This window comes from Amblyraja radiata, chromosome 8 (genome assembly GCF_010909765.2).
Source record: "Amblyraja radiata isolate CabotCenter1 chromosome 8, sAmbRad1.1.pri, whole genome shotgun sequence".
Taxonomy (NCBI): Eukaryota; Metazoa; Chordata; class Chondrichthyes; order Rajiformes; family Rajidae; genus Amblyraja; species Amblyraja radiata.
The window spans coordinates 28,393,549-28,537,727 of record NC_045963.1 but is presented as its reverse complement, the minus strand read 5'-3'; the positions used below and the strand labels follow the sequence as shown (position 1 = coordinate 28,537,727).

General features: G+C 44.0%; 3 protein-coding genes across 6 annotated transcripts; 2 read left to right on the top strand and 1 right to left on the bottom strand.

The window, feature by feature from the left end:
* Nucleotides 1-37,503: 37,503 nt before the first annotated feature.
* Nucleotides 37,504-57,223, top strand: opn3 (opsin 3). Its single transcript, XM_033025468.1, has 4 exons — nt 37,504-38,021; nt 53,551-53,870; nt 54,917-55,168; nt 56,860-57,223. The coding sequence occupies exons 1-4, from the start codon at nt 37,712-37,714 to the stop codon at nt 57,160-57,162; spliced, it is 1,185 nt and encodes a 394-aa protein (XP_032881359.1). The 5' UTR covers nt 37,504-37,711; the 3' UTR covers nt 57,163-57,223.
* Nucleotides 57,224-63,125: 5,902 nt separating this feature from the next.
* On the bottom strand, nt 63,126-91,854 carry kmo (kynurenine 3-monooxygenase). 2 transcript variants are annotated; one of them, XM_033025466.1, is made up of 16 exons: nt 91,685-91,854; nt 91,487-91,650; nt 88,505-88,574; nt 87,184-87,281; nt 80,209-80,298; nt 79,330-79,378; nt 79,152-79,239; nt 76,581-76,743; nt 76,412-76,483; nt 74,001-74,122; nt 72,939-73,086; nt 68,707-68,764; nt 65,849-65,931; nt 64,151-64,252; nt 63,997-64,056; nt 63,126-63,454 (listed from the first exon to the last, which is right to left on the bottom strand). In XM_033025466.1, exons 2-16 carry the CDS (start codon nt 91,559-91,561, stop codon nt 63,326-63,328), a joined length of 1,407 nt encoding a protein of 468 aa, XP_032881357.1. In that variant the 5' UTR covers nt 91,562-91,650; nt 91,685-91,854; the 3' UTR covers nt 63,126-63,325. The 2 variants fall into 2 exon arrangements, with proteins under 2 accessions (XP_032881357.1, XP_032881358.1); XM_033025467.1 differs by lacking the exons at nt 88,505-88,574; nt 91,685-91,854.
* Nucleotides 91,855-98,077: 6,223 nt separating this feature from the next.
* Nucleotides 98,078-131,776, top strand: fh (fumarate hydratase). 3 transcript variants are annotated; one of them, XM_033025462.1, is made up of 10 exons: nt 98,078-98,251; nt 106,412-106,546; nt 108,992-109,102; nt 113,415-113,591; nt 115,252-115,434; nt 117,085-117,250; nt 119,937-120,140; nt 121,799-121,926; nt 122,950-123,103; nt 131,300-131,776. In XM_033025462.1, the coding sequence occupies exons 1-10, from the start codon at nt 98,132-98,134 to the stop codon at nt 131,440-131,442; spliced, it is 1,521 nt and encodes a 506-aa protein (XP_032881353.1). In that variant the 5' UTR covers nt 98,078-98,131; the 3' UTR covers nt 131,443-131,776. The 3 variants fall into 3 exon arrangements, with proteins under 3 accessions (XP_032881353.1, XP_032881354.1, XP_032881355.1); XM_033025463.1 differs by lacking the exon at nt 98,078-98,251 and adding an exon at nt 98,547-98,900; XM_033025464.1 differs by lacking the exon at nt 98,078-98,251 and adding an exon at nt 104,623-104,641.
* The last annotated feature ends 12,403 nt before the right edge of the window (nt 131,777-144,179 follow it).

Here is a 144,179-nt window from a genome sequence, read left to right as displayed (position 1 = left end):
TTCTTTCTTCTGTTAAGACAAAATTCAATGGTTCCAGTAAAGACATTATTCACAAATATCCACAATTTTCCCATTTTACCTGCAATTGGCATATGTACCATTGCACCATTTATTTGTCACCAATTCTATAACAAAGTCTAATTGACAATTTCAAAACCAACTATAATAAAACTCTAATTTAATGAAGTCTACAGTGAGGGGGGGGGGGGGGGGGGGGGGTGATTTAATAGGAACCTGAGGGGTAACTTTTTTTACACAAAGGGTGGTGGGTGTATAGAATGAGCTGCTGGAGGGGGTAGTTGAGGCAGGTCCTATCACAACGTTTATACAAACTTTTAGACAGGTTCATGGATGGGATAGGTTCGGAGGGATATGAGGCAAATGCAGGCAGGTGGGACTAATGGTGATGGGACATGTTGGCTGGCATGGGCAAGTTGGGCCAAGGGGCCTGTTTCTGTGCTGTATGTCTCTATGACTCTACATGGAATGCAAGATATTGTAATGCATCCTAGATTATTAACTGTCGCTGCAATGCTGTTGAAATTACCAAGCCCAGGAAAACGGTAAGAGGTCTGGATGCAAGTGTTTTTAATATGCAGCGATAAACTATGGCCAGCAAATCTCAGTTTGCTTCCATCAAAAATGTAAGCTCCTGGCCTCTTTGGTATCATGGGAGTCCAGGAATGAATTCTCAATCCAATTTCAGCCTTGCTCAGCCATTAAAGGAGTAGGTTATAGAGGATTTTTTTTTTTGCATGAAAGTACTCTGGCATTTTGTCTTTCCACTATTAATTCTTAGGGGATGTTGCAGGAAAACAGAGTGCTGAGCGAGCAGCTCACTGTTCAGCCTCTACAAACCACAAACTATTACATTTATGAGATTATATAAACCATGCAACCCATTGAGCTTGGTTCATTTAATATTGTGAATGATTATAGTTTGGTTCAGTTTAGTTTAATTTAGTGATAGAGTGTGGAAATAGGCCCTTTGGCCCACTGAGTCCGTGCCGACCAGCGATCATCCCATAAACCAGTTCTGTCCTACACACTAGGGACAATTTACTGAAGCCAATTAAACCTAAAACCTGCACGTCTTTGGGATGTGAGAGGAAATTGGAGCACCTGGAGGAAACCCACATGGTCACAGGGAGAACATGCAAACTCCCTACAGATAGCACCCGTAGTCAGGGTCGAAACTCTGTCTCTGGTGATGTAAGGCAGCAACTCTACCGCAACGCAGATTATAATCTTTCATCCAAATTCAAACCCAAAATTCCTTGTGCATCCAATTGTTTACTGATGCCAGCTTTAAATATGCAAAAGGACTCTACATCCACAGTCATCGGGAGTTTTGAATTTCCAAACATTTATAACTTTATGAGTAAAGGAATTTCTCCAGTTTACTCCTAACATGGATCCCAAGAAGGGAAGAAGCATTCACGGATGTATGTCTGAAATTGAAAATGTTCTATTCACTGCCATTGCCATTGCTCAGCTCAGTGAAAATAAATCAGTATTGATCTCATATGAGACCATCTATCACTCTTTGCATTAAACCCCTATCAGATTGGGATTGTGGGCAGCTTCAATTGATTGCTACCAAGTCAATGGCCAACTATAGATCCTCAACACTGGTGCTCCGCAAGTTCACCAAGATTAAAGGATTCTTTGCCTCCTGTGAACGCAAAGTATTTTCCTGCAGCAAAGCCAAAAAGATGCAAATTATTGATGATCCCTCCAAATTGCACAGCTGCCCCTGTTTTAACATCTGCTTTACGTGGGGACAATTGCCTAACCACAGATCAATTTTGCAGCGTAGCTTTCAAATAGGCAATGCACAAGGACTGTTGTCACCGGTACGTGTGTCACATGCTTCAGGGATGTGTGTGAACCACAGGCTTGAAAACCTTGGAAAATGCTTGCAGTGAAGATTTACGAGGATGTTGCCAGGACTCGAGGGCCAGAGCGATAGGTAGTGGTAGAGCAGGCTTGGGCTCTCTTCATTGGAGAGCATGAGGATGAGGGGTGATTTTTTTTTTATTTAAAAAAAAATTACAATCAGTGTAGAAAAGTATAAACCACAGCATATGACATAATACATTTATTGTACAGTTTCAATTTTAATTTTTAGCTAAGATGAAATAGAAAAAGAGAGAAAAAGCAAGAAAGAGAGAAAATGAAAGAGAAAGTGAATGTGTAAGAATAGAACCCCTAGACTACCAAATATGTGTAGTCGAAGAGTGAGTAAGTTAAAAAAAAAGAGAACAAACGTAAAGAAATAAAAAGACAAAAACAGAAAGAAAAACAAAGAGTGATGATATACCTGCTCCATTTCTCTCCCCACCCATCACCCAACCCGTAAATCAGTTTAATTCCGAAGTTGTGTTGCACCATACTATCCTTGTAATGAATCAATGAATGGAATCCATGTCTTCGAAAATTGCTCTGGTTTTCCTGCTAAGACAAGTCTCATATTTTCAAGATGTAGCGTCTCAGACATGTTTGTAATCCACATTTTAAGAGTAGGGACAGATGTATTTTTCCAAAATTTAAGTATTAGTTTTTTCGCCATTATCAGGCCATAGTTAAGGAAACGTCTTTGAAATATTGATAGCTCAGGGCAGGCTTCTAATGTTCCAAAAATAATCAGTTCCGTATGGGGGTCCAGTTTTGTTTTTAATGTTTCTGAGAAAATTTCAAAAATTCCTTTCCAAAAGTTATGTAGTTTTATGCAAGAGGCAAAGCAATGTGTTATAGTTGCTTCTTGAAGGAGACATTTGTCACAAATAGGAGATACATTTGAAAAAAATCTTATTCATTTCAGTCTTTAAGTAGTAGAGTCTGTGCAGTGTTTTAAATTAGATTAAAATGTGTCTAACATTAATCGAACAGTTATGTATATATAAAAGATTTTTTTCCCATCTGTCTGGAAATGTTTAGGCCTAGTTTCTCTTCCCAGTCTCTTCTAATTGCGTCTGACGATGGAATTTCTATATTTAGAAGGGTATTATACAAGTATGATGTTAAATTGCTTAAGAAGGAACTGCAGATGCTGGAAAATCGAAGGTACACAAATTGTTTGTTCAATTGTTTGACTCTATTCATACCTTTGTCTAATATATCTGGCAGGAAAGTTTGATAGTCATGGGTATATGTTTTCAAATAATCTCAAATTTGAAGATATCAAAAATATTGATTACCTTTCAGATTGTATTTCGACTGTAATTTCTGAAATGACAGGAGATTTCCCATCTCGTAGAGATCTCCAAGTTTTTTAAATTCCTATTCTTTCCCAATAAGTAAATGTTTTATCTATAATAGATGGCTTAAACGAAGGATTATTAACTATTGGTGAAAGAAGAGATTAATTTCTTAGTTTAAAAGTTGATTTTACTTGTCTCCAGATTCGTAAAGTGCTGTGAATAATCGGATTTTTTAATCATATAGTGTGTTCTTCAACTTTGTTAGAGAGAGAAGAATCGGACCTATATTAAAAGGCAAGCAGTCCTCTCTCTCCATTATTAACCAGGGGTGATCTTATAGAGGTGCAAGATCACGAGAGGAATAGACCTGGTAAATGCACAGGGTATTTTTCACAGAGTAGAGGAATCAAGAACCAGAGGACATAGGTTTAAGGTGAGGGGGGATAAGATAGGAACCTGAGGGGTAACTTTTTTTACCCCAAGGGTTGTTGGAGGAGGTAGTTGAGGCAGCTATTACCACAGCGTTTTAAAAATATTTAAGACAGGTACATGGATAAGATAGATTTACGCAGGAAGGTGGGATTAGTGTAGATGGGACATGTTAGTCGGAGCGGGCAAGTTGGGCTGAAGGGCCTGCTTCCACTCTGTATTACTCCAATTTGATTCTTTGACATTATATTAAACATTATAACACTACTCCTATTTCACATGGTATTAGGGTTAGGGTACAGATATGGATAGAAAATTGGTTGGCAGACAGGAAACAAAGACTGGGGATTAATGGGTCCCTTTCAGATTGGCAGGCCGTGACTAGTGGGGTACCGCAGGGCTCTGTGCTGGGACGGCAGCTATTTACAATATACTGTACATTAATGATTTAGATGAAGGGATTAATAGACAATAGACAATAGACTATAGGTTTCAGGAGTAGGCCATTCGGTCCTTTCAATGGAGCCAGCACCGCCATTCAATGTGATCATGGCTGATCATCCCCAATCAGTACCCCGTTCCTACCTTCTTCCCATATCCCCTCACCCCGCTATCTTTAAGAGCCCTATCTAGCTCTCTCTTGAAAGTATCCAGAGAACCGGCCTCAACCGCCCTCTGAGGCAGAGAATTCCACACTCACAACTGTGAGAAAAGTGTTTCCTCGTCTCTATTCTAAATGGCTTACCCCTTATCCTTAAACTGTGGCCACTGGTTCTGGACTCCCCCAACATCGGGAACATGTTTTCTGCCTCCAGTATGTTCAAACCCTTAACAATCTTATATGTTTCAATAAGAAACCCTCTCATCCTTCTAATCGCCAGAGTATACAAGCTGGAATTTAGGATGAGAGGGGATCTATTGAAACATATAAGATTATTAACGGATTGGACACGCTAGAGGCAGGAAACATGTTCCCGATATTGGGGGAGTCCAGAACCAGGGGCCACAGTTTAAGAATAAGTGGTTAGCAATTTAGAACGGAGACGAGGAAAAACTTTTTCACCCAGAGAGTTGTGAATCTGCGGAATTCTCTGCCTCAGGCCAATTCCCTGGATGCTTTCAAGAGAGATTTGGATAGAGCTCTTAAAGATAGCAGAGTCAAGGGATATGGAGAGAAGACAGGAAAGGGGTAATGATTGTGGATGATCAGCCATGATCGCAGTGAATGGCAGTGCTGGCTCGAAGGGTCGAATTGCACCTATTGGCTCTTGTCTATATCTCATCATTAGAACAGCAAGGTACTTGGATACCTAGTTGTTTGTTGACAGCAAAGTCCAAGTGATTCTGTACTCTAAATAATTAATTGCTAAATTACTAATAATTTTACAAAACTATTTGTATTACCTTCTCTCTGTTCAATACACTGTCGCCTGGAGAGCATAAATATTGGTGCTTCTCTCATGATATCCTGCCCAAGTGATGGAAAATAGCCAAAAAGCTGCAAAAAACTATTGTAATTAAACCTTCCGTTACAAATATCATTATTGTTAAGATATGTTAAATAACCATAAAATGTCCTTCTTGTCAACAAAAATTGAATTGAATTGAAAGTTACAGCATGGAAACAGACCCTTCAGCCCAGGGAGTCCATGTTGACCCATTCACACTAATCATATGTTAGCCAACTTTCTCAAGTCTATCAACTGCGCCACTGTGCCACCCTAAATGGCAAAACTTCTCAATTCTAATTCCATTCAATCATAAGAAAACTCAAAAAGCTTTCTCTGCATTGTTAGATTCCGTCTTCTGTTACTGTTCTGCACCAGGCAACCGAACCACCCTATCAACAACTAGACAACAGTTCTGAGCAACCATCTACCTCATTGGAGACCATTTGACTATCTTTAATTGGACTACTGTACTTTATCTTGCATTATGCAATGTTCCCTTTATCCTGTGGATAAACTGTGGACAGCTCGATTGTAATCATATATAGTCTTTCCGCAGACTGGATAGCACGCAGCAAAATTGCTTTTCACTGTAACTTGGTACACATACAGTAGAGTCATAGAATCATACAGTGCGGAAACAGGCCCTTCGGCCCAACATGCCCACACCAACCAACATGACCAATCTAAACTAGTCCCACCTGCCTACTTTTGGCCCCTATCCCTCTGAACCTATCCTATGCATGTACCTGTCTAAATACTTTTAAACGTTGTGATAGCACCTGCCTCAACTACCTCCTCCGTCCGGCAGCTCATTCCATACACCTACCACCCTTTGTGTAAAAAAGTTGCCCCTCAGGTTCCCATTAAATCTTTCCTCCCTCCTCATCTCAAACCTGACAATAAACTAAACTAAACTGAACATCTTTGCACTGGCTGCAAACTGTAATCATAGAATCACGGTGGAGAGATGGGTGCTAAATTGCAGAGCATTGGAAAATGGGTGGAAATATAATGAGATGTTTTACCCAGATTCATTTACCAGATGCAGAGCACACAGAATGTGTTCATGACCAGGACTTCATGGGTAATCAGGCTGCCATTGTGCCTGGGGTTGCTTTGAGCATTGTAGCAATAGATTGTGCATAAAACCTTCCCATTTTTTAATCTTTATTCAGAAGATATTTGCCACAGGGGCCACAGACTTAAATTCAGTCCTCTTTAAATGCAAGGGAAAAAAATACATCATAAAAAATGGTGGTGGAGGGATGGGTGCTAAATTGCAGAGCAGTGGTGGAACAGGCACTGCTCATAAGACCTAGAGTGTGGAGTTTAAAAGTTGGCACCAAAACATGGCGTCTCTTGCATGCGCCCTCGGTAGTCTATTTCTGGACATTTACTAATCGGGGATCAGGGGCATGGTAATACTCTACTGGACTGTTTGTAAGGAAAAGTATTTCACTGCGTTAGCATTTAGAATATGTGACAATGAAAGCACCATTGAATCCACTCTGTGATTCAAGTGAATCTAAGAGCATTTTTCAAAGAGACACCCACTTAATAATATCTAAGATACCTGAGAATGTAAATACATTCCAGAAATAATAATGAATTCAGAGAAAAGTAAAAATAGAATTCAGATTGTGGGCAAATTAAAAAAAATAATCATGATATTCACTGAATAATAACAAGAAGTTGGGCGGCACAGTGGCGCAGCTGGTAGAGCTGCTCCCTCACAGCACCAGAGAGCCAGGTTCAATCCTGACCTTGGGTGCTGTCTGTGTGCACTAGTTCTATCCTACACACTAGGGACACGTTACAGAAGGCAATTAAACTGCAAACCCGCACGTCTTTGAAATGTGGGAGGAAACCAGGGCACCCAGAGAAAACCCATGCGGTGCAAACTCCACACAGACAGCACCTGTAGTCAGGATTCTATGCAGCCCGGGTCTCTCGCGCTGTGAGGCAGCAACTACCACCGTGCTGTCCCTCTACGCTTTGATTTGTACATCTGTCGCTCAGATCATTCCTGAGCACTTTAAATCAGATGTTTAGGTTGTAAATCCTTCTCTCGGAAGAGTCTGCATAGAGTCATATGGCGCCATCTTTAACATGCCTATATGATGAATGTCACAATAAACCCCTTCAAATCTGTATTGTGCCGGGCTTTCGTGAATTTGAATATCAGTGCCTGCACTTTTAGCCAGAGGGTGGGTGAACCTGTGGAATTCATTGCCATAGATGGCTGGGGAAGCCATAGGATATTTTTAAAGCGGAGTGTGATAGATTCTTGATTAGTAAGGGCTTCAAAGGTTACAGGAAGAAGCCAGAAGAATGGGGTTGAGAGAGAAAAATAGATCAGCCATCTATCGAATGGTGGAGTAGACCCAATGGGCCAAATGGCCTAATTCTGCTCCTATGTCTTAAGGTCTTATGGTCTTACATTTAATCAACCTCATCGGAGCAGCTGAAGTTGACGTTTTGAGGTCAAAGGTAACGATCCAAATGAATTGAACAAATAATAGCATGAAAATAATGTATACAAATTCTTCCTTATAAAATAAATTGTCATAAAACCTTACTTCAGTCCAGTCAACATGTGAATCCAGATTGTTATTGATCTTCTTAAAAACAGTCTTTATGCTTTCAGTTTTCAGTTCACCTATGAAGAGATCCTGAACTGTATCATAGAACACATCATATGGCATAGGGTCTGGATAAAAAAAGTAAGAAATGCATTGCAAGATATATGTAAAAATAAATACATTTAAAATGCAAATATCAAAGCAAAATATTTTGGATACTAAATCCAAAATAAATACAGAAAATATCAGAAATATTCAGCTAGTCAAGTAAGGAATTGTGGAATAAAATAGGATTTCAAATTTACTAACTTTAGAGTATTAGAGTTATACAGCATGGAAAACAGACCCTTTTGACCAACTTGCCCACACCGACCAACATGTCCCCCATTACACTAGTGCCATTTGGCCCATATCCCTCTAATCCTGTCCTATTCATGTACCTGTCTAAATGTTTCTTAAACGTTGCGATAGTACCTGCCTCAACTATCTCCCCTAGCAGCTATTTCAATACACCCATCACCCTTTGTGTGAAAGAGTTACCCCCTCAGGTTCCTATTAAAATCTTTTCCCCCTCACCTTAACCCCATGTCCTCTGGTTCTCGAATCCCTACTCTGGGCAAGAGGCTCCGTTCGTCTACCCGATCGATTCCTCTTATAATTTTATACACCTCTATGTGATCACCCTCCATCCTCCTACACTTCAAGGAACAAAGTCCTCCTAGCCTGCTCAACCTCTCCCTATAGCTCAGGCCCTTGAGTCCTGGCAACATCCTTGTAAATCTTCTCTGCATCCTTTCCAGTCTCTTTCCTATAACATGGTGCGCAGAACTGAACACAACACTGCAAAATAGACTCGGCTTGTACTCGCTAGAATTTAGAAGATTGAGGGGGGATCTTATAGAAACGTACAAAATTCTTAAGGGGTTGTACAGGCTAGATGCAGGAAGATTGTTCCCGATGTTGGGGAAGTTCAGAACAAGGGGTCACAGTTTAAGGATAAGGGGGAAATCTTTTAGGACCGAGATGAGAAAAACATTTTTCACACAGAGAGTGGTGAATCTCTGGAATTCTCTACCACAGTTGAGGCCAGTTCATTGGCTATATTTAAGAGGGAGTTAGATGTGGCCCTTGTGGCTAAAGGGATCAGGGGGTATGGAGAGAAGGCAGGTACGGGATACTGGGTTGGATGATCAGCCATGATCATATTGAATGGCGGTGCAGGCTCGAAGGGCCGAATGGCCTACTCCTGCACCTATTTTCTATGTTTCTATGTTTCTATGTTTCTATGTTTCTAAATGCGGCCTCACCAATTTATATAACTGCAACCTGACCTCCCAACTTCTATGCTTAACTTTAATTAGAAAGGGTCAGTTAATAGCGTAACAAAGGTAGCATAGTGGCGCAGGTAGAGTTGCTATCTCACAGCAAAAGACACCCAGGTTTGATCCTGACCTCGGGTACTGTCTGTGTGGAGTTTGCACGTTCTCCCTATTCCGGTGATCCAGTTTCCTCCCACACCCTAAAGACGTGCGGGTTTGTACGTTAATTACAGGTCTGTAAATTGCCCCAAGTCTGCAGGGAATGGGCGAGAAAGTGGGATAACATAGAACTAAGGTGAACGGGTGATCGATGGTCGGCGTGGACTAGGTAGGTCAAAGGGTTTTTTTTCTATGCTGTGTCTCAACACTAAAACAAATTTCTAAGATGGGGTAAAATGAAGGCTGGCAGGAAAGAATGAAGAATGGTGATACAGAAAACAGCCCTGGAGGAACAGCAGGTGCAGCAGCATCTGTGCAGGCAATATGGATAATCAACATTTCAGCTCCAGACGATCCAGACAGAGGCGATGGCTGGAGGCCCTGTAGCAGCCTGGACCTCGTCTGGATCGGGCACCACTCCAGGAGACTGAGCACACAGACAGAGGACTTTGAAAAAGGCACCAAGACCCAGGCCTCTGTATATGGTCACAGTGGGCTATTTCTACATTTGTACTAAATTTGGGGTTGTGTTTTTGTATAGCAATCATTTACTGAATTGGAAACCAAAAAATAAGAATTTCACTGTGCCTCAGTACATGATTAAAGAGAATCGTTGAACTATTGAACCATACTAGGACTGAGAGAGGGCTGGTAGAAGAGAGCAAGAGAGATGGTGAGGAAGGGGTAGGCAGGTGACAGGGAGAAGCAGGTAAGGCGAGGGGTGGTTGTCAGATGGAGCAGGTGGGATGAGGGGAGGGTTGAATTAGAGACAGAGACTGAAGGGAGATGAGTGAAAACACGAGAGGCTGCTGATGCTGGAACCTGAGGTGGAGAAGGTGATAAGTGATACACGCTAGGGACAATTTACAATTAAAAGCATGGAAACAGGCTCATTGGCCCACTGTGTCTGTGCCGACCAGTGATCACTAGCATTAGCACTGTCCTCCACACTAGGGACAATTTACAATCTTACCAAAGCCAATAAACCTATAATCCTCCACCTCTTTGGAAACATAGACATAGAAACATAGAAAATAGGTGCAGGAGTAGGCCATTCGGACCTTCGAGCCTGCAGTGCCATTCAATATGATCATGGCTGATCATCCAACTCAGTATCCTGTACCTGCCTTCTCTCCATACCCCCTGATCCCTTTAACCACAAGGGCCACATCTAACTCCCTCTTAAATATAGCCAATGAACTAGCCTCAACTACCTTCTGTGGCAGAGAATTCCACAGATTCACCACTCTCTGTGTGAAAAATGTTTTTCTCATCTCGGTCCTAAAAGATTTCCCCCTTATCCTATGGAGTGTGGGAGGAAACTGGAGCACCCGGAGAAAACCTGGTTACCTCACAGGTAACTCTGTATCGACAGCATCTGTAGTCAAGATGGAACCCTGTGTTGTCAGGCAGCAACTCTACTGCTGCGCCACCGTGCCGTTCGATTGTGTTTGAAATGATGATAGGCAAACTGTCAGAATATGCCTTCCTATCAATCTGATTGAATGGTCATCATAGCATCACAAGAATGCTCACCAGCATCCGCCATCTTCTTATAGTTTTCAGAGTCATTCATGTTCTGCAGCATTTTTCCCACCATTGTGCGGTATTTGTTGACCCGCTCCCTGAACGTGGGCAAGACGTACGGGAGGTCAAGTGCAGAATTTGAAACAAGAGTTTCCGTTGACATTGTGCCCTGATTCCTGCCCCTCGTCTTAATTTAAAAAAAGAAAACTCGATGAATCTGTAATATTTCAGGAAGATCCTCTGCTCAGCGTTGGACTGGATGCAATGTAGGGAAATGTGACCTAGTACTCCTGAGATCGGGGGGCGCCCATGATCAGGTGTGGGGTTACCTGGACACACCTGGGCATGTATGGTGCTCCAACCTCTGCCATTTCCCCAGCAACCCCGACATGTACTGCCCAATCACAAGGCGACTCGGCTGGGCGATTGTCACATCAGCACTAGGCATGACATCGGTGCCATTGTGACGTCTAGTCAATACATGAGGAATTGAAGGCCAAGGCTTCTCGTGAACAGTGGGTGCTCATCATCCTATTACCGTCAGAAAGACTTGCGGCCTTGGATAGAGTGGATGTGGAGAAGATGTTTCCACTAGTGGGAGAGTCTAGGACCAGAGGGCACAGCCTCAGAATAAAAAGATGTTCCTTTAGGAAGAAAATGAGGAGGAATTTCTTTAGTCAGAGGGTGGTGAATCTGTGGAATTGGTTGTCACAGAAGGCTGTGGGGGCCAAGTCATCGGATATTTTAAAGTAAGAGATAGATAGTAGGTATGTTGCAAAACGTACCTGAAGCGTCGCTGAAAATCTGTCCCAGCCCGTGTGCGCGATTTTGGCGCCGTTTAGAGGGGGGCGGGTTTAATACGCGATTTTCCCTAGGCTGTTCAAATCGAGGTTTTTCAGCCTAGTTAATTATTAACGAAAAATCGCTGGAAGATTCCCTCGCTTGAGCTATTATTAGTTTTAAGGGCTTTATTAAATTGTTATAGTAGGTTAAAAATTAACCTCTAAACCCCCGACCCGCCGGCAACCAGCTGGATCTCATACAGGGGACAACAGACGGTAGGCTGTTTATTTTTACGTTTAAAAGGGCTGCTTAAGATCCATTTATACAAAGTTTAATGTTGCGAGGAGCTAATTTTGGGCCCATTATATCCCGCAGTATTTTTCTGGGCATTTGAGGGCACAAATCTACCGCAATGTGAACGTTCTAAACCAGCGCGTTCACAGGATCCCATTAGAAAGCTGATTTAAATGGACTTTAATTTACAGCAATTAAACACTAAATTACTTCCATTTGGCCTATAAATTAATGTAAATGAGATTTAAAAATCATGTTTTACTGTGAATTATTTGTGAACATTATTTGGACACTTAGGCTTTTTAAAAATGTTAATCATTTATTAAGAAATGGATAGCTGTTTAGATCTAGTAATTGAAGTTTGAAATTAGCTACAATTAGGTAACTAACTAATTATATGCTTTAATTTCAGGTCATCCAAGTAAGATTATTTTATATTTGTTTCAGAATGCTTCAATCTATGATAACTGAAAATTTCATTCAGTTCTCTTAATTTTTAAGAAAGTTATGGGCTTTTGACTGTCCACGATCACAGCTTTTTTGTTATGTCCATAGAAAATCAATAGGGAACAAGATGCTAATTTCCGAGTATGAAAATGGCCATAACTTTTTAAATACTTGAGATATGAAAGTGAATTAGGTGTAAAATTAAACTTATTTTTATGCTTTATCTGATGGGATAAATTGCAGACTTGATTTTTAAAATCACAAAATTTTGTAACATTGCTATAGATAGATTATTGATTAGTATGGGTGTCAGGGGTTATGGGTGGCAGACTCCGGGAGAGGGAGGCTAGCCACAGTGAGCACCCAATAAGCCCCACAGCGGTACCCCTTGTGGGGCTGCATAGTGTCTCCTCCTCGTCAGAGGAGAACACGGAGGATCTGTTCTGGGTAGACTCTGAACGGTTCACAGAACCACATACCCCCAGTAGCCCTGGGGTGAAATAAGGCATGCTGGATATGGTGAACCAATTCTTCCAGCCAGACCTAACCGGGGAAGACCTGGAGCCCAAAATTGCAGCCAGTGTGGACTATTTGTCTAGTAACAAACTACAGACACAGGCTATGTCTGACGCCATTGCACGGCATTTACCCCCAGGTAACTGCAAGGCATTGCAAGTGCCTAGTGTTAACCAGTGTATCTGGAGACATATGGGGACAGGTATCCGCAATACTGATCTCAAAATCCAAAACGTGCTCAAGGTATTAACGGCGGGAAGTCAATAACGGCAGCAGACGGGGTGGAACGACGTTCACCCGTAGCGACAATTTTAACCTGGACCTGCAGGTAAGAGCTGCGGTCTTTTTATGTTTTTACCATGCTGATTGCAGGTGGAGAAACCAACGGGCTGCGACAAAGCTGGTGGGCTAGATGGGATCAGCTGTGCCCGATGTCGCCTCCACACTGGCCATATCCACTCCACGGAAGGGCAGTAAGGACAAAGCTGGAGAAGTAGGACCGCGGAGCAGCGGGCAGCCAGCAGCAGCCAGCGGCACTCGGATCACCGATAGTGGGATCAGCTGTGCCCGATGTCGCCTCCGCACCGGCCAGATCCACGCGGCCGGGCGGTAAGGCTAGACACAAAACAAACAAGGTCGTGGACTCAGAGGAGTCCGACTTTGAACAACCGCGGGCGGCCAGCGCCCGAGAGCGCTAGAGCCGGATGGAGCGGTGTATGGAGCTTTGCTCCAACGTGACAGACTCGGGGAGATGGAGTCGGGTCACTGTGGGCCCTATGATAAACCCACAGCAGTACCTCTTGAAGGGCTGCACAGTGCTTCTACCTCATCAGAGGGGAGCACTGCGGGTCAGTTCTGGGCTGACCTGGAAGAGGGGTCCGCAGAAGGAAAGACAAGTGTGCAGGGGGTGCAGGAACAAGAGAACCTGCGGGGACCTCCAACGCCAACCAAACCGAAAACCCAGACCCAGCGCGACAACAGCAGCGAAGAACCTACAAAAAGTAAACCTGCCACTGGTAACTATGGAGGTAGGTGGGTCTGGTTCCCTACAATATACAGGGAGCACGGAGATTGGGTGGAGATTACACTCTTTTCTGAATGCATGGAGCATGATAACAACCGATACTTACATCTAAAGCAGTATCCAGGGATATACAATAGAGTTTATACACAAGTACAGCCCTCCAGTTCAACATATACTGAACTGAATGTTCGTGCCTTCTGATAAAGGAAAATCAAAAGCGCAAGCTGAACTGAAGCGGCTTTACATAAAAGGTGTAATTGAGAAAACTCAACACGAACCATTAGAATTCGTGTCCAATATATTTATCAAAAACAAAAAAGATGATGGTTATCGCATCATCATAGATCTGACAAAATAGATACCTTTGTTACTGCTTAACAATTAATTCCCAAAGGTTACTTCAATGGCCAGCATCGATTTAAAAGATGCTTACTATTCAGTGCCTATACGAGGTGACCACAGATGTTACTTAAAATTCAGCTGGATGGGACAACTCTGACAGTATAAAGCACTGCCAAATGGGTTCTCATCAGCCCCAGGCTGTTTCACAAAAAATTTTGAAACCAGCCCTAGCGTTTCTACGGAAACGTACACACATGGTCATGGCATATTTAGATGACATACTCATTGTGGGCAAAACTTTGGAATTGGCCAAACAAACTGTCACAGCCACAAAAAAGCTATTTGGAAAACTGGGATTCATTTTCATCCAGTTAAATCTAAACTAACGCCTTCCACTACTATGGACTATCTGGGGTTTCACCATTGACTCAGTTCACATGTCGGTGACTCTGCCTAAGGGAAAGGCTAGAGATTTAATAGAGGCTTGCAATAACCTCACTGACATCAGCAAACCATCCATCAGATTGGTAGCAAAAGTAATTGGTATAATGATGGCTGCCTTTCCAGCCACACAATTTGGACCTCTACATTACCAAAACTTACAGAGAGCAAAATACAAGCACTCTAAATTATGCAGGTCACTTTGACCGATCTGTGAAACTACCAATCAAGCTAAAATGGAACTAAAATGGTGGATAGATAACATCTGGCTTTGTTCCAATCCAATCATTGTCAGTAACCCTTCCATGGTACTGCAAACTGATGCCAGTGCACTTGGGTGGGGAGCCACCAATACCAATACCACCGTGGTAGCATACATTGACCACAGGGTGGAAACAAATCGACATCATGTGACAATCTGGCTATACAATTTGGCAATGGTGTATCCAGAGAGATATTTGGATATCAGCCACTTACCTACCAGTGGCAGACACCAGGTCAGGCAAATTTAATGGAAACACCAAATGGATGTTGAATAAAATAGTATTTGCTGATATCACAGCAAATATGGAACACCAGATATCGATTTATTTGCATCCAGACTTAACCACCAGTTATCAAATTATGTTTCATGGGAACCAGACCCTGGGGCAGCGGCGACAGATGCATTTTCGCTGCATTGGGGGGGGGGGGGGGGGGGGGGGGGGGGGGAGGAATTGTTTATTTACGCATTCCCTCCTTTTCCTGCCTCATCAGTCGGGTATTAAGGAAATACAACAAGACTCTGCATCTGGTATTGGTAGTACCCGATTGGCCTACACAACCATGGTTCCCAGTGGTATCAAACATGGTATCAGAGACATGAACATCCCGTCTGTTCTGGAATATCTGGCAGGCCTCCACTATGATGAGGGGCTCAGTTACAGTGCCATCAACTGTGCCAGAAGTGCCCTATCGACTTACCTATGGCAGGGGACAGAGCATTACACAGTTGGGACTCACCCACTGGTACAAAACATATGAGGGGAATTTTTAATACTATCCCCAAGAACCAGATACTCCCAAATATGGGATGTAAGAATAATCCTGAAGATGCTCAGGAATTGGTATCCAGCAACAGTTCTGTCCCTACACAGACTGACATTAAAACAGTCATGCTAATGGTATTGGTCACGGCACAGAGGATACAGTCATTGCAAAAACTAGACTGGACAACATGACTTCCTCAACAGAAAATATTACGTTTCATATTTATGAGTTAGTAAGCAGAACAGAAAGAGATCAGCAGGCCTCAATATACAATTAGGTCATACCCAACAGATGACCGTCTGTGTATAGTAAGACATCTGTCGTTATACATGGAGAAAACGAATATCCTAAGAGGCAATGAAAAGGCACATTTTGGTCAGCCACTAGCAACCACACCAAGATGGCCGAAACAGGTGCTAACACAGGCTGGGGTGGATACTAATATTTTAAAATCTCTTTCCACCAGGGCTGCAGCTACATCGGCAGCAATACAGTTGGATGTACCAATGGACCAAATCCTCAAGGCAGCAGGATGGTCTGGAGGGGAAAACATTCCAATTATTTTATAATAAACCAGTAATGAAACCTGGAACGTTTGCAGAAACAATTTTAAGTTCTGTAAATTAATTTAAACCCATGAAAAGGGGTTATAAATTTGTGTTAATAAATTTTATGATTTCAATGTTGAATTCATGTCCAAATTATGTTAACACAATTCCTCCCACAGTCAAGGCAGACGTGATGCATGGACTCGTTTCCACGGCATGAAATCACAGAGCTTTAAAATCTTCACGTAGTCACTCACGTGACTCCGAAATAAAATAGTAAGCTTAAACGAGAACTTACCAGTTTGAAGTTTGATCTGTATTTTATGAGGAGTTACGATGAGGGATTACGTGCCCTCCGCTCCCACCCTGATCATATATTTAACTGGTATCTCTTCTCTAATCTTACTATGTTTAGTCGTTACAGTTATCTGTGATTTCACACCGCTGCTTTGAAGAATGACACGCATGCGTCCTGGCGGGGTTCTTCCCGTAATCCCTCATAAAATACAGATCAAACTTCAAACTGGTAAGTTCTCGTTTAATCTTACTATTGAATGGCAGAGTAGATTTGATGGGCCAATTGGTCTAATTCTGCTCCTATCACATGAACATATGAACATTATTCCCAGTTGCCAAATAAACTCCCCTTCCCATTCCCACACTGACTATTCTGTCCTTGGCCTCCTCCATTGTCAGTGAGGCCAAACGTAAATTGGAGGAACAGCACCTCATATTTTGCTTTTTTGCAATATTGATTTCTCTAACTTTGCATCCCCTCTCTCTCCGTCCCTCCCCCACCCTAGTCATACTAGTTTCGCTGTCGTCCTGTTGCATTTCACTGTCTGCATAACTCATTATCACGTGGCCCACAGCCAACAATGGACCATTGTGTGCTCCACCTTTCAAGATTCAAGAGACATTTATTGTCACATGCACCAACTGGTACAGTGAAATTTGGATCACCATACAGCCATACGAATAAATAAGAACACAACACACAAAAGACTTTAACATAAACATCCCCACACAGCAGAATCAAAGTTTCCCACAGTGAGGGAAGGCACCAAAGTTCAGTCATCCTCCTCTTTCCTTGATCATGTTACATTTTGCATACTATTCATTTGTTCTATATCTCTCTATATCACCGTCTATATTTTTCGTTTCCCGGTTCCCTGACTCTTAGTCTGAAGACCCAAAATGTCACCTGTTCCTAAGAGTCAACAGAGCGCAGCGGATCATCGGGACAGAGCTACCAGCCTTGGAGGGCATCTACCACACGCGGTGCCTCAGGTAGGCCCTCAGCATCCATAAGGACTCATCACACCCCTGCCACGGTCTGTTTCAACTACTTCCCTCCGGCAGACGTTACAAGGCCTTCTACGCCCGAACCTCCAGACTCAGGAACAGTTTTATCCCAAGAGCTATAGCGGCTCTGAACCGGCCCTAATGAGTGCTCCCCCATCCCACCCCCTTTGGACAGTCTCCCTCAGATGGTCACGTCAATCAATTCAGCTTGTTTATTTATGTATTGTATTTATTTACCTTTCTTGTACATCAGTGGAGCTGCACACTAAATCTCGTTGCACTGACGTGCAATGACAATAAAAGATATATTATTATTATTATTATTATTATTATCCAGAGATGCTGTCTGACCCGCTGAGATTCTGTGCCCTCCGTACTGTAGAACTGCAGCAATACATTAGAATGGATCCCAGCTAATGGTGGTCAAGGTAAAAGTAAAAGTCTGATGTTAAAAGAAATCACACTCTGCGGTTAACAAAAAATGGTGTTACAACTTGTACGTTTTTCTCTGCCCAATGAAACATTTTAACAACAGACGCAGTAAAGAACAGCTAGATTTGAAGAGTTACATCTTATTGATTGTTTTATTTTGCTTGCCCCCGTGGCCTGTGTTTCAACGCAGTGCTTTATCGATGTGGTCGCAATTGACGGATATCCATGCCTCACCCCCTAGTTCAGCTGCATTTCATGTGGTTAAACATTGTTTTTAACTCCAGACAAATTGCTTGAGCATAAAATCGTGGCTGATATTTTTTACTGCAGCAACCACGGCCTGAATTACTGAAGATATTTTTGTTTGTAGATGGGTGGGATAACATAGAACTAAGGTGAACGGGTGATCGATGGTCGGCGTGGACTAGGTGGGTCAAAGGGCTTTTTTTCTATGCTGTGTCTCAACACTAAAACAAATTTCTAAGATGAGGTAAAATGAAGGCTGGCAGGAAAGAATGAAGAATGGTGATACAGAAAACAACCCTGGAGGAACAGCAGGTGCAGCAGCATCTGTGTAGGCAATATGGATAATCGACATTTCAGCTCCAGTCGATCCAGACAGAGGCAATGGCTGGAGGCCCTGTAGCAGACTGGACCTCGTCTGGATCGGGCACCACTCCAGGAGAGAGACTGAGAGAGGGCTGGTAGAAGAGAGCAAGAGAGATGGTGAGGAAGGGGTAGGCAGGTGATAGGGAAAAGCAGGTGGTGGTCAGATGGAGCAGGTGGGATGAGGGGAGGGTTGAATTAGAGAGAGAATCTGCAGGGAGATGAGTGAAAACACGAGAGGCTGCTGATGCTGGAACCTGAGGTGGAGAAGGTGATAAGTGATACACGCTAGGGACAATTTACAATTAAAAGCATGGAAACAGGCTCATTGGCCCACTGTGTCTGTGCCGACCAGTGATCACTAGCACTAGCACTGTCCTCCACACTAGGGACAATTTACAATCTTACCAAAGCCTATAAACCTACAAACCTCCACCTCTGTGGAAACATAGACATAGAAACATAGAAAATAGGTGCAGGAGTAGGCCATTCAGACCTTCGAGCCTGCAGTGCCATTCAATATGATCATGGCTGATCATCCAACTCAGTATCCTGTACCTGCCTTCTCTCCATACCCCCTGATCCCTTTAGCCACAAGGGCCACATCTAACTCCCTCTTAAATATAGCCAATGAACTGGCCTCAACTACTTTCTGTGGCAGAGAATTCCACAGATTCACCACTCTCTGTGTGAAAAATGTTTTTCTCATCTCGGTCCTAAAAGATTTCCCCCTTATCCTATGGAGTGTGGGAGGAAACTGGAGCACCCGGAGAAAACCCCCGCGCTCACAGGTTACTCTGTACAGACAGCATCTGTAGTCAGGATGGAACCCTGTGTTGTCAAGCAGCAACTCTACTGCTGCGCCACCGTGCCGTTCGATTGTGTTTGAAATGATGATAGGCAAACTTTCAGAATATGCCTTCCTATCAATCTGATTGAATGGTCATCATAGCATCACAAGAATGCTCACCAGCATCCGCCATCTTCTTATAGTTTTCAGAGTCGTTCATGTTCTGCAACATTTTTCCCACCATTGTGCGGTATTTGTTGACCCGCTCCCTGAACGTGGGCAAGACGTACGGGAGGTCAAGTGCAGAATTTGAAACAAGAGTTTCCGTCGACATTGTGCCCTGATTCCTGCCCCTCGTCTTAATTTAAAAAAAGAAAACTCGATGAATCTGTAATATTTCAGGAAGATCCTCTGCTCAGCGTTGGACTGGATGCAATGTAGGGAAATGTGACCTAGTACTCCTGAGATCGGGGGGCGCCCATGGTCAGGTGTGGGGTTACCTGGACACACCTGGGCATGTATGGTGCTCCAACCTCTGCCATTTCCCCAGCAACCCCGACATGTACTGCCCAATCACAAGGCGACTCGGCTGGGCGATTGTCACATCAGCACTAGGCATGACATCGGTGCCATTGTGACGTCTAGTCAATACATGAGGAATTGAAGGCCAAGGCTTCTCGTGAACAGTGGGTGCTCATCATCCTATTACCGTCAGAAAGACTTGCGGCCTTGGATAGAGTGGATGTGGAGAAGATGTTTCCACTAGTGGGAGAGTCTAGGACCAGAGGGCACAGCCTCGGAATAAAAAGATGTTCCTTTAGGAAGAAGATGAGGAGGAATTTCTTTAGTCAGAGGGTGGTGAATCTGTGGAGTTGGTTGCCACAGAAGGCTGTGGGGGCCAAGTCATTGGATATTTTAAAGTAAGAGATAGATAGATTATTGATTAGTATGGGTGTCAGCGGCTATGGATAGAAGGCAGGAGAATGGGGTTAAGAGAGGAACATAGATCAGCCATGATTGAATGGCAGAGTGGATTTGATGGGCCAATTGGTCTAATTCTGCTCCTATCACATGAACATATGAACATTATTCCCGGTTGCCAAATAAACTCCCCTTCCCATTCCCACACTGACTATTCTGTCCTTGGCCTCCTCCATTGTCAGTGAGGCCAAACGTAAATTGGAGGAACAGCACCTCATATTTTGCTTTTTTGCAATATTGATTTCTCTAACTTTGCATCCCCTCTCTCTCCGTCCCTCCCCCACCCTAGTCATACTAGTTTCGCTGTCGTCCTGTTGCGTTTCACTGTCTGCATAACTCATTATCACGTGGCCCACAGCCAACAATGGACCATTGTGTGCTCCACCTTTCAAGATTCAAGAGGCATTTATTGTCACATGCACCAACTGGTACAGTGAAATTTGGATCACCATACAGCCATACGAATAAATAAGAACACAACACACAAAATACTTTAACATAAACATCCCCACACAGCAGAATCAAAGTTTCCCACAGTGAGGGAAGGCACCAAAGTTCAGTCATCCTCCTCTTTCCTTGATCATGTTACATTTTGCATACTATTCATTTGTTCTATATCTCTCTATATCACCGTCTATATTTGTCGTTTCCATCGGTTCCCTGACTCTTAGTCTGAAGACCCAAAATGTCACCTGTTCCTTTTATCCAGAGATGCTGTCTGACCCGCTGAGATTCTGTGCCCTCCGTACTGTAGAACTACAGCAATACATTAGAATGGATCCCAGCTAATGGTGGTCAAGGTAAAAGAAAAAGTCTGATGTTAAAAGAAATCACTCTCTGCGGTTTACAAAAAATGGTGTTACAACTTGTACGTTTTTCTCTGCCCAATGAAACATTTTAACAACAGACGCAGTAAAGAACAGCTAGATTTGGAGAGTTACATCTTATTGATTGTTTTATTTTGCTTGCCCCCGTGGCCTGTGTTTCAACGCAGTGCTTTATCGATGTGGTCGCAATTGACGGATATCCATGCCTCACCCCCTAGTTCAGCTGCATTTCATGTGGTTAAACATTGGTTTTAACTCCAGACAAATTGCTTGAGCATAAAATCGTGGCTGATATTTTTTACTGCAGCAGCCACGGCCTGAATTACTGTAGAATTTTTTGTTTGTAGATGGGTTATTTAACCATCTGATGTATAACAGCGCCAGTGAGCCTGCAGAATTTATCGCCAGTGCCCCAAAGGTCTGCAACTTCTAGTGTATAATGTTGTGTGTGTGCATCATTATTCTGCTTTGCTCTAGCTACAGATCCACCATCGATTTTACAGCAAATATGGTCCAGTGCTTCCTTTAACCTAAACAAAATTCCGACAAAATTCCAAGAGGGCACTTGAAATCCTGCCCGGGTGAAGCAGCCAATCCTGACCTCATCAGGACTTCATAGGTTCATAAGTTCTCGGAGCAGAATTAGGCCATTTGGCCCATCAACTCTATCATTCAATCATTGAAACATAGAAAGTAGGTGCAGGAGTAGGCCATTTCGGCCCTTTGAGCCAGAACCACCATTCAATATGATCATGGCTGATCATCCAAAATCAGTACCCTGTTCCAGCTTTTTCCCCACATCCCTTGATTCCCTTAGCCCTTAGAGCTAAATCTAACTCTCTCTTGAAAACATGGCTGATCTATCCTTCCCTCTCAACCCCATTCTCCTGCCTTCTCCCCACAGCCCCTGACACCATTACAAATCAATATCTATCTTTCTCCACCTTCAAAAATATTAATTGGCATGGCCTCCACAGCTGTCTGTGGCAATGAATTCCACAGATTCACCACCCTCAGACTAAATAAATTCCTCCTCATCTCCTTTCCAAAGGTACATCCTTTTATTCTGAGGCTATAGCCTCTGGTCCTGGATTCTCCCACATCCACTTAATCCAGGACTTCTGCGGCCGATCCCTGGGTCGAATTTGCTGCCTGCGGCCACGGCTCTAGATATGTGGCTCGATCGGAGCCAGCAGATCTATCGCCGATGTCCAAGCTGACTTTTCGGCCTAATATATCGTCCCGCCAGCGGCCTAGGCAGATCGCTCCAGTACCGTTCGAGTCCTCTCTGAGGCCTGCGTTGGATGCCGGGGGCAGTGGGCTTGGAAGGGGTAAAATTAGTGGGTCAGAGGTGTATTGTATCATTATTATGTGACCTCCGTTGGTCCGGCAAAACGGATAATCCGGCAAGGATCTGGAACGAAGGGTACCGGAAAATCGGTGGTGGACCTACTCACTTTGTGTTCTTTTGTTGGGATATGTAAATATAGGCTGCTCCTGAAAGTATATACTTTATCAAAATGACCATGATAATGACATTTTACCTAGTAATTCAACTTTTTAATAGATCACTCGATTCTGACTATAATTAAACATTTCCATTGAATGAATAGTAACCTGAAACATTAATTAATACCCATTGCTACATTTTACTGCCTAATCTGATGTGTATTTCCAGCATTTTCTGTTTTTATTGCATTTAATTAGAACTGTGTCAACCCCACTATAAATATGGGCATAATTATTTTAGACTAAGAAGTACAAAGTCAAACTAAACTTCGGTATTTAGTATTTACTTTTGCCTAAAGGTGTCGGTCTTTTGGGTCCAAACTTGGAGTTCAAACTACCATTCTAAACATTTAAAATAAACCAAAACAGTCCATCAAAAATGACTGTTGTTGTCAAATTAGCCTCCTTCACAAGGCCTTGATAAAATGAAGCCACAAGGAACTGTAGACAACATGGAACTGCAGGTGCTGGTTTATATCAAAGATAGACACAAAATCTTGGAGTAACTCAACATGTCAAGCAGCAACTCTGGAAAACATAGAGAGGTGACGTTTTGGGTCGGGAATCTTCTTAAACGAAGAAGGATTCAGACCTGAACGTCACGTATTCCTTGCCTGGCCCGTTGAGTTACCGAACCGAAATACATTATAAAGAGGTCTGTCATAACAAGTGTTTACTATATATTTAAAAAATATATATATAGATTAGTTTACTTAAAATGAATAAAGGTATAAGATGTGATAGGAAAGACAGGCATGAGGATGTGATAGTCTGAGCCTTTTTCATATGAGTTTGTACTGCAGATAACCATTTGGAAAATTGGCTCCTGTCCAATTTACTTCAAATATTGGTCTGCACTGTCAACTTTATCAATGTTGGGGCGGCACGGTGACACAGCGGTAGAGTTGCTGACTTACAGTGCAGGAGACCCAAGTTTGATCCTGACTATGGGTGCTGTCTGTACGGAGTTAGTACGTTCTTGCTGTGACTGCGTATGTTTTTCTTCAGTTTCCTTCCACATTCGAAAGACGTGCAGGTTTGTAGTTTAATTCTTGGTTCTTGGTTCTTGGTTTCTTGGTCCTCCAAAATATTCCAAATGGAATTTAAACTGGAGGTGGTGGAGGGAGGACTAAAGCCAGAAAGGGTTATTGGGAAGAAAGAGCTACTTTAAATTTAGTTGCATCTGGTTGGGTAACTATAGTAGGGTGGAGATTATTCCATACTTGAATTGTGCGGGGGAAGAACGAATTGCTGTACACATCTGTATTTGTAGCTGGGATCCCAAATTGGATTGAATGCCCTCGTCTGCTCCTAATTGGTTTGGGTTTGGTGTAGGTCTTGTAATCTATGTCGAGCTGACCATTTAACTTTTTGTAAAAATTGGTTTCTGTAAAGTGTAAATTGGCCTTAGTGTGTAGAATAATGTCAGTGTACAGGGTGGTCACTGGTCGGTGCAGACTTGATGGGCTGAAGGGCCTGTTTCCACGGTGTATCTCTAAAGTAAAGTCAATAATGTTATTTTTGTTATCCAATGTGTATCTTTTATCTTGGTACAGGGGTCAAGGGAAGCGCGTTCACGTCGAGGCCCAGTTTCCACCACTACGCAAAAGAAGCACATGAAGCGCAAGACGCCATTGGATGCAGATGCCGAGAAGTGTGTTCAACTCTGGCTGAACAATTTCTGATCTTTTGATGTGGACTCGATAAGAAGATCTTGGTACAATTTTTTGGAAAGACCGTTAACAGTTTTGTCATCACTATCAATATGTTTTGTGTGTCTTCCCTTCTCGAAGAAACCATTACTTGGGCCTTACATCATCGCCCGGCGTGGCTTTAATGGCCGCGGGACACTTATCATCGCCCGCCGGGGGCTTTGACTCTGACATCGGGAGGAGAATGGGGAGTGCAGGGGAGAGATAAGTCTTTGCCTTCCATCACAGCGAGGAGGAGATGCGCTGTGATGGATGTTTGTGTAAATTGTGTTGTGTCTTGGTTCTTTTCCTTATGTGTATGACTGCAGAAACCAAATTTCGTTTGAACCTCAATGAAGTTCAAATGACAACAAATAAATTGTATTGTATTGGATTGTATTGTATTAGAGTCGGCCCAAGTCCTTTTCTGCACACTGCCTATTGATGTATAGATTATTTTTGCTGGATTTATGGTCACAAATTTTGATCATTTCACTCAGCAAATCAGTAGCTAAGCAGTGCCCATCTATTTTCTCTTCCCAGACAAAAAAAAAAACGTTATTTGATCACCGCTAATATTTTTAAATACATTGTAAAAGACACCAAGAGAATCAAAATGACAGGGCAGTATTGGTTTTCAAGAGTTAATTGCCGGCATGTAAAATCACTCGACCCCTTGAGAAAGCAAGGGCACTCCATCAAGTGTCGGAACAATACGAAGATGAAACAGTACCACAACTTGAGTACAGTTAATGAGAAAATAAGAAACCAGACTTCAGACTCTTTATTATACAGGGATGTAATGCTGAGCCTCTATAAGGTGCTGGTCAGGTGACATTTGGAGCATTGTGAGCAGTTTTGGGCCCAATATCTGAGGAAGAATGTGCTGGTGTTGGAGAGGGTCCAGAGGAGAATTACAAGAATGATCCCAGGAATGATTAGGTTAACCTATGATGTGCATTTGACGGCACTGGGCCTGTACTCGCTGAAGTTTAGAAGAATGAGGGGGGACCTCATTGAAACTTACCAAACCATGAAAGGCCTGGATAGAGTGAATGTGGAGAGGATGTTTCCACTAGTGGGAGAGTCTAGGACCAGTGGCCATAATCTTAGAATAAATGGACGTAACTTTAGAAAGGAGATGAGGAAGAATTTCTTTAGTCACAGGGTGGTGAATCTGTGGAATGCATTGCCATGGAAGGCTGCAGATGCCATGTCAATGAATATTTTTAAGATGGATATTGACAGATTCTTGATAAGTAAGGGTGTCAGGGGTGATGGGGGGAAGGCAGGAGAATGGGGTTGAGAGGAAAATATATTTTAGCCATGATTGAATGGTGGAATAGACTTGATGGGCTGAATGGCCTAATTCTGCTCCTAGACCTTACGAGCTTATGAATACATGCCATTTTTCAATCTTATGGGTTACACCAGGGCAAAAATATATGATCCTAAATCCATTTTTGGTGCTGCACCGATGCCGTTGTGGGCACAAAATATGGGATACAAGAATCAGGAATCGCTTAACTTAGGAACAAAATTGCAAAACAGGAAAGTTGTTTCCTCTGACAACCATAGGACATGAATTTAAAAGAATGCACAATTCACTACTATTCTCATTCTTCTCTTCTATCTCTTTTCTTTTTTTCTATTATAGGTTAAAGTTTATAAAAGAGAAAAAAAAGAGAAGTTGTACACAAAATATATTATGTTGCATATCATGATTAAGATGTATGTACAATACTTCTAATAAAAAAATAAAAAAATTAAATTAAAAAATAAAATAAATAAAAGAATGCACAAGCTGTTGTAAAAATGTGCAGCGAGTTATAGCGGTGGAGGTCTTTTTACACTTGTAGAGTTACAGCACAGAAACTGGCCCTTTGGCCCACACAGTTCACACTGACCAGCGATCACTAACACTACCCTACATACTAGGGACAATTTACAATTTTACCAAAGCCAATTAACCTACACACCTGATAGTCTTTGAAGTGTGGGAGGAAACTGGGCCATCCACGTGGTCACAGGGAGAACGTAGATACTCCGTACAGATAGCACCCGTAGTCAGGATCGAAACTGGGTCTCTGACGCTGTAAGGCAGCAGCTCTACCGTTACACCACTGGGCTGTCCATAGTTGAGGCAGGTACTATCATAACGTTTAAGAAACATTTAGACAGGCACATGGATAGGAGTGGTTTAGAGGGACATGGGCCAAACGCAGGTAAGTGGGACTAGTGTAGATGGGGCACGTTGGTCAGTATGGGCAAGTTGGGCTGAAGGACCTGTTTCCACACTGCATGACTATGATTATGATTCTATGACTTAAGTATTATTTGGATCTTTCAACCTTAGAAATTCAAAAGTAAGTTGGAAAATGGATTTGGATATGTAAATTAATGATTTGCAGTGCTCTGGGAAGGAGCACAGTTGTGGAAATGATTGGATAGCTATTTTCACACTGATACTGTGCACCAACAAGTCTTCCTTCTCCTGTTCATAGTGATTAGATTTCCTGATCATATACTATCTGCACTTGTCCGACAATGCAGGGAAGTTGACGTAGCATCACAAGACACAAAGTGCCGCAGTAACTCAGCGGGTCAGGCAGCATCTCTGAGAACATGGATAGGTTTTGCGTTGGGATCCCTCGTCAGACCAATTGTAGGGGCAGGGGGGGAGAATGCTGAAAGAGTGGTGGGCATGGTGTGATTGATCCGCTGATGGTTGTACAAAGACCAGAGGTGAAAAGACAGAAGGGGTGAGACAAAAGGATTGAAGACCTGCAAATTGTGAAGCCAGAGGAAGGAATGAAGGTGGAAGGGATGGGTGAGGGTAGTGATAGGTGCAAATCCAGGGGAGATGGTGGGAGGTGGGGGAAAAAGAAAGGGAATGGGGGTGTTTGATGATGGTGCATTGTTTTGATGTGAAAAAAGCTATCTTATAATTTCTACACCCTTGTTCCTTCCCACACACCCCTGCAAATTATTCACTTACAAGTACATATCCAAATCCATTTTCCAACTTACTATTGTATCTCTGATGTTAAACACTCCAGATAATAACGCATTGCAAGTTTTTCTTCCCCCCAACCCCCCACAATCAGTCTGAAGAAGGGTCCCAACCCAAAACGTTACCTGTCTATGTCCTCCAAAGATGCTGCCTGACTCGTTAAATTACACCAGCACTTTGTATCTTTTTTTTTGTAAACCAGCATCTGCAGTTCCTTGTTTCTACACGGCTTCACAGGAGTTTTGTAGGGTTGATCCAACCCTGTAAACACACAGGTAAAATTATGGAGACATGACTAAGTTCAAGCAGTGTTCACGTTGTCATAATGAAACCATTACAAACTTGGAATGAAGATTGCTTGCCTACAATATACAATATGATATTTGGGCTCCTCAGTGGAACAGCAGTAGAGCTCCTGTCTCACAGAGCAAGAGACCCAGTTACAATCTTGATTACAGATGCTGTCTGTGGGGAGTTTCTCCCTGTGACCACGTGGGTTTTCTCTGGGTGCTCCGGTTTCCTCCCATATTCCAAAGATGTGTAGGTTAATTGGCTTCAGTAAATTGCCCTTGATGTGTAGGATGCAAAGGTGGCATTACATAGAAGATAGACACAAAATGCTGGGGTAACTCAGCAGGTCAAGCAGCATCTCTGGAGAAAATGAATAGGTGACGTTTCGGGTCGAGACCCTTCTTCAGATTTAGAACACAGAACTAGGGTGATCGATGGTCAGCATGGTCTCGATGGGCCAACAAGCCTGTTTCCACACTGCATCTCTAAAACTGCATCTCTAAAATATAGGGATAATGGAAAATGGGTTGAAGAGTTGAGAAAGGGATATGCATTGGTTAGTACGTTCCAATTTCAAGCGCTTATTGATTCACAGAGGAGGCATCATTAATGGCTTTGGTGCTCTCTACAAAACAATAGTCTACTTTAATGTCATCACGTTGAAGAGTAATGCTGAGTAGACAGTTTGTGCTAATGCACTTGAAATGTTTCTTCACCTTACAGACAATTGCTTGGGAAGCAATGGGATTTCCCAGAAACAGTGACTCAGGTTACACCATTGCATTTTACAATATCATCTGCACCAACCATTGTGCCTCACCGGGTTATATTGCCATGGTATTGTATTGTTTTATTGTCCCATGCACAGAGATACAGTGAAAAGCTTTTGTGTACTATCAGATAAATGATACACAAGTACAATTAAACCATACACAAGTAAAACAGGTAATGTTTAGATTAGTTTAGTTTCGAAATATAGCACGGAAACGGGCACTTCGGCCACCAAGTCCACACCGACCAGCGATCCCCGCACACTAACACTATCGACACACACACGGGACAATTTACATTTATATCAGGCTAATTGACCTACAAAACTGTATGTCTGTGTGGGAGGAAACCGATGATCTTGGAGAAAACCCACACGGTTCGGAGAGAATGTCCAAAGTCTGTACAGGTAGCACCCATGGTCATGATCGAACCTGGGTCATGGATCTCTGGTGCTGTAAAGCAGCAACTCTACTGCTGTGCTACCATGCCACCCTAATGCAAAGAGAAAAACTCCAATGTCCATAATGAGGTAGATTGGGACTCTCCCCTAACTTGTGTTCAGTCTGACAGTGGGAAAGCAGCTGTTCCCAAGTCTGATGGTAGGTGCTTTCTAGTTTTTGTATCTTCTACATTGGTGAGCATTTATTGATAAAATAATTGGAGGAAGATCAGAATATGAAGATCACCAGTAATGAACATGATGATGATAGCATGGAGATAACAAGGAACCAACATTCAGACAGCACTGTTCAACGTCAACTTTCAACTTCATGTGTTACACGAGGGCAAAAATATATCATTGTAAATCTGTTTTTGGTGCTGTAAAGATGCAGTTATGGTCACAAAAGGCAGGATGAGAGAATCAGGGATCACTTAATTTTGGAGCAGACCTGTTAAAGGAGCTATTTGAAGTTAAAATGTATTAAAACATTAAAACATGAATAGAGCAAAATAGGAAAATTGTTTCCTCGATCAACCAAAGGACGTGGATTTAAAAGAAACTACTAAGCAGTTGAAAATATGTGCACCAAGTTACAGCAGAGGAGGTAGTTGAGGCAGGTACTATCACAATGTTTAAGAGGTATTTAGACAGGTACATGGATGGGATAGGTTTAGAGGGATATGGCCCAAGCACGATCAGATGGGACTAGTGAAGATCGGTCTGGTCGGCTGGTAAGTTGAGCCAAAGAGCCTGTTTCCACGCTATATAACTTTATGAATTAAGGACTTTTTGAACACTGGCAGGACTCTGGAAAAGCAGGTGTGATACCCTGCCCTGATTTTGTTGAGATTGCCTCCTGTGCTTTTTTATTACCTGAATACAATCCTCAACCTCCAATGCTGCAGCTCGATCCTGACTATAGGCTCTGTCTGTATGGAAATTGTATGTTCGCCCCGTGACCACGTGGGTTTTCTCCGGGTGCTCCGTTTCCTCCCACACTCCAAAGACATACAGGTTTATAGGTTAATTGACTTCAGTAAAAATTGTAAATTGTCCCAAGTGTGTAGATTGTGCTAATGCCACACTGATCAGCGCGTACCCAGAGGGCCCAAGGGCCCATTTCTGTGCTTTATCTCTAAACAAAACTAAAACTACCTTGTGAGGAGGTTTGGGGTTTGGAATTAATGGAGAGAGAGGAAAATGTGACCATCGACAAGTAGTGATATAATTTGATGCCCAACCGTGGTATTAATTAGCTTGCCAAGTTAATGTGTTCAAGAACAATTTGAGATCACTGGCCTTGCTATTATCCATTAATGGATAGAAAACAAACATGTGGTCTGCTGTAATGCACAAAGTTCTTAGTTCCAGCTCACTATACTATTCCACACTAGTACTATTGCAGAATACTAGAGTGGATAGAGTGAATGTGGAGAGATGATTCCACTAAAGGGAGAGACTCGGACCAGAGGGCACAGCCTCAGAATAAAAGGATGTAGCTTGAGAATGGAGGGATTTCTTTAGTCAGAGGGTGGTGGATCTGTGGAATTCATTGCCACAGATGGCTGTGGAAGCCAAGTCAACTGATATTTTTAAGGTGGAGATTGAAATATTCTTGATTAGTATGGGTGTCAAGGGTTATGGGGAGAAGGCAGGGGTTATGAGGAGAAGGCAGGAGAATGGGATTGAGATGGACAGACAGATCAGCCAATTATTGACTGGTGGAATAGGCTTGATGGGTTGAATGGCCTAATTCTGCTATCATTTCTGAACTTTGAAATACTAAGTGGAGTGATATGGTTACTCACATTGTTTACGATAGCTACTGTTGACAGCAAGGCTGAAATTGATGTGAATTCCCAGTCTGTTATTATCCATTATCGTTTAAATGGTGAACAAATTTTGGATTCAACTGTGGCACACGGTTAAACCGTGGCAAAAAAATGTGGTTAGTTCTGTTATCATTAAAGTTTGACATCACTATTGCTCCCAGTCTGTGGCCAGTAAAAGGCTCTGCAAAAAGAAAGATAAAACATAATGAGTTGCATTGAATTTTAAATCTTCTGTCTATATGAAATCAGTAGTGAATGGCTTCTGATGACAAATAACATGAATAGCGCTGGTAGAGAGATTTTCTTTGCTGTCAGTATATACACATCAACCTACTCCCACACATATGCATACAGATACCTAATACTCTTTGTACCAGTTGCACTTTGCATGGCATTGTCAATTTTATTTGCACTGCACTGTAAATACAGATTAATTAGAAAATTTCTGGTGGGATGTGGGACAATTTGTGTTTTAACTATTCATCTTGCCCGAGGCTTTAGTGGCAAACAAAACAGAATGTTTTCTGAATAGATTCTATGCTCCATTCCCAGGCCACGATGCTTGTACTGATGGAAAGACACATATGCGATAAGAGAACAGCACCAAATATATAAAATAACAATTTAATATTGGAGACCATAGATTTTCTATCTGTAGAAACAGATGTGACAGGAGTTATGAGTAGAAGGCAGGAGGGTAGGGTTGCGAGGGAAAGATAGATCAGCCATGATTGAATGGCTGAGTAGACTTGATGGGCCAAATGGCCCAATTCCGCTCCTATAACTTATGAACTTATGTAACATAAGCTGATGCTGGTTAATACACAAAGTGCTGGAGTAATTCAGCAGGTCAGCCAGCATCTTACAACCTAATGATATGAACATTGAATTATCCCCCCATCTGTTTCTCCCCTCTAACCAACACCCACCCCTCCAGCTACTTTCCTCCCGCCGGGCTTCACAATTGATAAATCGTCAAACCTGTCCCACACCTACTTTTCTTACCTCTTACCTTTGCTCCAATCATCTGCCTGCCAAAAACCCCCCTTTGCCTGTGTCGACCTATTACATGCCATGCTTTGTCCTGCTTCTCTGCTTTCCCAGCTTTCTTCTCTCCCCCACCTCTACAGTCAGCGTGAAGAAGGGTCTCAACTGGAAACGTCACCTATCCATTGTGCCCAGAGACTTTACCTAACCTGTTGAATTACTCCAGCACTTTGCGTCCTTTTTCTCTAATAGATTTTCTATCAGTTATTTTTTTCCTCTAGCAAAGATTATGTTTTTGCACTGAATGTAAATTCAAGAAAAGAATCAGCTGCCCACAGTGTACAGTGTACAGATACATGATAAAGGGAATAATGTTTAGTGCAAGATAAAAATCCAGCAAAGTCCCATTAAAGCTAGTCTTCAATGAGGTAGATGGTAGCTCAGAACTGCTCTCTAATTGGTGATGGGATGATTCAGTTGCCCGATAACAGGTGGGAAGAAACTGTCCCTGAATCTGGAGGTGGGCGTTTTCACACTTCTGTACCTCTTGCCTGATGGGAATGGGGAGAAGAGGGAGTGAACGGGGTGAGACGTATCCTTGATTATGCTGGTGGCCTTGCTGAGGCAGCGTGATGTAGATGGAGTCAATGGAAGGGAAGTTGGTTTGCATAGTGATCTGGGCTGCTTCCACAATTCTCCGCAATTTAATCAGTCCGTGAATCTGCACTAGATTTGCATTTTGTATTCCTAAAAAGATCTCAAGTTGATGCACTCAGGGTGTACCCCTGTAGGTTGTAGCCAAATGTGTCCCTTTTGCAAAATCTGGACTTTCAATGGCCTAAACCATTCGATTTTTAATTTTGCCTGTTTTTAATTTTGCCTATTTTTTTCTCTCAATTGCACTGCACCATTGAAGAATATCTAAATTATTATAAAAATTCAGAAATTATGGGATCATCTTTGTTAATTGGTTTTTATGTCAATTTTCTATTTGTAATAAAGTGGAATGAGAGATAAGGACATCTTTGTGAAAAATCTTTGTAAGCCTCCTTAAAGGTTTCAAGCCAGAGTTAATTTACAATTAGTCATCATCTATTTCCTCACTGGATCAAATATGAATCAAGTATCACATTAAAATGTCTTTTCCCCCTCAATGTTTAGACTGAATAATAACTGTTTAATTAGACTTCAATACATGTCATTATTAGACATGATGTGACTAAAATTAAACATTTTTGCAAATATAGTTTATGTTTTGTCCGTCACATATATATTAAATGGAATTTAAAACTGTTAACTGAACCTTTAGTTTGCAGAGAATATATCTTGTACAATGCAAGACATTATTACAGTTCTGTAATTTATTCCTAAGAATGCAAAGATATGCAAAGATTAGTATGGAAGGGATAGGCAAAACTAACTCATCTTCCTTGCAAATGTGTGGAACATGTTCTCGCATAATTTGACCCTCTTTCATCTAAGCGACAACACAGGAGATCATTGTAACCTTTTATCTTGGCATTGCCTTTTATTGGAGCTGTTGCCTCTCACAGCGCCAGAAACCCAGCTTCAATCCTGACCTTGGTTGATGCCTGTGTGGAGTTTGCACGTTCTCCCTGTGACCGTGTAGGTTTCCACTGGGTGCTCCGGTTTCCTCCCACATCTCAAGGACGTGGGGTTTGCAAGTTAATTGGCCCTCTGTAAATTGCCCCTGGTGGGTATGGAGGGGATGACATGGCACCACTTCTCTCCTCATCCGACACCTGTTGTCCCCTTTTCACCTCCCGATCTTTGTCCGTTATTCTGCCGACCTGGCAATCATAACCCCCCACCCCCCCACATCTGTATCAACCTATTCTCTGGGCCCAATCTGGGTCAGGCCCCTTTCACCATTTCCCCATTTATTCCCTTCTCTGACTTCACATTTCATGCATCTTATCTCACGCTTTGTGTCTTTTCATATCTGGCCTTTGTCCAACTATCTGCCAATAAAAATCCCCCTCTTACCAGTATCCATATCACTTGCCAGACTTTGTCCTGTCCTCACCTCTTTTGCAATTTTCTCCCCACCCCACTCCTCTATTTAGTCTGAAGAAGGCCCCCGACCAGAAATATCCTCTGTCCATTCCCTCCACAGATGCTGTCTGACTCACTGAGTTCCTCCAGCACTTTGTGTTTTGATCATCCATTAGCATCATGTAATTTAGTGGCTACATCACCCAAATATATGATTTCCACCCCCAGGGCATCAGGTGGATGGAGACAACTTCCCTAACACCTTCTCTCCAAGTTGCACACCAGTCCAAGGTGATAACCCAATCATTTCATCACCAAACTCCTGCCCAAATCCACTGTGAGGGCATCTCATTGATGGCACTAATCTCAGTGAGGGGATTTCATTAAAACTTACTGAATAGTGAATGGCCTGGGTATAGTGGATGTGGAGTGGATGTTTCCACTCATGGGAGAGTCTAGAACCAGAGGCCACAGCCTCAGGATAAAAGGACGTACCTTTACAAAGGAGATGAGGAGGAATTTCTTTAGTCAGAGGGTAGTGAATCTGTGGAATTCATTGCCACGGATGGCTGTGGAGGCCATCAATGGGTATTTTTAAGATGGAGATTGAGAGATACTTGAATGGTTGGGGTGTCAAGGATTATGGAGAGAAATCAAGAGAATAGGGTTGAGGGAGAATGATAAATCAGCCTTGATTGAGTAGATCCAATAGGCTGAATGGCCTACTTCTGCTCGTATGATTTATGAACATATGAACTTATCTACAAAAGGACACGAGCAGTTCAAGGAAGCAATCCATTAACACGGTAGGGCTGCACAGCGGTCAGCCGTAGAGTTGCTACCTAACAGCTCCAGAGACCCGGGTTCCATCCTGACTACAGGAGCTGTCTCGAGAATATTCATATTAAAATGCCAAGTGTCGAGATTGGAGAAAATTATGCAGCAGATCAAATGTTTAATAATACTTCCAGTGATTCTACCCTCAAGGGTTTTTAGTGAGTCCTGTTTTTTGTTTGTAGGGGATATTGTCTTTTTTATGTGGGGGGTAGGTGTAAACTTTATTTCTAGGTCCCTACCTGGTCGGTGAGGCAGCCTTTTCTCCGGGCTGCCCGTCGACCCATCCTCGTGGCCTACCTGCGGGCTTGGAGCGCCGTTTCCTGGCGGGGACCGCCCAGCACCTCGGCCTCGGCGGCGGCACAGCATTGGAGCGCTGGAGCGGAGCGGGCGACACCTTGCCTGGGTCGCCGTGCTGGACCGCCGAGAGCAACATCTCCGGGCTGTGGGTCTGCGGAGCGGAGAGGCGGCGGTGCGGAGAGGCGTCGGAGCGGAGAGGCGGCGGTGCGGAGAGGCGGCGCCGACTTTTTCATCGGGAGCCTGGGAGCTCCAAACCGGCGCGGCCTTGTCGGCTTCGGCAGCCGCAGGCTCCAACCAGGAAGCGGCCGTTCCAGGTGGCCCAGCCGCCGAGAGGACTCTCCCGACGCCGGGGCAAGACCACCCGGTGAGAACGGCCAGGGACATCGGGCCTCTGTAGAGGCAATTGCGGTGGCCTCAATAGGCCTGACTTTGGGGTGAACATGGGGTGGGGACTGGACATTGTGCCTTCCCCACCCCATGATTTTTTTGTCTAATTGTAGTCCTGTAGGTCTGTGTCCAAGATGGCTGCCGTGAAGAGAGAGTGGACACTGGCGCGCTTTGGCTGCCGCTGCTCTCTCTTCACACTGTTTTTGATTTTCTGTTTTTGGATTGAATTCTGTTTTTAATTTGTGTCTCTGTGATGTCTTTATTACTTGTTATATTCCGATTATATGTTATTCCGATTACTATGTAAGGTGTCCTTGAGATGTCTGAAAGGCGCCCATTAAATAAAATTTATTATTATTATTATTAAGGTGAAAAGGGTACAGAGAAGATAGGGCTAGAGGGTCTGAGCTATCGGGAGAGGTTGAATAGGCTGGGACGCTATTCCTTGGAACGCACTAGGATGAGAGTTGATCTTATTGAGGTGTACAAAACCATGACTGGCAGAAATCCTGGGGTGGGGGTGACGTGTTCCTCCCATGTTTTGGAGGTGGGGGACAACCCCACCCACCAACCACAGGTTTTGTGAAACATGTTGCAGCAAAACACACAAGCTGCCCCGGAACTGGCTGTAACCGTCCAGGTGGGCGGGCAGGTCCCCCACCCAGCCCCCGTGTTTTAAAGGCGATTTCCGCCCATCAGATGAGAGAGATAGATCAGGTAAATGCAAGAGGAAGATAAAGGACACATTCGTTCACTCACTCTTAACTTGGATGTTTGATTTCCCCACTGTGGATTGACATCATCCCTAATTGCAATAACTCGATTGGCTGCTGGTTCATTTATCCATTGAAGGATAAGTGTGATTGTGCCCATTGCCATATAAAGTCAGCAGTTCAGATAGTCAAACCATGCCAGCCACGTTCTAAATATGTATTACATCAATAATTCGACCGTTAATCTCGGGTTCATTAGTATATTTAATAAACTTGTTCGGGATGATGCGTGGAAAACAGCGAAGTTTGTTCGCCAACATAACTAGCAGCCCATTGAGAGGAATTATTGACGGATTAGTTAGTATCAGTCGAACACTGCCGCTTTGTTGAGGACACCGCCGCGGAGCATTCCCATCAAATGTAGTTCAGTGTCAATGAGGTCAAGGATAATATGATTGCAAAGTGGTTTTGCAGTCCAAAAACATGCTCCAGTTCTTTTTTGGCGAATTGCTCATGTGGTTTACACAACCAGATCAAGAATAATATGATCGAAAAGTGCCAGTCTAAACGTTCAATAGGCCTGTAGATAGGCACAAGGAAGTGCAGGCCCTTCGACCCACCGAGTCCACGCCGACCAGCGATTCCTGCACACTAACACTATCCTACACACACTCGGGACAATTTACAACTTTATCGAAGCCCACAGACCCGTCCGTCTTTGCACCGCAGTCACTTTCAGTCAGCACCTGTAGTCAGGATCGAACCCGCATTTCTGGCGCTGTGAGGCTGGAATAGAGGGCGTATGGATCCTCTACCGCTGCGCCACTGGAATAGAGTGGGTATGGATCCTGTGCTGTTCTGTCCCATGTTCTATGTAACATTGCCCCAATCTTTGGTGAAGTGCTATTCTAGGTTAGTAGTCAACGAGATAAAGAATAATATAATTGGGGTATAAAAGTTGTCTTTCCAGTCTAAACCGTGCCCCGGTCTTTGGTGAATTACTACTGTAGTTTGGCAGCCAGCATTTGGTTCAACGAAATCAAGAATAATATGACCGAAAAGTACATTTCCAGTCGAAAACATTGCCCCATTCTTTATCGAGTTACGAGAACGTTTTAATGTCAACCCACGTCAAGAATATGTAGGAAGGAACTGCAGATGCTGCTTTAGACCGAAGATAGACACAAAATGCTGGAATAACTCAGCGGGGGCACTGAAAGCATCTCTGGAGGGGAAACAAGGTTGTGTGACGAGAAAGGTTTCGATCTGAATTGTCACCCATCCCTTTTCTTCAGCGATGCTGCCTGACCCGCGGAGTTACTCCAGAATGTTGTGTCCATCAAGAATAATATGATTGAAAAGTGCATGTACAGTCTCAAACATTATCCCAGTCTTTAACGAGTTCCGAGGAAGCTTTGGTGTCAATGCGACCAAGAATAATATAATAGTAAAGGGCATTTGAAATTTCAAAGTTTGCCCCGTCTTTGACAAATTGCTATTTTTGCTGAGCAGTCAATGAAATTAAGAATTATATAATTGGAAATGGCATTTGCAATTTAAAACTTTGCCGCTGTTTGCTATTTTTGTTTAGTAGCAAATGAACAATAATGTAAATGAAAAGTGCATTTCCAGTCTAAAGCACGTGTTGTCTGGTGAATCGCTATTGCGCTTTAGCAGTCAGAAGCTGCTCCATTCCTTCGCCGCTGCTGACGTGGGGAAAGCATGACGCCTTTGCAAGGGCAGCCGCGATTCAAATGTAGTGGTCCCTGTCGCGCACCGCAGGCTTGGTAGAGCCTGGAGAGTCTGGATTACAAACCGCACAACTCACTTCCTGCACCTCGGCTCCGAGGGGCGACCACACAGTATGTCAGAGTCCAGCAGCCCGCGGCGATGAATACAGCGAACAGCACTGAGATCCCGGCCGAAACGCTCTTCGGCGCCGGCGCTTACAAGGTGCTGGCGGTCGTCGTGGGCATGGTGGGTGCTGTGGGCTTCTGCAATAACCTCCTCATGTTGGTGCTTTACTGCAAATTCAAGAGGCTGAGGAGTCCCGCCAACCTCTTACTCGTCAACATCAGCATCAGTGACTTGCTGCTGTCGGTCTTCGGAATCTTCTTCACCTTGGTCTCCTGTGTGAAGGGGAGATGGGTTTGGGACAACGGTGCGTGCATCTGGGATGGCTTCAGCAACACGCTGTTTGGTGAGTGCCCCATCCCTCACCCTGACTGTGGGAGATCCATCGGAGAACCCACCCCCCACCTTCTCTCACCCCCTCCCCCCCCCCCCCTTCTCTCTCCCCCTCCTCCCCCTTCTCTCTCCTCCTCCTCCACTTCTCCCCCTCTCCTCCCCCTCTCCTCCCCCTCCCCTCCACTCTCCTCCTCCCCCTCCACTCTCCTTGCCCTCCCCCCCCCCTCCCTCCCCTCTCCTCCCCTCCCCTCTCCTCCCCTCCCCTCCCCTCCCCTCCCCTCCCCTCTCCTCCCCTCTCCTTCCCTCCAATACCTCCTCCTCCCCCTCCCATCCCCTCTCCTCCCCCTCCCCTCCCATCCCCCCCCTCACCTCCCCTCCCCTCACCTGCCTCCCTCACCTCCCCCTCCCCTCCCCTCCCCTCTCATCCCCCTCCCTTCTACTCCCCCATCCCCTCTCATCCCCCCTCTCTCCTCCCCCCTCTCTCCTCCCCCCTCTCTCCTCCCCCCTCTCTCCTCCCCCTCTCTCCTCCTCCCCCTCTCTCCTCCCCCCCTCTCTCCTCCCCCCCTCTCTCCTCCCCCCCTCTCTCCTCCCCCCCTCTCTCACCCCTCTCTCCTCCCCCTTCTCCTGCCCACCTCCTCTCCTCCCCCTCTCTCCTCCCCCCTCTCCTCCCCCCCTCATCTCCTCCCCCCCTCTCTCCTCCCCCCCTCCTCCCCCCCTCTCTCCCTCCCCCCTCTCTCCCCCCCCCCCTCCCTCCCCCCCTCTCTCCTCCCCCCCTCGTCTCCTCCCCCCTCTCTCCTCCCCCCCTCGTCTCCTCCCCCCCTCTCATCACCCCTCTCTCCTCCCCCCTTCTACTGCCCCCCCTCCTCCCCCTTCTCCTGCCCCCCCACCCCCTCTCCCCCCCCCTCCCCTCTCCTCCCCCCCTCCCCCCTCATCTCAACATCTCCTCCATCCCCCTCTCTCCCCCACCTTAACACCAGCTCAACTCTGCCTGTCCCGACAGCCCTGGATTGATGGGACACCGGCCCGGAGCAGTGGCGGCCCCAGGCTTACAGCCAGCATGGACCATCAGTCCAGGTTAACACAGCGGGACAGGCAGAGTTGAACTGGAGTTAGCACTTCTTCTCCATGCTGGCTGTAAGCCTGGGTGCTGCTACTGCTCCGGGCCACCACTGCTCCAGGGTCACGGACATCTATGGCCACCCACTGACAGGGATGGGACACTCGGAGGGGACGGGGATGCTCCAGTAGCAATTCAACAGCGCTTGCAGCGCCGGTGTCCCAGGTTCGATCCTGACTACGAATGAAATGCAGGTCTGTATACACACAGCAGTACAGCTGCCGAGAATGTTTATCGTGAGTGACCTATGACCTGGGCATGCGCAGTCGGAATACCGAACTCGCTTTTAGCTCAGGCCCTCGAGCCCAGGCAAACATTCTTGTAAATCTTCTCTGCACCCATTCCAACTGAACGACATCCTTCCTCTAGTAGGGTGACCAAACCTGAATGCAGTACTGCAAATGCGGACCCACCGCATGTATCGATGCTAACCTCTATTCCAGAAGTGTCTTCAGCACACTGCAGCTCCCTTGCAGCGCTTGACCAGAGCATTATCGCATGCAACATTTTTTTATGGAATGACTCAAAGGAGGGAAATGGGATGCAGAAAACATTGAAGGGAACTGGCAATGAAGGCGCTTATGGGATTGTTTAAATTATCAAAGTTATCCACTGTCAAGAGAACACAAATCAGTAGAAGCAGGAATGGGCCTTCAGGGCCTTCAAGCCTGCCCCATCAATGATAATGATCATGATGATTCTTTATTGTTGCTTGTTCTGCCCTCCCTTCATCCTCAGCAGCACGGCCTGTCCACCTCGGCCCAACTCGCTCCGACCGCAAGGTTCCTACTTCGGCCCAACTGACCGGCAGCTGGTCTCAACCTCTTCTATTGTGCCCTAATCCTTAATTCTTTGCAATATTAATCTGGCCTCTCTGCTGCTCTTTGGGAACAGGGACAGAGAATTCTGGAAATTGACCGGCCCCCGGGAGCAGAAATATCAACACACGTCAGTTGTAAATGTCCAACCCCTTATTTTGTCCCCTTCTTTGTGACCTTCCCATGAGTGATAACATCTCAACATGGATGGGCTGGAGGGAAAAATGAGACAAAAGGGTATCGGATAGAAGAGAGGAGTGAAATGTCAGACCAGGTGGAAAAAGGACAGGGGAGTGGAAATAGAAGGGAAATTAGGGGCTGGATGGGAAATGAGTGTATGAAGGAGGGGGAAGGAGTAGAGTGATTGGGGAGGGAGGAGATGGCAGTTAGTACATGGTCAAAACTTCATAGGAACTAAATAGTCTCCTGTCTACCAGGGCCTGGTGGATCTCATTTTTGTTAACCATTTTAATTCTCCTTTCCATTTCCATACCGATCTTTCTGTCATGGGCCTCACACAAACTGGAGCAACAGCAAGTAGTATTCTCTTGGGTAGCTTACAACCCAACAATATTAATTCTTCACTGTACTTGGTAAATGTTCTCCCCCCCCCCCTCTCCCCCCTTTACATTTTAATCCTCTCTTTATCTGATATCCCTTTGCCTCCTTTTCACCTGCAGCCTTTTCCACTTACTCCGCCCATCTGCTATTCAAACCACCCTTCCCCTCACCTGTATCCATCTATCACATACCAGGCTTTGTCTTTCTCTTTTAGAGCTTGCAGCTTTCTCCCCCCGAGTACAATCAGGCTGCTGAAGGCTCCTGAACTGAAACATGGCCTACCTATTCCCTCCACAGAAGTTGCCTCATTGGTAGAGTTCTCCACCACTTAATGTGTTGCTCAGGATTCCAGCATCTCGGTTTCCTTGTGTTCCCTTAGGATCTTCTGCCCCTCTCATTATTCTAAACTCCAGAGAATTCAGACCCAACCATCTAGTCTCTCCTTATAAGACAGTGTTCTCATTCCCAGACATTAGCCCAATTAATCTTCTTTAAACTGTCTTTAATGCCACAACAACCTTTCTAAGTAAGGGGAATCAAAACTGTGCATATTTGAGGTGTGGCCTCATTAAACCCTGTCGTAATGGAACAAAACTCGTTTCATGGGAGGAAGCAGAGTTAGTAGAGAGTTGTTCATTGGATTGAAGACCCTTTAGATTTTAGAGATACAAGACGGAAACAGGCCTTCAGCCCACTGAGTCAGCAGTGACCAGTGATTACCCTGTACGCTAACATTATCCTACACACCAAGGACAATTTACAATTTTACTGAAGCCAATTAAGCTACAAACATATATGTCTTTGGAGCTTGGGAGGGAACCGGAGCACCCGGAAAAAACTCATGCGGTCACAGGGAGAATGCAAAAACTCTGTACAGACAACATCCGTGGTCAGGATCAAACCTGGGTCTCTGGCGCTGTAGAGGGTCTGTCCCACTTGGGGCGTAATTTACGTGACAGGCCGGTAGTGACTGACAGCGCTGGTCGCGCGCATCATCATGCGTCCGGCGCAGCCGTCTGGAGCCCGTGACGTCATTTGAAGATGGACACAAAATGCAGGAGTTACTCTGCGGGACCGGCAGCATCTCTGGAGAGAAGGAATGGATGATGTTTCGGGTCGAGACTGTCATTCAGTCTGAAGAAGGGTCTCGACCCGAAACATCACCCATTGCTTCTCTCCAGAGATGCTGCCGGTCCCGCTGAGTTACTCCTGCATTTTGTGTCTATCTCCAATCGTCTTGGCCCTGCTCTGGGAGTAGAAGTGGGGGCGGATCCGGATCCGCAACGGCCGTGAGCCCCAGGCCGAGTTCAGCGATTGTTTGCCTGCTTCTGCTGCTGTTGGAGGTGAGACGTTGCGCCGCGTCAGGGTCTGACCGTCTTTGGCCGTCAGTTACGCGACGGGCGGGTGGCGCGCGAAGATTTTGTTCAGGACGAAGTCCCCACTCCTCCACACCACTCCATGCGCCTGTCCCACACACAAGCAGGTCGCGTAAATGGCGCGCAAATGACAGCCAAGTGGGACAGGCCCTTAGGGTAGCAACTCTACCGCTGTGCCACTGCGTCGCCTAATGGACTGGTGTTGTGGCTCAGGGCTGGTTATTCCTTGTCTTCTATATCAATGCTTTGGGTATGATTGTAAAAGTCGTGATTATTAAGTTTACAAATGACTCTGAAATAGGTAGTATCCTAGTTGAGTGAAGATGGTTATCAAGAAATATAATGGATCCTTGATCAGATGGCCAAGTGGGCTGAGGAATGGCAAATGGAGTTTAATTTGGCTAAGTGAGGTTTTGCATTTTCGGAAGTCGAACTAGGGCAGTGCCTTCACAGTGAACGGTAGCTCCTAGGGAACGTGATAGCGCAGAGGGACCAAGGAGTCCAAATAGACAGTTCCCTGAAAGTGGCATCACACTTAGGTAAGATGGCGAAGGTGGTTTTCTTTTTTACAAAATTAAATTTATTCAATTAGTTACAATAATATTTACACAACAAACAATAACGAAACACCCACCACCGTAATACAAAAAATGCTAGGTATTTTTACTACTAAACATCAAATTACTATCTTACAATCTGATGTGGGATACAGTCACCCCCTGCGGAGGTGGGGCCATATTGGACCTTGTACTGAAGATTAAGATGCACAGGTTTGACAGCGACTTGATCGTATGGGCGTACTGATAGAGCACAGAGGATTGTGGTGGAAGGCTATCATTAAGGCTGGAGGTCTTTGACCAGTGGAGTCCGCAGGAATCTGTGCTGCGACCTCTGTTGTTTGTGATATAAATAAATGACTTGGACATAAATGCAGATGGGTTGGTAAAGAATTTTGCATACAACACCAAGATTGCTGGAAATGTGGACCGTGAGGAAGGCTGTCAAAGTATACAGCAGGATATAGATCACTTTCAGAAACGGATGGAGAAATGGCAGATGGAGTTTAATCCAAGCAAGTGTGAGGTGTTGTACTTTGGGAGGTCAAATGTAAGGGTATGGTATGCAGTTTACGGCAATTACAGCATTGATGTACAGAGGGATCTTGGGGTCCAAGTCCATAACTTGCTGAAAGTGGTGACACAAGTTGATAGAGTGGTGAAAGAGGTATATGGTATGCTTGCTTTCATTAGTTGGGGCATTGAGTATAAGATCCTGAAAGCCATGTGGCAGCTTTATGGGACTTTGTTTTGGCCACATGAGCATTGTGTACAGTTCTGGTTGACCCATTACAGGAAGGATGTGGATGTTTTAAAGAAGGTGGCACAAGAGGTTTACTAGAATGTTGATTGAATTAGAGGGTATCGGCAATAAAGAGAGGTTGGACAAACTTGGGTTGTTTTCTTTGGAGTGTCAGAGTTGAAGGGTGACTTGATAGAAGGATATAAAATTATGGCAAGCATAAACAGGGTTGACAGTCAGAACCTTTATCCCAGGGCGGAAATGTCAAAGCAGGAGGGCACAGCTTTAAGGTGGTAGGGGCAAAGTTCAAATGAGATGTGCATGGTGACCTTTTTACACAGAGGGTGGTGAGTGCCTGGAATGCACTGCAGTGACGATAGTGACGTAACGAGACTTTTGGAAAGGCACGGGTATGCAGGAAATTGAGGGATATGGATCATGTGCAGGCAGATGAGATTAGTTTATCGGCATCATATCAGTGGGATTTCCCTGGGTGCTTCGGTTTCCTCCCACACTCCAGGATCAAGAAAAGAGCGTTCACGTCGCAGTCCTGTTTTCACCAATCTTTCCACCACCACGCACAAGAAGCGCAAGACAGACATTGTACGCAGATGTCGAGAAGTGGGTTCAGCTCTGGCTGAACAACTTCTAATCTTGTGTGTGGACTCAATAATAAGAAGAAGCACAGACAGTGTGGGCCAAAGTGCCTGCTCCTGTGCTGTACTGATCTATGGCCTCAGCTGAATGTAGTTTTGTTTTTTGTGCTGGACTACATTTGCATGCATCAAACTACATTGTGAATGTAATGGATCATTGTACAAATATCAGTTGGTATCAAGATGCCTCAGCTACTCCAAAACCAATTTATTCCCCAAAACCTGAATTTTGTTCTTCGCTACCAGTGTGAATTACATGTATTTACTTGAGATAGATAATGATCTTAGCGCAATTAGAGTCAGATTCATGCAGGTGGAAACAGACCCTTTGGCCTAACTTGCCCATGCTGTCCAAGATGCTCCATCTAACACTACACCCACCCACCTGTGTTAGGCCCATATTCCTCTAAACCTTTTCTATCCATGTATCCGCCCATATACCTTTTAAATGTTGTTAAAGTACCTGCCTCATCTAGCTCCTCTGGCAGCTCATTCCATATACCTACCACCCTCTGCGCAAAAAGGTTGCCCCTTGGGCTCCTATTAAATCTTTCCCCTACTTTAAACCTATGTCTGGTTCTTGATTCTGCTATTCTGAGTAAAAGACTGTGCATTTACCCTATCTATTCCTCTCCTGATATTGTACACCTCTGTAAGATCACCCCTCATCCTCCTGCGCTCCAAGGAATATAGTCTTAACCTGCACGACGACCTCTCCCTATAGCTCGGGGTTTCAAGTCCTAGCAATATCCTGGTAAATCTTCGCTGCATTCTCCACATAGAGTTCCAGTAAAAGCACAAACTTGCAGCTTCCTCACACCCAGAGCTTAGTTTTAGTTTAGAGATACGGTGCGGGAACAGGCCGTTCGGGCTACTGTCCACACCGACCAGCGATCACCCCCAGCACTTGGTGGGGACAAAGAACAAGGTACACTCGCATGATCCTACACACAAGGGACAATTTACAATTTTTACCAAAGCCAATTAACCTACAAACCTGCACGTCTTTGGAGTGTGGGAGGAAACCGGAAAACCCACAAAGCCACAGGGAGAAAGTATAAACTCAGTACAAACAGCACCCGTTGTCAGAATTGAACCTGGGTCTCTGGTAACTCTACCGCTGTACCACCCTCCTCTTAGTTGAATGAAAACATTTTGCACGGATTGAGGAGCCAGTGCCTGTACTGCATGACTCTGACTTGTACTCACCTTGGCAACTATCACTCTACGCACCCTCTCGTGTGGCCTGCCAGCTATGTCCATTACTAGAGTGACCACAAGGTGTTGCTCATCCTCAATGTGATCTGCATTTTATTGCTGTACTCTGACTTGGCCATTCTTAAACATCCTCCACATTACTTAACTGCCAGCCTCTTTTTCATTTGCAAAGACCTTGTACCGCTTCAGCTGGCAATAAATGTAACTATTAGATTTTGAAATGTTTTGGAGAATGCATTTAGAAATATTAGTCATAGAGTCACACAGCGTGGGAACACACCGACCATCATACCCCATCTGCACTAGTCCCACCTGCCTGTGTTTGGCCCAAATCCCACTAAATCTATTCTATCCAGGTGCATGTCTAAATGTTTCTTAAACGTTGCCTAGACTACCTGCCATAATATTTATTAATATTACAGAAAGACAAAAATACTATGCCAATACACAGAGAAGTATATAACAGGAACACGGATAGGTAACGTCATGGGTTGGGACCTGTACCCTAACATTATTCTACATACTAGGGACAATTTACAATTTTACTGGTCAATTAACCCAGAGAAAACCCACGCGGTCATGGGGAGAACGGACAAATTATGTATAGAGGATTGTACCCAAGCCTTTGGCGCTGTGAGGCAGTAACTCTGTCGCTGCGCCACTGTGCCTTTTATATGGCTCAATGGCCGTGATTAGACCCATTCCTTGTTTAGGTGCCATGTGTGGCTTGTCCAATGTCAGGGTAACAAATTTTATTTTGGGGTGGAAAGGGATGATTTCTGGGCCAAAATAGGAGCAAGCTTCTTGTGGGGTTTTTTTCTCTTTAAGAGGCAAGGTTTTATTTTCCTTAAAGGTTTGTGCGGATGAGCTGAAGACTCACTGACTTCACTTACTCATGACTTACCCTTGTCTGAAATGCTGGGGGAGCTGTTTCACTAATTTTGTATTGGGTTTAAATCCCCGAAGAATTTGATTGCAAGACTGGACATAAAGTGCTGGAGCAACTCAGCGGGTCAGGCAGGCAGTATCTCCGGTGGAAAAGGATAGGTGACGTTTCGGGTTGGGACCCATCTTCAGACAGTTCTCTCTATCGGTCAATGCACTGTCCAGGCATTGTCTGAATGTCTAAAATAACTTGCAAAACATGCAGGGAGCATTGTGCTAACCAGAGAACACAGACACTTATAGCTGTGTGATCACATTTGTTTAGTATTTAGTTTAGTGATAAAGTGTAGGAACAGGCCCTTCGGCTCACCGAGTCCACGCCGACCAGCGATTACCCATACACTAGTTCTATCCTACACACTAGGGACAATTTGCAGAAGCCAATTAACCTACAAACCTGCACGTCTTTGGAATGTGGGAGGAAACCGAAGCACCCAGAGAAAACCCACGCAGTCACAGGGTGAATGTACAAACTCCATACAGACAGCACCTGTGGTTGAGATTGTCACTGGCACCGTAAGGCAACATCTCTACCGCTGCGCCATGCCACTGTGTCACTGGATCTATATTGTGATATTCTCCTCCCACAGCACTAGGGTAGTACCTGAATCAAAAGGACTGTAACAATTCAAGTGGGCAGCCAACCTTCTGTTTTGGAAGGTCGTCTAGAGATGGGCAATAAATAGAAACCCTTGCTGGAATGGCACCAACATCCTTTTAAAAACATTTCTTAAAAATACCAAACGCTCTTGATAAACAAGAAGCAGAAGTTGGGATAATGCCAGCATTTTCTTTTTTTTTCAATTCTCTGAAAGGGGATCCTGTTTTCTGGTTCCAATACACCCGGACGTTTACGCTGATAGATACCATTGGATTTGGGACCAACTTGGATGGGGCATCTTGGGCAGTATGGAAAATTTGGGCTGAAGGACCTGTTTCCATGCTGTCTGACCTAAACACTCCTTAAACTTGCCCTAATTTAATTTGTTTCAAGCCTGTTTTATAGTTAAATGAAAAACTACCCATCTAAAATGTTGCCTCTCCTGACAGATGCTGCCTAAGTTGCAGAATGTTTCTTGCATCTTCTGGTTGTATTTCAGGCGATCTTGTTCTGGTGACTTTCTGCACACATCATAAAGATGGTGTACAAAATGAACAAAATGTACTTAAAACAACTTCAATTTCTTTAAATGCAACTAAGCCAGCAGAGATTAAAGTGCCTGGTAAAACATCTGGCAATTAGAAGGGGAAAGGATAAGGGATAACTTTGGCACTGTCCCCTCATCTGGGAGAGGACTAAAAGATAACTAAGATTTTAATAAATGATGAATGATAAATAAGAAACAGTAGTTGCTGGGATAAAGCCAGAACTTCTCTCTTTCAGTTTTTTTCAATTCCTTTTTTTTGTTTCCAATACACCCAGCCGTCTACACTTGGTTGAAGAAGGGTCTCGACCCTAAACGTCATTGATTCCTTCTCTCCAGAGATGCTGCCTGTTCCGCTGAGTTACTCCAGCTTTCTGTGTCTAGACAGTCAGAATCTTTATCCCAGAGTAGAAATGTCAAAGACATGAGGGCATAGCTTTAAGGGGGTAGGAAACACCAGCATCTGCTGTTCCTTCCTACACATTTGGTCCACATTTGTAGATGGGATTTACCTGGATCGGTAGCTGCTGCAGTAGACTGAGCGTGCAGGTTGACCGTATTTTGGACTTTTGGAAATGGTGCCAAAATATGGTGGCGCCTGCATGTGTAAATATGCAAAAAGTATTTCACTGTGGCAAATAAAGCACCATTGAATACTGCAGGAAGGAACTGCAGATGCTGATTTATACCAAAGATAGACACAAAATGCTGGAGTAACTCAGCAGGGCAGGCAGCATCTCTGGAGAGGAATGGGTGACGTTTCCGGTCAAGACGTCTGAAGAAGGGTCTCAACCCGAAACGTTACTCATTCCTTCTCTCCAGAGATGCTGCCTGCCCCGCTGAATTCCTTCGGCATTTTGTGTCTATCTACATCATTGAATACTGTTGGATTTGGGACTTGCCTGGATGGGGCATTTTGGGAGGCATGGACAATTTGGGCCGAAAGGGCCTGTTTCAATACTGTATGTCTCTGACTGTATTTCATTTTTAAATCCATGTTCAGAGGTTATGAGTAAAATTTAATGTTGCTGTTAAAGATAAAAATTGTTTATTAACATCCCTTTATTGATCTTATGGAAACATAATTTTTTTAAAGGATTGGACAGGCTAGATGCAGGAAAAATGTTCCAGATGTTGAGGGATTCCAGAACCTGTGGTTACAGGTTAAGAATAAGGGGTAGGCCATTTATGACTGAGATGAGGAAAAACGTCTTTACCCAGAGAGTTGTGAATCTGTGCAATTCTCTGCCACAGAAGGCAGTGGAGGCCAATTCACTGGATGTTTTCAAGAGAAAGTTAGATTTAGTTCTTGGGACTAAAATTATCAAGGAATATGGGGGAAAAGCAGGAATGGCGTACTGATTTTAGATGATCAGCCATGATCACATTGAATGGTGGAGCTGGCTCGAAGGGCCGAATGGCCTACTCCTGCACCTATTTTTCTATGTTTCTATAAACTTTGTTTGCTAGATGCATGGTGCCCGAGGGGCATAGTGTGAAACTGTGCTGACTAATTAATTGTTTTCCAGCTTCTTGCGTCTACTGTTCTAATGACACTATATTGATAAATGGAAGCACGCTCTAGATAATGCCACATCTGTGTCGCCCTGTTCATTTTGGCAGTGTTCTTTCTTGCCATACATAAATTTTTCTTGCCTCCTCGTAAGATAAGAATAATGAGACCAAGGCGTTCAACAAAGAAACCAGATTCCTAGTCTCTCTTATGCTGGACTGTGTTATTTTGATTTTCATAAATACCTGATTCAACAATTTGCTTGCAATTATTTCCTCTCTACGCAAGAACTCAAGAGATTAGGAGCAGGTCTATAATTACCTGCCCCCACTTTAATGGCGGCACGGTGGTGCGGCGGTAGAGCCTTACAACGCCAGAGACCCGGGTGCTGTCTGTGTGGAGTTTGCACGTTCTCCCTGTGACCATTCCTTCTCTCCAGAGATACTGCCTGTCCCGCTGAGTTACTCCAGCATTTTGTGTCTGCTTCCCTGTGACCACAAGGGTTTCCTCCAGGTGCTCCGGTTTTCCTCCCACGTCCCAAAGACATGCGGGTTTGTAGGTTAATTAGCCTCTGTAAATTGCCCCGATTGTGTCGGGAGTGGATGTGAAAGCAAGATAACATAGATCCAGTAGTTCGATCGGGTGATCGATGGTCAGCATGGACTTGATGGGCTGAAGTGCTGTTTCCGTGCTGTACCTTTCGATCAAAAACCTGCAAGTTACATTAACCGTGACAGGGAGTGAATGGGTGGATGGGGAGGACAGAAATGTTCAAAGGCTGCACTGCTAACAAAATCCAAGGTCATTTTGTGTAAATATTAACTCCAAGAGCACATCAGATGATGGGTTGCACAACAATTTGAAAAGTTTGGTTGTTACCAATGCTGACAGGGTCAACATTAATCTGCCCCTTGTCCCATTTCTGAATCCAATGGCATGAGCTACTGCAGATACAAGAGACTGAATTTGCAGGAGCCTTGAGCAAAAATCTGCTGGAGAAGCTCAGGCGGTCAGGCAGCATCTGTGGAGGGAAATGGACTGATGACACTAAGGCGGGGACCTTTCTTCACACTGTTACTGAAGCAGTCTGGAGAAGGGTCCGAAACTGAAGCATCATCTGTCCATTTCTTCCCACAGATGCTATCTGAACCACTGAGTTCCTCCAACATTTTGTTTGTTGCCATGAGCTTTTTTATTTGCTTCTGTCTCTGCCCTCTCCCTGTCTCTGCTCACTCTCTCTCTCTGCCCTCTCTCTGTCTGCCCTCTCTCTGTCTCTGCCCTCTCTCTGTCTCTGCCCTCTCTCTGTCTCTGCTCCTCTCTCTGTCTCTGCTCCCTCTCTCTGTCCTCTGCCCTCTCTCTGTCTCTGCTCCTCTCTCTGTCTCTGCCCCTCTCTCTGTCTCTGCCCTCTCTCTGTCTCTGCCCTCTCTCTGTCTCTGCCCTCTCTCTGTCTCTGCCCTCTCTCTGTCTCTGCCCTCTCTCTGTCTCTGCTCCCTCTCTCTCTCTCTGCCCTCTCTCTCTCTGCTAGCTCTTTCTCTACCTGCTCCCTCTCTAGCCGCACCTGTGAGTTGGGGGCTATGCGTGAGTGGATAGGGCGGGGGATGGTGTAAAAGGAGCGAATTAATAATATTAATATAATATCAAGGGAGGTGGTAGTGTGTGTGTGTGGGAGGTGGTTAGTGTGTGTGTGGGGGGTGGTTAGTGTGTGTGTGTGGGGGGTGGTTAGTGTGTGTGGGGGGTGGTTAGTGTGTGTGGGGGGTTGGTTAGTGTGTGTGTGTGGGGTTGGTTAGTGTGTGTGTGTGTGTGTGGGGGGGGGGGGGGGGGGGGGGGTTAGTGTGCCGCAGGCCGCCCGCAACCGCGCATTGAGGGGATGGGACCCAAAGGGTCCCACTTCATCTATAACGATTAAAAAGGACTGGGGACAAAATTCCCCTTTGTCTAACACAATTGCTAACCCCAAATGGGGCTGAGACCCTATTGCCCCATTTTACTTGTATAGTCCGGTGGGCATACCAGTAAGCCGGAATTCTCACAATGTATTTAGGCACCCCTCTTTGACTCAATTTAACAAACAGCTTTCTATGATTAACACGATCAAAGGCTTTGGAAGCATCAATAAAGCACACGAGAATTGATGAGTTTTTAACCTCGATATTTGTTTACAATCTCCTTTAGGGCATATATACACGTCAGTGCCATGTTTGGCTTTAAAACCAAACTGGTTATCTGTGGAGTTAACAAACTCATTCTTCTTCTTACGTATGACGTGCACAGCCTAAAGTTGTAGGACAACTTGTTCTATTTGATCTTATTTGATTATGCACACCAGGTTGACTGCATTCGTTGAAACAGGAAGGTTGCAATTTCCCACCCCAACAAACTCATTTAAGCTATCCAGCAGAATTCTTTCTGTGACCTTTGACAATATGCTGGTTAAAGCTATGGGCCTGTAATTATTTAGGCTGCCTACTTTACCAGCTTTGTCCATAATGACCGGCACTAGCAGAAGAGACAACATTGAGTCTGGTAACAAGCCATGAATCATAAAGCCAGTAAAACAAATAGCAAGGAGAGGAGCTATCCTCATACTCGCATACTTAAGATGTTCAGCAGAAATATGATCTAAGCCCCTTGCTTTGTTGTTGGACAGCTCGTCCATGGCATGATACACCTCATGTGACATAATCACTATTGAATCATTACTCTAAATATTGTCCACCCTATACAAATCACCTTGGACACAGCTGAATAAAGTACTATAATGCTGTCGCCATAACTCTGCGATATCAGCTGTTCCGGAGATTCCATCTACAGTGCATGGTAGAGATGTTTTGCTGCTGTTAAGAGCTCTCACTTCTTTGCAAAAATCAGTAGCATTGTTATTTAGCAGTTTCTTAGCCATGGAATCAGCCCTCATAGCTTGCTCATTTTTACAGATGAAGCGAACAGCATACGTATATCTTGCATTAGTGAGCTTCTTGTACTCAAACACAGGCCCCTGTCTGGGTCTACCTGCCATAGCCCATGATTTAGTAGTTACATGGGCTTCGGCATGATACTCAGCTACATACTTATTCCAGGCAGGCCTGGTGTTATGTGTCTTATTTTTATGCTTGCAGTAGGGCTTACTGCTTACATATAAAGCGCTTACTATATCATTACACATAGAGCAGATATCTCTCCTATGCTTCACATCCTTACAATTATCATTACTACACATTATTGCATCTTTAGGTAGATGAATATTGCTTAAGGATTTATCTGTATGAGCATAATAGTCAAAGATGTCTTCCTTTGTGAGGGTTGACCAGTCCAGTTTTTCTGTGTTAAAGCTATTTCCATCTCTGGATGCCACAGGTAGATGTTCAACATTTATTGACATAGCGATAGGTATATGATCAGTCATTGCTGCACCATACAGAATGCTCAATGAGGCATGTGCATCAGCTGTATTAATACAATGATCCAGCCATGACGTAGTGTGCCAGGCCTCACTAATGTAAGCATAACTATCTATAAGTAAAAGCAATTTGCTTGACAATATAACATTATTATCTTGACAGAACTGAACCATATGATTGGCAAATAATGAGTGCCTGTCTGAAATATCTGCATTCATATCCCCAATGACATATACACTAGAATAATTATTGTTTTTAATATAGGAATAGATGAAAGCAAGCCTATTTAAATATTCATCCTCATTCTGATGGCATTCATAGGGCGTATATACATTTGGGATAACAAATTCCTTGTCGTTGTGAGCAAAGTGTATTGCAATACACCAGTCAGCATCAAGCCGAACCACATTTATTGATGAGTCAAGCTTCTTGTTCCATAGAAAAGTCACACCCCCTGGTATCCTACAGATAAAGTTTTGGCGTCTAGGTCTGGTGAAAACTTGGAGGCAAAAACACTCACCAGTTTAGTCTTGATCATTTTGATGTTACCCGCAGCTCCGGTACCAATAATAGGCATAATGTTAATGGATTTCTTTCTCTGCCCGGGGGCAATAATGCGCAATCTTGGCTATCCAACTGTGTTCTCTGGAACATGACGTCGATGTTTATTGACGTGTTTATTGTTTATTGCAAGATAAAATCCAGTCAAGTCCGATTAAAGATAGTCTGAGGGTCTCCAATGAGGTAGATGATAGATCAGGACTGCCGTATAGTTGTTGTTATGACAGTTCAGTTGCCCGATAACAGCTGGGAAGAAACTGTCCCCGAATCTGGAGGTGTGATTATTATTCTATGCAGAATGCAACGTTGTGTTACTGGATAAGGAGAGGACAAGATATTATTTACTACTTCTATTCTTTAATGAAAAGCTTATTATTTTATTGTAAAGAACAATAAAAACTATAGGGCCACATAGCAAATTACTGTTGAAAATTATTGAGTACCATGAAGAAAGGAATGGGTTGATGCCAGATATGTTTAGTTTAGTTTATTGCCACGTGTGCTGTGGTAGAATGAAAAGCTTTTCATTCTGTAAAATGCTAACCAGCCAGTGGTATGACTATACATGATTGTAATTGAGCCAACCACTGTGTGCAGATACATGATGAAGAGGATAACATTTAGTGCAAGATAAAGTTGAGTAAAGTCCAATTAAGGTTTGTCCAAGGGTCTTCAGTAAGGTAGATAGTAGCTCAGGACCACCCTCTAGTTGGTAATAGATGGTTCATTTGCCTGATAACAGCTGGGAAGAAACTGTCCCTGAATCTGGAGATGTGCGTTTTCACACTTCTGTACCTCGTGTCTTTTGGGAGAGGGGAGAAGAGGAAGTGAGACTGGTCCTCGATGATGCTGGTGGCCATGCCGAGGCAGCATGAAGTGTAGATGGAGTCAGTTGAAAGAATTTAATGTATCCACATCTCATTTTAATTTTGCAGGAATTTCATCAATAATGTCGCTGACTGTCTTGGCATATGAGCGTTATCTCCGGATGGTGAATGCAACGGCGATTGACTTCACCTGGGCTTGGCGGGCCGTCACATATATCTGGCTGTACTCGTTGGCTTGGAGTGGAGCCCCATTAATTGGCTGGAACAGATATACTCTGGAGGTCCACAGACTTGGCTGCTCAGTCAACTGGGACTCACAAAGCCCCAGTGACACTTCATTCATCCTCTTTTTATTCCTGGCATGCCTGCTTGTCCCTGTAAGCGTCATAGCTTACTGCTACGGGAATATTTTGTACACCATGAAAATGGTAAGTTAAAACCTCTTCTGTCCAACGTACTAGTGCGAGGGGACATTCAGAGCGAACACTGATAATAATTGTTTACTATTGAGGACACAAGCAGCGTCTTTTCTTGCCATGTTAGTCTTTTTACAATTGCTGTTGCAATGGCAATGTTTTCTTGTCGGATGACGGGCAAACAGCTGAGGGGGCACACTCATCCATGGTCTGATTGAGTCAACAGGAGCTTCTGCTTCAATGCTATGCTCTCCATAATAAGTTCATGTCATAGCAGCAGAATTAGGCGATTCGGCCCATCAAGTCTACTCCACCATTCAATTATGGATGATCTAACTTTCCCTCTCAACCTCATTCTCCTGTCTTCTCCCCACAACCCCCGACACCCTTACTAATCAAGAATGCGTCAATCTCTGCTTTAAAAATACCCAGTGACTTGGCCCCTTCACCACCCTCTGCCTAAAGAAATTCCTCTTCATCTCCTTTCTAAAGGTACTTCGGAGGTAACCCTAGAGCAGGAAAAGGAAAGGATAAGGAAATCTTTTAGGACTGAGATGAGAAAAACATTTTTTACACAGAGAGTGGTGAATCTCTGGAATTCTCTGCCACAGAATGTAGTTGAGGCCAGTTCATTGGCTATATTTAAGAGGGAGTTAGATGTGGCCCTTGTGGCTAAAGGGATCAGGGTGTATGGAGAGAAGGCAGGTACAGGATACTGAGTTGGATGATCAGCCATGATCATATTGAATGGCGGTGCAGGCTTGAAGGGCTGAATGGCCTACTCCTGCACCTATTTTCTATGTTTCTATTCAACAACTCTTTGGCCCCTGTGCTATAATTATCTGTGGAGATGTATGCATATACTATGTCACTGCTGGGGAATAAAATCCAGGGTTCCTACACTGGGAGTTCACAATGTTGGGTGAAGAACCTTGGACATTACATTCTGGCATGAATTAGAACCTTCTCCAATAATCAGGATGCACATCCAAGGAAAGCAATCTCATCTGGTTTATTATCTATTTCCAAATATGACCATGACTTTCTTGTTCCTGCAGCTTCGAAACATTCAAGACCTTCAGACAACCCGATTTGCAAAGATCTTATTGTACGAGAAGAATATGTCCAAGATGTGCTTCTTCATGATCGCTGTTGCCTTTTCATGTTGGCTGCCCTACGCTGTGACGTCCTTTATGGTGGTTTACGGTTACACCGATGTCATTACGCCCACCGTAGCCATTATAGTTTCACTGCTTGCCAAATCAAGCACAACAGCCAATCCCATCATTTATACCATCACGAGCAGAAAGGTAGGTCGTGATACTTACCATCCTCTTTAGAAGAAACAGCTCATTTGGAATTTCCTCACTTTAGCCTGGTTGTTTGAGAGTGAATAACCTGAAACATCTTGCATGTTCTTCACCATTTCGATGACTTCTAATTCCTAGATCCCCATCACCTCACCTCTATCATGAACATTCAGTGCCTTTACTTCACTTGAACCCATTAGGAAGGCCTCCAAACCCTCTGTTGTTAATTAGACACAATTAGTTTAGTTTAGAGATACAGAGCAGAAAAGGCCTTTGGCCCACCATGTCCATGCTGTCCAATCCCTGTACATTGGCACGATCTTATACACTAGGGACAATTTACAATGTTTCCCAATGCCAATTAACCTACAAACCTGCACATCTTTGGAATGTGGTAGGAAGCTGGAGCTCCCAGAGAAAACCCATGCTGTCATGGGGAGATCGTACAAACTCCATACAGACAGCACCTGTAGAGAACCAAGGTTTCTGCCGCTGTAAGGCAACAACTCTCTCATTGTGCCATCGTGCTGCCCTAGTTGATGTTCTCCTCAACTATCACTCCTCTGCTTGGCAGAACTTGCCCTCCCCCTTAACAATTTGTTTTTACTCCTCTCATTTTAAGTCAAATGTGTAGCCATGGACAATTGCATGTGCCCCAGACATGCCTGTCTTCTTGTTCGTTGCAAAGGACACGCCTTGCTGCAAATATACCCCGGCCCATTTCCCAACTCTTTCTCACTTCATCAATTGCATTGGGGCTGCCTCCTGCACCCATGCAGAACACGTTGATTTCATTAACTTCCACCCTGCTCCAAGTACGCTGACTATTTCTGACACTTCTCTCTCCTTTCTTGTTCTCTCTCTATCTCCATCACAGGGACCCAAAGCTATAGTCAAACGTGGATATGTAGGACTATGGGGACATAGCACAAACTTCAGTGCCACCCTCACTGCTCTTACATCATGCATAGGCTAAATCAAAAACATAAATCAGTTGGGCTTTGTGATAATCCAGTTGCTTCAATCCATATTTATCTAATCAATTGAGTAATTTTCCTGTTGATTTGATAGATATGTTAATCCAGGTCTTGTGTAGGAAAGAACTACAGATGCTGGTTTAAATCGAAGGTAGACACAAAATGCTGGAGTAACTTAGCGGGTCAGGCAGCATCTCTGGATGGAAGGAATGAGTGAAGCTTTGGGTTGAGACCCTTCTTCAGGCTGATCAGTCTCTTATTCACAGCCACCTCATCACATGTAGTTCTGCCTCTATATACAAAACCATGAGGGGAATGGGCAGGCTAGAAGGACAGAGTCTTTTACCCAGAGTTGGGAAATCGAGAACCTGAGGACAAAGGTTTAAGGTGGGTGGGGAATGATTTAATAGAACCTGGGGGGCTTTTACTTTTTTTTTACACGAAGAATCGTAAGTGTATGGAACAAGCTGCTGGAGGGGGTAGTTGAGGCAGGCACTATCACAACATTTGAGAAACATTTAGACAGGTAAATGGATAGGATAGGTTTAAAGCGATATGGGCCAAATGCAGGCAGGTGGGGCTTGTGTATATGGGGCTTGTTGGTCGGTTTGGGCAAATTGGGCCAATGGACCTGTTTCCATGCTGTATATCTCTCTGACTAATTCATGAACAGTAATTAAAGTAAAACTGACATTTCTGTGATCCTCTCAACAGTATCGATGGTGCCTAATGCAACTCCTTTGCTCTCGTCTTATGAGCATCAAGTGGGCAATTAAAGATCGCACCGTTAGAGTCCGGGGTGACAAACCGGTCAAGCCCATTGTCACTTCTGAAAAAGTTGCAGACAGGCCAAAAAAGAGAGTGACTTTCAGTTCTTCTTCGATAATTTTCATCATAACAAATGACGAAACTCAGGATATTGGTAGCACTGCTGAACTCAATGCCACCAACCCCAATGCTGTTCAGGTGAGACCTTTGAGACCGGAAAGAGCATCAAGAGGAAACATTCAATGTTGATGTGTGCCATGGTCCCTTTTAGACTGAGACACTGCATCGCGATGGTTTGTACAATTAAGTACTGAGGAAAAGCAATATTAAATTGTGTTATTTATATTTTAGCAGTCCGTGTTTTATTTTCAATGATTCAATGGTGCTTTATTTGTCACAGGTGCAACTGCAGAATGAAATTCTTCTTGTACATTTGCACATGCAGGGGGCCCCACGCTTTGACCCCTTTTCCACAAGTCCAAAGGCCAATCGCCTATGCGCTGGGTTTACTGGAGCAGTTCCTGATCTAAGTGAGCTCCAGGCTCCTGCAGGGCCTTCTGTTGCCCTCAACCAGCTAGGCCTGCGAACCAACATCCCTCTTCTTGCCCGGCCATCCTTGTATCCCGGGGGTGCCTGCTGCAGATGACCTTGAAGGCACTGGAGACATTATCCCGGTTCACTCTCCTCACGTTCCCCCAGTACCACGGTCCGCCGAGCCTTCAGATCCTCTATGTAATGTGAGACGTATGCGGAACAACACATTCACATTCTCACTAACCTTGATCTGATTAGTTCTAATCATCCGCTACGTACACCATCAAACTTTAAATATTAAATGATATTTAAATAAGCTCTCCAATTAGAACACCCCGAAGAAGGATGTAAGGGAATAGTCATACAGTGTGGAAACAGTCCCTTCGGCCCATCATGTCCCAACTACGCTAGTCCCACCTGCCTGCGTTTGAACCCTATTCTTCTAAACCTGTCCGATCCATGTACCTGTCCAAGCGTTTCTTAAACGCTTCAATACAACCTGCCTTAACTAACTCTTCCAGCAGCTCGTTCCATACACCCACCACCCTCTGTGTGGAAACAGTTACCCCTCAGGTTCCTTTTAAACCTTTGCCCCCTCACTTTAAACCTATGTCCTCTATTTCTTATTTCCCTTACTCTGGGCAAGAGCTCCCTGTGCGTCTACCCGACCTATTCCTCTCATGATTTTGTTCATTTCCATAAGTTCACCCCTCATCCTTCTGCTCTCCAATGAATAAAGTACTAGCCTGCTTAAACTTTCCCTATAGCTCGGGTCCTCGAATCCTGGCAGCAGCCTCACAAATCTTCTCTGCTTGACAGCATCTTTCCTATAATATGGTGCCCAGATCTGAACACAATACTCTAAATGCAGCCTCTCGCCAATGTCTTACATAACTGCAACATGACCTCCCAAGTTCTATGCAATATTGCAAATATTTGCCCCGCCAACTTTTGAACAAAACAAGTTGCATCTCAGCAATAAATGTCACCTAACTTCGCTATCAAGTAACTCTTCCGTAATTTTCTCTGATATGTTTTGGTTCCCTTGGTCGTGGATTTTATTTTCCCTGTAGGACAGGCCAAGAAAGCTCAGGATCAACAGTAGGCGCTGAGGAACTTTAACTTGTTAGGACGAGATGGCTCATTGACCCAATCTTTGGACAACTGCAGGTGGACTGCATTTTATTTCTTCCATTTTGTTTTTCATCATTAAGGGAAGAATATAACATGCAAATACATGTACTAGTTTTCAGTCAGAGTGCTATCATTAGTCAGAACATTGAGTAGGGCGGTCATGTTACATTTGTATTAGACATTGATGAAGCCACATTTAGAGTATTGTGTTGAGTTTTGGTCATCATGTCATAGGAAAATGTTGTGCAGCTGGAAAGGGCGCAGAGAAGAATTATGAGGATGTTGCCAGGACTTGAGGACCTGAGCCATTGGGAACATTTTGCAGGCTATGACTTTATTCCTTGGAGCACTGGAGGATGAAGGATGATTATCATCAGGATGAGGAAGAGTCTCGACCTGAGAAGTCACCTATTCCCTTTCTCCAGAGATGCTGCCTGACTCGTTGAGTTATTCCAGCAGCTTTACTCTTCACTCTCCCACCCACAACCCCAACCACCACGGTCTGTAAGAAGGATTCGGACCCAAAACATCACCTATCCATGTTCTCCAGAGATGCTGACTGACCTGCTGAGTTACTCCAGAACTTGTGTTTTCCCTATGTTATTAAATCTCTCCTAATCTGGTGACATCCTCCTCCATCTCCGTTGGACTGTCGCCCATGTAATGACTCGCAAGATCTCCCTGTGTGCCGTGCGGCAGAAGGTCTCTCAGTGAGCCTTGGCTGTTTGCGACAGCAGGCCTAGCTCATCCGCCATGGAACGGGGAACCTACCCGGAGAGGGAAGCCACCAAGATCGGCCCCTGCTCACCCTGAGGAGCAGAGAGGAGAGTTCAGAGCAGAAGGCCAGTAAGTAGACCGGCTACAGGAGGCAGTGCAGTGCCGTGCACCGCAATGGTGGAGTGGGCCGCTGGAGGCCCTACAGCAGCCTGGGGCTCGGCTGGATCGGGCGCAGCTCCAAGAGGCCAAACTTGTGAATCTGAAACAACCTGCAGCGGCACAGAGTGGTGGAGCAGTGCTGGAGGACACCATCAGCTACACTTGGCCACACCGACCCTGCAATCGCGGCCAGGACAACGGGCCTTCATGGCCAAGTTAACACCATGTAACAACTGGGTCTCAAAAATGGCGCTGAACCTGGCAACTCTATATACTGTCCCAGTGTACTATTCCTATACAGCGGTCCTGCATCTGAGATGTGCTTATGTATAGTAATACTTTTACAGCAGTGTATGCAAAAATGGATTTCACTGTACCTCAGTACATGTGACAATAAAGTACCATATGTTTTGTGTAGTTTGCAACCAAAACTCTGCAGAAGAGGGGGTGGGAAGAGGTGTAGTCACCACAGTTCAGGAAGGGCGGGGATTTTAAATGTTTGTCAATAGCTCAGTCCCAGAAATTAAAGTGGAGAATTTGTGAAAAGAGAGAGAGGGTGATTGCCCTTACAGAGGTTGCGTGTTTGGATCAAAGGTCTTGTGGGTTTATTGACTTTTTGTTACAGATTAATTGCAAGTTGCTCGTCAAAGTCTAAAAACATTCAGCTATGGACATAACATCAAGACGTGAAAAAAATATCAATACCTGAGAGTGTCAGAGACCTGGGGTCGATCCTGACCATGGGTGCTGTCTGTACGGAGTTTGTACGTTCTCCCCATGACCACATACATTTCCACTGGGTGCTCTGGTTTCTTCCCACACTCCAAAGATGTACAAATTTGTAGGTAAAGTGGCTTGGTAGAATTGTAAAATGTCCCGAGCAGGATGGTGTTAGTGCATGGGGATCGCTGGTAGGCGCGGACTTGGTGGACCGAAGGGCCTGGTTCTGTGCTGTATCTCTAATCTCAACTAAACCTACGCAGGATTAGTAGTACAGGTACTGACAAATGCATCAGCTTTTATCATTCCAGCATAGCCTTATCAGTAAACGAACAGGCAGAGGTACCTGCAGGAATGGACCAAAACTATCTCTGAGAGCACATACTTTTATCAGACACAATGACCAGTGCTGCATTTTTTGTTTTGACCATTAATACTTACATTCTCTGTAAACTAAACTTGGTGCACTTTGGACCAGTAGTAAAGTTTTTACTCAGCTCAAATAAAAATAGCAAATGTTTACAGTTCTCTCAGATTATGTGCTTATTATAGTCCATCTTCATCACTGAATCTAAATGTCCTGCTTTCAAGTGCCTGTCTAAATGATCTGATCCAATATAAAATGGAAAACAGACAGGAACTCTTCCCAGAAGATTCAAGAATGTGGACTTTTATTGACTTATTTTGATGAAAGCAGATGTACAAATTTTGCATTAGGAGTTTTGATGGCGGTACAGTGGCGCAGCAGTAGAGTTACTGCCTTACAGCGCCAGAGACCCGGGTTTGATCATGACTATGGGTGCTGTCTGTATGGAGTTTGCAAGTTCTCCTTGTGACTGCGTGGGTTTTCTCCAGGAGCTCCAGTTTCCCCCATACTCTAATGACGCAAGAAAAAGTTTGTGGGTTAATTAGCTTCAGTGTGTAGTGTGCAGGGTGATGGCTGGCTGGTGCAGACTCAGTGGGCCAAAAGGCCTGTTTCCATGCTGTATCTCTACCTCAATGGCAGAGTTGCTGCCTAACAGCACCAGTAACAAGGGTTCACTCCTGACTATCGGTGCTGTCTGTACAGAGTTTGTATGTTCATTGCATAGTTTTTCCCACGGGCACTCCTGTTTCCTCCCATACTCCCAAGATATACAGGTTTGTTGGTTAATTGGCTTGATGAAATTGTAAATTGTCCCGAGTGTGTATTGGATAGTATTAGTGTGCGGGAACTCTGTGGGCTAAAGGGTTGGTTTCCATGCTGTATCTCCAAAACTAGATGCTGCTGCTGGACCTGCTGAGTTTCTTCCAATGCTTCGTTTTATTTGCTCAAGATTACAGCATCTGCAGTCCCCTCCGGCCCCCAGTGTTATTACAAGTGCCACCAATTTCCTGTATAACTGCGACTGCTAAATCAACAGAATGAAAATCTGTCCGCTTTGAAGACAAGCGATCTACTCTCCTGATATTCAACACTGTTGTTACTCATTGGGTTTTGTTTGTGGGAATTTAATGGTGCGTGTCTGAGGCAGTTTGTTGCAACTAATCTCTCGTTGTTCAGTATTTCAACCAGTGGTAGCATTTCATCAAGTAAAAATGTCCACACATGTTTCGAGGATTAAACAGAGGTATTTATTGTTTTTAATCATTTTTTTGCTTTGATGAGTCAAATTTTCTTTAATCAAAATCTTAATTGACATTTCTTTTGATTTACCTCTAATTGTGGCCGTAGTTATTAAACAGTTCGTACAGAATAAAGATAAGCCAATTTGTAACACTCTTATTTTGGCTGCTGCCAGCTTCTTGTATATGATCAGTGACATCCCACTCACCACAGGCAGCCTTGCCTTTCAAACTTCAATGATTCCACCCAGTTTGCGACGGAAGCCGATTTCTTGCATTATGGCGGGAGAGTGTAGGAAGCAGGCTGCACTGTTAATATTGGGGTACAGTGGCACAATAGTACAAACCTCCATTTTTCTGGCCAACACCAGATTTGGTTAGTTTAGAGATAAAGTGTGGAAACAAGCTCTTCGACCCACCAAGATCACCCTGTACATTAGTTCTATGATATCCCACTTTTGTATCTAACACACCAGGGGCAATTTACAGATGCCATTTAGCCTATAAACCTGCACGTCTTTGGAATGCGGGAGGAAACTGGAGCACCCAGAGAAACCCATATGGACACAGGGAGAATGTACAAACTCCACACAGACAGCACCCATAGTCAGAATTGAACCCGGGTCTCTGGCGCTGTAAAAGCCCTGTCCCACTGTACGAGTTCATTCAAGAGTTCTCCCGAGTTTGCCCTGATTCGAACTCTGAGATTTACGGTAATGGCCGCTCGTAGGTACTCGGGGCTCTCGTGGACATTTTTCAACACTGTTGAAAAATCTTCACGAATCTTCCCGAGCTTACCGCGTTTCCCGAGTACCTGCCGTTAGTGTTACGAGCCGCAAAGAGACGTCCCCGAGCTCCGACGTACCAGCTATGTACATTCTATGTGCTTCCACGAGTGATTTTTTTTAAAACTCGGGAGAGCTCTTGAATGAACTCGTAGAGTTGGACAGGGCTTCAGAGGGCCTGTCCCACTATACGAGTTTACCCAAGAGCTCTCCCGAGTAAAAAAAAAAAATCAAACTCGTGGTCAGTATGTAGACTGTACGTAGCGGGTACGTCGGAGCTCGGGGACATCTCTTAGCGGCTCGTAACGCTAATGGCAGGTACTCGTGAAACGCGATAAGCTCGTGAAGTTTTCTCAACAGTGCGGAGAGTGTCCACGAGAGTCCCCGAATACCTACGAACGGCTATTACCGTAATTCTCCGAGTTCAAATCAGGGGAAACTCAGGAGAACTCTTGAATTACCTTGTACAGTGGGATAGGCCCTTAAGGCAGCAACTCTACAAGCTGCGCTACTGTGCTGCCCAGCGATGCCAGTGAGAAAGACAGAACAAGACTGGTGTAATAATTAATAAATAAATCATTAATAAATTATACTTATTACAGGCAGTGCTAAATGTCAGTGGGCAACAAGCATTTTTCATCAGCTCCAAACTTTTGGTGTACCTGTAAATCCATATTATGATCATTATTTGTAAATTCCACACTGTGAGCTCATTTGTCTTTTGTTATAAAACTGCAAAGATTTGGTTTATCATTTGGTTATTTGAAGCTATAATTCCAGTTCTGCAGCACCAGGAGGTGAGGCGACTTGGGAAAGTGGTGGAAAAGCAGTACTGCTCCTGTTATTGTTGCCGATGCTCCCATGACAAATAGAATGGAATTGATTACCTGCAAGGAAAAGAACGGACTTTACAACAAGTACAGCCTTGGAATGATAGAGCATTACAGTGGAAACAGGTCCTCCAGCCCAACTTGCCCACGCCGACCAACATGTCCCATCAACACTAGTCCCACCTGCCTGTGTTTGGCCCATAACCCTCTATACCCGTATTATCCATGTACCTGTCTGATGGCTTCTTAAACGTTGCAATAATCCCTTGCACTTGTAAATAACATCTCTGGAGAATGTGGATAGATTACTTAAGAAGGAGCGGGGTGGGACAGTCTGACAGTCCTGACCTGAAAAGTCATTTATCCATGTTCACCAGAGATGCTGCCTGACCCACTGAGTTACTCAGGCACCTTCTGCCATTTATTTTTGTAAACAAGCATCTACAGTTCTTTTTTTCTGCAATAAGATAACATCGGAAGGAATCACATTGCCAGCAACATCTTGTTAATTATTATCAATTATTACAATGAATGATTGTATTATCTATCCCTTATTTTTCAGAATAAGTCCAATCGAAAACAAAATTGAAGTCCAATACCTTGCACTGCCATTTATGCCGTTTTATCACCTCATGGTAACGTATTCTGCTAAAAGTCACCTAAAATAAAAGCAACAATGGAAAGAATTTAAACTGAGGTTGTACCATTCAGCTTATAAAATATATAAGGCTTAAGAAGTGACACTTATCTCACCATGGTGTACAGTGGCACAATGGTCTTCGGCATACAGAAATGGAGGAAAGTGTCCACATATTTACGGAAAATAAACCATTTTGAGTTCACATGCTCGCGCATCTGAAAGTAAGTATACAGAAAACACACTGAATCATTTTGCGATCAGACCCAAAAACTGAAGAGCGAATGGGCGAGGCAGACGAAGAACATCTTCCACCTTTGAGAAGATAGACACAAAATGGTGGCATAACTCAGCGGGACGGGCAGCATCACTGGAAAGAAGGAATGGGTGACATTTCAGGTCGAGACCCTTGTTCTGACTTTCTGTTCTCGGTCTCCTCCATTGTCAGAGTCCACTTTTGTGAGTTGGGTGTCAGAGTCATACAGCACAGAAACAGGCCCTTTGGCCCAACCAGTCCATGCTGACCACGAGCTGAGGCTTTTTCGGCAGCAGCTCTAGGGGCGGCACACTAAAGCAGCAGGAGAGTAGCTGCCTTGCAGCACCAGAGACCCGAGTTTGATCCTGACCAGGTGCTGTCGGTATAGAGTTTGTACGTTCTCCCTGTGACCGTGTGGGTTTTCTCCGGGTGCTCCGGTTTCTTCCCACATTCCAAACGACGTGCAGATTTGTGGGTTAGTTGGCCTCTGTAAATTGCCCCTGGTGCACAGGATAGAACTAGTGTGAACGGGTGATCGCTGGTCGGCATTGGCTCCGTGGGCTGAAGGGCCTGTTTCCACGTGGTATCTCTAAAGCACCAGAGGTCAGTATTGAACCCTAGTCATTGACACTTTAACGCAGCAGCTCTACCAGCTGCGCCACTGTGCCAGCCACAATTTTGGCACTAATTTTCTGAAATACTCAGCCCCATCCACAGAGTGGCTCATGCTCTCTTTTTGCCTGTGTTTCCATGCCGTGATTCACAGAATTTGTTGCTGACAGCCAGTGACAAAACTAAGACTGAATAAAATTCCTTCATCTTTACATTCTTTCTGACAGATAAAGTCAGAAATATTCAGAAGGTACATTATCCCAACCTCAGAGAAGCTAAATAAATCCTCTTAAGCTTAAACTGGAATTAAGTTGCTGTTGGCTCTTTGCCTCAATCTACTAACTATTCCGCGTGGAAGTTACATGGCTGGTAGACCTATTGCTGAACAGCACCAGAAATCCAGGTTCGATCCTGATCTTGGGTGCTGTCTGCGCGGAGTTTGCATGTTCTCCTTGTGACTGTGTGGGTTACCTCTGGCAGCTCTGGTTTCCTCCCCCATTCAAAGTCATGATATCGGTATTCTGTAAATCGCCCCTAGCGTGTAGGAAGTGGATACGAATGTGGAATAACATAGAAAATAATGTGGATGTGTCATCAAAGGTCGGCATGGATTTGGTGGGCCGAAGGGCCCGTTTCCATGCTGTATCTTTTAATCAACTAATCAGCCCCTTGCAACATGAGTAAAATCAGGAGATCATTGCACAATGAAATGTAGTTGTTGATTTATCCCTGTAATCCAATGGCATTCATTAGAAGTTGTGCTATTTCCTTCGCTACATAGATGCTGCTGCACCCGCTGAGTTTCCCCAGCAATTTTGTGTACCTTCGGCATTCATTAGAAAGTGTGTTCAGAAATCAAAACAGTCCCAACTCCCACCGTGGAACATGACATCAAATCAAAAGGTACTTATTGTAGATAGAATCCCTGAAACTATTTGCCACCTACCTCCACATAGTTGTACATGGCCAGATCTCCAATAGCATGATCATCAGGAACACGTAGTCTTGTAAACTCAGGAAGGCATTTAGCTGCAATGTAGAAGTGCGCCTGTTTTAAAAGGCTCCTCAAAACATCAATTTGTTACTTGAATATGATATAGAAGTCCGTTGCAGTAACTCAGCAGGTTGGGCAGCATCTCTGAAGAAAAGTAATAGGTGCCCTTTTGGGTCGAGACCCTTCTTCAGACTGAGTCAGGGGTGGGGGGGGGACCAGAGGTATGAAAAGGTATAAAGAACAAGTGAATGAAAGGTATGAAATCAACAAATTAAAGCCAGCACCGATGATCAGGGAAAGGTGGAGCCCACAATGGTCCATTGTTGGCTGTGAAAAAGGTGATAACGAGGGGATAACGGTGAGCTAAGCAGGACAACTGTGAAACCAGTATGACGACTGCCTGGCCCGTTGAGTTACTCCAGAATTTTGTGTCTATCTTCGGTGTAAACCAGCATCTGCAGAACCTCTCTACACATAAAAATCTGTTTATTATTGAGACATAAGCAATTGCAGACGCTGGTTTACACTGAAGACTCAAAGCATTGGAGTAACTCAGTGGGTCAGGCAGCATCTCTTGAGACCCTTCACCTCCTGAGTATACAGCTTCATGAGTCTCTGGAAAAGGGTCCCGAAACAAAACATTGCCTATCCACCTTCTCCAGAGATGCTGCTGATCCACCGAATTACTCCAGCACTTTGGATCATAGTTTATTACTGACACACTTTCTGTATAAATGAATGAAATACTCAATTAACAAAATGAGACTAAACTCCAAACTCCAAACTGCTCAGGTAGCATTAGGGACTTTATTTTTTTTTTGCATTAAATTTTGTTTTGTTTGTTTATTATATTATCTATTAAGTACCAGATATGATAAGCAAACTCAAGGTAAAAGAACCACTAGGTGGTAGTGGCCATAATATGATGTTTTCATATCAAGAGGATTTGAGTATAGGAGTAAAGAGGTCCTTCTGCAGTTGTACAGGGCCCTGGCGAGACCACATCTGGAATATTGTGTGCAGTTTTGGTCTCTTAATTTGAAAAAGGACATCCTTGCTATTGAGGCAGTGCAGCATAGGTTCACGAGGTTAATTCCTGGAATGGCGGGACTGTCATATGAGGAAAGATTGGAAAGACTGGGCTTGTATTCACTGGAATTTAGAAGGATGAAAGGATATCTTATAGAAACATCTAAAATTATAAAACAACTGGACAAGCTAGATGCAGGAAAAATGTTCCCAATGTTGGGGGTCCAGAGCCAGGGGCCACAGTCTAAGAATAAAGGGGTGGCCAATTAAAACTGAGATGAGAAAAAGCTTTTTCACACAGAGAGTTGTGAATTTGTGGAATTCTCTGCCACAGAAGGCAGTGGAGGCCAATTTACAGGATACAATTTAAAAGAGTTAGACCTCTTGGGGCTAGCGGAATCAAGGGATATGGGGAGAAGGCAGGCACGGGCTACTGATTGTCAATGATCAGCATGATCACAATGAATGGTGGTGCTGGCTCAAAGGGCCGAATGGCCTCCTCCTGCACCTATTTTCTATGTTTACTGTGTTTACAAAACTGTTACGCTGTTGCTGCAAGTAAGAATTTCATTGTACCATTTCGGGACATAAGGCACATGACATTTAAAAGACATTTGGACAGCTACATGGATAGGGTAGGTTTAGAGGAATATGGACCAAACACAGGCAAGTGGGACTAATGTAGATGGGGCCATGTTGGTCGGCATGGGCAAGTTGGGCCGAAGAGCCTGTTTCCGCGCTCTTGCCAATAGACATGACAATAAAACATTCTTGACTTGCTCGAGATGAAAGTACAAGAGGCTGCAAACTCTGGAATCCAATGCAAAGAAAAGGAAAGTTGCTGGAAGAACTCAGCAGTCTAGACCGCAACTGTGGAAGAAATAGACAGTTCACATTTCGGGTCAGGACCCTATACCTGGACAGAAACTCAGCTCAAAACATCAACTGTCTATTTCCCTCCATAGACGCTGCCGATTTTAACAGGTTTAGTTTAGTTTAGTTTATTGTCAGATGTACCAAGGTACAGTGAAAAGATTTTGTTGCGGAAAGGCTATACATGATAACAATCATGCCACACAGTTTACAAATACATGATAAAGGGAATAACTTTTAGTGCAAGATAAAGTCCTGTAAAGTCCAATTGAAGATAGTCTGAGGGTCTCCAATGAGGTATGTAGCAGCTCAGGGCCACTCTCTAACAATTATCAGCTGGGAAGATATTGTCCCTGAATCTGGAGGTGTGCATTTTCACACATCTGCATGTCTTGCCTGTTGGGAGAGGGGAGAAGAGGAAGTGATCGGGGTGAGACTCATTCTTGATTATGCTGGTGGCCTGGTTGAGGCAGCATGAGGTGTAAATTGAGTCAATAGAATGGAGGAAGGAGACTGTATTATCTGCAGTAACCCCAATATAAAGTGCACACTTGTTATGTGAAATTCCAGCTTACATCATGTAAAACTGATGCTAAATCATCATAGAGTTATACAGCATGGAAATAGACTCTTTGGCCCAACCTGTCCATGCTGTCCGAGATGCCCCATCTACACTAACCCCACCTATCTGCATTTGGTCCATATCCCTCTGAACTTTTCTTATTCATGTACCTATCCAAATTTCTTTTAAATGATGTTATAGTACTTGCCTCAACTACCTCCTCTGGCATCTCACTTCATATACCTACCACTCAGATGATGAGCTAGTAATTTTTACAATGATGTTAATGGCACCGTAGAAAGATCATGTTGCAGCATTGCAATCTGCACAAGATCAATAGACTCACAAAGGTCATTGTGAAGCTGGTCCATTAATTCATCGAAGACGATGCAATCTTCAAAACCCTTGAGGAAAAAGAGGAAGAAAAAGTCAGAAATAATATATACTTCCATCACACCTCAAAAGGAATTACAGAAGCAGATTGTCCTCTTTGTATTTAGGAAGGAACTGCAGATGCTGGTTTAAACCGAAGATAGACACAAAAAGCTGGAGTAACTCAGCAGGACAGGCAGCATCGCTGGAGAGAAGGAATGGGTGACGTTTTGGGTCGAGTCCCTTCCTCAGACTGGTTAAGTATAAAGGAAACGAGAGATATAGATGGTGATGTGGAGATAGAGTCGGAGAACAGGAGGAATCGCAGAGGGGAGCAGCGAGAGAGGATGTTGCAGAACTCTCGTCAGAGAGAGGAGGAGAACTTCTTCAAAGTAGACATACCTTGGAGATTTTGCAGTGGAGCAGACAAAATGTGTAAGGTGTGATACTCCAGCTTTTTGTGTCTATCTTCGGTTTAAACCAGCATCCGCAGATCCTTCATACACATTTCATCTGCTCCATTGCAAAATCTCCTCAAGGCATGTCTACTTTGAAGAAGTCCTCCTCCTCTCTCCAACGAGAGTTCTACAACATCCTCTCCTGCTCCCGCTCTGTAATCCCTCCTGTTCTCCGACTCTACTTCTCCACATCACCGTCTATATCTCTCGTTTCTCTTATCCCTAACCAGTCTGAAGAAGGTCTCGACCCGAAACTTCACCCATTCCTCTCCAAAGATGCTGCCTGTCCCGCTGAGTTACTCTAGCTTTTTGTGTCTATCTTCCCTCTTTATATGCTTGGCATGAGAAGCTAAAACCATACGAAAACAATTCAGGCTCATATGCAGGCCAGAACCTCCTCATGCTCTGCAATACACCACTTTAGATAGCATCCTCCATCAAATGGAAGGTGAAAAGATGCATGTCCTCTTTAAATATATCGATCGATTTACCTATTCTCTAAACAAATCGTTTTTTTTAGTTTAGTCTAGTTTATTGTCACATACAATGAAAAAACAGTTAGTAGGAAGACTACACATGATTACAATCAGTTACACAGGATAAAGGGTATTCCAGATACAGGATAAAGTTTATTGTCACCTGTTCCGAGGTACAGTGAAAAGCTTTTTTTTGTGGCGTGCTATCCGGTCAGTGGAAAGACAATACATGGTTACAATCAAGTTGTCGACTGTGTACAGATATAGGATCAAGGGCATAACATTTAATGGTAAAAGTTCAGAAAAGTCCGATTACAGAGTCTGAGGATCTCCAATCAGGTAGATAATAGCCCAGGACCGCGCTCTAGTTGGTGATAGGATGATTCAGTTGGATTCGATTAAAGATAGTCTGAGTATCCATTGAGATAGAAGGTTGGTCACAACTGCTAAATTTAGTTAATTATTCAACTGGACTTTTCTGATAAAAAGTGACCAAAAGCAAACTGATTTTCCAAGCGTTATTTTTACCTTGAAACTGCTCTTGTGATTATTCATTTCCGTGGCTTCCCATGGAAGCCAAAACTTCTTCCTTGCAGGGAACGATGAGTCATAACTTAAACTGCCATGCTGCGCTACACTTCACAGGGTGCCAGCCAGAGACACAAAAATGGAATTGATATAATAATCCAATGATATGGGGATTTATTTGTAATAGTCTCAGAAATCACAGCTACGAATTATTCTAAAAAATGACTTAAAAAATGCAAAGCATTTGTCAAAGTCATTTCAACATCACTCAAATATTCTCCTTGCCTTTTCTAAACCCTTAGCTAAGAATCTGGTCAGTTACAATAAATCCCCTCCAGGGCACATCAGGATTGCTGATGATTTTGTAAAACTGATTAATGCGAGTGATGATGTTTCAACAGTTGCAAACAAGGTTTTGCATTAAAAACAATTTTTAACTTCTTGAGGAAATAAAAGCACCAAAGCCAAAATTAAAATATTCATCAGGACAGCATGGTGGCATAGCGGTCGTGTTGCTGCCCTACAGCACCAGAGACCAGGGTTCGATCCTGAAGCGTGCTTGACTGTACGGAGTTTGTATGTTTTCCCCGTGATCTGTGTAGGTTTTCTCCGGGTGCTCCGATTTCCTCCCACACTCCAAAGATGTATAGGCTTGAAGGTTAATTGGCTTGGCATAATTGTAAATTGTCCCAATTATGTGTAGGATAGTGTTAATATACGTGGATCGCTGGTTGGCACGGACTCAGCGGGCCAAAGGGCCTGTTTCTTCGCTTTATCTCTGAGCTAAACTAATCGTAAAAAAGAAAGTTGAACTAATTATGAGAACCGAAAGGCATATTGAATTGGCATTGTTCTCACTGCTATAACTAGGTATGTTGCAAAGCCTACCTGAAGCGTCCTTGAAAATCTTCCGTTGCGGGTGTGCGCGATTTTGGCGCCGTTTAGAGGGGGCGGGTTTAAAACGCGATTTTCTCTAAGCTGTTCCAATCGAAAATGTTCAGCCTAGTTAATTATTAACGAAAAATCGCTGGAAGACCCCGTCGCAAAAGCTATTATTAGGTTTAAAGGCCTTGAATAATAGTTATAGTAGTTTAAAAATCAATCTCTAAACCCGCGACCGCCAGCAACCGCAGGGTCTCATAAAGCAAAAAGCAGAAGTTAGGTTGTATATTTTTACATTAAAAAGGGCTTCTAAAGATCCCTTTATACAAAGTTTAATATTGCGAGTAGCTCAATTTGGGCCCATTATATCGCGCAGTATTTTTCTGGGCATTTGGGGCACAAATCTACCGCAATGTGAACGTTCTAAACCAGCGCGTTCACAGGATCCCACTAGAAAGCTGATTTAAATGGGCATTTATTTACAGCAATTAAACACTAAATTCCTTCCATTTGGCCTATAAATTAATGTAAATGAGATTTAAAAATCATGTTTTATTGTGAATTATTTGTGAATATTATTTGGACATTTAGGCTATTTAAAAATGTTAATCATTTATTAAGAAATGGATAGATGTTTAGATCTAGTAATTGAAGTCTGAAATTAGCTACAATTAGGTAACTAACTAATTATATGCTTTAATTTCAGGTCATCCAAGTAAGATTATTTTATATTTGTTTCAGAATGCTTCAATCTATGATAACTGAAAATTTCATTCAGTTCTCTTAATTTTTAAGAAAGTTATGGGCTTTTGACTGTTCACGATCACAGCTTTTTTGTTATGTCCATAGAAAATCAATAGGGAACAAGATGCTCATTTCCCAGTATGAAAATGGCCATAACTTTTTAAATACTTGAGATATGAAAGTGAATTAGGTGTCAAATTAAACTTATTTTTATGCTTTATCTGATGGGATAAATTACAGACTTGATTTTTAAAATCTCAAAATTTTGTAACATTGCTACTATAACACAATGACCTTGGGATAGAATTATCGTGACTGAAATAAACTATGTTCAGCCAGTTGGTGCATGGTACAAAATAGTGAAGATCATTTGATTTTCATAGCGAGAACCATAAATTAAGCAGGACTGTTCAAGGACAGTAAATCTTTTCAGTGTCTTCTCTAGAGCCTCCACACTCTTCCTAAAAAATGGCAATCATAATTAGGTGTAAAACTCCATCTACATCCTAACCAGTATTTTCTTTGTATATGATGGTGAATACCCAAAATGTCACGAATTGCTGGATTAACTCAGCTTCTCTGGAGTCATGGATAGGTGACCTTTCGGGTCGAGACATTCCTATAACTTAATTGGTCACGCCAGTCGCTGCATTTATTGCAAAGTTTGATGAGGTACTTTAGTTCACAACTTTTCAAATCGTTAAATCTCAGGCAGAAGTAACTAAAATAATTTCAGGTACAGATGAAATTAGGTTTTATAAACCTGCTACAGTAGGTAGAACTCAAGATTTGGGGCCTTGCTGCCTTACAGTGCCAGAGATCCATGTTCAACCCTGCCTACGGGTGCTGTCTGTACGGAGTTTGTACGTTCTCACCGTGACTGTTTGGGCTTTCTGACTGGGTGGTCTGGTTTCAAGGTCAGTTTCCTCCCACACTCCAAAGACGTAAAGGTTTGTAGGTCAATTGGCATCGGTAAAAATTGTCCCTAGTGTGTAGCATAGTGCTAGTGTACCGGGTGATCAAAGACTCAGCGGGCAGAAGAACCTGTTTCCACGCTGTATCTCTAAAGTCTAAAGATCAGGAGGCATTGGAGTGCAGGCGTGATATTCAACACTTACGGCATTCATGCCTTGCCCATAAAAAGGAACGACAGCGTGAGCTGCATCTCCCATTAGTACACACTTGGCCCCAATGTGATAGGTGGAACACTTCACCGAGATCATGGCCTGGGCTGGCAAACGGAAATAATCCTGCTTCAGCGACTCACTAGAAAACAAAGACACATTGCAGTCATCCACAACCCTTTACAATAGTGAACATAAAAGCTCAACCAAGGGCTCGGAGAATCTTACATTCTCCAGCTTTCCTTTGTTTAAATCCACCCTCCCATCCAGTCCACTCATCCCTTAGCCTGTTTCCTCTCCAGAAAGTAATCGGATTAGATTATGAATCCATGTATTCTCTCTACATCAGTGATTTGGGATTTATTCAATAGACACTGCATTTTAACATCATGGTAAGATCACTGGCATTTTGGTAAAACAAAAGCATCATGTTTATTCTATTCTCAGGGGCAACCTTTTCCCTCAGAGCATAGTCCACCTCTGGAACTTCTGGAGCTACCAGAAAAAGCTACAAAAGTAGATAAAATGCGACTTATAAAAGACATTTGGACAGATATAAGGACAGGAAAGTTTGAATATAGAACTAATACAGCTTGTGTACAGTGATTGTTGATCGGTGCAGACTCGGTGGGCCGAAAGGCCTGTTTCCACACTGTATCTCTAAACTAATGAGGGTTTAGAGAAACTGTTCCAATTGATGGGCCAAGAACTAAGGGACATAGAGTGATGGTGATAGGCAAATGAACCAACAGTGACTGGAGGAAGAGAGTTTTTAAATGGAGCAAATAGTTAGAATTTAACATGTTGCAAGAAGCCATGCTGGAAGCAGATTTAATTGTGGCTTTGGAAAGAAAGCTGAAAGTGTATCGAAAAATGAAAGAATTTGCAGGGAAGAGGCCAGGGAGTGGACAAACTTGTTTGCTCATACAAATTGATGGCTGAATCTTATTAGGCCTAATACGTTTCTTCTGTATTGTAACTATTTTGAGATTCAATGATAACTTGTTTGAAGAGAAAACTGCTGAGCAATCATCGTGATTTAAAAGGAAGTCTTACATTCCTATCAGAGGTATGGAATCTGGAAAGTATTCCTTGAAGAACTGAAGCACCTCATCTCCTGTCGTGAGTTTCTCAAAGTCTTCAAAAGGCATGAACAGAGTGCACGTAAATGACTTGTCCTGTTAAGGCAACAGAGAAAATGTTAGTTATCATCCACTAGTCCCACCCTCCCCTCCCCTCTCTCTCTCCCCCCCACCCCACCCCAGCCCCACCCTTCCTCCCCTAAAACCAGCTCCACAGTTCACAACAATGTATAACCCTCTCAAACTCACACCGTCTCAAGCCAACAATCTGCCCATCAGGGAAGCTCCTTGCCTGAGGTCATCAGTCGTCGGCCCTGATTGGTCCTGGTTTTTTTTCCCCTCGCTTCCAGTTCCCCCCACTGCAATCAGTCTGAAACAGGGTCGCGACCCGAAACTTCACCTATCCATGTCCTCCAGTGATGCTGCCTGACCTGCTCATTTACACCAGCATTTTGGGTCTATCGTTCGAGAAAATGTTATGGCAGCTTAAACCTTGCTGCACTTTAGAGAGGCTGTTCCAAAATGAGTGCACATTTCCAGATCTCTCTAGTTCGTTGCAAGGGCCATCTCTTTTTCCAATTCCTTACTCTTTGATGGTGAAGTGCCTGACCTCTATCCAACTCAAAATACAGCCAAAGAAAGACACAACGTGCTGGAGTAACTCAGCAGGTATGGCAACACAGATAACTTCTGGCAATCTCCCCTCCACAGCCTCCAACTTATAGTTCCTCAGCACTGCACTACGTCCACCCGCCACACATCTACAAGGTAAGACAATTCAGTCGCCGGTACCTGGCGCCGGTTGACGTAGGTAGTTGCCAATGGAATTCACCAAAGTCAGCACCGGCGACAAACTACATCATCCTGGCGACAGCACTACATCAGGCTACAATCGTTGGCGTCAAACCCACGGGTGCCGACTGTCGCCGAAAAACGTTGAACATTTCAAAATCCATCAGCAACCAGAAAAAAGGTACAACTCTTTGGGCGACTGAGGAGACTATACAGGTGACACCCCGGCGACCATGTGGCAACAGCCTAGTCGCCTAAAAATTTGCCTAAGTGGGACAGCGGCATTACAGCGCCAGAGACCCGGGTTCGATCCTGCCTGTACGGGGTTTGTGCGTTCTCCCCGTGACCTGCGTGCGTTTTCTCCAAGATCTTTGGTTTCTTCCCACACTCCAAAGGACGTACAGGTTTGTAGACAAATTGGTTTGGCATATGTGTAAAATTGTCCCTAGTGCGTGCAGGGTAGAGTTAATGTGCGGGGATCACTGGTGAGTGCGGAGTTGGTAGGCCGAAGGGCCTGTTTGCGCACTGTATCTCTAAACTAAACTAAACTCATCTCCAATACCTTTACTCCATCTTAAGATTCCAAAATAAAATTTCCCTCTTCACCTTAAACCTATGCCCTCTGGTTCTCAAATCTCATAATCGGGGCAAGAGACTTTGTGTGTCTATCCGATCTATTCCTCTCATGATTTTATACACCTCTATAAGATCACCCCTCATCCTCCTGCTCTCCAGAGAATAAAGTCCAAGCCTGCACAATCTCTCCCTATAGCTCAGACCCTCGAATCCTGGCAAAATCCTTGTAAATCTTCTCTGAACCTTTTCCAACTTGACAACATCTTTCCTATAAAATGGTGCCCAGAATTGAACGGCCTCACCAACATCTTATATAACTGCTAACTTCTCCCAACCTTCCAACTCTCTATACTCCTCCCAACTTGACCTTCCAACTTCTGTACTCAACTTGGCATTGTATTCCTGCAGAGGTCTCATTCAAGTCTGTGCTTGGTCTCGTCATTCGTTTCACTGAACATCTTCGCTCAATCTGCCTAGGCCTAAAATCTCCAGGTTGCTAAACACTTTAACTCCCCCTCCCATTCCCATACTGACCTATGTGTCCTGGGCCTCTTCCATTGTCAGAGTGAGGCCAAATGCAAATTGGTGGAACAGCATTTCATATTTTGCTTGGGCAGCTTACAACCCAGGAGTATGAATATTGATTTATCCAAGTAACTCTTTCTTTTCCTTTCTCTCCCTCACCCTAGTTGTCTGACTAGTTTCACTGTCCTCCTGATTAATTTTACTATTTGTACGTCTCGGTGTCAGCATCCCCTCAGCCAACAATGAACCATTCTATATTTCCTTATCATCATCTGTTTTGATTTGTTGTTTTCACACCTTACCCTTTCATATCCCTAGTCGCCCTCTTCTGTGACTCTCAGTCTGAAGAATCGTCTCAACATGAAACGTCACCCATTGCTTCTCTCCAGAGATGCTGCCTGCCCCCTGAGTTCCTCCAGTCTTTGGGAGTTTGTGTCTATCTTCGGTGTAAACCAGCATCTGCAGTTCCCTCCGATTCAGGATAATACTCACCAGGTTCGGCAAAGCAATCATCATAAAGGTGTTTCTGGGCCATATGTGAAGAAAATTGGGTTCCATTGCAAACTGGAAGGAAGAATTCTGATCAATCTAATGTTGACCTTTTCAGACAGAAATAAAAACTGGGTAGGAAGAAATTGGGTTTATTGAAACTAGTCCTTACATCACCATTTCTAGGAGGCATGGTAAGCTCTTTATAACCATGCGGGATATATACGTGGCTGTAATCAAACCTGGCCTGTCGCATGAACTGTCTCCTTACAGTTGAAAAAGCTCCGTCACATCCAACAACAAGATCATGTGAAACTTCAAAGGAGCCATCAGGTCTGGCATGAACACAAAACATAATAATTTTATTAAAGATTACATTAAGTATGGGAGACTTCAACACTAAATGTTTCGTAACTTGCAATGGGAAAATGTTCTAAAACAAGGATATGTCCCAGCTGTAGGTGTTAAAAGGATGTGAAGATAAAGATGGGAAGTAAAGAGAACAGGAGATACAAGGAACTGCAGATGCTGGTTAAATACAAATAAAAAAGAAAATGTCTCAAAGGTCATGTTGCAGTTAAACAATACATCAGTGAGGCCACATTTAGAGTATTGTGTTTAGTTTTAGGTACTGTGTTATAGGAAAGATGTTGCCATGCTGGAAAGGGTGCAGAGAAGAAGGCCAGGACTTGAGGGCCTGAGCTACAGGAGAGGTTGAGTAGGTTAGGACTATTCCTTGGAGCGCAGGAGGATGACGGTGATCTTATAGAGGTGCACAAAATCATGAGAGGAAAAGATTGGGTAAATGCACAGAGTCCCTTGCCCAGAGTAGGGGAATCAAGAACCAGAGGACATAGGTTTAAGATGAGGAGGGAAAGATTTAATTGGAACCAGAGGGGTAACTTTTGTTTACGCAAAGCTGGTGGGTTTATGGAACTAGCTGCCGTAGGAGGTAGTTGAGACAGATACTAACGTGCATTTAAGAAACATTTAGACAGGTACATGGATAGGAAAGGTTTAGAGGGATAGAAACATAGACATAGAAACATAGAAAATAGGTGCAGGAGTAGGCCATTCGACCCTTCGAGCCTGCACCGCCATTCAATATGATCATGGCTGATCATCCAACTCAGTATCCTGTACCTGCCTTCTCTCCATACCCCCTGATCCCTTTAGCCACAAGGGCCACATCTAACTCCCTCTTAAATATAGCCAATGAACTGGCCTCAACTACCTTCTGTGGCAGAGAATTCCAGAGATTCACCACTCTGTGTGAAAAATGTTTTCCTCATCTCGGTCCTAAAAGATTTCCCCCTTATCCTTAAACTGTGACCTCTTGATCTGGACTTCCCCAACATCGGGAACAATCTTCCTGCATCTAGCCTGTCCAACCCCTTAAGAATTTTGTAAGTTTCAAAAAGATGCCCCCTCAATCTTCTAAATTCTAGCGAGTACAAACCGAGTCTATCCAGTCTTTCTTCATACAGAGGTCTGCCAAACAGAGGCAGATGGGACTTGTGTAGATGTAACATGTTGGTCGGTGTGAGCAATTTGGGCCGTAGGGCCTGTTTTCACCGTACATGACTCTATGACATTTAACAAAGAGACCAACAAATAAAAACAGGCAGGCTGGGAAAGAAACTTGAAAACCTCACTTTTCAATAAATCAAAACCATTTGGACAGGTACATGGATAGGAATGGTTTAGAGGGATATTAGCCAAATGCGGGCATATGGGACTAGTGTAAATGGAGCATCTTGGTCGGCGTGGGCAAGTTGGGCCAAAGAGCATATTTCTGTGCTGTATCACCATATGACAAAGTGCTAGAGTGACAGTGGGTCAGGCAGTATCTCTGGAGAACATGGATAGATGACATTTCGGCTCGAGTCTCTTCTACAGATTCCAGCTGTTCCAGGTGCTTGTCCTATCAGGGTCCATACATGGAGGGATATGGATCATGTGATAATAATAATAATAATAATAACTTTATTTATAAAGCACTTTAAACAACTACAGTTGCCACAAAGTGCTGTACATGAGAAATCATGAACGAAAAGCTATTACAAACAATTAAAAACCATTAAAAACCGTACAACGAAGGACTATAAAAAACACACTAAAAATTAAAAGACATTAAAAGCACTAAAAACAGGAGCAATGCCTCAGCCAGTGTCGAAAGCCAAAGAATAAAAATATGTTTTTAGGGAGGATTTGAAGATGGACAGTGAGGGGGCCTGTCTGATGTGCAACGGCAAGGTGTTCCAGAGTGCCGGAGCAGCAACAGAAAAGGCTCTATCCCCTCTGAGCTTCCGCTTAGACCTTGGTACCTCAAGGAGCAGCTGATCAGCTGACCTGAGGCACCGGGCAGGAGCATATAGGTGGAGCAGCTCAGAGAGGTAAGGCGGGGCGAGCCCATTCAATGATTTAAAAACAATGGCAGATTAGTTTATCTTGGCATCATGTTCGGCACATTGTGGGCCGAAGGGCCTGTTCCTGTGCTGCATTGTTCTATGTTCTCTGGAAAAAGCTATTGCTCAGATTGAACCAAACTGAAGCATGCAAGTTGGTGCAGCTTTCACTGTCCATGCTTTGTTAATTCCTCACTTCCCTTGAAAACACTTCATGCGGTTCTGTTCCCAGTGTTTTGCATTAATCAACACGCCCGTCTTATCTCTCACTGCAGAGTAAACACACAAATTTCTTTTTTTTTTCAAAATGCAGATGAACTGGCAATAAAAGTTACCTGATAAAAGTCAGTGACCCCTTCTCCAAACTGTAGTGTTGCAATTTCTCTTCAAAGTTTAACTTAACATTTGGATAGTCGCTAGCCGCTGAAAATCAAACATGTCAAACGCACTTCAGCAGGATAGTTCAAAGTGGATCGAAACCATTTTGGAAGATGTTTCGAAGCATGAACTTACCATATAACAGTTCTCGGTTTAAGTTTGCTCTGTCCACCGACAGGATGTACTGGAAAGTAACAAGAGAAATTCAAATATAATATGCTTACACAATGACAATACAAACACTATCACTGTACAGCATCACATGTGTGTGTTTGGCAAGGTTACTATTGAGAGCAACTGCTTAGTCCTTTTTGATATGTTTGCATGTATATTAAAAAGGTTGCTTTTGTACTTTAACACCAAGGCTCAAATTGCTGCAAGAAGAATTTAATTCAGCCGATCCCACCGTGACAGAGTCAGCTAGTTTAGTTTATTATCGCGTGTACCAAGGTACAATGAAAGGTTCTTGTTGCGAGCTTTCCAGTCAGCGGAAAGACAATACATGATTACAATTGAGTGTACAGATACATGATAACAGTAATAAAGTTTTAAACCGGGGGGGGAGGATGGGAGGAGGGGGTGGATTTTGTTCCTCAAAAATAACCTGTCGCAATAATGCAGAGCTGTGTCATCTGTACATGCACCAAGAGATGTGAGTTGCAAAAAAATAATGGATGAGCATAATCAATTCGTAACTTTATCTCACAGTAGATGGCACAGTGCCATTAGTTAGTTAATTTGTTTTAGTTTTAGAGATACAGCACGGAATCATGCCCTTCCGACCACATGGTCCACGTCAGGCAAGTGTAGATGTGACATGTTGGTCGGTTTGGACAAGTTGGCCTAAGGGTTTGTTTACCTGCTGCTTGACTATCCGTCACATTTGCTACAAGGGAAGTATTTATACTTACTCATGTGGGTCATCTCAGTTGGTTAATTTTATTTTCATAGCCGTACATAAAAATAAAACGCATTTTATGTAACATTGGACACCTTTCCAAGCACAAAATTTACCTGGCCCTTTTTTCCATATGGAAGCGAGGACTTCTTGCCCAAATGAGAATGGATCATTCTTGCATTCATGGGAATACCCTTGGAAACCACCTTAAACAGAGAGTTAAAACAGAGACAGTGTCAGAGTCATACAGTATGAAAACTGGCACTGTGGCCCAACTTGCCCATGCCAACCAACATGCCCTATCTACCCTATCCCACCTGCCATTGTTTGGTCCATATCCCTCTAACCCTATCCTATCCATGTACCTATCTAAATGTTTCTTAAGGGGGCGTGAGGGGGCGCTGTCCTGTGCACGGCTGCCCTGCCAGCAGTTGTCTGTCTTTTCAACGTTTTATTTTTATTTTTAGTTAGTTAAAGTGTTTTGTTTGGAGGTCCAGACTTTTTTGTGTGGGGGGTGGGGGGGGAGGGGGAAACTGCCTTTCAGGGTCCCTACCTGGTCGGAGAGGCAGCTTTTCTCCGGGCTGCAGCTTCGACTCGTCCTCGCGGCCTACCAGCGGGCCTGGAGCGGCGTTTCCTGTCGCGGACCGCCCAGAACCTCGGCTTCGGTGCGGCACGACGCAGGAGCGCTATCGTGGAGCGGGCGATGCCTTGCCTGGGTCGCCGCGCTGGAGCTCCTGTGAGCTGAGACCGCCGGGTAAAACATCGCGGAGCTGCGGGACTGTGGAGCGGCCAGCTGCAGGCGGCGGCGCTGACTTTACACCGGGAGCCTGGGATCTCTAGATGAGATCGCCAGTTGTGGAGCTCCAACCGTCGCGGCCTTGTCGGCTTCTGAAGCCGCGGCCTCCAGTACGGAGGCGGCCGTTCCAGGGCTCCCAAGCCGCTGTGAGGACTCTCCCGACGCCGGAGCAACATCACCCGGCGAGAACGGCCAGGAACATCGGGCCTCCGTAGAGGCAACTGTGGAGGCCTCAATAGGCCCGACTATGGGTGAACTGGGGTTGGGGACTGGACATTGTGCCTTCCCTCATGGTGGGAGCTATTGTGGGGGGATGTTATTTGTGTTTAAGACTCTCATTGGTGTTATGTCTGTATTCTTTTTTTTGTGTGCTGCAAAATGGCAAAAAGCATTTCACTTCATTACACCTCGGTGTATGTGAATGTGACCAATAAAATACCTTTGAACATTGTGATGGCATCTGCATCAACCACCTCTTCGTGCAGCTCGTTCCATACACCCATCACCATTTGTGGGAAAAAAAAGTTGCCCCTATGGCTCAGGCCCTCGAGTCCTGAGAACATCCTCGTAAATGTTTTCTGCACATTTTCTGGCTTAACAACATTTTTCCTATGTCGTAATGTCAGAGATGACGGCGGGTTTGGCAATGGCCCCACTGACATTCGCTGTAGGGTGAACTCACATGCCTTATTCTATTTACAGTGGTTGGTGTTAGAGTGTGTGTGTGTGTGTGTGTGTGTGTGTGTGTGCGTGCGTGCGTGCGCGCAGTCCCTCATTTTCTGTGGGCAGGAAGACGTTCTGGCATCTCGGGCTTAACCCAGCCACTCAGTTTTAGCCTTGGGTAGAGGTGCTGGTTGTCTTCTTGGCAGTCCAGTCTTGACCACATGGTGGCACTGGTGGTCTCAAGTCTATCCCAATGGCTCAGTCTTCCTCGAACCTTCGACAGAGGAACACAACTAGCATGGAGGCACTCCCTTACTCCCTCCCTCACTCTTTCGTCTTTCTCTCCTGATTTTTCGCTCATCTTCTCCCTTCTTTCAGTCTAGGCCGCCTGGGTTTTATAGGGAGTAGGCTGACAAGGTTCAAGTGGCCAACCAATATCAGCTAACTAGACCCAGATGTTGGCAATGATGCTGGGGATTGGTCTCTCCTGGCCTGTCAGCTAGTGATAGGAATCAGAGCTACATCTGAGGGAGAGGAGGCTGATTACTGAACAAAATATCCTAGATGTGGCCTCACCAATGCCTTTTATAACTGTAACATGACCTTTAAACTTCTACACTAACTACTGACTGATCAGGTACGGAAATCGCTATCAAAATATGGAGGGGACCGGGGGACAGGGGGGACACAATTTTTTGCCGGCCGCGCACGCATGCACACACTCACACACACGTGCGCGAGGCTTCGGAGGCTCAATCCAGCGCTAAATGCAGCTCAACTTTGCCTGTCTCGCCGGGTTAACCTACAGCCCTGCCTGGACTGACGGGACACCGGCGCTGCTTCTCCGCGCTGGCCATATTTCCCGCAAGCCCAGGCAGGTTAACATGGCGGGACAGGCAGAGTTGAGCTGGGTTTAGCACTGCTTCTCTGTGCTGGCTGTGGGCCTGGGGGTACAGCTCGCGTCTGACTCCCGACCTCTCGGGCCCCCCAGGGGGGGGGGGGGGCACTCGGGTGGGGACGGGACAGCGGCGGAGACCCGGCCGGGATCGATCCTGGCTGCGGATGAGTCGCAGGTCTGTGCCGAAAGTGTTTTGGCACGTCTCCCTCCTCCAATCATCGCACTCTATCCTCAGTCCCACCCCCCCCCCCTACTCCTCCCTCCTCCAATGATCGCACTGAATCATCATGTCCCGCCCCCATTGCCTGCTGACCGACGTCTCTCTCATCCAATCGGCGCCCTCGATCAGCAGTCCCACCCCCACTGTCTCGCGGAAAGCGGAGATTTCACCGGGTTTTAAAATCCGGATTACAAAAACTTGGGGGGGATGTCCCCCACCTCTCAAAACAGAGGGGGGACATGTCCCCCCTGGCCCCCCCGGGTTTTCCGCCCCTGTGACTGATGATGGCCCAAGTGCCGAAACCCTTCTTGACCACCCTATCTACCCGTGACGCCACTTGCAAGGAACAATGTACCTGCACTCCTAGATCCCTCTTCTTTAAAACAGTCCCCAGAATCCTGCCATTCACTGCGTAGGTCCCACCCTGGTTTGACTTCCCAAACTGCAACATTTCGCACTTCTCTGTATTCAACTCCATCAACCATTCTTCAGCCCTCCTACCCAACCAATCAAGATCCTGCTGCAATTTTTGATAACCATCTTCGCAATCTACAATACCACACACTTTTATGTATTAGATGTAAAATAAAACTGAAAAAAAAAATACCCGATGAAACAAGGAAAGCCAGAAATACTCAGCAGCGTCTGTGGAGGAGAGAAAGAGAGACAATAATTCAGAATGTGTAGGAAAGGAATAATAGAGTCCAGGTAGACGAGGAACTATTTATTGAATGTGTGGATCTGCCGTAGAATGTTGGGGTCCGTTTTTGTGGAAACCAATAATTCATTTTGATGTTTGATGGCATGGGGCCTGTACTTGATGGAGTTTGAAGGATGAGGAATTACCTCATTTAGACTTACCAAATAGTGAAAAGCTTGGATAGAGTGGATGTGGAGAGGATGTTTTCACTAGTGGGAGAGTCTAGGACTAGGGGGCATAGTCTCAGAATTAAATGACGTTCCTGTAGAAAAGGAGATGAGGAGGAATTTCAGAAGGCTGTGGAGGCCAAGTCAATTGATATCTTTAAGGCAGAGGTAGATAGATTCTTTTTTTTTAATATGTTTATTTTAATAGAAGCAATTGTACAAGAATAAAGCAATCGGCATAACAATTAAACAATTTTCGTACAGCTTCATTTTTAACATGTTATAAACTGATAAGTGAATCGGGGGAAAAAACACAGTAAAAAGGAGAGAATGAAGAGAAAGAAGAAATATACAAAAAAGAGAGAAGAAAAGACCCCTGAACTGCCGAAGAAGTGGGAGACAAAAAAAAAGACGGAGATATGCCCCACTATCGTTCCCTCCCCCTCCCCCCACCCCCCGCTCACCCATCCCAATCATCGGTTTTAAATTTGTGTTTGACCATTCTATTGTTGAAGAAATTCAGTGAAAGGAGACATGTTTTGGAGAATTGGTCTGATTTATCAGCCAAAACAAGCCTTCTTTTTTCTAAGTGTAGTGTCTCGGTCATTTATGTAATCCACATCTTCATTGTGGGAACTGTTATCTTTTTCCAGAATTTGAGTATAAGTTTTTTTGTGTTTATTAAGCCGTAGTCAAGGAAACGTCTTTGGAATGTCGTTAATTTAGAGCAGCCCTCGACATTCCTAAAATTATTAATTTTGCATCTGACTGCAATTGAATTTTAAGTGTTTTAGAGATGATATCGAATATTCCCATCCAGAAGTTTTGTATTTTTATACAGGATGCAAAGGAATGGGTTAAGGTAGCTTCTTGGAGGTGACATTTATCACAGATAGGGGAGACAGTTGGAAAAATCTTATTCAATTTGAATAGTATAACCTATGCAATATTTTGAATTGTATCAGGCAATGCCTAACATTTAAAAAACAGTAGTGTATGTATAATAGGCTTTCCTCCCATATATCTTTTGAAATAGGTAAACCCAACTGGTCCTCCCATGCTCGCCTATAAATCTCAGAAGGTGGGGTATCAATATTTAAGAGAGTATTATAAATGTAAGATATCAACTTACTTGTATCGGCATGTCTATTCAAACAATCGTCTAATATATCTGGACCCATAAAAGGACAATCTTGTGTGTATGTTTTCACATAATCTCGGATTTGAAAGTATCTAAAAAGATTGTTTGCGTTCAAGTGGTATTTCTCCTGTAGTTCTTAAAAAGAAGCGAGTCCCCTTCTTATAGAGGTCTCCCACAGTATTAATGCCCAGGTTTTTCCATTGAACAAACACCCGATCTAAAGTAGATGGTTTAAACGAGGGATTGTTTGCAATAGGCAGGAGAGACAAGTTTCTCAGTTAAAGACTTAATTTCAACTGTTTCCAGATACGTAGAGTACAGTGTATTATCGGATTTTGCTCATACGTTGACTTATTCAAATGTATTGGAGATAGGAGAATCGAGCCTATATTAAAAGGCAAACAACCTTCCCTCTACATTTTTAACCAATTTACCTGTTGACATGTATCGTCCAGCCAGAAGATTATGTTTTTAATGTTAGTTGCCCAGTAGTAAAAAAGAAAGTTAGGAAGAGCTAATCCTCCATTTTCTTTGGCTTTGCACAAGTGTCTTTTGTGTATCTATTAGGGTTTTGTAGTCCCAAATAAAATTAGTGAGAGTAGAATCAAATTTTTTTTTAACTTTTAGGGAGATATATCGGTATTGATTGGAATAAATAAAGGAGTTGCGGAAGGAAGATCATCTTTATGGCATTTACTCTACCTATCAGGGAGTTGGGAAGTGTTTTCCAAAATTGAATGTAGGCATATAGTTTAGTAATTAATGGTAGAAAGCTTGTTTTAAATAGAGAGGAGTGTTTTCTAGTCACGTAGATTCCGAGATATCTAAACTTTTCGGTAACAATTCCGAAAGGAAATTTTTGGAGTTGAGAAAGGTCTTGAGCTTTTATTGGCATCATTTCACTTTTATTCCAATTTATTCTATAACCTGAAAAAGCACCAAATTGTTCTATAATGTTTAGTACATTTGGGATACTAACTTGGGAATTAGTAATGTATAAAAGTACATCATCTGCATATAACAAAATCTTATTGATGGTATATTTAGTATTATATCCGTGAATGTCCGAATGTGACCTAATACTCTCAGCAAGAGGTTCTATGTCTAAAGCAAATAACATTGGTGAAAGGGCGCATCCTTGTCTGTTACCCCTGGATGTGAAATTTAGGTGAAAGCATTTGATTTGTCAGTATTCTGGCTGTCGGATTAGTGTATAACAGCTTCACCCATGAAATGAAGTTTTCTCCTAATTGGAATTTTTCCAACACTGTGAAAAGAGACAGATTCTTGATTAGAACGGGTGTCAGGGGTTATGGGAAAAAGGCAGGAGAACGTGGTTAGGAGGGAGAGATAGATCAGCCATGATTGAATGGCAGACTAGATGGGCCAAATGGCCTAATTCTGTTCCTATCACTTACGGCCTTATGTTTTTCACCAGTAACATTTGTGTTGAACACATTAACCTAGATTGTGGTCAAATTACATATTACAATTAAGATCCATGACTGCCAAAAATCTAGATATTTGCATTTAATTACTGGATATTTGTTTTGAACCAATATTGGCATCTAACTGATATTTGCATCAAGAATGTTTTTGTAGATCATGCTACTCTTCACCCAGCTAACTGCAATACATACGTCAGCTCAGCCCTGCAATGCAAACAGCTGCCGGATGCGAACAAATGTAGAAGTTAGTGTTTACAGAGATCCAGCATGGAAACAGGCCCTTCGACCCAGCGAGTCCATGCTGACCATTGATCACCTATTCACCAGTCCTATGCTATCTCACTTTTGCATCCTTTCCCTGTACACTTGGGGACAATTTACAGAGGCCAATTAACCAGCAAACCTCTGGGATGTGGGAGGAAACCAGAGTACCCAGAGGAACCCCACACGGTCACAGGGAGACCATACAAACTCTGCTCAGACCGCACCCGAGGTCAGGATCGACAGAGCTCTGGCAGCTCTACCCATCTGTGCACCACTCTGCCATCCTGAAGGCAAAATAAAAGTAGGCTCCAGGGAGATTTGAACTCACGACCCCTGGTTTAGAAGAACTGTGCTCGAACCCCTGAACTCGGAGCTCGTTTTGTTTTAATTCCTAACATGGAATTCATCAGCTTGAAACTGCACTTTAACACTATGAGAATCCATGAAATTAATTTTGGTTTCACAGACTGTATACCTACAGGCAATTAATCCTCCACTTGATATAGAGAATAAAATGTGATCAGGTGTAATTCATTGTGCTGGAGATTGGCCGAAGACAGGCCGCTCGAGTCCCGCCAAGAACAAAGAGGGACTGGACGTGGGGTCTGTCGAGAACAAAGAGAGACTATAACAAATACTTTTGTAACTTAGTCAGCCCCCTATATGTGATGACTCTTTGCATACTTTGTGTACTGTATACAAATCAACAAATTTCACTGCACCTATGTACATGTGACATTAAAGTATCATTGAATTCCAATAAAGTAATGGGAAAATAGGTAGATTCACCACACCTGGTCTTCCATTCCAACGGCTTTGAGGGCTTGCCGGCCTCTGTACGACAAGGCAAGGTTGATACTTCTTCCTCGTACATCTTTAGCAGTTCGAATATCTGTCAGAAAGGGAATAGGAAGTGTTTGGAAATAATTATCTCACTATTGATTAGTTACATTTGTAATTTGCAGGATCCTCAAGAAATACTCTGAAAATCACTGTCTGAAAGGGTGTTGTATGAATCAAGAACAACTTTCAGGAATTTAGTGTACAATTGAAATGGGAAATCTAGCAAAGCCAGAAGAGTTAAACTAATTATGCAGCTTTTCCAAAGAGATGGTACAAGTATCTTGAACTGAACAACCTTATTTTGCATTGCAAAATTCTATCTTCTTCTTGTGTAAGGCATGTACAGCCTAAAGGTGTAGGCCAACTTGTTCTATTTGATCTTATTTGATTGTGCACGCCGGGTTGATTGCATTTGTCGAAACAGGGCGGACCAGGTGAAGGTTGCAATCTCCCACCCCACAAAATTCTCTGAACGTCAGTAAGTTTGAATGCAGCAATATTCCAGTAGCAGGTGTTTAAAGTTGGCGTTTCGTCGCTTCAGACCAAGTAGCCTTCTTTTATTTTACTTGGGCAATCTTCATCATTGAACTCAGTCACTATTCAATTCATCTCCACCCCATTTTGGACATTGGACTTTGTCTGTGGAACTGGTGCGCTGCAATGCTGAGAGATATGTTCTGTATTTTCCCGTTTGCTCTGCCATTTGTACTGGAGTTTGATATGATTGTATCCATGTACAGTGTTATCTCATCTGATTGTATAGCATACAAAAGCTTTTCACTGTATTTCGGTACACCTGACATGAATAAACCTAAACCTGATGGGCTTCAGAGGTTATGGGAAGAAACTGGTGTCAGAGGTTATGGGAAGAAGGCAGAAGAATGGGGTTAGGAGGGAGAGATAGATCAGCCATGATTGAATGGCAGAGTAGACTTGATAGGCTGAATGGCCTAATTCTGCTCCTATCACTTATGATCGACTCTGTTGGGCTGTGTGGTAATGTGACTACGTGTGTAGGAAAGAACTGCAGATGCTGGTCTGAAGAAGGGTCTCGTCCCGAAACGTCACCCATTCCTTCTCTCCAGAGATGCTGCCTGTCCCACTGAGTTACTCCAGCATTTTGTGTCTACCTTTAATGTGACTACTTAGTTTATTTAACAACTGAATAATAGGTGGATACCTCTGATGACAACCGTAAGTAAGACAACACAACAAATTTGAAACGTGTTGATCTCGATGTATGAGAACAAAATATGAATAAGTGAACCCTACCTTTCCGTGCCTCGTAAACCTCCACCTGGAAGCCTCGCTTTGCAAAGAAACATGCATTTAAAGCACCGACCTGGGGAACAATATATATTAGTTTGTTTCACCCAGGGAGGGGAGGGGGGGAGGAGGGGGGGAGAGGGGAGAGGGGAGAGGGAGCAAAGAATAGAAAACCATGATTGGAAAAACACATAGAACATAGAACAGTACAGATAGACACAAAATGCTGGAGTAACTCAGCAGGTCAGGCAGTATATCTGGATAAAAGGAGGAACAGCACCTCATATTTGGCCTGAGCAGCTTACAACCCAGCTATTTCTCTAATTTCAAGTAACTCCTGCATTCCTTTCCTCCTCAATCACTTCCTCCCTCCCTTACCCTAGTCATCACACTAGTTCCACTTCGCATCCTTGTATCCCTGCCGTTAGCACATCTTCCCCAGGCAATAATGGGCTATTATGGACTCTGGCCATTACTCACCTCCAGTCCCACCCTCCTATATTTCAGACTGAAGAAGGGTTCTGTCAGTCAGCTATTCCTTTCTCCAGAGTTGCTGTCTGACCCCTTGTGTCTATCTTCAGTACAAACCAGCATCTGCAGTTCCTCCCACACCTCTCATGATCCAAAGCAAACTTAACCCATCTAATCTACAATTAAATAAGTATGTTAGTTGTTAATTGTGCAGTTTGTGGTCATATCATTGTATTATTATTTCTATTAAACATTAGTGCATTAATATCCAAGAGATGGCTGCAACTCCCTCCCTCTCACCATTTAGTGTTTTGACGATAGTGCTGAGATCCTTAAAAATGTTGTTCATTTTTTTTAAATGCTTTTAGTTTGAGCCCATATTATTGGATGCACATTGCTGTTTTTAAGAGATAAAAAAATGGATCTTACTAGCTAAGGTTGTCATTGGATGGAAAATGCAGATAATTATCCTTGGCATTAATATTACCAATGACCTGTCATTGATCAACCACATTGATGCAACAGCCAAGAAGACTCACCAACACCTCTACTTCCTGTGGAAACTGAGATAATCTGTCCCACAATAAAATGCAGAGAGTTGTGGATGTAGCCCAGTCCACCACCCAGACCAAACTTCCCACCAGTGACTCCATCCCACCAGATTGCACCGAGCCTCTACTCACTGGAGTTCACAAGGATGAGAGGTGACCTCATTGAAACTTACCATATAGTGAAAAGCCTGGATAAATTTGATGTGGAGAGGATGTTTCCACTAGTGAGAGAGTCTAGGACCAGAGGGCACAGCCTCAGAATAAAAAGGAAATACCCTTAGAAAGGAGATGAGGAGGAATTTCTTTAGTCAGAGGGTGGTAAGTCTGTGGAATTCATTTACCACAGATGGCTGTGGAGGCCAAGGCATTGGGTATTTTTAAGGTGGAGATTGACAGATTCTTGATAGTAAGGGTGTCAAGGGTTGTGGGGAGAAGGCATAAGAATGGGGTTGAGAGGGAAAAATAAATCAAATATGAATGAATGATGGAGTAGACTCGATGGGCTGAATGGCCTCATTCTACGCCTATGATTTATGAACTTTTGAAAAACAGTGAAATTAGGGCAATTTGAGAGAGGGAACATAAGCAAAACAAAGTAAAAGTTGTGAAAGGCAGAACTGCCTGACATGCCTACCTCCCTCACATAGCAGAGATATACCCTTAGTCCTATTCATTCCATCCTCGCCCTCTCTGCCCCCTAAAACTAACTTGCTTCCTCTCTTCTGTAAGTGCTGGAGGAGCTCAGTGGGTCAGGTAGCAAATGTGCAGGGAATGACAGACAATGTTTCAGGCCGTGACCTTTCTTCAGACTAATTATGATGGGACCGGGAGAGAGGTAGAAAAGTGAGGTGGGGGCAGGACAAAGCCTGGCAAGTGAGAGGTGGATACTGGTGAGGGGAGTTTGATTAGTGTATGGGTGGAGTAAATGACAAAGACTAGATGTGAAAAGGAGGCAAAAGTGTGTCAGAGGAGGCGAGGTAGAGGGAAATGTAAAGCCGGAGGGAGGGGTGAGTGGAAGTGGACGGGATGGGGAAAGAGGGGAATAAAAGGAAAATGTGCAACTCAAGGATGGGTGATGAGTGTACGAAAGTGGGGAAAGGAGCAGAGTTTCACGTTTCATTTTTTTTGTTGCTCTCCCATCTTTCTGAGTTCTTAGGAAGACTGAAACATTAACCCTGCAGATGCTGTCTGATCTGCTGAATCTTTCCAGCATTGCCTGTTATTTTGTTTCAGATCTCCAGTATTTGCAGTATTATGACTCCAATAAATCCAAAGGAACATCACTTCAGCTAAGTGATGATAAATTAAATCAAGTTCCAATGATTATGTGAAAATCACTGACATTGACGAGATTATTTAAAAAGTAGATTCAAATTCCATTCCTGATGAAATTGTCACCGTTTGATTGATATCAGTGGTTGTTGAGTAATGATTACTAAATTCACTTTTTTTTTTAAAGTTACTAGTTCTTTCAAAAATCTCAATGGATAAGCGATTCAGGGTACTGGTTTACAAAAACTCTAATCTCTTAACACAAGGTGCTGGGGGAATTCCAGTAGGTTAGGCAGTGTCTGTGGAGCGAATTAACAAACAACATTTCGGGTTGGAACGCTTCTTCAGACTGGCTGGAGTCCAAACAGTTCTAACCGCAAATGTTACCTGTCCATGTTCTGCAGAGATGCTGCCTGACCCGCTGAGTTACTCCGGCACTTTGTGTTTTTGTCAAGATTCCAGCATCTGCAGTTTCTCGTGCCTCTTATATCTTAAATGAGGAGCTTTAAGACTACAGTGATGTTTTACATTTACTTTTCTCACATTAATAGTACTTGAATTGCAAATGTCACTCTCCTCTGAAACACCACTGCGTCACTTTCAATACAGCACAATTCGAGCCCGGGGTCCGTGCCTCGAATTTTGTTATATGGTTGTGACCAACTGGATTCTTTTTAAAGTATCAGAACCTTACCAAGCCAGCTCCAACAATCGCGACTTTCTTTGTCCCTTCATTTTCGTAGTGTTGGAGACTGGGTCCAGATGACATCTTCCAGAAAGCACAACGTACCCACTGACTTCATATAAATTACGGAGACCTCTCTGATCCATTGACAACCAGTCGTTCTTTCACTCCATGTCGAAGGGGGGGTGTGATCTCAAACTCCAAGCTAAAAGTTAACTTCCCCAACTTTGGCTTGGAGGGCACCAGCTGGCGGTCATAGACACGAAATGCAGCATGGTATGAAACTCTCAGTTCCTAGCGTCAGGTCTTGTGCTTGGCTTACCTTATCCCTTCCAGCGCAGCAAACTAAACGTGGACTTTGGAAATCTGACAAAATTGCCCTGCGCGGTGGCGCAGCAGAGGAGTTGCTGCCGCTATGGGATCTTTGTTGCTGCCTACACACACACAGCCAGAGTCCCCTGTTCTATCCTGTACGTTTTCCTCGTGGGTTTGCTCCGGTTGCCTCCCACACTCCAAATTCCTATAGGTCTGTTGACTAATCGGCTTGATAAAAATTGTAAATTGTCCATAGTGTGTGTGTAGGATAGTGTTGGTGTGCGGGGTCGTTGTGGACTCGGTGAGCCGAAGAGCCTGGTTCCGCTCTATATCTCTACACGAAACTAAACCCGTTTACGCTCAGGTCTGTGAATATCTGTGGAAATGGACAAATGAGCGGACATTTGATTCAAAACAGCAATGACCAAGAACTAGATAACTGAGGGTGGAAAATAAACGTTCACATAGAGTTTTGAACTCTAGAAAATAAACTGAACAAAGACGTAATGATATGTTCTGGCCTTCTCTACCTCTCAGTCTGAGGAAGGGTCCCGACCAGCAACATCACCTCTTCCTTTTCTCTGGAGATGCTGCCTGACCCGTTGAGTTACTCCAACATTTTGTGACTATCGTCAGTATAAACCAATATCTGTAATTCCTTCCTACAAAAAGAAATACTTTATTTGGATTTTGATCAATTGTTCTCTGGGGATGTGAAGTCACAGTGTCACAAATCACAGAAACAGGCCCTTTCGCTCACCGTGTTATGAAACCCATCAAGTTCCATCCATGCCAATCCCAATTACCAGCCTTGGTTCAAACCTAAAATACCTTGGTGATTTAAGTGGCCGCCCACGTGGTTCTTAAATGTTTCTCATTGGCATGCTTCTTTAATGTTGCAAGATAACTAACTCCACCGTTTTAAGTCAGTGTTGTCCGAGTTGGACAAAGTCCAAGCGGGAGCTCTAAGAATCTGTATAGGAGGTGTGCGGACGTCACCTGTAATGTGCACTACAGGTGGAAACTGGGGAGATGCCGTTGAGACTGTGCCGCAGACAACTAATGGCTAATTACTGGCTAAGCCTTAAGGGTCATGGAGAGAACCACCCAACAAAACATGTAGTACAGGAGTGCTGGGAGAGAGGGGTGGCTCAGTCTGGAAGCTTCGGCTGGGTTGGAGGAGGTGTGGCAAGGGACATGGAAGTAGAGGACAAAGAGTTCTGCCCTGCAGTATTGTGGCCATCTGTCCCAATATGGTTACTGAACATCCCAAAAGTTGATCTGGAGATATGGGAGGCAAAAAGGAGGGGGAAAAAATTCAGACCTAAAAACAGAATACCATAACCATATATATAATAGATACAGGGAACACCTCTTAATTTTCACAGATGGATCAAAGGACCCAGTAGCTGAAACAACAGGGGCAGCTGTGGTAGTGCAAGGGATGAATGTTGAGATTTGCAAAAGAACAAATAACTATTTGGCAGTGTATACAGTGGAACTGTACGCTATTTTGATGGCAGTTCGGTGGATAGAACAGGTGCAACCATGCAAAGTATTAATATGTAGCGACTCATTGTCTGCAATCCAGAGTATTGGGTCTGGTGCATCCCATAGGCGGCCTGACCTAGTGTATGAAATTCTACTACTATTAAGCCAAGTAACAAGGAAGGGCAGTGACGTGACTTTGTTGTGGGTCCCAGCACACATTGGTGTGCTAGGAAATGAAAAAGTGGATAAATTAGCAAAAGAGGCTGTTAAAAAAGAGAACATAGAGGTAAACCTACAATTATCCAAATCTGAAGGAAGACACATTGTGTGGAAGAAAATAAATCAGGAATGGCAACAATACTGGGAACAGGAGACAAAGGGGAGACACCTCTATTCGCTACAAAACAGAGTGGGCATTACAGCAAGAAGAGGGGGGAACAGGAGAGAACAGGTAGTATTAGCAAGATTGAGGATAGGACACACTCACCTGAACAGCACATTAAAAATGTTGGGAAAACACCCTACTGGGATGTGTGAGGAATGCCATCAGCCGGAAACAGTTCAGCATGCTCTAGTTGCATGTAGAAGATATGAAACAGAAAGAAGAGTTTTGATCAGTGAAATGAAGAAAATTGGAATGACAGATATATCAGAAAAGAACATTCTAGAGTGTGGAGGGGAAGGAAAAGGAATAAAGTTGTTGTTTGATTTCTTGAGGGCCTCTGGCCTTATAAAACGGATATAATGTAAAGACATGAGGACTGTGGAGTGAAGCCAGAAGGTGGCAGCAATGCAACATTGTGGATGCCGGCTGCCGTAAAACTCCAAAGAAGAAGAAGAAGAAGAAGAAGAAGAAGAACTCCACCGTTTACATGCAGTGCATTCCAGATTGCACCCATTCTCTAGGTGAAAATATTCTTCCTGAGACCTCCATTAAATCTCTTACCCCTCAACTTAAAACTTATGCCATCTGGTCTTGTACATCTCTGCCATGGAGAAAAAATTCTAACCATCCTTATAGGGTGATGTCGCAGTAGAGTTGCTGCTTAACAGCGCCGGCGATCCTGACGACAGGTGCTGTCTGTACGGAGTGTGTACGTTCTCTATGTGACCGCGAGGGTTTTTTCTGGGTGCTCCGGTTTCCTGCTGCATTTCAAAGATTTATAGGTTAATTGGCTTCAGTAAAATTGATAAATTATCCCTGGTGTGTAGCATGATGCTTGTGAAGGAGGGTGGTCGCTGGTCGGCGCCACGATCTATCTAAAATCTAGTTTGTTTATAAAAAAGTGGTGTGGAATATCTCCCCCTTCGTGATGTTAAGGCTAGATGTAGTCCTTAATTTACTCATAAATTAACATGACAAATTAATAAAACGTGAATTTTGGAATAGGGAGGTTTCACGGCAGTCGGGTCACAACCCATGACCCGTACTGTTGGTACGCTACTCCAAATGGATTACACGCGATGAACTGCAAGTACGCACTTACCATTGTTTCCTGCGTAGCGGGCCCGTTAAAACCCGCTGAAATTGTCAATATTTGCGCTGTAAATAATTATAGAAATCTGGATAAGCGTGTGAGACATTTAGCCTACTTCAGAATTCCAAAAGTGAGGAGAAATGACGGTAGATAGAAACGAGAGCAGAAGGGACAACAGCCAGAGTGCTTGGCGAACATTGGCCGTTTGCTCACTGCATTTCATCAACAGTAAGGCATTATTTGTGTTTTTTCTTGATTCCTTTGGCATCTAAAAAGTTTCAGAAGTGATAAATCTGGCTGTAATTTTTTTTAAATCGCCCATGGTTCTCGTGGGTTTTTACATACAAAATGAAAACGCATCTGAAGAAAAATTTACAGCCAGATTTATCACTTCTGAGAATTTTTAGATACCAAAGGAATCAAGAAAAAACACAAATAATGCCTTACTTGATGAAATGCAGTGAATTTTGAATTTTTGCGCTGAAAATATTTGTGGAAGTCGGGGTAAGTGTGAGAGACATGTACCCAACTTCAGTATTCCAAAAGTGAAGCGAAATGAAGGTATAGGGTGATTTCACGAAAGGTCACTGGAGCGTAGATCCGCACCCACGTGACCGCAAAATTTAACTGGGGGACAAGCGTAACTTCCGGTACATGTCAGTGAATGGGAAAACACGCACTTTCACACCCGTTAAAAACATCGGAAACGGACAGTTTTTGTGCTGCAATTTACTGTACCAGTCGGGGTGACCGTGAGGCACAGCTACCTAAATTTACAGTCCAAAAAAAAGATAGAAACCAAGGTAAATTCAAGAGGGAGCTGAAGGTGCAAAAACAGCGGAGGTTGTTAGCGGACATTTGTCGTGGAGATTTAAAGATCCAAAATATCGGGAATTATCGCGTTTGCTCGCTGCATTTCATCAAAAGTAAGGCATTATTGGCTTTGTTATCTTTATTCATTTGTTAGATGAAAAGTATTAAAAGTTAGAAATCCTTCAGTAAAATTGCAAAATCGCCCATTGTTCTCAGGTGGGTTTTGACATGCAAAATGAAAACGCTTCTGAAGCTCCATTTTCCATTTAAATAATCGTAAACTCTCAATGCGTTTGGAAATAAATTTTACTCAGATGCAAGCTAAGGAATGGGATAATTGTCAGCTGTTAGTTGGACAAAATCAGATTTTATTATTTGCCAAAATATATTTCTCAATGTTTCTTGTTTAAAGCCTGCACAATCACCCAAACTACTTATTTATTTATCATCTAATAACAGACAAGCCTGCAGCATGGAATGATGTCAACAATCCTGATTGGGCACCCACTGTGAGCAGGATAGACAATGTGCACAAGAACGCCATGCACGTGCAACAAGAAGAGAGTATTAAAGCAGATTTGGTCGCAGTTCAAGCATCTATAGCAAGTTGATGCTGAACTTTGAACGATTATTTAAATGGTAAATGGAGCTTCAGAAGCGTTTTCATTTTGCATGTCAAAACCGACCTGAGAACCATGGGCGATTTTGTAATTTTACTGACGGATTTTTCACTTTTAAAACTTTTCATCTAACAAATTAATAAAGATAAAAAGTCAATAATGCCACTTTTGATGAAATGCAGCGAGCAAACGCGATAATTCCCGATATTTTGGATCTTTAAATCTCCACGACAAATGTCCGCTAACAACTTCCGCTGTTTTTGCACCTTCAGCTCCCTCTTGAATTGACCTTAGTTTCTATCTTTTTTTTAACTGTAAATTTAGGTAGCTGTGCCTCATGGTCACCCCGACTGGTAACAGTTAATTGCAGCTCAAAAACTGGCCGTTTTCGATGTTTTTAACGGGTGTGAAAGTGCGTGTTTTCCCATCCACTAACATGTACCGGAAGTTACGCTTGTCCCCCAGTTAAATTTTCGGTCACGTGGGTGCGGATCTACGCTCCAGTGACCTTTCGTGAAATCACCCTATACCTTCATTTCGCTTCACTTTTGGAATACTGAAGTTGGGTACATGTCTCTCACACTTACCCCGACTTCCACAAATTTTTTCAGCGCAAAAATTCAAAATTTTGGCGGTTTTTAACAGGTAGGAAAGTACGCGTTTCTAGCATTAATAACATATCGGAAGTGACGGTTGTCTTCCAGTTGGATTTAGCGGCTCCATGCGTCGAGCCCTATGACCCAGTGACCTTTCGTGCAACCCCCCTATAGGTTTGTGGGGGGAATGATGCCTTTGCACTGCCGAAAGAGTGGGAAATAATTGTGATGGCATCTCATATTGAAGATGGTTAAAATTATGGAATCTGATCTGCTGTCCCGTGAAAGCTGGTGAACTGGTGGGCGAGGATAAAGGGGACCCCTAGCCTTACTGGACAGGTACGCAAAAGTCAAGCAGGCGTGTAAGAGAACCTTTGGAGGAGAAAAAAAATGTGTATCACCATTAGAACAGATGCAATGGAGCCTGAAAATGTGGAGATGGAATGTGCTGAGACTAGAGGAAACAGGGTGTTAGGAGGTGTGGTCGATATAAGGAAGAGACGGTGAAATTGATAGCAAAGGTGATGAAACATTTGAACAGGAAACTGCATTAATGCAATTAGATATTAGAAAAGGGGCTTGAATTGGAATTAAACAAAGACAAAACGACGTCCGGTTAACCCTCGTTCTCCCTTTGATTTGGCGAAAGTGAATAAAGTTAAACTTGTGAGATAGAAACAAAGAACTGCTGATGCAAATATGGACACAAAGTGCTGGAGTAACTCAGCGGTTCAGGCAGCATCCCCGGAGAAAAAAAAGTTCTCCAGAGATGCTGCCTGAACCGCCGAGTTACTCCAGCATGATTTGTCTATCTTTGGTATAAATATATGAAATGTTGCCTAACCTACCAAGTATTTCCAATATTTCTGTTTTTTTTAAATGTCAGGGTTGCAGTATCTGCATGTTTTATTTAAAACTTTATGATTACCGGTATTGGGCTACGCGTGTTTTTGTGTGTAAATGTTGTGTATGTGTGACTTTGCGGAGGGGTCAAAACTCCTTCTGCACATCTCGTATCAAAATAACTAAATTTCTGGATGTTATCAACACGTAAGCAACGTAAACTTTGCTTTGGAACTTTGTCAATAGTAAAGTTAGGCAATGCATCAAAGTTCAGGTTTCATCATCTTAACAACATATTCAAAATTCAGATGCAAAAAAAACCGGTTAAAGTCAAACATGTGAAATCTTAAGGCTTTTTTTTAAACAGATATTTAGTAGCACGAAACTCCCAATGGTAAAGCGAAAAGTCTGGTTGCAACGAGTTTGGTCTCGTTCCACCACAACTCCCTCTGGCGGCCTATCCAACGATGCCCCGAGTTCCTCCTCCTCCGTTGCACCATGTTCCGCTTTGTCCGAAACCTCCAGTGCGTCCACAGCAAACTCCGAGTAACACAGGGCTGTCAGCTATTTCCCAAAAACTCGCTCCTGGCCACTGTTGTTGCAATCAGTAAAAGGATGGTGAGTGCAATTAAGCCAAATAACCCTCCCCCGAACCAAAAGCAGACAAGGACGCACACGCTGTGCGGCCTTTCCTGCACTACACCGGATTAGGAAGTAGCAACTCGGCTTGCAATCAGGCCGAAGGGGCTTTGCTGTTAAAACGTTGCATTTTGCTTGCATGCACCCCCCGCCCCCCGTGTTGCGGTGCCGGGGTCCCCCTGTCAATCAGGCGCGTGCAGCCCGGGGTTGCCCCGGTTTCTCCGAACAACGTTCCAACCGGACAAGGTCACGGGAGCTCGGCTGCAGCACCGCTCGCCAGGGTCACACTCAACACAGGCAGCAGCGCTCTGCAACTTCTCGGGCTTTGAGTTCATTTTAAGGAACGTTTCCTTAAAAGAAACAACAACAATTCGCTGTTTATTTTGCAGTTTCATTTGCTTTGCTGTTAAAGCGGACAGTGCACGCAAGTCAGGAAACCCGGCAGGCCTACGCTGCTCTTAACTCTCTTAAACACCACATATTTTAAATAAGAACAGTGAGCCGTAGTTTGCGTACGGTTGGCAATCCACAGATGGATAACAATTTTGATTCTATCGACCCAAAATCATTCTTCGAAAGCAGCGGAGAACATGTAGAGAGTGCAGGAGGCAGACATCTTTCTTTGCGAGTAGGTTGCAATCTATCTCGACGCTACCAATGTCGGTTGTTATAGTTTAAATAGTTGCAAAATCGGACATGCCAATTTATGTGCAGTTTGCCTGTAGCTGCTCTTTGAAAGAGGGCAACCATCGACCTAACCATTCAAATTCTTTTTTAAAAGTAAATATTTTCCCACTGAAAAATATTAATCAACTTCCTTTTAAATTTTATTTATGATTGTGTTTTGACCCCATTTCCTTTTTGAATTTATTCAGGATTGTGTTTTGATCCCTGCCCTTGGCAGGTTATTCTATGGGGTTTTCATGACTCGAGTGTTTAGACGAATGTGGATCAAACGTGGGCAAATCTTGAACGAAACACAAAGTGCTGGAGTAACTCAGCGGGGAAGGAAGCATATGTGGAGAGGATGAACTAGGATCAGGATCCTTCTTCAGACCACCCAACTAAGATGGTATCTTGGTTGACATGGACGAGTTGAGTTGATGGGCCTGTTTCTATGACACTCAGTGACAATGTGTGGGTGTTTTATTTATAGTGCCACTGACAATTACGGCATTTAATACCTATGCTGATTTCTCTTGGGTTAGCCACCGCCTTGAACAACAGAACTTCCATTGGAGTTTGTGTAGGCAAGAACTGCAAATGCTGGCTTACATCGAAGGTAGACATAAAATGCTGGAGTAGCTCAGCGGGACGGGCAGCATCTCTGGAGAGAAGGAATGGGTTTCGAGTAGACACCCTTCTTCAGACTGAGACCTATGGAGGTTTTTGTGAATGGATAATTACTTTGAACCCCAAGTATTTTCTCTGAAAACTAACATATTCAGTAAAAAAAGGACACAGTGCTGGAGTAACTCAGCGGGTCAGGCAGCATATATGGAGAATGTGGTGGATAGGTAATGTTTCAGGTTGGGATGTTTCTTCAGACTAGCATCGGCAGTTCCTTATTGCTAACAGATTCAGTAACTGAAAAGAGTAAATCCAGTGTTTTTTCCCCAAAATATTCAGTGTTTTTTTCCCCCAAAATACTTTAGAACTTGATCACGTGAAACTTGAAAGGTTAGATAATATTAGCAAAAAAATTGCATTTATTTTATCACATTCCTTTCAAGATGTCCTGAAGCATACAGATTGTTGTATGTAATTGTGGTGCATGAAAGAAAGCCAGAAAGAGATGACGAATAAAAGCTGGTAAATTAAGAGATTCATCCAGTTGCATATATGTAAGCTCAAGACGGCATCTTGTGTGGATCCAACATGTGTGTTGCCTCCACTAAATGGTTTTATCAGAAATGAGCTGATGGCTGTTTACAAATTAAAAAATCAAGTTATTGGGCTGACTAAACAATCATTTATTGCATTTAACCGCAAGGAACAACCTGTGTTTTTGCATCTTTACATAGTATAATCAAATGTTAACAGTATATTGGTGGTACAATTCTGCATTTATATATAATCCAATCAACTGGTAGTGTCTTATTTCCGTTCTTAACAGACTTTGTTCTCCTCATGGTTGCTAGCATAAGTCCACTTTAAAAAGTAACTTTTGGTTGTAAACAATTAAATTCAGTTGATAAATTAGTGAAATGCAGAGAAGTGCCTCTTTTGCAACTAAAGAGAAACTGAGAAATGGTCAGGATGTGTTCTTAAAAACTGCCATCAATGTTCTAATCAAATAAGTAAAATAAAACAATGTTGCTTGACAGTCGGAAATGCAGAACTTTCTGTTTTCAGATTTCTAAAGTTCAGAAAATTTTAGTTTTTTTCCCTCTCCTCAAGTTTTCTCTTGATAACTGTGCCATTTTATAAAGATGTCAGTTCTCAATCTTTCAGAGAAACTGCAAGTTCAACCTATGAATAGTTTGAAATTAATCCAAGCAAGTTTAGTTTGAAGATACAGCATGGAAACAGTCTCTTCGGCCCACTGTGTCCACGCCGCTCAGTGATCACCTGTACACTGGTTCCATTCTACATGCTAGGGAGAATTTTACAGAATGCAATTAACCGACAAATCTGCACGTCTTTGGAGTGTGGGAGGAAACCAGAGCGCCCGGAGAAAACCTACAGTGTACAAAATGTATAAACTCTGTACAGACAGCACCCATTGTCAGTATCGAACGTGGGTCTCTGGTGCTGTAAGGCTGCACCACTGTGCTGACGTTGTCTTACATAAAAGTCTAATGTAAAATGTTATTTTTTTCTGAAGAGTGTATTGTGGAGTATGGGACTAATAAAGTTATTTCTCTTCAGGAAACTGAAAATGGCATTGTTGTGGACTATTTCTGACTTTACTGCTTGGTTCTGAAGGCAGGAAAATAAATCAATAGCTTCTGCTGGATCACTGGTATCCAGTATCAGAGCTGACTAAAATAGCTCTGCAAGTAGAGCAGTGTGCTCTGGCAGCAATTATTGGCCCTCCTGTCAACCTATTTTTGGACTTCTTAACCTTTGGACTTTCTTAACCTTTGGGACGACAGATGGCACAATGGGCTAAGTGTTCGGCTGGCGACCGGAAGGTGGCCGGTTCGAATCCCGCTTGGAGTGCATACTGTCGTTGTGTCCTTGGGCAAGACACTTCACCCACCTTTGCCTGTGTGTAAATGTGTGTGAGTGATTGGTGGTGGTCGGAGGGGCCGTAGGCGCAGAATGGCAGCCACGCTTCCGTCAGTCTGCCCCAGGGCAGCTGTGGCTACAGAAGTAGCTTACCACCACCGAGTGTGACTGAGGAGTGAATGAATAATGCGATGTAAAGCGCCTTGAGTATTAGAAAGGCGCTATATAAATCCCATCCATTATTATTATTATTTGTTGTATCTCGTGGACTCAACGCTGCTTTTAACATCTTTCCAATCAGATTAGGACTACAATTTGCATCAAACTGGAAGCAGTAATCATTTTGTGTCATGTTGGCACTTTATTGTCAAAATAGCGATAGACATCCAGTTGTAGGAATAATTTTGATTATGGTCACAGTGGTGCAGTTGGTAGAGCCATTGCTTCACTGCGCCAGAGACCCAGGTTTGACCCTGAGCTCGGGTGCTGTCTATGTGTGGAGCTTGCACGTTTTCCCTGTGACCACGTGGATTTCTTCCGAGTGCTTCATTTGCCTCCCACATCATGAAGATATGCATGTTTTTAGGTTAATTGTCTTTTTAAAATTGCCAATAGGGTGAAGAGAGTGGATCAGTACATAAGATAACAGAACTAGTGTGAGCAGGTGATTGATGATGGGTGCAGACTCGATGGGTTGAAAGGCCTGTTTTTCATGCTGTATCTTTCAATTAATGAGAGGAATAGATCAGGTAGACACACAGTGTTTCTTGCCCAGAGTAGGGGAATCAAGAATCAGGGCCATTAAGAAACAATTGGACAGGTACATAGATAAGGACAGGTTTGGAAGGATATGGGCCAAACGCAGGCACGTGGGACAAGTGCAGATGTTGGGTAGTGTGGCCAAGTTGGGCCGAAGGGTCTGTTTCCACACTGTATCACTTCTGTAGGAGTGCAATTCATTTGTGATTTCAAGACCCCTGTTTGGGGTTTTACTTATTTATTGTAATTGTGGTATTGCTCATATATCAGCTCTGCTCCAGTGTTAACAGCTTAACTGTTAAACAACCTTCAATAATTTCACACGGTCAAACTATTAAAGAGCAGTTTTGATAAAGGTGTTCTATCCTGCTCTTTGAATCTCAAATTGAAACAGTAGTTTAAGTTAATGCAGTATGTTTTTTTATAAATATTTTAGGAACTGTACATGTTCCTATTAATGATGGAATTTTTAAGTACTGTGATCAAGTTCTGACTAATGTTTAGGATTCACTAATTCTATATAATCCCGAGAAACGTGGAACTGAAGATGCTAATTCACATGAAAAGACAAAGTGCTGGAGTAACTCAGTGGGCCTGGCAGCATCTCTGTAGGACATGGATGGGAGATGTTTTATCTGATGAAGGGTCCCGACCTAAAATGTCACCTATCCACGTTTTCCAGAGATGCTTCCTGATCTGCTGAGTTACTCCACAACTTTGTCTCGTTTTTCCATCCAATTCTGAGAGTTATGGAGTCCATGACCTTGAAGACAGGCTCTCCGGTTTACCATAACCATGGCAATCACCAAGTATCCATCTATCTTAATCCTTGGTCCATAGCTTTCTATGCCTTAGTGATTTAGTTGCTCAACTGGATAATTTTTAAGGTTGTGCTGTTACTCGCATCCCCCTCCCTCTCAGATGTTCCACTGACTGGGTGCATAGCTTCTTCCTCAGATCCTGTTTACACCTTGCATTCTTCATTTTAAACCTATGCTCTCTAGTTTTAAACATTTCTCATTTTCCACCCCATCTACGCCCTTCATAATTCCATACAGCCCCGAGCGTCATACGCTCTCGGTAAAGCAAGCCCAACCTATCCAGTTCCAATATTGAAGGAAATCCATTTAAAGACATTGACAAAATAAATATTGGACACACCTCAAGAGTGGCAGCGGTTGAGTTGCTGCCTTACAGCGCCAGAGACCTGGGTTGGATCATGACTACGGGTGCTGTCTGTATGTTCTCCCTGTGACCACCTGGGTTTTCTCCTGGATCTCCCATTTCCTCCCACACTCCAAAGACATACAGGTTTGCAGGCCAATTGGCTTGGTAAAAATTGTAAATTGTCCCTAGTGTGTAGGATAGTGCTAGTGTACAGGAATTGATGGTTGGCACGGACTTGGTGGGCTGTTGGGCCTTTTTTGTAAGCTAAACAAAACTCACTCCAGACATTAGAAGAGGGTACAGTTAGTTGAACATTTTTATGGGGAAGAATGATCCTTTAGGAATATTTTAAAATAGACCACTGACATTCCTTGCAAGAGTGAAGGTGATTGGTTAATTCAGTTGGTAGAGCTGCTGTCTCAGCGCCACAGATCCTGACTACGTCTGTTGTCTATGTGGTGTTTGCACGTTCTCCCTGTGATCGCCAGGGTTTCCTCCAGGTGCTCTGGTTTCTGATTTCCTTCTAAGCCCCAAAGACGTGCAGGTTTCTAGGTTAATTGGCCCTATATAAATTGTCCCCCCTAGTGTGTAGGGAGTGAATGACAACGTGGGATAACATAGAACTAGTGTGAATGGGTGATCGATGGTCAGTGCGGAATCAGTGGGCTGTGGATTAGGTGGGCTGAAGGGCTTGTTTCCATGCTGCATCTCCTAACTGAACTAGATGTCTGAGATAGGTTTATGTTATTTCCAATCACACTTATTTTCAGGAGAAATTATATACATTTTGGCAGCGATTTCTGTTGTGAATTCTTGTTTAATCTGCTTTTTAAATGGGCCCTGTTTTTATGAGTAAATTAGTTTTGTACATTGACTGCAAATATTTATTTAATCTTATTGCAAATCATTCTGTCACTGCACATTGTTTACAATGAATTAATTATTAATTAATTGACGCATCTGTAATGGAAACCTAATCTTTCTGCTTCATGCCTCTATTGACTCTTCTATGATGCCTTTCAAAATCCATCCGGGGAAATGGGAGTTGTACATTTACCCTTCTGACTTGGTAAACCCACTCAGGGATGTGGAAACAAGGAATGCTGGTTTACATAGAAGGACACAAAGTGCTGGAGTAACTCGGCAGATCAGGCTACATCTCTGTAGAACATGGATAGGTGACGTTTCGGATCACCATTTTTAGATGACTTAGTTTCCTCTCGGTGATACTGTGGCTGAACTGTACATGACTCCAGAGCTTCTGATCAGGTTGTTGATCACCTAAACTCATTATTGATTCCGGGGCTCATATCAAGGGGCAGCATAGTGGTGCAGCAGTAGAGTTGCCACCTCAGAGCATGTTACAAAGGCCGGGTTCGGGTGCTGACTATACAGAGTTTGTACATTCTCCCTGCTACCGTGTGTTTTCTCCCGGTGCTCCAGTTTCCACACACTATTACATAGAAGTGCAGGTTTGTAGGCTAATTAGAATAATGAAGATACAGAATAGTTACGTACAGAATAGTGAAAGGCTTGGACCGAGTGGATGTGGAGAGGATGTTTCCACTAGTGGGAGAGTCTGGGATCAAAGGTCATAGCCTCAGAATTACAGGACATTCTTTTTGAAAGGAGATGAGGAGAAATTTCTTCAGTCAGAGGGTGGTGAATCTGTGGAATTCTTTGCCACAGAAGGTCGTGGAGGCTAAGTCAGTGGATAATTTTAAAGCAGATTGATAGATTCTTGACTAGTACAGGTGTTCGAGGTTATGGGGAGAAGGCAGGAGAATGGGGTTAGGAGGAAGAGGTAGATCAGCCATGATTAGAAACATAGAAAAATAGATGCAGGAATAGGCCATTCAGCCCTTCGAGCTAGCACAGCCATTCAATATGATCATGGCTGATAATCTTAAAATCAGTACCCCGTTCCTGCTTTTTCCCCATATCCCTTGATTCCTTTAGCCGTAAGAACTAAATCTAACTCTCTTGAAAACATCCACTGAATTGGCCTCCACTGCCTTCTGTGGCGGGGAATTCCACAGGTTCACAACTCTCTGTGTGAAGAGATTGTTCCTCATCTCAGTCCTAAATGGCCTACCCCTTATACTTAAACTGTGACCCCGAGTTCTAGACTCCCCCAACATCGGGAACATTTTTCCTGCATCTAGCCTGTCCAATCCATTAAGAATTTTATGCTTCTATAAGATCCCCCCTCAATCTTCTAAATTCTAGCGACTACAAGCTGAGTCTATCCAGTCTTTCTTCATATGAAAGTCCTGACATCCCAGTAATCAGTCTGGTGAACCTTCTCTGTACTCCCTCTATGGGAGCATGGAAACAGGCCCTTCGGCCCACCGAGTCCACACTGACCATTGATCACCCGTACACTAGTTCAATCCTACACACTGAAATAAATTTACAGAAGGCAATTACACTAAACCTGCACGTCTTTGGGATGTGGGAGGAAACCAGAGCACCCGGGGGAAACCCACACGGTCACAGGGAGAAGGTACTAACTGCACAGACAGCACATGTGGTCAGGATCGAACCCGGGTCTCTGGCGCTGTAGGGCAGTAACTCTACACCTGGGCAAGTGTACCGCAATGCTCTCGTATAGAGCCAGTGAAGGCACGATAGGCTGAATGTCCTCCTGTAACCTTTTATGTCATTACTATCATTTTGTCCATGGTCTGTAAAGTTCATAAATACTAGGAACAGAATTAGGCCATTCTGCCTATTGTCTAATCTGCCATTTAATCATGGCTGATCTACCTTGCCCTCTCAACCCCATTCACCTGCCTTCTCCCCATAATCCCTGGCACCCTAATCAAGAATTTGTGAATCTCTGCCTTAAAAAAATATCCATTGACTTGGCCTCCGCAGCTGTCTGTGGCAATGAATTCCGTAGATTCACCACCCTCTGACTAAAGACTAAGTTTTATGTCTAATGGAATTTACGATTTAATTTGATAATTACACAATCTCTTTTTGAGAAATGGACATAATTGGACATAATTGGCCTTTTGATTATTTTTTTTGCAGGAAAGTTCTGAAGGGTACAGAATTGAGTATGATACCTTTGGTGAGTTGAAGGTGCCAAATGACAGATATTATGGAGCCCAGACAGTGAGATCAATGATGAACTTTAAAATCGGTGGGATGTCTGAGAGGATGCCAGTAAGTATTATGTCCATAGAGTTTAGCTCTCTCTATGGTAAGTTTATCTTTTCTTAGGTGAGGAGAACTAATTTGTATTCTCCCAAGTTAACGCTGAATTGCATACCTTGTTGCATTCCTTGAATTTCTTTTATCTGCATTTTCTCTATTTTTAATCATATATTATGCACTTTTAATACTATAAATGGTACTATATCATACTCTATCACGAGAGGAATAGATTGCTCAGAGTTGGGGAATCAGGACCCAGATTACATTGTTTTAAGGTGAGGAGGGAAAGATTTAATAAGAACATGAGGAGTGTCTTTTTTTACACAAAGGGTGGAGGGTATATCGAAGGAGATGCCAGTGGAGGTAGTTGAGGCAGATAGTATTGTAACGTTTAAGAGACATGTGGACAGATACAAGAGGAGGGCAGGTTTAGAGGGATATGGGCCAAACGCAGAGAGATGGGACAAGTGTAGATGGGGCATGTTGGTCAGCGTGGGCAAGTTGAGCCGAAAGACCTGTTTACACGCTGCTTGACTCTATGACACACTGTCGATTTTCTCCTTTGTACTGCCTGATGTCCTCATGCATGGTATGATTTTGCCTGGATAGCACAGATCATTACAGCAAGGGATCGGGCCCTTCAGCCCAAAATGTCTGTGTGGAACATGATGCCAAGAACAGCACTTATCTGCCTGCACATAATCCGTATCCCTCAAAGCCCTGGATAATCCATATACCTATCTAAAATTCCTGTATATGTCCCCATCGTATCTGCCACAACTACCATTTCCAGCACTCGTCCCAGGAACTCGCCACCCCCTTTAAAAAAAACAAAACTTGTCCCGCACTTCTCTTTAAGCTTTGCACCACTCTACCCTTTAATATTTGATATGCCTATCCTGGGAAATAAGGTTCTGTCTGCCTCCCCTATGTCGCACACAAAACCAAGTTTTTCTACTATCTCGCGACACATGATAATAATAAAATCAATATTAATACCTACTAGAAAAGCATATACCTTTTTTCATTTCATAGAATTAAACGAAGGTCTTTTAGCCCATCTTGCCCACACCGATCAATATGTCCCATCTACACTAGACCCACCTACCTGCATTTGGCCCATATCCCTCTAAACCTGTCTTATCGATGTACTGTCTAAATGTTTCCTAAATGTTGCGATAGGACCGGCTCCAACTACCTCCTCTGGCAGCTCGTTCCATAAATCCACCACCCTTTATGTGAAAAAGTTACTCCTCAGGTTCTTGTTAAATCTTTCCCCCTGATCTTAAACTTATGTCCTCTGGTTCTTGATTCCCCTACTCTGAGCAAGAGACTCTGTGCATCTACCCAATCTATTCCTCTGATTAATTGAAAGATACAGCAGAAAAACAGGCCCTTCAGCCCATCGAGTCTACGCTGACCTATTTATTTTCATTTAAATGCTATTCTGATTGTCGTGACTGAACTATTGAGTGTTTTGGAACTGCTGGTGCCCAGCAAGCGGGGGGGTTTGTGTATAATTCTGCAAGCTCATTTGGAGCTGTCCTTCCCCACTGCACAGTGACGCACTGAGCAGTGTAATCACAGTTTTGTCCAGCACAATATCAACAGATCCTGTTTGCGATGTCTGCTACGGTGAAATAGATAACGTGATCTGTCAGAAATGTTTACCTAAGCCATAAGGAAATTGCATTCTTTATTGAATATGCATTTTCCAAATGCAATATTTTAATAAAACCTTTCTAGTTTTGTTTAGAGATGCAGCATGGAAACAGGCCCTTTGGCCCACAGAGTCCTTGCTGTCCCATGATCATCCATACATTGTTTGCTGGACTCCAGCAGTACACAGTCACTACAATCTGAATAGAAATGAAATGGAAAAAAAACATGTTCTATCCAACACACTAAGGATAATTTATGGAAGCCAATTAACCTGCATGTCTGAGGAAACCGGAGCACCCGGATAAAACCCACGTGGTCGTAGTGAGAGCGTGCAAACTCCGTACGGAGTAGTCAGGATTGAACCCTGGCTCTGTAAGGCAGCAACTCTACCGCTGCCCCACTGTGCCACCCTTTCTGTAGCAGAGTGGAGAGAAAAAGTAAAATAATGATATTTGGGCGGCATGGTGGCGCTGCGGTAGAGTTGTTGCCTTACGGCCTCCGGGACAGGTTCGATCCTGACTACAGGTGCTGTCTGTACAGAGTTTGTATGTTCTACCTGTGACCATGTAGGGTTTCCCCGGGTGCTCCGGATTCCTCCAACATACCAAACACATACAGGTTTGTCGGTTAATTGGCTTTGGTAAAGATTGTAAATTGTCCCCAGTGTGTAGGATAGTGCTAGTGTGCAGGGATTGCTGGGCGATGCAGACTCAGTGAGCCGAAGTGTCTGTTTCCGTGAGTTATCTCGAAACTAAACTAAACTGATGTTGTTTCCACTGTTTCTGTTCACAGATCCAAGTTATAAAAGCCTTTGGCATTTTAAAAAGAGCGGCTGCAGAAGTGAATATGGACTATGGCTTGGACCCAAAGATTGCGAATGGTATTATGAAGGCTGCAGATGAGGTAGTGTGATCTTTAGACTTTAAAGATACACTGTGGAAACAGGCCCGTCAGCCCACTGTGTCCGTGCTGACCCATTAGTTCCAGGAACAGAATTAGGCCATTCGGCCCCTCAAGTCTACTCTGCCCTTCAATCATGGCTGATCTATCTTTCCCTCTCAATCCCATTCTCCTGTCTTCTCTGTATAACCCTTGATACCCATACAAATCTGTCAATCTCTGAGTTAAAAATATCCATTTACTTGGCCTTCTGATGCAATGAATTCTACAGATTCACCACCCTCTGGCTGAAGAAAAAACTCCTTTTTAAAGGTATATCCTTTTATTCTGAGGCTATGCTTTCTGGTCCTAGACTCTCCCACTAGTGGAAACGTCCTCTCTGCGTCCACTCTATCCAGGCCTTTCACTATTCAATAAGTTTTAATATGGCCCCATCCCTTCATCCTTCTAAACTCCAGCGAGTACAGGACCAGTGCCGATAAACGCTCACCATCTGTTAACCCAATCTGTCCTAGGGATCATTCTCGTAAAAATCATGATCGTATGTGAAATCTTCCTCCACCAATAATGGTGGGAGGAAAGCAATCCTGGCTGAGTTGGTAAACGTGAGAACTGATGGCAGATCTAGTGGGGTTGAAGGGAAGCAAGCATTTTAGCTGGCATAGACCATGGTCAGTGGCAAGAGAAGACCTGCAGTAGTTATTTTAGTTGCTCCAAAGCAACTGGTATATCCAGGTCCACCTCTTGGTTCCAGAGCCATTTTGCCATGCCAACAGAGGTAACGGCCTCAAACTACCAAAGGAGTCTGAGACCTTAAGCAAGAGTTTACTTTAGACATACCGGGCGGCAACAGACCTTTCAGCCCACCAAGTCCGTGCAGACCAGCGATCACCCCCGTACACTAGCACTATCCTACACACCAGGGACAATTTGCAATTATACCAAAGCAATTAACCTACAAACTTGTACGTCTTTGGAGTTTTGGAGAAACCAGAGCACCATACTGACACTACAGAATCCGGTCAGGATCGATCCAGAGTTTCCGGCACCATAAGGCAGCAACTCTACAGCTGCGCCACTGTGCAGCCTTTAAGACTAAGTGTTATGTACCAAGTGTCGTGAGAGAAAATTATATCAATACCTACATGGCCTTGGATGTTCGCACTGAAATTGTAAGTGGGTGACAATCCTACTATAACGACAACGATTTTGTCACCACTTGAAAACATTCTTATTTGACGCCAGTTTCACTTAGTACCTTGATTTATGGCCCTGAAAATCAAATTTAATCACAAGTTTGAATATTACTGAACTATAGATATTTTACTGAAAATTACATGAAAGAGAAATTATACAGAACACATTTGTGACACGAGTCTCATGAAACAGATTTAAGCCCATGTTGATATTGTGTCTTCCTTGGATTGAATGGACCCTGTATTACTGGTCTTCTCTAGTTGTCAGTTCTTCTTTTATTAATCAGTCCAAATGGGGTCGGATACTTCAAGTCATTTGTATTTGGGTTTTGTGGAACAGATCAATAATTTCTCATCACAACATTAAACAAATTTAACAATTCTTAATTTGTATAACAAGTGTGTGAGATTTTGGAATATATTTAATTTAAGTAATTAAAATTTGGGGGCATGGATAGGGTAGACAGTCAGAATTACCCAGGATGGAAATGTCAAAGCTAGAGGGCAGAGCTTTAATGTGAGATGGATGAAGTTTAAAGGAGATGTGCGGGGCAAGTTTTTTACACAAAGAGTGGTGGGTGCCTGGAATGCACTGCCAGGGTGGTGGTAAAGGGAGATACAACAGTGGCAGCTAAAGGCATTTAGGCAGGCTCATGGATATGCAGAGAAAGAGGGATATAAATGATGTGCCGGCAGATGAAATAAATTTATCTTGACATAAATTAATTTATCTTGACATGTTCAGCACAGACATTGTGGGCCGAATGGTCTCATCTTGGGCTGAAGTGTTTTATGTTTAGACAGTAAGCATGTAGCAAATACTGATGCTATTGGTAATGACTCCAAATCACCAGTCCAGATAATTTTAGTCTCAAAGGGCTATTCATAAGAACGCAGTCCATGATGGGTACTGACCTTTCTGCCATGGAAGGGTTGTACAGGAGGAGTTGCTGGCTCAAAAAGGCAGCCAGCATCATCAGAGACCCACACCACCCTGCCCACGCTCTCATTTCAGTCCTGCCATTGGGAAGAAGATATAAGAGCCTGAAAACTCTTAACGTCCAGGTTCAGGAAAAGCTTCTTCCCTGCAACCATCAGGCTATTAAACACTATCATCTCCACATAAGTTCTTAACTACAGAGATTTGGGGGCATTGGTTTTGTCTTTTTGCACTACTATTATTTGTTTGTTTTGATATGTATGGATGCATGTGTGTGTATATTAAATAATTTTAGTTTAGAGATACAGCACGGAAACAGGCCCTTCGGCCCACCGGGACCATGCCGACCAGCGATCCCTGTACATAAATTAGTCCTATCCTACACACTAGAGACAAATTGCAATTTTTACTGAAGCCAATTAACCTACAAACCCATACGTCTTTAGAGTGTGGAAGGAAACCAGAGCACCCGAAGAAAACCCACGCGATCACAGGGAAAACGTACAAACTCCACACAGACAGTACCCGTAGTCAGGAATCAACCCGGGTCTCTGGCGCTGTGAGGCAGCAACTCTACCGCTGCGCCACCGCACTGATCTCTTTTTTGTTTCTTATATTGTTTACAGTGTACTATGTTGACATACCAGTTGTGCTGCTGTAAGTAAGAATTTCATTGTACTGTCTGGGACATATGACAATAAAACAGTCTTGTTTCTTGATATCTCCATTTCAAAGTGCATTGGTTGATTAGTTGCACCTCAAGGTTTATCTACACTCAAAAATATCACATGGAAGAAATTAATACTTGCTCCACGATACTTCCATCATTACAGAATATGTAAAACTGGGATGGGGGGGGGGGTATAAAAAAATAAAGGTGATTTACACACAATTTTTATTCCACTGTTACTGACACTTCTCGAACCACTATTGTTGCCATACTAAGGTTTGGCCAGTGGGTGGCATTTTCTAGTCACACTGCAGGACTATGCAGTAGTGGCATTAAGTTCAACTCATGGTTAAGTTTAACATTGAAGTGTGATTAGAAGCTCAACATGTTGTATTAGATATTATAGTGCAGCATAGTAATACTTGCAAAGAAGAACAGGTTTGGGCAGAAATATGTTCAAGGTTGGTTGTGATGATTGATCAGGTCTGTATGACCTAGTATTTTATAACTTGTGCAACATTCTTTAAGTTTAAGTTTATTACGGTTATGTATCGAGGTACAATGAAAAACTTTGTTTTACATGTTATTCTAACATCTCAGATAATATGATAAATAAATGTAAACAAGTCAAATTCAAGTACAATAGATAAAACAAAGGGGAAATTACAGAATGCAGAATATAGTTCCCAGTTGTAGCGTATCAGTTCCAAATTCGAAAGTTTAGGTTTATTATATTGTCATGTGTACTGAGGTACAGTAAAAAGCTTTATTTTTGCATGCTATGCAATCAGATCAGATAATACTATGTAAAATATAATCAAGCAATTCAAGTGCAGTAGGTAGAGCAAAGGAGAAGATACAGAGTTCAGAATATGATTCTCGCCATTTTAGTTTAGTTCAGAGATAGTGTGCAAAACAGGCCCTTGGCCCACCAAGTCCGCGCCGACCAGCGATCCCTGCACATTAACACTATCCTACACACACTAGGGACAATTTTACCAAGCCAATTAACCTACAAACCTGTGCAACTTTAGAGTGTGGATACCAGAGCTCCCGGGGAAAACCCATGCAGGTCACAGAGAGAACGTATAACCACTGTACAGACAAGCACCCGTAGTCAAGATTGAATTTGTGTCTGTGGCGCATGTGGCAGTAACTGCCGTAGTGCCACCCATAGCATTGTAGAGCAACAGTTCCAGAGACAATCCAATGTCCACAATGGGGAAGGGATGAATTGGACAGTACCCTAGCTTGTGGAAGGACGATTCAGAAACAGGGGAAGAGGCTGTGTAAGAAGGAACTGCAGATGCTGGTTTAAACCAAAGATAGACACCCGAGTCTGGTGGTGCGTGCTTTGATGGTTCTGCATCTTCTGCCCGATGGGAGTGGTTTATATCGTAATCGCAACTTATTTATGATATTCATTGTTGCCGACACTAAATAAAAGTTAACACTGTCATGACAACATGTTGAAAGAACCTTAAATTGATGTATTATGTTATCATGCAGGTGATTGCTGGAAAATTGGACGATCACTTCCCTCTGGTAGTATGGCAGACTGGGTCAGGAACACAAACCAACATGAACGTGAATGAAGTGATCAGCAACAGGGCAATTCAGATTCTTGGAGGTAAACTGGGCAGCAAGGATCCAGTCCACCCCAATGACCATGTAAACAAGAGCCAGGTACTGGTCAGAGACACAATTCTGTCCCTATTGAAACTTAGACTTTTTATTTTCATGATCCATAAAATTGAGTAAAATGGATCAATAATGCTGCCACTATTTTATCTGAATAGCATTTGTTATCTTGTACATAATTGGGTATAATTTTACGACAAAAATTATAACTGGAAATACTCAGCCGGTCAGGCATTATCCGTGGAAAAGAAGGAAGGTTGATGTTTGTGTCTCAGACTGGAATGTTACTTCAGTTTAGTTCAGTTTAGAGATACAGCACGGCCCACCACGTCCGTGCCGGCCATCAATCCCCATACACTAGCACTGTCCTACACACTAGGGACAATTTACAGCATTTTACCAAAGCCAATTAACCTACAAACCTGTACATCTTTGGAGTGTGGGAGGAAACGGGAGTAGCCAGAGAAAACCCACGTGGTCAACAGGAGAATGTACAAACTCCGTATAGACAGCACCCATAGTCTGGATCGGATGGGGACAAGTCAGAGTATAGAAGAGAGATCGACCGACTGACCAAATGGTGCCAGCACAATAACCTGGCCCTCAACACAACCAAACCAAGGAACTGATTGTGGACTTTGGGAGGGGTAGGATGGGGACCCACAGTCCCGTTTATATCATTGTAGAGAGGGTCAAGAGCTTCAAATTCCTGGGCGTGCATATTTCTGAAGATCTCTCCTAGTCCGCGAACACTGATGCAATTTTAAAGAAAGCACATCAACGCCTCTATTTCCTGAGAAGATTACGGAGAGTCGTTATATCAAGGAGGACTCTCTCTAACTTCTACAGGTGCGCAGTAGAGAGCATGCTGACCAGTTGCATCATGGCTTGGTCCGGTAACTTGAGCGCCCAGGAGCGGAAAAGACTACAAAAAGTAGTAAACACTGCCCAGTCCATCATCGGCTCTGACCTCCCTACCATCGAGGGGATCTATCATAATCGCTGCCTCAAAAAGGCTGGCTGCATCATCCTGGACACACACTCATCTCCCCGCTGCCTTCAGGTAGAAGGTACAGGAGCCTGAAGACTGCAACGTCCAGGTTCAGGAATAGCTACTTCCCCACTGCCATCAGGCTATTAAACTCAAATGAAACAAAATTCTGAACATTAATAGACCATTATCTGTTTATTGGCACCTTATTTGTTTATTTATTCATGTGTGTATATATTTATATAATGGTATATGGACAAGCTGATCTGTTCTGTATTCATCTCTACTATATTTTGTTGTGCTGAAGCAAAGTAAGAATTTCATTGTCTTATCTGGGACACTTGACAATAAACTCTCTTGAATCTTGAATTTTGAACATGGGTCTCTGTTGCAGTAAGGCAACAGCTCTACCGCTGCACCTCTGTGCTGTTCTATATCCACAGATGCTGCCTGACATGTTGAATTGTTTTTTTTTCACTTTTCCAACGTATGCTGTTTTAAAAAAATTAATTATTGGCAGGCAATAATTTTAGTATCTTGTGATTTTTTTCAAAAGTACAACCCCGGCCATTTTAATATGATTGCATCTAAGTAAAAATAACTAAGGAATTGTGCATACAGTCTTTAGTTGTAAGTTACCTTAAAATGCAGCATAAAATGGTCATGTTTTAATTATTCCAAGTACTGAGTTGGTTTTGATCTCTTTGTTGCCAGAGTTCCAATGATACATTTCCAACAGCCATGCACATTGCTGCTGCCAAAGAGATCCACGAGGTGCTTCTGCCTGGTCTACAGAAGCTCCACGATGCTCTTGATGACAAAGCCAAGGAATTTACTGACATCATCAAGATTGGCCGGACACATACACAAGATGCGGTGCCTCTGACCCTAGGGCAGGTGGGTATTGTTATAGAGTAACACAGGCGTGTAAACGGGGCCTTCGGCCCATCTTGCCCACACCGACCAACATGCCCCATCTACTCCAGACCCACCTGCCTGCATTTGAACGATATTTGAACTAAACCTGTCCTTTCCATATACCTGTCGAAATGCTTCTTAAACATTGCAACAGTCCCTGCCTCAACTACCTCCTCGGGTTTCTATTGAATCTTTCACCCCTCACTATAAACCTATGTCTTCTGGTTCTCGATTCCCCTACTCTGGGCAAGAGTCTCTCTGCATTTACCCAATCTATTCCTCTCATGTTTTTGTACACCTCTATAAGATCACCTCTCATCCTCTTGTGCTCCAAGGAATAGAGTCTTAGCCTACCTAGCTTTTTTTAGACTTTAGAGATAGTGTGGAAACAGGCCTTTCAGCCCACTGAGTCCATGCTGACCAGCGATCACCCCATACACTAGCACTATCCTATACACTAGGGACAATTTACAGAAGCTAATTAACTTACAAACCTGTATGTCTTTGGAATGTGGAAGAAAACCGGAGCACTCGGAGAAAACTCCCTATAACTCAGGTCGTCAAGTTCTGGCAGCATTCTCGTTTATCTTCTCTGCCCCCTTTCCAGCTTGACAACGTCTTTCCTATAACATGCCGCCCAAAACTGAATACAATACTCTGTTCTGCGATATCTCACAGTTATTAAGAAAACAATAACCCTAGAGAAATCCAAAAAGGATTAATCTCACCGAAAAGAAATGGAGTGAATAGCACAGTTGAGAAAAGGAATTTGTGTGTAATGTATAAACAAAGAACTGCAGATGTCAGACACGTAGCCTGAAGGAGGGTCAAGACTGGACTCTGCCTCCTGCATCTAAGGAATAAAGACCAAGCCTTCCCAACCACTCCCTGTAGCTCAGGCCCTCAAATCATGGCAATATTCTGGTAAATCTTCTCCGCACACTACAGCTTCACAGCATCCTTCCCATAGCAGTGTGACCAAAGTAGAATACAATAAATACTCCAAATATAGTCTCATCAAGGTGCCTTAAAATGTGTAGGTGACGTCACAACCCTTCTTCAGACTGAGAGTCAGGGGAGAGGGAAACTGGATGTATGAAAAGGTACAGAACAAATCAGAGGCAGCATGATGGCTAAGGAGCCCACAATGGTCTATTGTTGGCTGTGGTTACTCCAGCATTTTGTGTCTCTCTTCAGTGTAAGCCAGCATCTGCAGTTCCTTCCTACGCGCCTTGAAATGTGTGTTAATTTGTCACGGTAGAGCATCCCTGGAGAACCAAACACTCTTCAGTTCAGTCATGGGGTTATTGAAGTTACGTGCACCAGTGGTTTTGCAGCTTCTTTGAGTGAAATTGTTTATTTGTGGAAAATTGTTGCTGATTTTCTGTTGTCAGGAAATGAATTGAGATTGGCCAAGTGCAAGGAGGCCTTGATGCCATAAATCTAACTTGATTTAGAACCCGTGTCTCCAAAGTAAAAGGTTAACTTGCTAATGTACTCTTCATAAAACAGTTCTTTTCAGATTACTGTGAGAATTTGCACTCTGCTGCAAAATATTCTTTCAAGCTCTCTGAGTTACCTTTAAGGCATTGATTGGATTTCACAGCCTTTGGATTTCATTAAATTTAGGAATTTAGTGGCTATGTACAGCAGATGAAATATAGCATGGAACGGATTAAAACTGGATTGCCAAGGATATATCAACTAGCGGCTGGTGGGACTGCAGTGGGAACTGGGTTGAACACACGGATCGGGTTCGCAGAGAAGGTGGCTGCCAAAGTTTCAGATTTCACAGGTAAATTGTGCTTTAAATACTAACTGCTTAAACTATCAATGCAGTTCTCATTTAAAATGTTCAAATGTTACTATCGTTTACACGCAATTGTCCATCACACAGACCAGACTTCCCACCATTGACTCCATCTACACTCATGCTACCTCAGAAAAGCAGCCAACATAATCAAAGACTTGTCCCACCAGGGTCATTCCTACTTCTACCTGCTCCCATCTGGCAGAAGGTACAAAAGCTTGAAAGCGCACCCTGCCAAACTCAGGTACAGTTCCTTCGCCTCGGGTATTGGGCTCCTGAACGGTCTTTCCATCAGCTAGGGTACTGTCCAATTCACCTCTACCCCATTGAGGACATTGGATTTTGTCTGGAACTGGTGCGCTACAATGCTGAGAACTATATTCTGCACTCAGTATCTTCCCCTGTGCTCTATCTACTGCACTTTAGTTTGACTTTATTGACTACATAGAACTTCATTTGTTCTTTAGACTTAAGATTTTGGATATACAGCCTGGAAGCAGACCCTTCGGCCCACCAAATCCACGCCAACCAACGATCACCTTGTACACTAACACTATATTACACACTAGGGACAATTTACAATTTTTTTTACCAAAGCTAATTAACCTTCAAACCTGTACATCTTTGGAGTGTAAGAGGAAATCAGAGCACCCGGAGAAAACCCACGTGGTCATGGAGAATATACAAACTCCGTACAGACAGCACCCGTGGTCAGGATCGAACCTGGGTCGCTGGTGCAACATTCCCTCCGGCAGACGTTACAAGGCCTTCTACGCCCGAACCTCCAGACTCAGGAACAGCTTCATACCCAGCTTTATTCCCAGAGCTATAGCGGCTCTGAACTGGCCCTGCTGAGTGCCCCCCACCCCCCATGGACTGTCTCCCTTGGATGGTCACGTCACACAGACACATCTGCACTTTAGTCTGTTTGAGCTGTTTTACTGTTGTAATGTTCTTTTTACAAACCATGTTTCTCAGGGTATCTAAATCTAAATTCTATTAGTTATTTAAGTTATGACATCGGATGGAAGCTGCATACCAAACCTCATTGCACTTATGTGCAATGACAATAAAAGATATTATTATTATTATTATTATAAGACAGCAGCTCTACCGCTGCTCCACTGTGCCACTCTGTTCTGTTTGGAGAACATGCAAAACAACGCTTTGCACTGAAACTCGGTACATATGACAATAATAAACCTAAAGCCAATGTGCAAGGGACAGATCTAATGCTGGACATTGCACCGTGCTAGAAAGGGAAACCACAAATACTGGTGACCCAAAGTAATATCTTGAAAATGGATGCAGAGGTCTTCAAAGCATCAATTGCTGTTTTTGAAAGGTTAATCACTTGTAAACAATCTTTTGTGATGAGGCTTCTTGCTTATACAGTGCATATTGAAGCAGAAATCCATACCAATGTAATTAATCAATGAGACACACCCTGTTATACCAGTTCACTGGATGCAATTTGATAGAGTGGAATTTAACAAGATTAGGAAATATACCTTTTTTTAATATGCACTAGATGCTAGCAGGTATTTATTGTACATTTAAGTTTTTCTCCTGTAGAAAAAGGACACAAAGCACTGGAGTAGCTCAGTGGGTCAGGCAGCATCTCTGGAGAACGTGGATAGGTAGCGTTCCGATGGGGAACGCTACCCTTCTTCAGACTGATTGTGGGGCGGGGGGGTCTGGAAGAGGGAGGGCAGGACAGAGCATGGCAGGTAATATGTGAACACAGGCAAGAGGATTTCTGATGGACAAATGGATGGACAGAAGCCAGAGATGAAAAGAACAATGTGTGAGAGCAAAAGATTGACGAGTTGTGAATTATGAAGCCAGACGAAAGAATGTAGGGGGAGGGGAGAAATAGGTTAGAGTCCAGGTGGGTCACAGGGGAGGGGGAGGTGGGGAGAAAAGGGATGGGGAAATTGTTAGACGTCACCAAAAATTGGAGAAATGTAATTACAGTTACTTCTTTGTGGTGGGATGAAGCTGACAAATGCTGAGAAAGACCTTTTGTAGAGAGCAATGCATGTGCTTTCGGACACAAAGTACTGGAGTGACTCAGCGAGTCAGGCAGCATTTCTGGAGGACATGGATAGGTGAGGTTTCGGGTCCAGGCTCATCTTCATTCTCAGAGTCTGAAGAAGGGTCTCGATCTGAAACATCACCCATCCATTTTATAGTTATTGAGACATACGGCACAGGAACATGCCCTTCGGCCCAACTTTCCCACACCGACCAACATATCCCATTTACACCAGTTCCACCTGCCTGTATTTGGTCCCTATCCCTCTAAACCTATTCTATCCATGCACCTGTCCAAATATTTCTTAAATTTTGTCTAAGTACCTGCCTCAACTCCTCTGGCAGCTCGTTCCATACACCCACTATCCTTTATGTAAAAAAAAATAAAAATAAATTAGCCCTCAGATTCTCAGGAGATGCTGCCTGACCTGCTGAGTTACTCCAGTAGTTTGTGACCTTTTGTGTATTAACCAGCTGATCCAGTTCTTTATTTCTACTAATGTTTGTGCTATGTTGCAGTTACATTGGCAACAGCTATCACTCAGCGCATGCTAGTTCGAGTGTTTGTTCCCCAATCAATAAGCACCAAACTGTAGCAAATAACCACTGAAAATAATGTTGTTTTTGTTTTCAGGTTTACCATTCGTGACTGCACCCAATAAGTTTGAAGCCCTTGCCGCACATGATGCCTTGGTTGAACTTAGCGGTGCCATGAACGTTGTTGCGTGCAGTTTGATGAAGGTGGCCAATGATATTCGTTTTCTGGGCTCCGGACCTCGCTCTGGATTGGGGGAACTCATCTTGCCTGAGAATGAGCCAGGGAGCAGCATCATGCCAGGTAATTCTACAGTTTACACCCTGGAGAAGAGTGCCAGGTGGATAGATATAGATGCTTTACAGACTTCTGTGTGTGGCTGGAATGCCTTTTTGAGGCACAATTGCAGAGGATAACATCAAGCCTGAGCTTGATTGCAGCAGGATTCATTTTTAAGGTTAGTTGAGCTGCGCCAGAGACCCGGGTTCGATCCTGACCTTGGGTGCTGTCCGTGTAGAATTTGCATCTTCTCCCTGTGACCAGCGCGCTTTCCTCTGGGTGCTTCGTTGTCCTCCCACATCCCAAACATGTGTGGGTTTAATTAATAGGTTAATTTAATAGGTTAATTGGCTTCTGTAAAATTTCCCCTGGTGCATATGGAGTATATGAGGAAGTGGGATAACATAGAACTAGTGTGAACGGGTGATCAATGGTCGGCATGGACTTTGTGGGCCAAGGGGCTTGTTTTTACACTATCTCTAAACTAAAGTGAGCGGCATGATGGCGCCGCGGTAGAGTTGCTGCCTTACAGCGCCAGAGACATTTGGTTGATCCTGACAACACATGCTGTCTGTACTCATCCTGTGACCGTGTGAGTTTTCTTCGGCTGCTCTGGTTACCTTCCACATTCCAAAGCCGTGCGTGTTTGTGGGTTAATTGACTTCTGTAAATTATCCCTAGTGTGTAGGATAGTGCTAGTTTTCGGGGTGATTGATTGCCGAAGGGGCTGTTTCCACTCTGTATCTCTGAAGTCTAAAGTGTAGGGAGTGGATGAGGAAGTGGGATATCATAGAACTAGGGTGGGTGATCACTGGCCCGCATGGACTTAATGGGCCAAACGGCCTGTTTTCACACTATTTCTAAACTAAACTAAATACATGACGCGAAAAAGTGCCTTTGCGACCGAGCTTACATCTGCAACAGATCTCTTTTGGTTCATGGACTTTGGAAATCTCAACAGAACCAAGCCAACAAGTCCACGTTGGTGTGTGTGTAAAATCAGCCCCTTGTTCTTTACGGAATTGCTTGACTGGAATTGCCCAATCATTGATTGGGACTAATGACAAATATGTAATCATTTTTAGAAACAAGGAACTGCAGATGCTGGTTATAGGTCAATTTCTTCTGGTCGGGAAGGACTCGGACTTGAGTTCAGAGCTTCCATGGTCATCTGCATTTTAGGGAAAGATGAATGTTTTGAGTGTATGCAGAAAGTGAGAGAACCACAGCAAACTCTGATGAATTGGGATAATGGATACGCTCATTAGGAGGTACTCCACCTCATGTGGTCAATGGAATTTTTTTTAGCTGCTGTGTTTTTGCGGTTTAAATTTGGGTCTGCAAGGTGCCACGGTGGTGGAGTAGCTGCTTTAAAGCGCCAAAGACCCGGGTTTGATCTTGACTATGTGTGCTGTCTGCATTCTCCAAGTGCTCTGGTCTCCTCCCATATTTCAATGGTTTGTAGGTAATTTGGCTTTGGTAAACAAAAAAATTGTAAATTGTCCCTAGTGTGTAGGATAATGCTGGTGTATGCTGTGATCGCTGGTCGGTGAGGACTCAATGGGCCGAAGGACCTGTATCTCTTGCGTAACTCTAAAGCAAACTCAATGATTCAAATAAAATCTCAATTTATGTTGACATCTGCCTCTACTTTTCACAAAGTATTTTCTGTGTTTTGAAAGGGAAGGTGAATCCTACCCAATGTGAGGCTATCACCATGGTAGCTGCGCAAGTCATGGGAAACCATGTGGCCGTTACTGTCGGAGGAAGTAATGGACATTTTGAGCTGAATGTTTTCAAGCCCATGATGGTAAGTAAAAAGAAAGCTGATTTTTATTCTTTGAAGAAATTCATTGCTGGTCAGTTCATGAGTGATTTGCAATGGTATGGGCAGTGAAGGCATGCACCATGTGTCTCTGTAATGTTGGTTGGTTGATTGTCTTTGAACTGTAGTTGTATTTGGTGCCTATGTCTTTGTGAAGAGTCATGCAGCACGGAAACAGGCCCTTTGGCCCCACTCGTCCCTGCTGACCAAGGAGGAGGCCATATACCCAAGTAGAAAGTTCAAATGGCTGCTGGCATAAGGACTTTTGTAAACATTGCCAAATAACTACTACTTCTGCCATGTCCGTTCAGTCATTTTCCGGACATGTTGAACTAAAGGCACCTGCATGTCGGTATGATAATTGGGTTGGGGGAAAAGTTAAGGAGGATTATTATTTCTTGTTATGGTCATAAAGCCGTGCTAATTTTCACCTTTTCATATTAACCGGGGTGGCACAGTGGTTGAGTTGCTGCCTTACAATTCCAGAGACCTGGGTTCGATCCTGACTACATCTTTATGGAGTCTGTACGTTCTTCCTGTGACCATGTGGGCTTTCTCCGGGAGCATCGGTTTCCTCCCACACACCAAAGACGTACAGATTTGTAGGGTATTTGTCTTCTGTAAATTGTCCCTTGCGTGTAGCAGAGAACTAACATACACGTGATTGGCCGGAGCGGACACGGTGGGCCTAAGGGCCTGTTTCCGTGCTGTATCTCAAGTTATAGGCGCAAAATTAGGTAATTCAGCCCCATCAAGTCTACTCTGTCATTCAATCATGGCTGATCTATTAACCCCATTATCCTGCCTTCTCCCCATAACCCCTGACACCCGCGCTAATCAAGAATCTATCAAACTCCGCCTTTTGAAAATATTAATTGACTTGGCCTACATAGCTGAGGCCCCCCCCTCATCCTTCGAAACTCCAGCAAGTGCAGGAGTTACTAAAGTAAACTAAACTGTATGCTCTAAGTTTTGAGATAATTTGATATATATTGTGTTCTCTTCCAGATTAAAAATGTGCTGAATTCAGCCCAGTTGATTGGCGATTCCTGCGTCTCCTTCACAGACAACTGTGTGGTGGGAATTCAGGCTAACACTGAACGGATTAACAAGTTGATGAATGAATCACTAATGCTGGTTACAGCACTTAACCCGCATATCGGTAAGAGAACGGATTGTAAATTGTTGATGTTATGTCTTCTTGTCTTCGATTTGCGAAACTGCTGACTGTGAGCTGGAATGAAGTACTTGGATCAATATTCCTGCTGCGGTTGACAGTCCCTGTATGGTACATGACTCCAGGACTGATCTCCTAATGTCACTTGACTTGCACTGTGTACCAAAAACATAGCATGTCGCCATGTAATGCTGTGTACGAATAAAAGGCAAAACAAAATCATTTCTCATCTTTGAAAGAAGGCCCTGACCTTGAGTCGAAATAATCCCTTTTGACTTGAATCGAGAGATCAAATGAAAGGTTTCCAGCAGTTTGTGAGCGGTGCCGTAGACCTAAAAATAAACAACACTTTCAGGGTTACAAACAATAAAAGAGACAAAGTGCTGGAGTAACTCAGTGGGTTAGGCAGTGCCTCTGGCCAACATGGATTCAACACTTTAAGGTGTGAGGACTAAAGGGCCTGTCCCACCAGCATGCGTCTAGCGCGACCAAACGTGGTCGATTGAGGCGTACGGCCTCGCGGTGCCGGTCCCACTTCGATCAGCGGAGGCGTGTGGAGTTGTGCGGGGCTCCAAAAATCTTGCACTGTCCGAAAATCCCGCGCGACAACAGCCTGTCGGCCCGCAGGCGCATTGAGGACGTACGCAGCGTCTCGACGGAGGTATGCAGCATCTTGACGTTGTACGCAGCATCTTGATGGCGTACGCCTAGCGCGTGGCGATGATGTCACCGCCCGGCATGCCGCTGCGTGGTGACGTCACCGCCCGGCGACGTCCAAATTCAGTAGGCTTGCCTCCTGCCCAGCTGATTGGTGAGTATGATGTCTGGACCAGCCCCGCACAACTCCATACGCCTCCACAGTTCGAATTGGGACCGGCCCTGCAAGGCTGTACGCCTCAAGTCACCACGTTTGGTCGCGCTAGAGGCATGCAATCGCATGCTGGTGGGACAGGCCCTTAAGTGTTTGGGTCTGTTGTTGTGCACAGCATTTTTAAACAACAGGCTCTTGCTTTGAAAGAGGACCTAAGATAATAGTCTAGCTGATCTGGACCTTTTCAGTTAACACTTTGTCAATGGAACATCGAGTCTCAGAAGCGACAGCTCTATTATCTATAGGAAGAAGTGTGAATTGGGTGTAATTGCCTGTTTTGTGATAGTTTATTAATTCCAATACCATCAGTACTCTAGTCACTGCTCCTGTTCAGTGTAAAATCAAAGAACACACAAGGATTTCCTATTCATCTGTTGGGACATAGACAATGTTGACAGGGCCAGTATTTCTTGCTCATCATGTATTCTCAAGGGCCGTAAATGCTTGTCTTGTCTTAATGCCAGCATCCCATAAGACCATAACTATAAGATATAGGAGCATTAATGGGCCATTCAGCCCATTGGGTCCACTCTGCCATTCAATCATGGCTGATCTACTTTTTCCTCTCAATCCCATTCTCCTGCCTTCTCCACATAACCTTTGACACTCTTACTAATCAAGAATCTATCAATCTCTACCTTAAAAATGCCCAATGCCTTGGCCTTCACCACTGTCTGAGGGAACAAATTCCACAGATTCAACACCCTCTGGCTAAAGAAATTTTAGCTACATCCTTCAATTCTGAGGCATTCCCCTCTGGTTCTGGACTCTCCCATCACTGGAAATATCCTTTCCATATCCATTCTATCTGAGCCTTTCATTATCCGGTAGGTTTCAATGAGATTGCTCATCATCCTTCTAAACGCCAGTGTGTACAGTGGGGCGGCGGTAGAGTTGCTGCCTTTCTCGAGACCCGGGTTTCATCCTGACTATGGGTGTTGTATACAGAGTTTATACGTTCTCCCTGTGACCACATGGGTTTTCTCCGGGTGCTCCGGTTTCCTCCAACACTCCGAAGACATACAAGTTTTTTTTTTGTTTTTTTTCTTCTTTTTTTAATTATTAGTACAGTAAATTACAATAGTACAAGCCAGATATATCTTATTACATTTATTGTGCCCCTTCATTTTTTAAGCTTGAAGGAAAGATATAGATAAAGAAAGTAGAGAAAGTGAGAGAAAGAAAGTTGTGTTCGTGTAAAAGAGTGATCAATGAGAAAAAAAAAACAGAGACCCATTGGTTAGAGAAAAGAATTAAGAAATAGACCCTAGAAAAGAAAGGAGGAAAAAGGAAAAAAACAAGGAAAAAAACAAAGCTCTATTATAAAAACCACGCAAAAGGGATATACCAACTTCATATTTTTCCTCCCCTTTACCAGATCCTGACACCATTTCTTTTTTGAAGTACTGATGCACCTTATTCTTGTAGTAAGTCGATAAATGCAGACCATGTCTTTTGGAAGTGGTCTGATTTACCTGCAAGGAGGAGTCTCATATCTTCCAGGTGTAATGTTTCAAACATATTTGAAATCCACATATTTAATGTTGGTATAGGAGCGTTCTTCCAGAATTTAAGTATAAGCTTTTTTCCCATTATTAGCCCATAATTAAATAGATTAGGTTTAATATGTTTGGTATACTAGTATGGGGTTTTGTGATGTACAGTAGTACATCGTCTGCATATAAGGATATTTTGTTATTTGAATATTTTGTATTATAACCGTGGATATTCGGATGTGTTCTAATTCTTTTGGCTAAAGGTTTAATTACCAGAGCAAATAACAGCGGTGATAATGAGCATCCTTGTCTGTTACCCCTTGATAATTGGAATTTCGTAGATAATATGTTATTAATTAATATTCTAGCCGTAGGCTTATTATATAATAATTTTATCCATGAAATGAAGTTCTCTCCCATTTGAAATGTTTGCAGTACTTTAACCATGTAGTCCCATTCCACTTGATGGAATGCCTTTTCTGCATCCAATGAGATAATTGATAACTCTTGTTCTTCAATTTTATGAGAATGCATTATATTAAACAGACATCTCAAATTATTAGATGACTGTCTTTTGCAAAAAATTGTAAATTGTCTAGTGCCAGTACACTCAGTGATGCTGGTTGGCACGAACGGTGGACCGAAGTCCCTGTTTCCCTGCTGCATCTCTAAAGTCTAAAGTAAAGTTTAAAGAGTACAAGCCCAGAAACTTCAAATGTCCCTCATGCATTAACCAAACAATCCTCAGGATCATTCTCGTAAAATAAGAGTTTCTTACCCAAACAACAGTTCTTTAACTTCTTGTGGTTTCTTCAAACTCAGCCTTGTACAAGAATTAATAAAGTAGCACTGAACATTACTCAACCAGGTAGTTGAACCACAGCACCACTGATCTCCTTTGGAACAGTGTGTCTAGTTCAGTTACACTGCCACATGTATAGTATCACAATTGAGATGTTGGGGTCTCTAACCTATGCTGGGTTCTGTGAATTTAACTCTTTATCAATGTTGTGCAGAATGAATTGAGTAGGCTGACTGTTTTTGGTGATGTTAGATCCTAGGAAACCAGCCCTTGATTCCAGGCATATGGTTGAGAAATCATGATTGGTACAGGAGTCAGGGGTTATAGGGAGAATGTGGTTGAGAGGGAAAGGTAGATCAGCCATGATTGAATGGCGGAATAGACTTGATGGGCCAAATGGCCTAATTTGTATGAACCCAGCCATGAGATGCTTTGGGATGAAGGTAGTTACAGAAGTTTAAGACCTCCCTTGCATTCATTTGCTGTCATTAAGAATTTTTGTGAAACTTGGAATTTCTTAATTGGCTGTACGATACAGGATTGCAATTGTTCGGGCTAGAACTTTAATCATATATGTTGGTTGTATGGACTCTTATCTATCGTGCATTTAATCTTGTGGGGCGATTTCACCACTTTGGCATCTCGCTCTCGACTAATTTGGTTAAGAAACCCTTAATCTCTTAACTGTCCACTATTCAAGATTCCAATTGTTCGGGCATGCTGAGGATTAATCCTATCTGTTGGTTGTCCCGCCTTTGTCCATCGTGCATTTAATCTTGTGTTGTGGTTTCAGCAGCTTGGCATCTCACTCTTGCCATATTTGGTTCGGCACCATATTGGCTTGTCTGTGTCCTCATTGCTCATCTGATTTTACACAGCTGGAGGAGTGAGGCAGTACTGGGTAATGGATTATAGAGTATGGATAGGTACCATTCAGTTGCTGATATGAAACAGTATCTCATGGAATCCATTTAGAGTCGCAGATTGTGTACTTAATTTGATGATACTTAAATTAGGGTCATAGTGTGGAAACAGGCCCTTCAGCTCAACTTGCCCACACCGACCAACATGCCCCATATACACTTGTCCCTCCTACCTGAATTTAGCCCATATCCCTCTAAAATCGTCTTATCCATGTACCTGGCTGAATGTTTCTTAAACGTTGTTATACTACCTGTCTCAACCACCTCCTCTGGCAGCTCGTTCCATAAACCCGCCATCCTTTGTGTAAAAAAAGTTAAATCTTTCCCTCTTCACCTTAAACTTATGTCCTCTGGTTCTTGATTCCCCTACCCTGGGCAAAAGACTGTGCATTTACCTGATCTATTCTTATCATGATTTTGCACACTTCTATTAAATCGTCCCTTATACTCCTGCACTCCAAATTGGGTTATAGCCTATAGACTGGTATCATTCAGCTGCTGTAGCAGTATTATGAAGCAGTATCTCGCATACCGTTTTTGAGTTGCAGTTGGTGCACTTAATCTTTTGGCACTTAGATAGGTAGTGTCGTAGTTTTAAGACTCAAAGTTGGATAAGATGACACAGACACGGAGAATTCTTCAAGAAGACGAATCCTTTATTTGCAAATATTCGGCTGGAACATTCAGAGACGACACCACCTGTCTGTTCTCTAATTGCTCTCTGATCCACAGAAACAGGCAGCTCTTTATTACGGTTTTTCAGCCTTAACTCTGCGACATTATCTTTCATGCTGTACTCCTCTTGCATCAATCTGTCTGATTCTAGTATTCTCTGTCTCGCCACTATTAACTTCCGACCTTGGTTCAGTCTTTACATTTCCCCCCATATCTCTTCCTCTGTCGGCCACCCGCCCTCAAATTCCAAACTGTTGCTTCCCAGCTATGTTTTAGCTAAAGCCAAGGTTACACACACCATTTTATACTGTTACACACACCATTTTGGTTTATGTTTAATACAAGGATATAAATGTATTTATTAAGAATGCAAAGGTGCAAAAGTAGAAATAAGTAACTTGTTTATAACTTCCATAGTAGCAGAGCTGAGTTGTTTATTGGGTTGTGGGTGTAAAGCTGAGGCTCAGTTCTTCATAATAACAATGGCACACTCGCTTTACAGTGCCGATGTGGGGAACACAAATACGATATATCAATTGGTGATGAAGAGATCCATTTGTTAATCCTTTGCGTTGGTTAGAACATAGAACAGTCAGCAGAATAGCACAGGAATTGGCCCTTCGGCCCACAATGTTTGCGCCGAACATGATGCCCATAATTCTCCATGAAACATTCCCTCTCACTTTATAGTTATTCCCTCTACTGTTGGACATTTCCACTCTGAGGAAAAAGGTTCAGACTGTCTACCCTCTTGGAATTTGCCTCTCGGAATTTTATGTACTTCTATTAAGTCTCCCTTCAACCGTTCCAGAGAAAACAATCCAAGTCTATGCAACCTCTCCCTGTAGCCAAAACCCTTTAAGTTCATGTATTCATAGGTCACAGGAGCATAATCAGGCCATTTGTCCTCCCAAGTCTACTCTGCCAATCAATCATGGCTGATCAATTTTTCCCTGTCAACCCCATTCTCCTGTTTTCTCCCCATAACCCCTGATACCCATACTGATCAAGAATCTGTCAATCTCCACCTTAAAAATGTCCATTGACTTGGACTCCTCTGCAGTCTGCGGCAATGAATTCCACAGACTCTGGTCCTAGACTCTCCTACAAGTGGAAACATCCTCTCCACATTCACTCTGCCCAGGCCTTTCACTATTCTGTACGTTCCAATGAGGTTCCAACTCATCCTTCCAAACACCAGCGAGTACAGGCCCAGTGTCATCAAACAACATCAGAAAGCAACCCAATCATTCCTGAGATCATTCTCGTAAACCTCCTCTGGACCCTCTCCAATGCCAGCACATCCTTCCTTGGATATGGGGCCCAAATCTGCTCACAATACTCCAAACATGGGGTCTGACCAGTGCCTTATAAAGATTACATCCCTATTTCCCAACAACATTCTGGTTAACCATTTTCCGCGTAATGGGGCAACCATAACTGCATGCAATACTCCAAATGTGTCCTAGCTAAAAACCCATAGAGATGCTTCATGACTGACTGACTATTATATTCAATGCCCTATCAATAAAGGCAAACATACCAGCCTTCAACCAGCCCTAAACCCAGTCAGGTTAGTATGTCCTTAGCATAGATAGTAAAATAAGTAATTTTGTGACATATGTTGAAGTACTTCCACTTTGAGGGTTTATTCTATGCCTTTCATGCCCTCTGTGACACTTCCAAGTAACTCACTATGCAGAGAAATCCATCCATCAGTAGACTGAGGTTGGCTCAATGGATGGGGATCTGCAGGAAATTTCCATGAACATGGGGTATGGAAATAGAAACATTGAACACTACAGTGCAGTAACAGGCCTTTTGACCCACAATGTGCCCACCATGGTGGCAAGTTAAACTAATCTACGTCAGCAGATGATCCATACTCCTCCATTCCTTGCACATCCATGTGCCTATCTAAAAGCCTCTTAAACGCCACTATCATGTCCGCCTCCACTACCACCCTCAGTTCCAGGTACACGATTGAGAAATCTTAATATTGAGAAATCCTAAGGCTATTTCCCTCCCATCCTTTACATCTGTTAGATACAGGGAATGGAGGGACGGATTATGGGCAGGCAGATAAGAGTTGGTCTTAAATACCTGGGAGTCCACATCTCAGAGGATCTGACAAGGACATCACTCGCTGCCATACTGGTGAGTAAGGCAAGGCAGCGCCTTAACACCTCAGGCAATTGAGGAAATTCAGAGTGTCTCTGAGGATCCTCCAGTGCTGCTACTCAGCAGCTGTAGAAAGCATCTTGTCCGGAAACATCACAATTTGGTTTGGGAACTGCTCTGCCCAGGACAAGAAGGCTCTGCAGAGAGTAGTGCGTTCGGCCGAACGCACTATGGGAACTACACTTGCCCCCCTACAGGAACTATACATCAGAAGGTGCAAATCCAGAGCCAATAAAATCATGGGGGACCCCTTCCACCCTAGCAACGGACTGTTCCAGCTGCTACGGTCAGGCAAACGCCTCCGTTGCCATGCTGTGAAAACAGAGGATGAGGAGGAGTTTCTTCCCAGAGGCCATTAGGACTGTAAACTCCTTTCTCACCATGGACTAACTTTTCTGTACCAATTTACTGTTGTGTGGTGCCTTTTTAAAATTGCTGGGTTTTTTTCTTTTTTTTCCTCCCACAAATATGTAATGTGTGATTCTGTTCCAATCTGTTTTGTAGTTGTTTTTTGCACAATCCGCAAGCATTGCACCTTTATTTCACTGCACATCTCGTATGCGTATGTGACGAATAAACTTGACTTGACTCGGCATCATGTGCAGCACAGTGTCCCTGTGCGGTACTGTTCTATAAAGTGATAAGATGGAATGGCAGATACTGGTTTATGCCAAAGATTGAAGATATACCAGTCTGAAGAAGGGTCCCGACCCGAAACATCACCTGTCCATTTTCTCCCGCTGAGTTACTCCAGCACTTTGTGCATATCGTGTATACAGTTCTTTGTTCTATGATGGGTCTGGATTTGGACAGGGATAGTGATGAAGGACACTGATCATCATCAAATTGAATGTGACGATACTGGGCTACCTTCAGCTTATCTGTGATTTCTTTTCTCTCTCAACTTTGACACAGGTCTGCTCGTGAGTTTGACAGATTTTTTTTCCGATTTTTTTTTTTCACACGTTTTGATTCGCTGGTCTTGCTGTGTGTGTTTCCTGAGCAGTAGGGCAGTAATTTAGATTCCTTCCACAGCAACTAGTGTACATCTTTGAATAATAAGTTTTCTATTACTGTTTTAGCAAGTTTAATGTTTAGAAAGATGGGAATGTAGTCTATTTATGCGGATTTCTTTGTGGGAGGTTTTATACCCTGCTTGCCAGAAAATTGTGGTAAGAAGTCTGGACTGTTCATAATCGAGGAATGATGGTTTTAATTTCTTGTCGTGTACAGGTTACGATAAAGCTGCGAAGATTGCCAAAACAGCCCACAAGGAAGGCACGACATTAAAAGAAATGGCCGTCAAGTTAGGATTTGTTACAGCAGAGGAGTTTGATCAGTGGGTCAAACCGCACGAAATGCTTGGCCCCAAGTAATTTTTTGCCGGTACTTTAGATCCATTTGTTTCATAGCACTGGGAAATAAATGTTTTGCAAAACTCCTTAATTACTGTTCTTCTGTGCAATCTTTGTTATTTAGCATGGAGAATGTTATGGTGCGTGTACTATTTTGGGACTGAATGACGGGGCTAGAGTAAAGAGGAGAAACACATAACTTGAGATAATGTGGAATATTTTGACTGCTGCAGTCGCTGCTGCTAATTGAAGAGGCCCATCTGGAGCCGTGTCTTCTGCCTTGTGCAAGGCTTTTCATAACAGCCAACGGAGACAGAACCTGATGTGTGTTGTCTGCAATAAATGTGATAAACTCCACTTCTGAATCGCTTCTGTTGACTTCAAGAGAACGTTCAAGGCAGCAGATTTTAACCCTTGTGTTACCATACCACACCCTTGAAACATGCTCCTGACATGTTAACAAGCGACCCGATTCTCTAATAACAAAGGATACATCACGTCACCTGACTGACAACAATCTGTTCGAACCATCCGCAGTTGTGATTTTATTTTTAAATGATCTAATGTAGCTAATTAAAATAATTTGGGGTTTCTTTTGCATTATGAAATATCTCAGTGTGCTAGAGATGCTTTCATATACATGCTTCCATTAAACTTGACAATACGAGGAAAATACAGACAGCATTGAATTTAATGTAGTGGAGGTCTAACAATTTCTTTTAAATTCCTATAATTTTTTCAATGTGTAGAAACAAGGAACTGAGGATGCTGGTTTGCTAAAACAAAAGACACAAAGTGCTGGAGTAACTCAACGGGTCAGGCAGCATCACTGGAGAACGCAGGTTGGGATCTTTCAATCCGATTGTAGGCGAGGGAATGAAAGGTGGAAGAGAGGAGGGGCAGGCCAAAGGTAATAGTTGAACATAGGTGAGGGGGATGCTATTTGATAAGCAGATGGTGAGCAAAGGCTAGAGATTTTTTTAAATAAGCAGGAGGTGCGAGGTGAAAGGATTTGAGTGTTGTGAATTGTGAAGCCAGATGAAGTAATAGAGGGGGAGGGGAGAAATAGGTCGAGTCCAAGTGAGGTCCAGAGGGGTGGAGAGGGGGGGGGGAGGGGGGGAGAAGAAAGGGTGGGGTGGGGGGAGATGTTTGTTAGAGGTGACCTAAAATTGGCGAATTGAATGTTCATACGGTTGGGTTGTAAGCTACCCAAGCAGAATACGAGGTGCAGTTTCTCCATTTTGTGCCTGGCCTCATTCTCTGTTCCAGTGTGCATTGTATTACCCAATGTTTCTCACTGGAACGTAGTAGACATGACAACAAACAACACTAATACTAATGTTTAAAATGTAAACAACCAAATTTCTTTTTTTCTTTTTCCTCCCCTGGAGAAAATATTAAGAGGCTGTAACAGGCACAATGCTTATAAAATAAACACCATCATGAAATCATATTCAGTGGAACACGTTGCTTGGACCCAGTGTGTCGAAGATGGGTCTCTCAACCTTGTCCAATTAGTTCCATCCTCTGCTCTTCTGCTGCATTCGGGAAATCCATCAGTCAAATTAGTAAGGGACTAAATCATGTTGATCTTGCTGTCTTATCACCAAATCTCAATTGATTATTGATGTATTACTTATCATTACATCTATTTTTGTCTAATCCCTTTCAATCTGTACTGATTGCTGATGGTTGCTACTCTTCTCTGCTCTCTTTTTCCCGATCTAAGCTTACTGCCATATTTGCATCTTCAATGTCACAGCAACTGCACAATGGAACTTTTATTTGGCTGCTGGATTACCAGGGTTTTGTTAGCAGTCGTCACAATTCTGGAAATTAGAGTGTACAGATACAGCACAATTTACAAAAGCCAATTAACCTACAAACCTGTACGTCTTTGGAGTGTGGGAGGAAAACTGAGCCTCCAGAGATTAGTACGGGTGGCAGGTGATTATGGGGAGAAGGCAGGAGCATGGGGTTGAGAAGGAAAGATAGATCAGCCATGATTGAATGGCGGAGTAGACTTGATGGGCCAAATGGTCTAATCCTGCTCCTATAACTTATAAAACCCACACAGTCACTGGGAGAATGTACAAACTCCGTACAGACTGCACCCAGAGTCAAGATCGAACCCCGGTCTCTGGTGGTACAAGGCAGCAACTCTGCCACCCTTTTTGAATTAGCTCTTGCATTTTAGAAATAAGGAACAAAAACCAGTTCAGAATGCAGTATAATATTTCAGTGCCAGGTTGAATATTGCAGACCAGCAATTGTCAAAATACCATATTCCTTGGCTTCTTTGTTGCTCCAAACACACATCTGGGTTATGCATTCTGCATGATAGAATGTCACTGAGCTAAGTTTAATGTTAAAGATCTAAGCTGAGGGGGACATATAACAGATGATATAACTTGCTGATGAAGCCTAGGTGCATTCTTTAAAAGTGAAATTTTAATTGACTTGTGAACATATATCTTGTGGAAATATATCGGAAGGTGAGAGATTTTGAGCATTTGAACAATGTATTGTACTCGACATTTGGAATCAGTGTGATATGGAACTTGAACTGTTATATCTTGAGAAGTAAAGTTTAATAAATGAAGCAGTTTGAGTTGTTGATTATACTTCCCCCATAACCACCTCTTATCTCTTAACGCTGTTCATCTTCCAGTAAATGAGAGGCATTTGCTTTTCTAACGCAGAATGCCGTTCCAGCTATTAGCAAGAAGCAGAAGAACAACTTGACACTTAACAGTGTAATTTCTCACTTTCAAATGTAGAGCTTGCGAAGCAGAATTCAAGGTACAAATAAAACTACTGGTGTGAGCCAATATCCTACCACACTGGCATCCTCCGCTCCAGCTAGCTCCCTGTCCTGCAACCTTACACCACTCCAAAATAATAGTATCAGGAATGATGGAGTTATACAGCATGGAAAGAGGCCATGCCAATAAAGATATCTGTGCAAACTAATCCTAGTTGCCTGCACTTGGCCCCTATCCCACTAACTCTTTTCTATTCACATACCAGTCCAAATGTTTAGTTTACTGTCACGTGATGCGAGGTAGAGTGAACAGCTTTTTGTTGCATGCTATCCAGTCAGTGAAAAGACTATATGTGATTACAATCAAGCCGTCCACAGTATACAGACACAAGATAAAGGGGATAACGTTTAGTGAAAGATAGAGTCCAGTGAAGTCCAATTAAAGATAGACTGAAGGCCTCTAATGAGGTAGATGGGAGGTGAGGACCACTCTCCTGTTGCCTTATCTATCTATCTATCTATCTATTATATAAAAGTCTCGCCCCATCCGTCCGGCTGGCGTCCGGATCCCTTCCTGCCTTCCGGATCCCTTCCTACCTTTCGATTCGTTCCCGCCGTGCGATGTCACAATGCCCCATGCTCGCAGACGTCCAATCGCGATGCCCGACGCTCACAGACATCCAATCGGAATGGATCCATTTACATGTACGGCTTCCGGCCGCATTTCTTCCTTTGATTCCCTGCAACTCCGAAACCGGACGCAGATTCGCCGACGTCTTTTCCATTTCGGTAGAGATTTCATTTTTCTTTCTAATTATGTCATTACATTTCGTCGTGTTTAAGTGCACGTTTTTACTCAAATCCTTCCACCCCCCCCCCCCCCCCCAATATTTCAAAACTAAACAGGCTTCTCACCCACAGAAGCTGCACCAGCCCCAGCCCCAGCCCCTGCTGAACGTTCCATCGTGTGATGTCACAATGCCCAATGTTCACATATGTCCAATCGGAATGGATTCATTTACATATGCCTTTGCAGGAGCCCCAGCCCATGGTGAACGTTCCATCGTGTGATGTCACAATGCCCAATGCTCAAAGACATCGTTGCCATAGAGAGGGAGTACAGAGAAGGTTCACCAGACTGATTCCTGGGATGTCAGAACTTTCATATGAAGAAAAACTGGATAGACTCGCCTTGTACTCGCTAGATTTTAGAAGATTAAGGGGGTATCTTATAGAAACGTATAAAATTCTTAAGGGGTTGGACGGGCTAGATGCAAAAAAAATTGTTCCGGATGTTGGGGAAGTCCAGAGGGGTCACAGTTTAAGGATATGGGGTAAATCTTTTAGGACCGAGATGAGAAAAACATTTTTCACACAGAGAGTGGTGAATATCTGGAATTCACTGGCACAGAAGGTAGTTGAGGTCAGTTCATTGGCTATATTTAAGAGGGAGTTAGATGTGGCCCTTGTGTATGGAGAGAAGGCAGGTACAGGATACTGAGTTGGATGATCAGCCATGATCATATTGAATTGTGGTGCAGGCTCGAAGGGCCGAATGGCCTACTCCTGCACTTAATTTCCATGCTTCTATGTTTCCCTCTCCTCACCCCTCTCCCACCCATCCCTCTCCCCCACCCCCTTCCCTCTCTACCACCACCCCCTTACCCCTCTGTCCCTCTTTCACGAATGGCCTACTCCTGCACTTAATTTCTGTTTCCCTCCTCAACCCTCTCCCTCTCCCACCCATCACTCTCTCCCCCACCCCCCTTCCCTCTCTACCCCACCCCCTTCCCTCTCTCCCCCCGCCCCCTTCCCCTCTGTCCCTCTTCCACCAGTCCCTCTACCCCTCCCTCCCCACTCTTCCACTTCTCTCCCCTTACCCACCCCTCTCCCTCCCTCACCCCTCTCTTCCCCTCCCTGTCCCACCCCTTCCCCTCTGTCCCTCTTCCACCACTCTACCGTCTCTCTTCCACCACTCCCGCTACCCCTCCCTCCCCACTCTTCCACTTCTCTCCCCCTTCTCTCCTCCCCCTCTCCTCACCTCTTCCATCCCTCTCTCCCACCCCTTCCCTCTCTACCCCACCCCCTTCCCTCTCTCCCCCGCCCCGTTCCCCTCTGTCCCTCCCACCACTCCCCCTACCCCACCCTCTCCCACTTCTCTTCCCTTACCCCACCCCTCTCCCTCCCTCCCCCACCCCTTTCCCTACCCCTCTGTCCTTCTTCCACCACTCCCCGTCCCTCTTCCACCACTCCTGCTACCCCTCCCTCCCTCCCCTCTCTTCCACCTCTCTCCCCCCACCCCTCTCCCCCTCCAATTCCACTCTCCCCCTCCCTCCACACTCTTCCCCCTCTCCATCCTCATTCCCTTACCGTGCACAGTCTCTGTCTTTAAGAAGGAACTACAGATGCTGGAAAATCGAAGGTAGACATAAAAAAAGCTGGATAAACTCAGCGGGTGCGGCAGCATCTATGGAGCGAATTGAATGGTCAACGTTTTTGGCCGAAACCCAGAAGAAGGGTTTCGGCCAAAAACGTTGCCCTTTTCCTTCGGTCCATAGATGCTGCTGCACCCGCTGAGTTTATCCAGCTTTTTTGTTGTTGTACCAGCCTCTCTCTCTCTCTCTGCCCTTTTCTCTTCTCTCGACTCATGCACGCCCACTCCAACCGCTCCCCCCCCACTTCACCTCTCTCCCCCATCCTCTTCTCCCCCCCCCCCCTCCCCCTCTCCCTCTCCGCCATCCTCCTCCCCTTCCTCACAAAATATTTTTTGTGGGGGCGGGTCCTCAGTGTGTGTGACTGTTTGGTGGAGGCGGCCACGCACACTCCATTCAAGAAGACGCTCATCTGTTTGTGGAGGCGCGTGCTTAGTGTGTGACCAAAGATCTTATAGCGGAGCTCTCCGCTACAAGATCTTTGTGTGTGACGACACACGCTCCCCCCCCCCCCCCCCCCCCCCTTGGTGCAGGAGGCGCGCGCAGCATCTGAACGCTCAGCGAATATTCGAATTCTTCACTAACCGTCATTCTGACTTTGCTTGTGAAGAGAAAAGTCCTGAATTGCATTTGTCTGATGCAGGAAGATTGTTCCCGATGTTGGGGAAGTCCAGGACAAGCGGGTCACAGTTTAAGGATAAAGGGAAATCCTTTAGTACTGAGATGAGGAAAACATTTTTCACACAGATAGTGGTGAATCTCTGGAATTCTCTGCCACAGAAGGTAGTTGAGGTCAGTTCATTGGCTATATTTAAGAGGGAGTTAGATGTGCCCCTTGTGGCTAAAGGGATCAGGGGGTATGGAGAGAAGGCAGGTACAGGATACTGAGTTGGATGATCAGCCATGATCATATTGAATTGTGGTGCAGGCTCGAAGGGCCGAATGGCCTACTCCTGCACTTAATTTCCATGCTTCTATGTTTCCCTCTCCTCACCCCTCTCCCACCCACCCCTCTCCCCCACCCCCCTTCCCTCTCTACCACCACCCCCTTACCCCTACCCCTCTGTCCCTCTTTCACCACTCCCCCCCACTCTTCCACTTCTATCCCCTTACCCGACGCCTCTCCCTCCCCCACCCCTCTTCCACTCCCTTCCCCTCTCCCCCACCCCTTCCCCTCTGTCCCTCTTCCAACCACTCCCCCGTCCCTCTTCTACCACTCCCGCTACCCCTCCCTCCCTCCCCACTCTCCTCCCCTCTCCCATCCCTCTCCCCCACCCCCCTTCCCTCTCTACCCCACCCCCTTCCCCCTATCCCTCTTCCATCACTCCCCCTACCCCTCTCCTCCTCCCTCCCCACTCTTCCACTTCTCTCCCCTTCCCCTCCACTCTCCCTCCCCTCTTTCCCCTCTCGCCCTCCCTCCCTCCTCCCCATCCCTCCCTCCTCCCCACTCCCCCACATCTCTCTCCCCATCTCTCACCCCCTACCCCGCTCTCCTTTCCCTCCCAAATCTATCCCGTTTCCTCCTCCTCCTCTCCCCTCCCTCCCCTCTTCTCACCCCCCCCCCCCCCCCCCCCGCAAACGCCGTTGGGGAAACAGACCCAACGGGTCTGCACTTGGTCTAGTAACAAATAAAAAGTGTTTTAAACATTGTGATTGTAAACTGTCTCAACTGCCTTTGGTCTTGCAAGTAACACGGCAAACTTTTTCTTGCAGGATCTAACTCTTAATTGATATTCATTTGCAGTGTGGTTGTAGCAGGTCCTAAGATAATTAAGTGTAGGTGTAGTGTTATGCAAGTGCAATTCAATCACTCAACATGCACAAGATCATTCATGTCTACTGTCTACTTTGGGATATCCATCAGGCTTTTATCTTTATGGCTGAATCATTCTTAAGAGAAGCCAATGTCACACTGCATGAGAGGTGGATGCACAGTACATATCAGAGCAGTTGTACATCTGCGCCATTTGGTACTAGCTGATGATTCCCGAGGTTACCAATTGATCATTTTGGTATCATTCATGTCGTAGAGAAGTCGGTTTTATTGGGAGATCTGTAGAAGTAATACATTGTGAAATTTACCGTCTACTTTAAGTTTCATTCATACGAAAGGGCGGTACAATGGCGCAGCAGTAAAGTTGCAGTGCCAGATCCTGACTACAGGTGCTGTCTGTACGGTGTTGGGACGTTTGCTCCAGGTGCCCCAGTTTCCTCCCACATTCCCAAGACGTACAGGTTTGTAGGTTAATTGGCTTCTGTAAATTTTCCCTAGTGTAGGATAGAACTAGTGTATGGGGTGATCGACGGTGTGGACTAGGTGAGCCAAAGGGTATTTCCACATTGTATCTCTGAACTAAACTAAAACTAAATTAATACTCCTCAATATTTACTTAGTCATGGATTCATACAGCGTGGAAACAGGCCCTTCGTCCCAAATTGCCCACACCGACCAATATGCCCCATCTACATTACTCCCACCTTGCATTTGACCCATGTCCCTCTAAACCTGTCCTACCAATTTACCTGCCTAATTGTTTCTTAAATGTTGCGATAGTACCTGCAATTGCTGAATTTCAATTCAGCCCCTGTTGAACTTTTGGAGTTATTGATTGAAAGATAAATATGAGGATCCCCTCCCCCACTTTCCAAAGGCAAGTGGAGCCTTGTGGTCTTGCAAATAGTGACACATCCATGAATCTAGTGCTGCTCTTATCCTTTTACTAGATTAGATACCACAGCAAGTCTGCCTTTGGTCTTGCCGAGGAAAGAAAGAGAGAATAAATTAACTTAAATTGATTTGTCATGATTACGCCATTAATTCACTTAGAAGTGGCTCCATTTAGCACGGGTTTGAGGGCTGTTGAAGGCTGCATCGTTAATATTTTTGAATTATTCAGCTTCGTATTAACTTGATCTGCAAAGGTGCTATTAATCACAGAATTAAACCTGGAAACTGCATGATATATCTAAAATGATCCAGCAATGGTACTATACTGTAATTTTCTGCATTATAGTGAATAAATAATTCAAAATATTTAATGTAATTTTGAGCTGCTTCTGTGTTAAATTAGTGCTATGCAATTATGACACTATTAATTTCAGTTCTCAAGTGTTGAATACCTTTCTATGATTGCATTTCAAAAAGGCAGCCCATAGTTGTCAAAAGGCATTCATCCTTTTCACCTCCTTGTCTCAACACTCCCCCCTTTTGACTTTCTGACTCCAGCACCTAATTCCACTCCCTTGGACCCCCCCCCCCCCCTTCCTCCTGCACCCCCCAGTTCCTTCCATCCTCACTCGATTCTCAGCCCCCTACTGCATCCTTTATCTTCATCACCACCTCCATTTGCCCCTCTTCCATCTTCATCCCGACTGGCCTCCTCCTTGTCCCTGACCCTTCCTCCGTCCGTCCGCCCGACCCACCACCCGAACTCTTCTCCCTCTCGCTCACCATCTGCCCCAAACTCTCCTTCTTGACCCCTCCTCCTCCCTCTCCTTGACAATTTCCCCACCCTCCCCCAAACCCATTCTACACCCTCTCCATGACCCCTTCTCCACCCTCTCCATGACCCCTTCTCCACCCTCTACCTGACTCCATCCTCGCCCGACCCCTCTCCATCCTCCCCTAACCCCCTCCTGCATGATCCCCTGACCCCACCTCCAACCCCTCGATCCCCCTCCCTTCCATTGCTCAATAATGAGCTGGAGGTCCAGTGGGAGCAGGGTGTGTAGCTGGAGCCAGTGATGTGGAGTGACGGTGGAGCTTGAGTCCAGACTGTGGGCCGGGGAGGGGGGAGGGGCTGTGGCTGGCAGGAGGGATCGGGGGGATGGAGGAGGGGTCAACAAGGACGGAGGGGGGGGCGTGGAGGATGATTGAGGCATCAGAAAATGGAGGAGGGGTCAGGAGCTGAGGATGGGTCTCTACCCGAAACGTCATCCATTCCTTCTCTCCAGAGATGCTGCCTGTCCCGCTGGGTTACTCCAGCATTTTATGAACTTCCTTAGTGCAAGCTCACTTTGGATCTGCAAATGAAGAATCACATAGCATGCACATCATTTATTTTTTACTTTCTTTTGCATTTTTTTGAGCCATGCCCCAGAAATCTGATGCATGATGTGGTCTATTTCTGATTTGGCTCACCAAAACTTAAGTGCTCTAAATAATGCAGAAGTATTCAGGAAACTATTGTCTAGGTATTGGTGGAGCAGAAATGAACTCATGGATTTGTGTAATTATAATTAATTCCCATTATATTTTTATTTATTTTTTTAATTGTAAAAATGTGCAACCAAGAGAATTTACATGCACAATGCATTATTCCTTTTCTCCAGTGATGCTGCCCGACCCGCTGAGTTATTCCCGTGCTTTGTGTCTATCAGCATCTGCAGTTCTTTCCTACCAAAGATCCTATAGGTACTTTGTTTCCTACACAAGGAACTGCAGGTGCTGGTTTACAACAAAAAAAGGACACGATGTGCTGAAGAAACTCTGTGCTAAAAGTTGCTACGTGCCTCAGTTCAAAATAAGGGTGGTTCCACATTGAAGATAAACACAGTGTGCTGGAATAACTCAGCAGGTCAGGCAGCATCTCTTGAGAAAAAGATGGGTTGTAGTGGTAGTCAAACCCAAGGATCATTGATCAAACCCTTGGGGTAGTCAAACCCTTGGATTGGCTACACCAGTCACGTGGGCGCGGGGAGCGGGTTTCGCGCGCTTTCTGTCGATTTCATTCATTCGAGCTCCACACTTGTGGATGCAACATGGTTTATTTAGCTGTCTTACACACTCACATTATTCATTGTTTTACCGTTCGTAATAAAGATCATTTAATTAACTCACGGTCTTGACTCCGCTAAACTGGTGACCCCAACGCCGACAATGCAAGCTGCCGCCGTTCCCAACGCTCAACAGAATACTGTCGGCCTCATGCTGCCGGTGTTCTGGGCCGAACAACCACAGGTTTGGTTCGCCCACGTGGAGGCACAATTCCACCTCCGTAACCGTGGTGGACGACACAAAGTACTTCCATGTCGTTGGAGCGCTCACGCAGGAGACAGCTTCGTGGTTATTGGCTTTCCTGCAAGACCCGCTGGCACTCGCTAAATACGAAGGCCTCAAAGCCCTCCTTCGCACGTTCGGGCTCAGCTGCTGAGACCGCGCCGCCCGCCCGCCCGCCTCCTACACATGGACGGGTTGGGCGATCGCAAGCTGTCCATGCTGATGGCGGAAATGCTTGCCCTGATGGACGGCCACCGTCCGTGTCTGCTCTTTGAACAGGCCTTCTTGGAGCAGATGCCGGACGACGTCCGCCTCATGGTCGCCGGCGCCGATTTTGCCGACCCCATACAGCTGGCCGAATGGGCCGACGAACCCTGGCTGGTGAAACGATAAGATGGCGGCGCCATCAACCAGATTTCCGTGCCAGCGCGCCATTCACCGCGGCGAGACCGCAATGACGCCCCGCCCACGGCAGAGCCACAGCAGGGCGCCGGGGACCAGGGTAAGAACAAATGGTGCTTCTATCACCTCCGCTGGGGTGCTGAGGCTCGACGCTGCCGTCAACCCTGCTCGTTGCAGGGAAATGCCTCGGCCGGTGGTCTGTAGAGACGATCACGATAGGCCCAGACAACTGCCTCCACGTCCGCGACCATCTCTCCGGCAGACACTTCCTCGTCAACTCCGGGGCCATTGCCAGCATCCTCCCGCCGACCCGAGCTGGTAAGCGGGGCCCAGTGCTCACGGCCGTCAGTAGGAGCACCGTCCGGACTTACGGTACGTGGACCCTCTCGCTCACTTTTGACTCCTGCGCGTACGAGCGGACGTTCATCGTGGCCGACGTCGCACAGCCGCTCCTGGGCAAAGATCTTTGCTCCTGGGTGCCGACTTCCTGCGGGCGTTCTCCATCGTAGTCGATGTGCAGGGCAGGCGCAAGATTCCGCAATCGCCCCACGGCCCCCGACCCCACCCAGAACGCAGCTCAGCTCAGCGCCTTCGCCGAAGTCGACGTCCCCTACACATCCCTCCTCACCAATTTCCCTGAGCTCCTCACTCCCCATTTCAACGCGACAACCTCCAAACACGGGGTCGTACATCACATCCCCACCGTGGGCCCTCCGATACACGCCCAGGCACACTGCTTTCCACCGGACAAGCTGCGCATCACCCGGAATGAGTTCCAGCTGATGGAGGATATGGGGATCGTCCGGCGCTCGGACAGCCCGTGGGCATCCTCACTACACATGGTCCCCAAAGCATCTGGGGGGGGGATGGAGACCATGTGGGGGTGAGCAGGTTAGCTCCCGTTCCTACTTCGCGGCATGGTTTGCCAGTGGTGCATGTGCCGTTGGTTCTGCGGAATTATGCCTGTGTTTTTGTTCGCAGGGACGCCCACCGATGCCCATTGCAGCGGGTCTACGAGGGACCATTCCGAGTGCTGCGGTCCCGTGTCGCCACCTTCACCTTGGACATGGGTGGCCAGGAGGAGTTCGTCTCCGTCGATCATCTCAAGCCCGACCACGTTGACGTGGTTGCACTACCCCGACATAGAGGTCGTCCGCCGGCCGATCCAGATGCACCAGTTGTGCCTGTTTCCCCCCCGACCCGGTCGTCCCCGTTCTTTCTGCCCCATTGCAGTTTCCTGGTCCTGTTCGACCAGTCCCCCTTGGCACGCCCACCCCCTTGAGGTCTCCTGGCCCTGTTCGGTCTGTCCCAATTGTTACGCCCGCCTCTGACCACGTGTCCTGGTCGTTGTGTCCAAAGATCTTATAGCAGAGCTCCTCTATGATCTTTGCTTGTGGATGCAACATCGTTATTTAGCTCTTACAGATTTGCGTTATTCATTGTTTTACTGTTCGTAATAAAGATAGTTGAATTAGTTCACGGTCCTGACTCCGCTAAAGGGTGATGTTTCGTGTCAGAACCCTTCATCAGACTGAAAGAAGTTTGATGAGGGAAGGGTAGGGAAATGCCTCTAACCAACAACTGCACTTCCTTTCTATACAATGCATTGAAGATGCCCGTTTGATTTAGAATACACAGCCTTTCATCAGAATTTTAAAAGATACTAGACTAAGTGGAACCCATTGGGTGGGGGAGGGGTGTGTGTGGGTGGGGGGTTTGTGCAGGAAATCATGGGAGGGGACACAAATTCTTGGTGGTCGCGCGCACGCTTGCGAGGCTTCGGCCGTGGGCCCCATGGACAGTAACATCGGGAGCTGACCTGGTTGGTGACTGTAAAGTGAGTTCCAAACACACTTGTCTTTACTACTATTTATTGGTAATACACAAACGTTGCTGCCCTAGCTGTACGTGGTCTGTCACAGGAGCTAGAGAGGGATCAATGGGTGGGGAGGTTGCATTTATACTTCTGATATGGGGAGTGGTTAGTAGTGGTGAGGTCACTATGTTAAAGGCACATGCACATGTCATCTACAGTGACCGACTCCGAACTCCAGCAACAGCAACTTCATCCGCCCCGAATCCTGGGGCTTGAATCGGCCCGTTCGCGGGGCCTTTCATCGGCCGGCGGGGGCTTCAGCATCAGGAGCCTCGATGCAGCAGT

What these genes read in the sequence shown, in the direction of transcription:
- kmo (XM_033025466.1), bottom strand. Translation starts at nt 91,561, where the DNA reads ATGTCATCTGGACCCAGTCTCCAACACTACGAAAATGAAGGGACAAAG. An exon ending in TGATTGCTTTGCCGAACCTG is followed by an intron (nt 74,123 to 76,411) that starts GTGAGTATTATC and finishes TTGCCTTAACAG; the next exon opens with GACAAGTCATTTACGTGCAC. An exon ending in ATGGGCAAGGCATGAATGCC is followed by an intron (nt 68,765 to 72,938) that starts GTAAGTGTTGAA and finishes TTTTTCCTCAAG; the next exon opens with GGTTTTGAAGATTGCATCGT.
- opn3 (XM_033025468.1), top strand. Translation starts at nt 37,712, where the DNA reads ATGAATACAGCGAACAGCACTGAGATCCCGGCCGAAACGCTCTTCGGC. An exon ending in TTTTGTACACCATGAAAATG is followed by an intron (nt 53,871 to 54,916) that starts GTAAGTTAAAAC and finishes TTGTTCCTGCAG; the next exon opens with CTTCGAAACATTCAAGACCT. An exon ending in ATACCATCACGAGCAGAAAG is followed by an intron (nt 55,169 to 56,859) that starts GTAGGTCGTGAT and finishes TCCTCTCAACAG; the next exon opens with TATCGATGGTGCCTAATGCA.
- fh (XM_033025462.1), top strand. Translation starts at nt 98,132, where the DNA reads ATGTTCCGCTTTGTCCGAAACCTCCAGTGCGTCCACAGCAAACTCCGA. An exon ending in TTGCAATCAGTAAAAGGATG is followed by an intron (nt 98,252 to 106,411) that starts GTGAGTGCAATT and finishes TTTTTTTTGCAG; the next exon opens with GAAAGTTCTGAAGGGTACAG. An exon ending in AGGGAGCAGCATCATGCCAG is followed by an intron (nt 120,141 to 121,798) that starts GTAATTCTACAG and finishes GTGTTTTGAAAG; the next exon opens with GGAAGGTGAATCCTACCCAA.